Here is a 121,896-nt window from a genome sequence, read left to right as displayed (position 1 = left end):
AGGTCAGGAGTTACCTTGTGTGGCTGCTGCCTGAGGCTATCTGAGGCCTGTGCTTAAAGGGACCGCCCCGGACAGCCAGTTCTTAGGTTTCCCTGCTTGCTTGCCTACCTCACTGAGGACAGCAAAGCGTTTTGTCTCTGTGTGCTCTGATTGCCCACACTCAGGACACCACAGCACTCTGCAGCATGGAGCCAGAGCTGCCCCTGGGCACTCTGGTGCTTCTCCTGGGCGTATTGCTGAGAGCCTGGTAGCACGTTCTGCAGGCAGTAACAGTCTCCCTGGTCTGTCCCACTGGGGGCTTGTGCCTCATTCCTCCCTCACATCCGTCCACTTACCCCTCCTGAGCCCCCCTTCCTGCTGTACAATAAAAGATACGTGTCATTACAACAAAGTCTCTTTATTGAACAAAACTGGGGGGGGGGGGGATGAAACTGAGGTGGGACTGGGGAAAGAAGGTGGGAGAGGGGAGGGGAAACCTGGGAGGAGGCAAGGGGAGGAAGGGGGAGGAGAAGCTCAGGGCTCAGGGTTGGTGGTCTCGCCAGCACAACTGTCTCGCCAGCACTGCGGGTGTGGGGGGCCTCGGCGTCCCCGAGGGGGTGGGAAGGATGTGGAGGAAGAAGCAGGAGTGGGAGGAGGAGTGGTAACTGAGGAGGCAGCAGGGGCTGGAGTGGCTGGAGGCAGCAAACTCTGCACCAGGGTCTGTAGGTGCTCACAGATGGCACATCCCTGGGCAAGTTGCACCCGCCAGAGCTGCAGGTCTTCCTGCATCCAGTGGTTGAGGGTGTGGTGCAGGGCTTGCAGTGCCCTCAGGTATTCCTGCTGGTACCCGTCCACTGCACGGGTGGGCGTGCACAGTCCTTGGGTGCAGGAGGATGTCCTGGGTGGTGTGGTGCGCCCTGCACTTGCAGCTGGTGCGACTGTGGAGAAAGGAGATTTAAGATAAGTGGTCAGTTCTCCCTAGGGACATGGGGTGAGGCCCAGCCCCACTCGGCAAGGCGAGGATGACAGGTCTCCGCACCATCAGAGCCGATGTGCTTGCAGAGAGGCCACATTCGGGATGTCCTGCTATCTCCGGGAGTGGGAGCTGCTCTGGGACTGCACCCATGCCCCTGTGCTGTAGATAGCGTGTGTGTGTGGGTGGGGGGGGGGGGAGATGCCCCCTGCCTCTGTGTAGGGGGGCTTGTGGAGGGAGGGTGTCCTGCTGTGTCCCACCCCCGGGTCAGGAGCATGTCATGTCTCTTCACACACGCGTCTGGCTAACAGACCAAGGCTCCTGTGTGGCAGCTAGCTGGCGCCACGTGCCCAGAGGTGGCACAGCACATGCTTGCATGTGCACAGGTTACTGATCCGTGGTCAGCAAGGCCCACGCGTGTGGTCCCTGGTCTCCCTCCCCCCACATAAGGGACAGTGATGGCACTCACATGTTGTTGCCTCCCCGGATGACGTCGGCGACAGGTCCGCTGGAATGACTCGGAAGTCCTGGATGTGCAGCATGCTCCCTCAGGGCTCCTGCGGCTCCTGGCTCTCCTCCTCCTCCGTGCCCTGGTCAGGGCCCTCTGTCCTAGGGTTGATGGTCTCCACACTAGATGAAAAATGAACCCTTTTTCGAAAGATCCTGTAAACCTAATTGTCGACAGAGAGGTGTAGTCTAGATACAACCACCCCGAGTTACTAATACATTAACATGATATCAGGAGGCCCTTGCCCTTTGGGAAAATATAAATATATCTAGATCCTAGAAGACCCACTCGGGGTGTAACCAAATTCAATATGTTTGATTACAATCAGGTTACATACATATGTCCTGCAGTTTCAGCTGGGAATGGCATTTTTCACTGCCTCTCCTAAACTATGGTTTGAGTTTTCCTTAGGCTTAGGATATTTTTCTAATATCTAACTCATGGGCAGTGGGCAAAGCTAATAATATAATGTATGGAGATATACCAGCTCATAGAGCTGGAAAGGACCTTGAGAGATCATTGAGTCCAGTCCCGTCCTTACTGCAGGACCAAGTACCAGCCCTGACAAAATTGCCCCAGATTCCTAAATGGCCCCCTCTCAAGGATTGAACTCATTTAACAGGGCAATGCTTAAACCACCAAGCTCTCCCTCTCCCCGAAATACATACCTATAAAAAAGCTACTGCTTGAGGAGAGGCATTCCCCAGCTTATGACCATGCTCATACTCCATTCTTGCTCTGCTCTACTCTGCCCTGGCCCCACAACCTCCCCACTGCCTTGTTTCTCTATTCCCTCTTCTTTTCTGCTCATCCCTTCCAGCCAAATCCCTGAACCCAAATGTAGCAAACGACATTTGAAAGCAAATCTATTGTCCTAGTTTCTTTCTAAAGAAAATGGAGCGTGGTTTCCACTGCATGCCAGATTGTGAAGACTGGACATGCAGAAGGTACCTAATGAAAAGCACTACATTTGGAAATAAAAACATGTCAGTCATAAGTTTTTTAATATACCCTGAAGTTTGTCAGAGATTTATTAGCAAAACCTTTATAGTAAGGGCAAGTCAGCACTCTTGCTGAATACAACATTAAATATTACGGAATACATGATGTAGCTCTTCTCTCTTCTCTCTTTTCTGAATCAGCATTTCTAAGATGATTTTATATTCTAAGACTTATAAAGTAATAATTCCAGATTACTACATATTTAACTCACTGGAACAAAGACATTATTTTAAATCAATCAAAGGATTTTCAGTGTGTTCAAAACAATGTTTATTGCTCTTAGAAAAAGGGAACAATAATTTATTTTGCATAATTTCCATAAGAATAGACACATTTATGAAATTTGACCATATGTTTAAGTTATAATATGCTTTTCATGTCTAAAATCTTTGGAAACATATTCTTCATCTTACTAAGGTACTGATTTTGAGTGGAGGTCTCTTAAAACGAGTTAATCAAATAGAAGTAAAGAAAGGGAAACTCATTTGTCCAGCTATCTGTGAGAAAATGAATGTTGTCCCTTTAAGAGCTCTCTTCAACAAGGGGATGCAGGGAGAAATTACAGCAGGGCTGGACAGAAAGGACAGGAAGACTTTGCAAGCGTTTTATGCTGTAGTAATGAAAATTAAAATGTGGTAGTTGGAGTCTTTGTTAAGTCCCCTGCACTTGAAAGGGAATCCTCTGAACTAGCATTCATGCTAAAATTCGACACTCTCCGCAGGGGACTTAACAAAGACTCCAACTATCTTACCCATTACCAAGATAGCTTCCCCAATTATCACCTCTAATACTATTAACTCACAGACATCTACCCTTCCCCATCTCTAATATCATTAACTCACTGGCATTCACCTTCCTTTCCCCCCCGCATCCCCTTTCTATTCTGAAATGTGATTTGTCCTTTTCATATGTGTTCTTTTTTTTTAAATTGTATCCTTTGGTATATATGGTTGTGACTATTTTCTTCCACTATTTGATCTGAGGAAGTGGGTCTGGCCCACGAAAGCTCATCATCTAATAAACCATCTTGTTAGTCTTTAAAGTACTACATGATCCTGTATTTTGTTTCACCATAAAAGGGTTCCTTTAAAATGATTTATAGTCAGAGTTGTGAAGTTACATCACTAATTTTGATGTTTTACTCTCTCTCTCTGTGACATTCTCTGAAGAACTAGCATTATCTTGCAATTCGTAGACTTGAAGACCGAGTGGGGAAAACTTGGATAGAGCCCCGAAATGGTCAAGGCTATATGAAAAACAACCCACTGAATTTAAATTGGTAACATAAGCCATGGCCTGCTACTATCGCTGTTAGAAATTAAGACTTCTAGCTTATTCTACTTGTACAATTGATCTTACACATTAGGAATTCATCATCTTTATATCATGTGAAAAGATAGAGCAAAAGAGCAGCCCAGAACCAAAGCTGATGAGTATGTAACGATTCATCAAATGAACAAATCTAGAGAATTCAGAAACTGTTTAAATGTGGTTGATATATTCCAAACAGTAAACTGACTCCTCACGCATCATACTCAACACTTGCACTACCATGTAGCTTTGGCACTGAGGACATCTGGTGGTGGATGAGATGTACAAATAAACAACCTGTGTATCTAATTTTAATAAGAATTTTTAAATTATGTATTGACTCACACAGTAAAACTGGGCCAAACAGATGTTTACTGACAAGGGCTTATGGATAAGTGGTACGACTGCAGTTTCAGAGGAAGAAAAAAATAAAATCTCCCAAAATCCTAAGAACAGCTATAAATGTCATGACTATAGTTACATTATGTACCAAGTATCAGAGGGGTCGCCGTGTTAGTCTGAATCTGCAAAAGCGACGAGGAGTCCTGTGGCACCTTATAGACTAACTGAAGTGTAGGAGCATAAGCTTTCGTGGGCAAAGACCCACTTCGTCAGATGCATGTAGTGGAAATATCCAGAGGCAGGTATAAATATGCAGGCCAGGATCAGGCTGGAGATGATGAGGTGGATCCAATCAATGTACCAAGAAATACATTACCATGGGGGTGGGCGGGTGGGGAGAGGAAAGCAGTCTCTTTCGCCTCTAGGGGTATGTCTACACTGCAAGCTTCTTTCAGAATAAGATTTTCTGGAAGATATCTTCCGGAAAAGCATATTTCAAAATAGAGCATCTACATGCAAACATTTCAGAGGGGTAGCCGAGTTAGTCTGTAACGGGAAAAACTTAAAAAACGACAAATAGTTTAGTAGCACTTTAAAGACTAACAAAACATGTAGATGGTATCATGAGCTTTCGTGGGCACAACCCACTTCTTCAGATGATTGGAGTGTTGGAAATCTAGAACCAAGAATAAATAAGGAAAGAAGGGCACCGGGAAGGAGAGGGGGATAAGGAAAATATTTGGAGGGGGGGGAAGACAGTGGGTAGATAAGTTTCAAAGGGATAGCCAAGGCAGTCTGTAACAGGAAAAATTTAAAAAAACAACCAATAATCTATTAGCACCTTAAAGACTAAATAATAAAAAAGAGGCTGATAAGAACCAGTAATATACACTAGGAAAGGAAGGGTATTAATACCAGATTCTACACAGACATCAAGAACCATTGGCACCTTCATCGTTCGGTTGGTTTATCTACCCACCTCATACTCCCTCTTGAGGTTCCCCTGGAGCCTCCGGTGCGTGCGGCTTTCCCGGGGTCAGGCGGCTGGCTCAGGTGCTATCGATCACCCCACAGTCACGGCTGGTCGAGCTGGGGACAATAAAGAAGGATGGTCAGTCATCCCTGGAGACACTGTCCCTGCAGCCTGGCCTTCATCTTGTGAGCTGAGAGCAACAGTTCTCGAGTCACAGGACGGTGATGTCCTGGGAGCAAGGCTATGTGTGGCCTGGACAGTGGGCCCTGCCTTACAGAGGTGCAGGGGTCCCCAGGGGACCATGCTTCCCACCTCACCCCATGTCCCACAGACAAGCAGGCAAGGGAAATGGCTGGCCAAACTGGATCCAATGGCCAGGAGAGAGGCCTCAAGCTGCCTGGGCTTCCACCTGTGCTGCACACACACTGGCACCTGGCAGCACTGTCCCAGGGAGCAGGTGTTGCCTTGAGCATGCATGCCCGTGTGGGGCACTCCAGAGTGTGTGTGAGGGCCTGCGTGTGCCCTTGTCCCCAGCCTCTTTCCGGCAGTGGCTGGTGGTGGGAGGGCACCGCCACCCCAGGGGGTCAGACGTGTGGGCGGCCTCCCCAGAGCCTGCGAGCAGGAGTCCAGGGATGCTCCAGTGTTGCCTCCTGGGGCTGCGTGGCGCAGACTGGTGCTGCATGTGCATCCACATGCACGGACTGCAGCGCGAGGGCCAGGCCAAGAGAGGATTGCACTCCCGCCCTGTGAGAGAGAAAACTGAGACCACTCACCTGATGATCCTTCCCCTGCCTTGGAGGATGCCTGGGACACATCCAGGCTATGGAGTACTGGCTCCAAAGGAAGTGTGGTCACAGTGCTCACCGTGGCCACCTCCCTGTCCTCCTCCTCGTGGGCTGGGACTCCCGGGCAGGCTAGGAAGGGTGTTTCTAGTCCCGAGTCCACCACTAAGGGGTAGCAAAGGAGCTGACCCCCCCCCTCCCCCAGGATGCATCATAATAGGGGCAGGAGTGGGGTCCTGTACCAGAACATGAGCTGTGCTCCCTTACCCTGGCATAGGCCTCGCAGAGCTCCTTCACTTTACTACGAACCTGCTCCAGGTTTCTAATGTGGCCCGGCTCTTGGCCATCTGGCCGTATATATCGGTGTTGTCCCATCTGGAGCAGTGATCTTGGAAGGTCTCCTCCTTTCCCCACACTTCCAGGCGGGCCAGGATCTCCACCCCAGACCAGGATGGTGTACATCTTTTGCAGCCCCTGCCAGGCTCCTGGGAGCCCTCTGCATGATCACTGTGATGGGCAGGAGATTTTTGGGGAGCTTTTGGCTTGGACATGGTGCCCAGATATGTGGTACCGTGAGCTGCGCTATGGCTGGAGGCTTTGAGGGCCGGCTTCCTGCCATAAGTCCTGTCCCCTGTGTCTGCAGCTCCAAGGGAATACATACTATAGCATTCTGATGAATGTGGATGGAGAGGCCAGGAGGGCACCTGTGGGATTTCCTGAAGGCCTCTTTCTTTGACAAAACTCCCTATTCCGCATCCACATACATCCTCTTCCAGACGTTTTTTCGGAAGAGGCCTTATTCCTTGTGGAAGGAGGTTTACCGGCGTCCGAAGGAGCTGTCCATTATTTCAACATTCTTTCAAAATCACGCAACTGCAGTGTGGATGCTAGTATTGTTTTTCCAGAATAACAGCTGTTATTCCAGAAAAATGGTGCCATGTAGATGCACCCTAGGACACCAGCTTAGATCTACCTCAGGTGTTTTATCAGCTCTCTGTTCTTTGGTAGTCTACCCAAAATGAATTTGTGGCCTCAGATTTGCTATTTGTGGAGAAAAGACCACTTTGTAAAAAGAGTCTGTCAAAATCTCTAGCCTTCTTTTGAGACACATATGGAAACAGACACCAAACTACCCATGGTTCAGAGGCCAGAGCAGTAATTCTTTCTGGAGAGCCAGAGATGCGCCTGATGCTTTGCAGGTGGATATAAACATTACATCCCTGCCCTATCAGAGTTATCTCAAATAAAGACAAAAAGACACCAGTCACGGAAGTCAGAGAGAGGGAGGACAATTTAGACTACAGAAGAGAAGAGCGGGGTGGGATTTGATAGCAGCCTTTAATTACCAAGTGTCCAAAAGGATGGAGAAAGGCTCTTCTCAGTGCCGACAGACAACAGAACAAAGAGCAATGGACTCAAGTTACAGTGGGGGAGGTCTAGGTTGGATATTAGGAAAAACTATTTCACTAGGAGGGTGGCGAAGTACTGGAATGGGTTACCTAGAGAGGTGGTGGAATCTCCATCCCTAGAGATTTTTAACTCCCTGTTTGACAAAGTCCTGGCTGGAATGATTTAGTGAAGGATGGTCCTGCTTTGGACAGGGGGTTGGACTTGATGACCTCCTGAGGTCTCTTCCAAACCTCTGATTCAATGAAAGGTGAGGAAAAGGACATTCCCCCTTCTCCAATACATTGGTTCCTCCAGATCAAAATTGAGGCAAGTTGACAGAAGGAATTTACAGTGAAATTGACAGTTCCATAGCTAGAGAGAGCGACTTTGTTCAGTATTGCCAGGGTGATACCCGTCAGGAGCTGCAAATTAATTTGTCAGGGTATTTATTATTCAACTTAGGGGTTAGATCACAACCAATCTGATGCCCACTTCTTTCTTTTTTCATTTGATTTCTCTCCAGAGAGAGAGAGAGACTTCCCTCTTCATGACATTACCACCCAGCCAGATCACTAGTTTTCCCCTTCAAAGTTATCTGCAGATATCAGTGGCACATTTTTGCAAATATGGATGTGGATATGGATACAAATTTTGTATCCGCACAGGGCTCTACCCATGTATTCTCACGTCCATAGAGGTAGTATTGGATGTGGCTGACATGACATATTGTGGGCCACAGATATGGCCCATGAGAGTAAATAGGTTGAGAACCACTGATCTATACTCACTTTTTTCTGCCATATAGCATGGATTTTAACAGCAAAGTAGATAAACCTGTTCTGACCAAGATTCAAAACTTGGAGAAAATGTCTTTAACGAATACTACCACTGTTGTATTGTACTGTAGCAAAATACACTACTTGAGTGGATTTAGTTTTAAGGGAAGCATAAAACTTATAAGCAAAGTATCTATGATGCAGTCTTGTACTTTCTAAAACCAGTATACTGAGATTCTTCATGTGGTTGAGATGTAGGTTCATATGTGTAAGAAATAAGCTATTTTTATGTACAGTTTGCTATTGATTAGCCACACATATGCTAGATCAGCAATCCAAGACAATCTCATTTCTGCATGCGTCCCTGACTTGCTAGACACTGATGTCTTCAAAAGAATTACATGCTTCCAAAGCAAAGATTGCTTAAGAATTCTTTAACCAGCTCTGTGATCAATGGTATTTTAACAGTCCCAAAAGAGCTGCTTTAAACATTTTTTAATAAAATCTGTGCTTATGAAATCATAGATAATAATGGCTATGAGAAGGCATTAAGGTCATCTGATATCATTCACCTAGTTACTGGACACAAATATGAACTTTTTTTGGTCAGCAAGTCATTCAAGAGAGCAGATAAAGACAATGCAGTTTGTGGTTAACTCTCTCCAACTGCTTGTTCAATTGGGGCCATTTTTCTGAAAAAAATTCACTTATGTCCACACTGCAATTGTGTTCTTTCGGAAAAAAAATATCAAAAGAACAGAGATTTTTTCCGACATTGGTAAACCTCTTTCTATGAGGAAGAAGCCTTTTTCCAAAAGAGCTCTTTCAGAAAAAGGCATGTGTGAACAGGGAAGAGGGAGTTCTTTTGAAAGAAGAGGAAAGAGCGAAAAGCATAGGCGCCCTTGGGGGCCACTCCGTCCATAGTAATCACAGCTTAAATGAGAGAGAACGTCCATTCAGTGTGGACGCTATCTTTTGAAAAAGCAGATCACTTTTTCAATGTGCTTAGGAAGTGTAAAACAAACAAGAAAAAAGTTGTGTAGCACTTTAAAGACTAACAAGATGGTTTGCCCCACAAAAGCCCCTAATAAACCATCTTGTTAGTCTTTAAAGTGCTACACGACTATTTTTGTTTTGTTTTATTTTACCAAGCTCAGACTAACATGACTATTTCTGTTACTTTTGGGGGTGTGGACGCTCTCTTTTGGAAGAAGTTTTTTCAGCAGATCTCTTCTGGAAAAGCTTCTTCTGAAAGAAACCTGCAGTCTAGACATAGTCTTAGAAAATCAAGCCACTCCACTGCAAGGGTAGAACAGTACACTTCCAGTACATGCTAGATATTATTCAGAATCTCAGATTTTTTCCTGTTGAGATAGTAAGTGCTGTTATCTGTCAACTTTATTCAATAGTTGATACAATAGGAATTCTCCAGTATAAAATGTGAAGGCTGACAACCAAAGGATTTTGTTTTCATTTAGCCTCCCAGAATGTTAAAAAAAGCTTGTTGATAAATCCTAACTAAGTGCTATTGCCAAGAAACCATTTTATAACCCTAGATTGCCTGAGGTAGATGTATGTTACATTGTTTGTGATTCTCTCCAAGCCCTATGCCTCACAGTAAGAATGTTTGAGACACAAGGAGATGGAGGTAATATCTTTTATTGAACCAATTTCTATTGATGAGAGACAAGTTTTTGAGCTTACACAAAGCTATAGATATGAAGAGCTCTGCATACATTTGATGGCTTATCTCTCTCATCAACAGAAGTTGGTCTGATATAAAATACTACCTTGCCCACGTTGTCTTTCTAATATCTGGCTAAAACAACACTACAACACCACTGCATACAATAATCATACTTGGCATTTAACACCTTCAAAATGCTGCATTCCTTAACTAATCCTCACCACACTTCTTGTTAGGGATGTCAAGCTGTAGTTGACTACATGATTAACCGATAAGCCCGGGGTTGTTTCAGAGGCAGCAAGGGAGGGGGGGAGCCGCTGCCTATGGGGAGCCTCTGTATAGCCAGATCCCATGGAGCCCACAAGCAGTATTCTACCCACAAGCAGTATTCTATTAATACTAAGGATGTTAAATATTGATTAACTGAATAGTCAAGTAAACTCATTAATTCTTATTGATGACTAGACTATTCTATATTCCTGGGGGTGGAGCTGGAAGCCAGTGAAATCCAGCCCCACTCCTAAGGAGCTCCCTACCTCTGTAGCAAAGACTGCTGCCTCTGTAGCAGAGGCAGCAGCAAGGGATGCCAGGCAGGAGCTGGTCTGCAAGGGAAGCCAGTTGAAAAAACAGCTCCCCTCATGGATCAATTGTCTGTCACTCTCTGCTGCTGCCTCTGATACAGGGGTGGTTCTGAGCTCCTGGACCCGGCATGAGCTGGAATTGAGTCAGGCTGCCTGCCTGCCTACCTCCTAATACACTTCAAATGCAGAGCTGCAGTGAGGGTAGGTCCCAGTCCCATCACAAACTAGGACTGAGACAGGCTGCTGCTCAGCCTACTAAAAAATTTACTGGCCTGGAGTGGAGGGGGTGAAGGTGGGGGAGGTGGGGAAATGAGTGTAGTCTATAGCATTAACCTACAAGCTTTTGCTTAACGGTTAATCGACTACACTATTGCATCCCTAATTATTACCAAGATATCTTCTGTCAATGTAACAGATCTATACACCCGGAACTCTGGCTTGTAACCCAAATACTATGCAAATGTCTCTGAATTATTACATATTAAATTTGTATTGCATAGCTTCAGAGACTCATGGAAAAAGCTTTATTATTATGCTTTCAGAGCAATATACTGTATATGGCAAATTCAAAAAAACTATTTTGGAAATTAAAAAATAGAAATTAAATCCTTAAAAGAGATCGATGTGGGGAGACCAAAAAAGCTGCACACTTTTGGTATGCCAGAAGATTTATAAAGGTCCTTAAAAGTCATTGTACAAGAAATTCATTCTAATAGCTTTGGATGCTCAATCCTTGTAATAGTCCAGTCTGGCTTCACTCCTTGTGTAAATTCCCTTCGGAACCTAGGAAAAGCAGCACAAATAAGAGTTATTAAAACTCACATAATCTTTTAAAGAGCTGCTAATGCTACCGAAAAAACTTGAAAAACATTTTCCTATATCATTTTCTCAATCTTTTCCCACATCCTTTGATCTTAGGAAAGCCAGATCTTTTATAAGAACTCATTAGAGATTACTGCTTATTCCTCAAATTGAGGATTGTGACACCAAAACTATTTCTACAAGAGACTGACCCAAAGCTTACTAATGTCAACTGGAATTTTTCTTCTGACTTTAGTGGGCTTTGGCTTAGGCCACAAGTGAGTGACAAAACAATTAAGAGCAGAAATCTTAAGTATCCTGTTTGCACGCTAATACCCTTATAATCAGAGAAAGCAATCCATATGAAAATTCATTTCTAAATGAAGGGTCCCATTTTTCCATTAGGCATCAGAAAATCAATATAGTAAGAGAGATACTTGTTTTAAGCATTAAAAAAAAAAATCACTGAATAATATGCAGTAGCTTTTTTAGATATTAGACCAGATCATAGAATCATAGAATCATAGAATAATAGGACTGGAAGGGACCTCAAGAGGTCATCGAGTCCAGCCCCCCGCCCTCAAGGCAGGATCAAGCTCCGTCTACACCATTCCTGACAGATGTCTATCTAACCTGTTCTTAAATATCTCCAGAGAGGGAGATTCCACCACCTCCCTTGGCAATTTATTCCAATATTTGACCACCCTGACAGTTAGGAATTTTTTCCTAATGTCCAATCTAAACCTCCCCTGCTGCACTTTAAGCCCATTACTCCTTGTCCTGATATATGATATATGAACAAATCCTGTACCACAGAGTCTAGCTACACATTTGAGTTCTACAGTTGTTTGAAAGAATATTAACAGCTACCCCACATTTTAAAACCTTCTCCTTTTAGAGCTGGAACCTGCTTTTCTAAGTCTGTAATGGTTTATGAATTTTAAATACAATCTTTAGTTTCTAGTGTGTTAACACAGCATTTGTGTGCCCAAGTCACCAACAGAACAGCAAGGACAGCCACAGTGTAATCCACATTGTTTTGTAAGAGTGTTCCAAATCTGGCTCAGGCAGAACTATCCTTAGACATCTAGCTACCATAGCGATGAGTGTTTTTTAAAATGATCTGAAGTCCTTTATGCCAGACAAGAGTGCCAGTTCAGATGATTTATTACCATGGTGTCCAACCACTTCTGAAGCATTAGCCACTATAGTGCTTATGAGTTCTCAGTTCACTATAGAGGCTACTGCTTAGGGAACTAGCAACACTCAACCAGCCAAATAGACACATGCGGCTAGTGGCTAGCATGATGGATGCCACAGGTTTATTAGGACATCTGGCCACTAGGAACTGAGACAACTCACAAGCTTCCTGCAAGGAATTAGCACCCTCAAAGAAAGCAGACAATACTCTAAGATATGTGATAAATATGGCCAAAGGTGAGCACAGGAGGAGAGTGAACCAGGGTGCTCTTTGAGTGGCTTTTATTTGTAGTCTCTCTGAATCTGGACCCGTGTAGTTTCTCTTCTTTGAAAAAAGTTTAGAAGAGGGGCACCCTATCATAACTTAGGCAAAAATATGCCATTTCCCTCCACTTTTTACAAGCCTGGAGATTATTTTAAATCATTTTGCCAAGAGTACAAATATTTTTCATCTCTGGCACTGGCACATTTTGTAATCAGTGTTCTACATGGACATTCCTCTGAAAATACTGCCACTGGACCAGCAATCACTCAGAGGATTTAGATCAGATCCCTGGGAACTATTCAAACACCAGACTACATTTGAGTTGTTTTAGCTTCCTTCAGAAAGTGTTCAGTTAAATCTTTCATCTCTTACAAGCTATCTTCTCAAACCAAATGCAATACTTACTCCTTTCCAAGCCCAATCAGGCTAAGTGGCTTGGCAGCACTGTTTGATTTGGTTCACAAAATGGACTGAGGACTGACTTGGGGTTTCTTTCCAAAAAGAGGGAGGGATAAGGAGGGAATCAGAAAGTACAGGTTGGACCTCTCTGGTCTGGCACCTTTAGGACATGACCAGTCCCAAATGAGGGAATTTGCTGGACCAGGGGACTGGCCCCCCAGCACAGTCCCCACCCCCTTACCATGACCCACCTCTCTTGCCAGGCTGCTGCAGCTGCCGCATCCCCAGCTCCACTACTGGGGCTACCACAGCTGCCGCATCCCTAGCCCTGGTCCCAGCTCCAGCACTGCTGCCACTAGTCCCGCTGGGCTCCCAGCTAACAGCCCTCCTGACACTGGGCTCCCAGCCACGACTCCCTGGTGCAAGAATATCTGGATGTTGCCGGACCATGGAGTCCCAATTTTGGGAGGTCCAACCTGTAGATTCATGGGGTATAGTAGCATAAGCACTAAGAAACAAATGCAACAACTTTAATGTGATTCTATTATACAAACAAACAAACAAACCTATACCTCAAGTGTTGTTCCCCAGAATAAAAGTTGGGTTGGATAAGGAAACTCTTACAAAGAAGGCCAAGATAAATACAATCAGAAGGAAAATGATAGGGAGCTTACTCATAGTTTGCTGTTAGAAGACGTTTAGTTTCTTTCACAGTTTCATCTCCAAATACAATCTGGAAAACTTTGGTTCCATCTGGAGTCTCATCAGGGAGGTCAGCGTTAGTTAAATACCAGAAGCGCATCAGGATACTAACAAATTTTCTTCCTGTTAGAAAGAAAACTAACCCATAAGCCAACATTCCAGAATTCTGCATATATTTCAGCAGACTAATACTTTTACTTGTAAACCACAAAGCATTTTACTAAGACTCCAAAGAAGCAACAGATTACAGCCTAAGACGAAACCCAAAAGAATAAGGAAAAGGGGATATTTAAAACTTAAAATAATTCAACCTAAAGCCATCTTCACAGGGTTTAGCAGAATTAAAAAAAACAAATCAGACTTTCTATAGAGAGGTGCATAAATCAGCAAAGTTATTCTTGACACTATATATGGTAGACTGTACAGAAGGCAGACATATTCCAGATTACAGAATAAATATTGTTGTGACAGAAAAGGTACTTAAGAGTGACAGGGAATGAGACTTGGAGAAGGTGGTATTAAAGAGAAAAGGAGAAGCTCAATGTATTTGATAGCTTGAAATAAAGAAGTATGGATGGATGAGAACAAGGTTAGGTTCAGAAAAAAGCCATCTTAGCTGTGTTTTGTAATGAGCCAAACATTCACTTTTGGCATTTAATAAAATAAAACAGATTATTGTCAGTTTAAAATATCTGTCTATCAGGATGTCCTGGAGTAGTATGGAGAAACCATCAGTGTGGTATAAGATTATTCCCAGTCCACTTATCTAGCCAGCACAGGGGGAAATTATGCCTGTGCTGTTACTCCAGAATAGAGCACTGATCAGTGGTACAACATAAAAACTGTTGGGAGTGATTCCGATCATATCCATTTCAAGCTGCAGCTCCTGCATCCCTTCATGGAGAACACTGTGCGCTGGATCAACACCACAGAAGCAAACTTTCTAGAAGCACTAGACAGGAATGGGATAGACACAGGACAAGAGACAGACAGCAAAGAGGAATGAATTACAAAGTCAGATGGAGCATGAAGACAGAAAAATTCAGATTTTTGCAGTTAAACTTTAAAATTTGGTCTTAAACTTCCTCCTTCGCTTCCCAGGCAAGTTTGGAGCAGTGTTTCTCAACCTTTTTTTTTTTTTTTTTTTTTTAAATAAAGTACCCTCTTTTCAAAAAAGAATATATATAAGTACACCCAAAACACACAAAACATTTTTTGTAGCATTGCAACACATTTGTTTAAACAGCTTAATCGTAGCTGGGCAGGCGATTAAATTTTTGGGTGTAAAAAGTACAAAAATAATAATAAAGCACTGTTAAACTTAGAACAAAAATTCAGTTTTCTCCAAATTTCATTGTGTTGACATACCTCGCAGACTTCTCTCGAGTACCCCTAAGGGTACTCGTACCACTGGTTGAGAAACATTGGTTTGGAGCATTACACAGGCAGAGTGCTCAGCCCACATGAGAAAAGTTAGCCCTTATGTCACCTACAGCATGGCTCAAGCTGACAGAAGCAACAAGCTCCAAAGAAAGTCACATCCAGCCATTCTCCAATAGAAGAATCTTGCCTTATGGCAGATACTTTTTGGTAGGAGCATAGGGTATAGACAGGAGAGGAATAAAAGAAAGAAGAGAGGCGCGCGCGCGCGCACACACACACACACACGGAATCTATAAGACAGGAGGCAGTGAGTAGCATTCCCTATATCTTTTCTAGTGTGCAAAATACATTTTGTTACACACACCCAAGCATGTGTGGATGTGTACCACCATTAGGAACACATGCTGCCTGCTGTGGGCAGAGTTAATTAACTGGATGGCATCTGAATCTCTTCGGGGTGGCTGCCCAAGCTCAGCTTACAAGAAACACTTAGAATTGTGATTTTTTTTATACCACTTTAAGACTTCTGCATACAGTAACCTGTGCAGGGTCTTTTTTTGAGAAGTGAGTAAGGAGAAATGAATAGTAAGTGTATAAAATACTAGTGAAGGTGAAAGGAAAAAAATGATCAGACATCATACTAGTAATAATTTATAGCGAGACCAAATAAGTACATAGAGAGCGCTTTAAACATTACTTCAGGGAATGAGAAACAGGACGCATCAGTACCTTTGTAATTAGAAAAGCTATAAGCAAGCAAATCTATGACAAAAGTTTATCTGTCTATTTAAGGTGAGTGTTTCAGAATTCCATACATACCACTGTCATCATAATAAATGCCAACATCTCCTGCTGTTGTATACATTATTTCATCTATGTCAGCAGCCAGGGCATTCCTGTGATTTTCAGACAGTGAAGAAAGCTTCTCTTGCAACACTTGAAGTACCTGAATTTAAAGAAATTGCAATTTTTGTTAAGGTTACAGTTCACTAGATAACTGAAATAACTGATCTTGAAAGCTTGTAACTAGGGATGTTAAATTACATGTAATCAGCTAATTGAGTAGTAGATGGAATTTCCATAGACTACTCAATTAGTTTATTGGGGGAAACTGCAGTCTCAGCAGGGTTAGCTCCTGGCTTTGGGAGCTAACCCCACTGTGGCTCTGCCTTCTAAACATATTAAGAGCCTGGAGGCTCTTAATATACTTAAAAAGCAGAGGCATAGTGGGGGGGGGGGGGGAAACCGGGCACGAGCCGCGAATCAGCTGATTCATCAGCTTGCTGGCTCTTGCCCCAACACACACTGTGCATGCACCACTGCCTATGCCCCCATCAGGGCCACACACAGCCAGCTGGTGTCTGTATTAAGGATGTTAAATTGCACTTAGAAATTATATTAACTATACTATTAGTTGGTGGGATCACTCTGCAGAGCGGCAGCAAGGGTAGCCACCTGTGCTGTGGTTCTGCATTTTAAATGTAGCCTGGCTCTTACTACATTTAAAAGGCAGAGGCACAGCACCCTGGACCAGCTTGAGTCCCTGATCACTCCATGGTTCCTGCTGGCTTCTGTCTTTAAAATGTAGCATGAGCACCTCGAGGCTCTTGCTAAATTTCAAAGGCTGAAGTGCTGGGGTGGAACTGGTGTGAATGGGGACTGTTTCAGACCCCACATGCAGTTTCCCTGCTTTGCCTCTGCCTTCCCTGCCCCCCCACCCCCGCAGAGAGACGGTGCTTTCTCCTTCTCAGTTGGGGGCCACGTCAGTGAGGGGTCTTTTTTTTTTTTTTTTTTTTGCTTCTCACTTATGTGCAGCCCCCAACTGATTTTTCTGAGAGTCAGCGGTCCCTGGCCTAAAAAAGGTTTCCTATCCCTGATCTAAAGTTTTGGTGCCACTGAAACTGGTGGTCATACAGTAAGGACTTCCACTCACTCACCCCATCTGAATAGAAGTTTACAGGTCTGCTCCCGTTGTCTACTCACTCCTGCAATGATTATATTTTAATCCCTTTTTAATGACTCATTGGATCTTCTGGCAGTTGCTCCATTAATGGTAAGAACACTAAACAATTCTCATTATATAGTAACTGTTCTCCTTTAGTCTAAACAAAGACTAACATTCTCTTGATCTTTATTAATGAGTCCTTATCTAGTTAGACCAAACTGATACTATTTGTGTTATTTAACAAGTTAAACTTCATTTTAGATGACTGGCAACCTATTGGCAGATTAAAGGGTGAGAAATATTTTTCATTCTGTATTGGAGATTTTAGAAAAGAAGTAATATACTCTTTACCTCTTTTGATACAAATTCCTCCAACAGATCAAGTTTACATTCAGACAGCAGCTTTGAAACAAGAGCAAAGGCCTACAAAACAGAAAAATACATGAGCACACATACCATTAACTCAAGGTTAGCTGTTTTTCCAGAAATCAGAGAATCAGATTGGATATAGAAAAAGACTCATTTGCTCATCCTGTTCCATCACATTGCTACTAGGGAAGGACTGTTGTCTCTAGTATATTTTCTAGTGTCTTGTTACCTAGTTTGAGGCAATCCATCTAATGGGACCATGGCCACTTTGCTTACAAAATTACTCCAGACCAATTTTTTTTCCTGATGAGTTTCCTCCTCCCCCCTCATTCTTAGTCGTTATGTCCTTGCACCATCCTCTCTTTGTTGTATGCAGTCCCATTCCAGAGATACATAAAGGGTATGAATGCCTTCTCATTATTCACACTACTCATAAGTATTAACCTTTTACACATCACCAACACATAGTATAATTGCCCTACCTTCAAGTTAGACTACTTTATACTATCCTCTCCTAGAAGCAGATGAAAATGACATTTCTCACACTGTCTGTCTGTTTTGGCTGCAGAAAAGCAAAGCTAAACTAGCACATTTTACTCTTTGCTCTGAAAACAGCACAGTCTTACTACAGGTGACCCTCGCACTTACAACCTAATTGGTTCCTGGAGAACCGTTGTAAGTGAAGCCGTCGTAAGTGGAACCCTTATTTCCCATAGGCGCAATGATACAAATGGGGGTTCTGTTCCTGGTCTGCTTTGCCTCCTGGGAGTTGTAGTCCCCAGCTGTACCAGGTGGAAGTGGCATGGCGTGAGCTGATTGCATAGCTGGCTGTGGCTGTGCTAGGAGGAAGGAAAGGATCCTGTGCTGGAGAGCTGGCTGAGCAGCCGGTAGGTGTGCTGAGTGAGAAGGGGAGGAAAGAAAGGACCCGTGCTGGAGAGCTGGCTGAGCAGTCAGCGAGTGTGCTGGGTGGGAAGGGGAGGTAGGAAAGGACCTGTGTTGGAGTGCTGGTGGAGCAGCTGTAGCCAGCTGGAAGAGGCACCACACAAGCCGCTCCCATAGCCGGCTGGAGGCTGTGCCAGGTGGAAGTGGTGCCACATGAGTAGCTCCCATAGCTAGCCTAGGGCAGAGCAGAGCGGTCATAAATGCGGGGGGTTGTAAGACGGGAGTCGCTTTTTTTCTCACTTCCTCCAGAAAAATAGCAAAGTCTTCGGCCATCTACCAAGAAAACCATCTTCCTACACATACATAACAGTTTGACTTTTCCAATACAACAGAACTGTCAATGTTTCGTGCTAATATCTGGGGGCTGAGTTGAACCTGGGACCTTTTAGAACATGAGTCTACCACACAGGCTAAAAACCAGATGACTAGTCTTTCTGTAAGTGGTCTCAGTGCCGATAGATGGGATAGTGAATCACACCCGGAAAGTCTGTAGGTTACATACTTCCCCTAGCTAAGGAAGGGCATCCCAAACTTCAGAGACTTCCCAGTTGAAAACCCAGATGAACCCCCTACTGGACTTTTAACTCATGTGGTAGAGCAGTGGTCCCCAACCTTTAGAGGCTCCCGGGCGCCTGGGGGCGGGGCCACTCACGCGCCGGGCGCCCGGGGGCAGGGCCGCGCGTCCTGTGGCACGCCAGGGGCGGGGATGCCCTTGCACCCGGCATCGGCACGTGCCCCAGGGCCGGGGCCGACCGAGCACCTTGTGCCGTGGGCCTGGGGCCGGCGCTGCTGCCCGAGCCGCACGCCTGGGGCCGGCACCGGCGCTGCGCGCCCACATGTGCCCCGGGGCTGGGGCTGCCCGAGCGCTGCACACCAGGCGCCGGTGCATGTCGCGCGCCTGGGGCCGGCGCCTCCAGTGCGCTGTGCCCTGGGGGCGGGGCCGGCCCAGGTTGTCGGCGGGCGCAGACAAATGCCCTGGCGGGCGCCATGGTGCCCACAGGCACCGCGTTGGGGACCACTGTGGTAGAGGCTCATGGCTTTAGCCCCTAAGATCCCAGGTTCAATACCACCTGCCAAAGACACCAATCCATCATCATTACAAGTGAGGGCTCATCTGGGATGAATTTCTGAGAGATCTGTGAAGTTCAGGAAATACTTCCTCAGCCAAGGGAAGTATGTAACCCAGAGGCACTGAGAAGAGAGAAGGAAGCGTGCTCTACGCCTTATCAGAGTTAAATGGCAGAGCCGTAGCGGAGGGTAGGTCCGGGACCCGGAGCAAGGTTTGGGACCTAGCCCTGCTGTGGCTCTGCAGTTTAAATATAGTAGGATCCAGGCTGCATGCACACCCGGCTCCTACCACATTTAAACTGCAGAGCTGCTGAAGGGCCCCTTACCGACAATCATGTAATCGATACAATTTGTATCATTACCTGCATCTTAATTTCCTTAGAGTCTACAATGGTTTACTCCATTCATGCCTAAAACTGCATTATTCTCATAGATGTTTTAATGCCTTATCCAGAAAAGGCTGTCAAATTTTGAATCACAATTTAAAGGGCTAAATGACAACTCCTATAATTAGGGCCCTCCCAAATTCACAGCCATGAAAAATGTGTCATGGACCATGAAATCTGGTTTTCTCCTGTGAAATCTAGTTAGTGTTTTTTACTATACTATACAGATTCTCAAATTAGGGCTCCTGACCCAAAAGTGGGTTACAGGGCAGGAGGGAAATGGGGAGGTCGCAAGGTTAGTTTAAGGAGGTGTATGCAGCAGTGTTCCCTCTAAGATTTTCCATCCAGGAGCAGAGAGAGTTTTGTCTTGTGCACCAATGCTGAGGTCATGTATATGCGCTTGTTTGGATGTGTGCCACCCAAGTCATAAACAAAAATATATTTCTAAAATGTTATGGAAGAAAGAATACCAAAACAAGGGATAATTAACAGCAGCCACACCACAGTCCAAGGTCCAGCTCCAGCAGCCGCCCTGCGGTCTACTTCAAGAGCAGCCCCACACAGCCCTAACCCCAGCTCCAGCCATTCCCCTGGAACCAGAGCCACGTGGTGACTTCCCGGCTGCTCCCAAGTGGCCGCTCCAGCCACAGGAGCAGCAGCCACCGCCCTCTGCCCGCCATGTGGCTCTGGACACGGCCCTCAGAGCAGCCACAGTCTGCCATGTGGCCCCGGCCCCAAGCAATCACAACACGGGCCTGGCTGCAGCTCCAGTCCTGGGGAATTGGGGACAGCAAAGAACCGCCAGGCTGAGCCTCCCCACTTGCCCACCACCACCCTAGCAGCAGCAGCTCACCTTCCACTGACACATTACTGCACAGCTCTTCTTTGGAGATGGGCGTGATTAAAATTTCCTCTTAGTGCCTGTGCAAGTGCGCACCTTAGAAGGGACTTTGTTATGCAGTATTGCCACTCCTACTTGTGCACTGCCTTCACGGTGCCCCCCTCTCACTATATTTACGGGGGGGGGGGAGAGTGGCAGGACTCACAGCTCAGGGCAATGTGGGGAGCAGGTCTCTGCCTTACATTGCTAAGTGTTCCCCTCTCTTATTTGAGTTTTTGTATCCCAAACTCATAACTTCCGTCATCTGAAGAAGTGGGCTGTACCCACACAAGCTGATGATACCCTCTACATGTTTTGTTAGTCTGTAAAATGCTACCAGACCATTTGTTGTTTTTTTTCTGTAACAGACTAACTCGGCTACCCCCTGAAGCTTCAGGAATCCCAGGTGACGATAAAGGAAAGATAATGAGTCACACCCATACACCTAGGCTGTGTCTACACTGGCATGAATTTCCGGAAATGCTTAAAACAGAATAGTTTTCGTTGTAAGTATTTCCGGAAAAAGAGCGTTTACATTGGCAGAAGACATTCAAATCTGCACTTGAAAGGGAATCCTCTGAACTGGCATTCATGCTAAAATTCGACACTCTCCGCACGGGACTTAACAAAGACCCCAGCTATCTTACCCATTACAAAGATAGCTTCCCCAATTATCACCTCTAATACTATTAACTCACAGACATTTCCCCTTCCCCACCTCTAATATCATTAACTCACTGGCATTCACCTTCCTTCCCCCCCCCCCCCACATCCCCCTTCTGTTCTGTAATGTGATTTGTCCTTTTCATGTGTGTTCATTTTTTTTAATTGTATCCTTTGGTGTATATGGTTGTGACTATTTTCTTCCACTATTTGATCTGAGGAAGTGGGTCTGGCCCACGAAAGCTCATCACCTAATAAACCATCTTGTTAGTCTTTAAAGTGCTACATAGTCCTGTATTTCGTTTCAGCTACATTGGCAGGCTGCTTTTCCGGAAAAGCCCTTTTCCGGAAAAGCATCCGTGGCCAATGTAGACGCGCTTTTCCGGAAAAGAGCCCCGATTGTCATTTCCGCGATCGGGGCTTTTTTCCGGAAAAGACGACTGGGCTGTCTACACTGGCCCTTTTCCGGAACAGAGTTCCGGAATAAGGACTTATGCCCGAGCGGGAGCAGCGTAGCTTTTCCGGAATAGCGGCTGATTTTGTACAGTCGAGCGTCGTTGCTTTTCCGGACATTCAAGGGCCAGTGTAGGCAGCGCGCAGCTTATTCCGGAAACGCGGCTGATTTTCCGGAATAAGTGGCCCAGCGTAGACACAGCCCTAGGGGTGAGAGAGACGGCTCAGGAAAGGGTAAGGGGGGTTAAAAGGTATCCTGCCTGGGGAAGGGGGTTCTCCCTGATAGGGAGGAAGGACACTGGCCCCTCCTCTCCCGCTCAGCTGGGGACACTGCGGTTTGGGGCCAGGATAAGAGGTGGGGGGGGGGGGCAGGAGCTCACCTGCTTGGCCCCCTGGGTGAACTCCTGGACGCTGAAGTCCTGGTCGAAGTAGGCCCGGATGAGGAAGCAGTAGAGCCGGGTGCGGAGCCACATGAAGGGGTTGGGGATCCCCACCACCACCACGCTGCGGCCGCCGCCCGCCCGGCCCCGCCCGTCGCTGCCGCAGAAGCGCGCGGGGGGCCAGGCAGCGGCCGGGCGCCGCGGGACAGGCGGCTCCAGCCCGGCCCACGCGGGTCTGGCGGTGGCCGCCAGGAGGTGGGCGGAGAAGGCGCGGAGCGGGCCCGGGCAGCGCCGGAGGCCCCTGGGCAGCGCCATCTTAGCGCCCCGCCCGGCGCGCGCCGAAACGGCTGGGCTGGGCCGTTGCTGGGCCGCCCCGCGCGCGCGGAGAATCCGGCCTCCGTCAGACCCAGGCGGTGGGCGGGGCGAGTGAGGCGGCGGCCATGGCGCAGCCGGCGAGCCCCGTGGCGCGGCACAGCGGGGTCAGCAGGGAGCGCTTTCGGCAGGACATTTACCCGCTGGTGAGGAGGCGCGTGTGCCGGGCTGGGCCTGCCTCGCCCGCCCCCTTGTGCCCCCGGCCGGAGCCTCCGCTCCGTGCTGGAGAGTCCCGGGCGAGCAGCTGGTTCAGTCAGATGCCGAGGGGGGGCTGCTGGCCCGGAATCCCCTGGGCTGTGTCTACACTGGGCCACGTATTCCGGAAAATCAGCCGCGTTTCCGGAATAAGCTGCGCGCTGCCTCCACTGGCCCTTGAATGTCCGGAAAAGCAACGACGCTCGACTGTACGAAATCAGCCGCTGTTCCGGAAAAACGATTCTGCTCCCGCTCGGGCATAAGTCCTTATTCCGGAACACTGTTCCGGAAAAGGGCCAGCGTAGACAGCCCAGTCGTCTTTTTCCGGAAAAAAGCCCCGATTGCAAAAATGGCGATCGGGGCTCTTTTCCGGAAAAGCGCGTCTACATTGGCCACAGACGCTTTTCCGGAAAAAGGGCTTTTCCGGAAAAGCAGCCTGTCGATGTAGACGCTCCTTTTCCAGAAAAACTGAAAACGGAATAGTATTCCGTTTTAAGCATTTCCAGAAATTCATGCCAGTGTAGACACAGCCCTGCTGTTTATCCCCTTGAAACTCCCTCAGCCCATCCTCTGCTGCCCCCTGACGCCCTCCCAAGAGCGAGCCGACCCAACTCAGCTCTCTTAAACTGAATCCGAAACGAGCGTGCGAGATTTAGCTGGCCCATGGCAATCCCAGTGTAGCAAGAGGTTACTTCAGAGTCTCCTCGTCCCCCTTTACAGAAGCCGTTTGGCTTCTTACACAATACAAGATTTTTGGAACTTGAAGAATATTAAAGTCCAAACTGTGTGTGATACCCATTGATTTTGGGTTTCCCGTTACAACAGGGACCCCAGAGAGAGAGAGAGAAAACAACAAATAAGACAAAAATATAAAACTAACCAATGTTTCACTATCGTCGCCTTTTTAATTGATTCTTCAAAAAGAATATAAACCAGAATGTCACTTTTATGTAATTCCTATTTTTGTGATTAAAATAGTGAAGATGCTTCATATGCTGTGAAGATGCATCAGACAATGTGAAGTGTATTTCTTTGTGTAGTATGTCCATTTCTAAAGAGCGTTCTGATATTTTACAAATTCACTTAGTGATATCAGTCTGACAAAAATGGCATGTGTTTCTAAACAGTGGTGTTATGATGAGAATAAATGGGGAAAGAAGGATGATTAGAAAATTACACTGATAAGATATGAAAGTTTGAGGTAAATTGTGGTTAGCTGAGCCTCCTGTTGGATAATTTTAGGTGTTTCTTAAAAGAGAAGTGAAGAACATCTCCCAAAAAATCAAAATTGCATTTAATCAGGATAGTTTTGCATCTCTTATATTTGAGATCGATGAGTGAAAAGCATTATATACCTGCTAACTATTCTTGTTGGCATTATGTAACAGAGATGTGTGTGGTGGTCATATGAATTTTTTTCCTTGTAGTGGGATAAGTGAAAAACACTGGTGAGGAATAGATCTCATTATATGTTGACATATAGATCTTGAGGAACTGAAACAACAGCATGTCCCCTCATGTGGCACAAGAAGACGGGAGTATCCCTCATTAGGCTAAAGAAGGCTAAAGCACTAATCCTGGAAGGAGCTCTAGGCAAAAAGACCCTGCACAAAGCACTGTTGTCTTCTTTGGGTCTTAAGTGGGGGCCCAGGGCTTTGTGCATATAGTTTCAGGACGCAAGCTGGAGTATAGCATGGAGTGTCGTCTTTTAACAATCCCAGTTGGGTTACATGATGGTTGCATGGCTGTCATCCTGAAAGTATACTGCTCATTTTTCTGCTAGCTGGAGATATGATGCAGTGATGATCTCAGTCCTGGATGCCTGTGAGTCAAACTCTGACTGAAACTAGTGGGATTCTTATTAGTTAAAATTGGGTAGAAGTTGTTTGTTGTAACACCTGATGCAAGCCTATCTGCTATTACCTTGGGCTGTGTCTACATTGGCGCGATCTTGCACTAAAGCGGCCGCTTTTGCGCAAAAACATGCTGCCTGTCTACACTGGCGGGGAGTTCTTGTGCAAGAACACTGACGTTCTAATGTATGAAATCAGTGCTTCTTGTGCAAGAACTATGATGCTCCCGCTCAGGAATAAGCCCTCTTGTGCAACTGTTCTTGCACAAGAGGCCAGTGTAGACAGGCAACATGCATTTCTTGTGCAAGAAAGCCAGATAGCTAAAATGGCCATTGGAGCTTTCTTGCGCAAGAGAGCGTCTACCATGGCACGGATGCTCTTGCGCAAAAGCACATCTCTTGCGCAAAGGCACATGCCAGTGTAGATGCTCTCTTGCGTAAATACTTCAATGCAAGAACTCTTGTGTTAAATAGTATTTGCGCAAGATCATGCCAGTGTAGACATTGCCTTGGAGTTTGGTTTGAAAACAAAAAGGGAATAATTAATCTCATGTGTTCCTCCATCAACCATGTTACATTAAAACCAGAAACACATGAGGGTTAAGAGCCAGCACCCCCTCTGTTATCACAGAACTGAGAGGTAAAGAATGAATATATAAAGTAAATGAACTCAAAACTCACTACTTATAAACAGTAATAGAGATGTAGTCTGGTCTTGCTGAAACAAAAGACAGGACTATGCAGCACTTTAAAGACTAACAAGATGGTTTATTAGGTGATGAGCTTTCATGGGCCAGACCCACTTCCTCAGATCAAATTGAGGAAGAAAATTGGCATGACCATATATACCAAAGGGATACAATTTAAAAAAAAAAGTGAACATGTATAAAATTGACAAATCAGATTTTAGAGTATTCTGGCTAATGTGCACCAGGTGTACATATTCATTTGATTTGTTCTTGTACTTAACTTGACAAATTAGTTCTGAAATTGTTTGTTGGATTCTATTACTGGTTCAGTGACGACATGCTATAAAACTGCTTTTGTTTACATTTCAGAGAAAGCCAGCAGTGCTGAAAGGAATACACCTAGGCACTTGCACAACCAAATGGACAGTGGATTACCTTAGCCAGACAGCAGGAACTAGAGAAGTAAAGATTCATGTTTCCACGGTGCCACAGATGGACTTCCTCAGTAAGAACTTTTTATATAGGTACTTTATTGCAAGACTTCTTTTATTTTAAAGGGATGCACTGGCCACTTTTATAAACATTCTACATTGCTTTGACGTTTTATACAAAGTGTGCTCTTCTATGATGCCTGGATCTGTTGGTGTTACTATTCAGCAATCTGGTGCTCTCTTGCTGTAGGTAAATTTCTTAATGGTAATTATCACATATATTGTTATTTACTGTAGTAAGTAGATATGATAGAGCTTCTCTTTTTAAGAAAATGCCTTTGAATTTAGACACCATTAGAAAGGTGTTTTTTGTTCTTAATTTAAAATGTATTTCATCACAGCTTTCTAATTCAGCTATGACATTGGAATTCCTTAGTGTGTCATAGTCTCTCTCTAACCCCCCCGCCCCCAGTCCCAGCAAGCAGTTTTTTAATATTTCTTTGGTGCTCATGCAAGATGTGAGACTGGGTAGGAAACTTGAGCCTCATCTCATTCACAGATGAGGCATGATAAAGGCTGTGGTAAATCAAATTTCACTACATTGTCCTGTCAATACACCCCACTGGTAAAACTCCTTTCTGATATTAAAAAAATATTTTGGAGGAGGATAATAGTGGTTCTGCAGATACTTGTGGAAAGCGCCCTCCCATGCATAAGGTGCAGCATGGGAAGGACTGCAAAGATGCTTGTTCAGAAAAATTTAAAAATGTGTGGTCATTTGCAGAATGAATGTGGTAGTCAATGTCTCCATACTGTATGAGAGTTTGATAAGTAGCACAGGGATAGACGGTGAAGGGCCTAAAATGAAAATAAGTGGTCTGATTTTGATGTAGTGAAAATAGAGGCAAAGAGAAGGGTTTGAGAGAAACACTCAGTTTGTGACTTGCAGTCTGCTGCAACAACACGTTTGAAACTAGGCAACACACTACATGCCGTTCTGATTCTCTGATGCTTTTTCAGTATTTGATTAGAATTGTTAGAAGTTAGTGCTGCTCAGTACGGATACGTCTACACTGCATGCTTATTTTGAAATAAGCTATTCTGGAATAGTTATTTTGATATAGCTTATTTTGAAATAGCACGTCTACACTGCAGGGAAGCCTCAAAATTAGTCCGAGGCAGGCTTCCCTAATGTAGATGTCAATTTAGAGCCCCTGGAAGCACTGAGGAGGAATAACTTAGACTGGCCCTGGTAAGGGGCTATTTCGAAATAACAATAGTGGAGCATCTACACATACCTTATTTCAAAATAGCTATTTTGGAATAGGCGTTATTCCTTGTAGAATGTGGTTTACAGATTTTTTGAATAAGCCGTCCTTTATTTCAAAATTATTTTGAAATAACAGAATGGCTGTGTAGATGCTTGCATTGTTATTTCGAAATAACACTATTTATTTTGAAATAATGGTGCAATGTAGATGTACCCTACCTGAACTTCTTTTAATGCTGTTATATTACAGATGTGCTAGTTCAACAGACTTACACTGGAAGGATGTCTGCATTTAAAAAACAAACAACTTCAAAGCTTAGGGCATGAGCACTTTCCAGTGTCCTCAAACTAAAGAATATTGCACATTTCACTAGTTGCTTACTCTGGAGATTGGTACCACAAAATGTGTAATGTCCTAAGAAGCTCTTCATTACATTTTTCCATGTCCTGTGGTTTCCCGAAACATTTTTCAGAATCCAGTGCACCTCAGCCATTTTCTTGTTGATCTACAAATCATAAAGTTTTCATTTCAGTTGTTGTTTGCTTTCTGCAAGTATGAAAGATATGTTCAATCATTTCTTATTTTAATAAAGTTTAAGAAAGCAGAAAAAGTGCTGGAATCAATTGTTCTAGAGCCTACAATGAGTAAAGCCTGGTGTCATATTCATTACATTTTTTTTATTCACAGCTGGTTGAACTGTTGACCATTTTGAAATAGTGTTTTGGACTACAAATAAAATTCTGTCCTACATCTGTCTCATTTATATTAGTGTTTATCTCACTGTTTGGGAGAAAAATGAAACACAAAACAGTCAAATAAAGGAGAGTTGCAATTTTGTTTCTTTGTTTTCCTTATAAGGCTCTGATACTATGCACTTTACTAATATTATGTGTATAATGCACTTTACTGACATTATGTATATAAGGATTTCTGTTTAATTCAGTGGTGATATTTCACATGCATAAATTGCTCAGGCGTGTTAGAGTTTACAGACGGGGGCTAAATTTGCATTTTTATATATGTCAGTATGGAAATGCTCATGGGGAGTGCATCTCGATAGCGGCGCTATTTCTGGTATCCTAAAATAGCTATTCCACGACTTTTAAACAAGCCCATTATTTCAAAATAACGGGCTTGCTGTTCTGACATCCCTGTACACCTCGTTCCATGAGGATTAAGGGGCATTTCAGAATAGCGGTTTGTTTCGAAATCTTCAAAATAAGCTACATTCAAATTACGTAGCTGATTTTGAGATACAGATGTAGTGTAGATGCACCTTAAATGTCTGATGTTGAGAGTTGCTCAGTATTTATGAATGTTGCCACTTCTAGAGTACTTGGGGATCTCAGAAGTTCTCTGGACTGGGCTATATACATATTGGAGGAGAAAATAAATAAAATTACTACAAGAATAAAAACTCTATAGTACACAGACTTAAACATTATTATGGCCAGCTAAGACTTGATCCAGACATGTGCTGCTGAGCACAAACAACTCATGTTGCTTTCAGAGGGATAAGGCATAGTTCAGGTTGTGGGTCTGAATCTACTTCCATTGGTGTCTGTGGGATTCTCTCTATTGACTCCAGAAGCTGCTGAATCAAGCTTTACATGAACATAGACATTGTATATTATCAGTGAAATGGACCATCTATCAATGGCTACAGCTAGGTGATTTGAATGATCTTTCATTCAAAGTGTAGGTCACTTTGGACCCTGTCACTACCCTCCAGTGTATCTACCTCGTCCCCCTTGTTTAGTGTCATCTGCAAATTTGCTGAGGGTGCAATCCATCGCCTTATCCAAATAATAAAAACGTTGAACAAAATTTGCCCCAGAACCAACCCTTGGGGCACTTCGCTTGATACCGACTGTCAACCACACATGGAGTCATTGATTGCTACCCATTGCTACTTCATTTCGGGGAAGAGGCAGTCGCACTGCAGAGCTGGTGCTGGGGGGAACTGGCTTTTAAACTGACTCCCCCCAGCACTTGCTCCTGCCCGTTCCCCCTCACTGCCTCTGTAGAACACAGCAAGAGGAGGGCAGGCAGGTCCACGGAGCCAGCATGCGTGGAGAGCCACAAGATGGCTCCCCACGGATATCAGCTGTAGCCTGGCGTTTTCACCCTCTGCACTGCTGCCTGTCTATGAGAGAGGCAGCAGCGAGGGGTTGCGGGAGGCAGGTGGATCCAATGCTTAGGAGTCTGCTTAAAGCTGGTCCTCAGGAGCTGGTGGGGGGGCTGATAGAGAGGCAGCAATGGGGGGGGGGAGAGGGAGTGCAATAGTTGATAAGCCTTGGTTTATCAGTTAATCGTGTAGTGGACTGCACGTTGACATCCCTAGATGGTACTTGGTCTTGCTTTGCAGGCAGGGGACTGGACTTGATGACCTCTCGAGGTCCCTTCTAGTTCTAGTATTCAATGATTGAAAGAAGTCAGCAGCACAAACTGTGACCCAGATTTCCAGAAATGCTTGTCACCTATAACTGGGGTTATATTTACAGTAGAGCTTAGTTTCTATTTAGGCATCTAAATTAAATGACCATGTTTTCAAAAGAGCTGTCGTCACCCATCTACTCCCATTGAGCACAAGAGTTTGAGCACAGAATTTTTGGATAGTGAACACTCTTGAAAATCTGATCCCAAATAATTATCTTTCTACAAGCTGACTTACAGCCAAATATTTTTGGCTGTAGTGTATGAACAATCTGCACAATAATGAAAGATTTTTACATATGATTTTTATCTTGTCAGTTATTTGACATTCTATTGCAAACAATTGTTAGTCTGCATGCTGATTATTTAAAACAGATTAAATCATTTGTCCTACTACATTGTTATAGGCCAGAGACATGAATTTGATCTGGTACTAAGTATTCTATGCCCATTAGTTAAATAATTGTTACATTGATTATCATTATGCATATTTATATTTCAGAACATTGCCTTTTGATGTGTTTGTACGGAGAGCAGCTGAAGTCAAACATACTGAGTACTTTATATCTGAGGTAATTTCCTTAAAACATCATATTTTCTTTCTTTAGTTATTAGGTCACTATATTGAGATTTGCTTTAAGCTTTTTTTTTTAGCAAAGCACTTAACTTTAAAGTAAAACATGCTTTGCTGGATCAGAGCTCAAGAGTTAATCATTTCTCATGTGTATTGTATAACTGATTACATTGGGCTTGCGTGTGTGGCAAAGGACTGCTTACAAGGGATGTAAAATCCCATTTAACTGGTTAACTGGCTAAACATAATGTTTAACCAGTTAGCCAGTTAAAGGGGCTGCGGGAATGAGAGCATCCCTGCCTGAGGCATGACCTGGCTTTTCACAGGCTAGGGCTGCTTCTGCCATCTGGAGTGCCCCTGCCTGCAGGATACCTGGCCCTGGGCCTCTGTGGTCAGGGGTTGCTCCAAGTAGACTGGATCACCCCCTGACTGCGACAGGTGGGAAGCTGCTCCAGCCTGCACTGGTAACTGGAACCAGTAAGCCTCACCCATTAAGAGTGAGGCTTATAAGTTAACCATTCACATCCTTACTACTTACATGACTAAAGTTTTCAAGACAGAGTAAGAAATGAAATCATGCTTAAAATAGCAACTATGTATGTTAGATATTTTAAAGGATGTAAATGCTCAAGTGTTTAGTTAAGCTATAGCAATTTATAAGATGTACAAATATAAAAGGCAGAAATGTTACAACACACTCATTTATTAAGTAATTAAATGACATCATAACATAACTACGTCCAAAAAACTTTGAATGGTGTGTGTGTTCATAGGAATTCACTTTCCCCAAATACATTTAGTTATAGAAAGTTTAAATTGGAATTAGTGATGTGAATGGTTAACTGGTTACCCAATATGCATTACTCTTAATGGGTGATGCTTACTGGGTACCAGTTAACCAAATACCCAGGAGAGCAGCCCCCTGCCCACAGCTCACGGGGCAGCAGAAGTCCACCGCCCGCATCTCACAGGGCTACTGACTCCTGCTGGGCACCTCCCCATGTGGGATCCTGCTTAATCGGTTAACCAGTTAAACCTAAGGTATAACCAGTTAACTGATTAACTGGGATTTTACATCCCTAAGGGAGTAGAAGCTGGGCAACTCCAAATGATTTTTCAAATATTCCTTCCATCATTTATTTGTAACATGCAGTATGTTCTGAAATACATTGTTGTGATTTCCTGTGTCAGTGTTCTGAAGGGTTTCATTTCTACATATGCTCTATTACTGGATAGACTCAAAGCACTGTTGAAAAGGCTGACAATTTGTGATCTAAGTCTCCATATGGAGCAACATGTGTTTTATACCCTTAGATCTTTCCCTGCCCCCTTGAATTTGCCTGTTTCATTTAATTAGCATATTTTCACTTCCTTTCATTTCTTCAGGTAACCAGCAGAGAGCAGTGGAAGAAAGGGCAGGATAGCCGAATAGCTGAATTTGTAAATGGCATTGAGTTGTACCAGATTTTAATGAGGCTCTTCATTAAACTAATGAGATGGTCAGTTCTAATTCTTTGTTTTTGTGTACTAATGATCATTCTCGTTTGTGTTTGTGTTAAGGATGAGAAATACTACTTGCGATCACTAGGTGAAGACCCACGGAAGGTGAGTAATGTGGAACTGCAGGGAATGTATTTCAGAGCAGCAGTTTAAAATCTTTAAGGACCTTGTTTTGATCATTTGCCTTTATTCAAGCATACAACCCGATGGTGGTCCTTTTTGTCTTGTAAACTTATTTAGGCCAAACATTTTAAAGAGGAGTGCTAAATCCAAGCTTAGCTGGTCTCCAAAGGACTAGGCCTCCTTAAGAGACTTTCTGGATATCCTATAGCTGCTATTAGGATTCCTGTGTCTCACCTCCCAACAGCAGTGAACGTATCTTATAATTTCTTATAGGCACTGTCCTACTGCAACCCGCATCTCTGCTAACTCTTTAAATAGCTCCCTGCCAGTTTTTGCTGCAGGTCAGCCAGCTCTTGCCAGAGCTGCACACTAGGGTGCACCTGTTTACTGTCACCTCTGCTTCCATCCCTCAAATGCTGGTATAAAGAGGTTAATCGGGAGAGCAGTAGCATAGCTGGGGTGTCTTGATGATTCCTGGCTGTGGTATTGTCCCCTCAGAACTGTTGTCAGCATAAATCAGAGCAGCCTTCAAGCCTAAGTTCCTGTTAAGTTGCACAGTGGCTTCCCACTAAGTTCTGCATAGTGGCTTATGGCTGCAGTGGGGAGAGATGCCTCTCCCCAAGCTCAGCGAGGGGCACCCCTCTCTGCTGGCTTTAGCAAGAAGCTGCCATGAGTGGGGCAGCCCTGTGTTGGGACCAGTGGGGAGGGGCTCCTTGTCACCAATCAGGGCAATGCTATGCTGGGGTTAGTTGGGAAGCAGCCAGTGAGGCAGGTCTAGCTTTTTAGCAAGGGGAGCATGGGGCTCTGTGCACTGAGGTGCCTCATGCTCACCCACCCCAGGAGCTGGACCTGCTGGCTGCTGCTGGGGTGCTGTGTGGTGCCCCAGGATAGGCAGGTACTAGGCAGCCTACCTTAGCACCACTGACTAGGTGCTGTCCAGGTAAGCCCAAGCCCCAACTCTGGGTCTCACTCAGAGCCATCTCCTATACCCCAAACTCCTCATCCCTTGCACCATCCCAAAGTCCACACCCTCAATCCAGAGCCTGTACCCACTAATGGACCTCACCCGCAGCCCAGAGTCCGTACCCCCTTCCATTGCTGGCCCCAGGCTAGAGCACCCTCCTGCACTCCAAACCTCTCATTCCCAGAGCCCTTGCTCCCCAACCCTTTGTCCCAGCTCTGAGCCCCTCATCCTTGACCCCACCCCAGGACCCTCATCCCCAGCCTCTGCCCCATACCTGAGCCCTTTCCCAACTCAGGAGCCTTTGTTTCCACTCTTGCCATAGCCATTTGATGCACATAACACAATTCATTCAATTCGGGGTGGGAAAAATTAGAAGGAACGCTGCTTTTGGCTGTCCTAACTTATACTGGAGACAGGACTGTCACCCTGATAACTGAAGATTGTTTATAAGGCTCCCCCATGTCCAGCCCCCAAGTAATACCAAGTGCTCCTTGGCCACAACTGGGGATCTAGTCTTGATGATTTAACACAGTAGCTTTCACTTCAAATATATGATTTTAACTAGAACATTGCAATATGTTCATTTTAATTTAGGATATTGCAGATATCAGAAAGCAGTTTCCTTCATTGGCAGAAGATATTCAAATCCCAGAATATTTTGAAAAGGAACAGTTCTTCTCCAGTGTCTTCCGCATCAGCTCAGCAGGACTACAACTGTGGACACACTATGATGTAGGCAAACTTGTGTTGGTGGCTTTGTTGACAAAATGTGGTTTGAATCTCATTTCAGGACTATAGCACCAAGATTACAAACCTTACAGGGGACATGGGTTTGTTGCCAGTTGGAAGCACCTTGCATGCTTTTGGGTACTAAGCAAATACTAACTGACTTTAGACATTGAATATTTTAAATATTTTGGGTCTCAGTTTATTTCCCCATCCTGAAATCCTTGCCTCATGTGAGGAAAAAATTGAAAGATTGGGTTTTACTTGTTGTTTTAAATAGCAGTAAAATATTTAAAGAATCTCTCTCTCTATATAAAAGTTTTTCCTGCCGTGTGACAGAATGATGTCATCAGGCTCTCTGGCTGTGAAAGCAGGCAGAGAGAGGAGGATTGGCAAGCATAGCGAGCAGGGGGCAGTCCCCTAGTAAAAATAAACACCACCACACATCGCAGCGGAGGGTGAAACTACATAGTACTTTGTAGAATTAGCTTATTTTCAACTCTGTGAGATCCTTTCCTAGCTAATCTGTGTGGTGGTTTTTCATGCTCTTTTGCTGTAATTGGTAACACATATATTTGTCTAGTAAGAGCCCAGACAGGTTTAGATATGGGAATATTATATTGTGTAGATGAGATAAGCACACATGGGTTTTGCACTTTCAGTGACAGGTTAGTAAAATGAGGTCAGAAGGTGGTTGGAAGGATGGTAAAAGCAGTTCTAAATATATTTTGCCTTATGTTTTGCTTTGCTCATAATCAAGGCAGATAATCGCTTTGAATTTTTGACAGTAAAGCTTGCAAGTCCTAGTTTAAAGAGAGACAAAAAAGACAAGTAAAAGAGTTGTTAAAAAGAAAGATGGAGAGGCATTTTTTCCATTTATAATTAACATATCAAAAATGTAAGATTAACAGCACAAATAGATGTCATATGATTCAGATTTTCAGCGTAACATTTTATGGAGTAGTAATTTTGTTTTTGTTTTTTTAATTTTTAATACACACACACACACACAGAGCTTTATTTTCAGAGGAAATGTTACATAACAGAATGCTGATATGGAATGTATATTTGCCCATTCTTGTGTATAAAATCTGTCTGCTATTTATACTTATAGTGTATTGTTATATTTTCAGATAATGGATAACTTCTTAATACAGATAGTAGGAAAAAAACGAGTTGTACTGTACAGTCCTCGAGATGCACCATATTTGTATTTAGCAGGTATGTTTTTGTCATACACATTTGAATTTAGTCTTCCTCAAGTAGGGATGCTAACTATCGGTTAATTGAGTAGTCGATGGAATGTCCATCTACTCGATTAGTCGATGGGGATGGGGCACTCCCACTGCAGCTCTGCACTTTAAATGTAGTAAGAGCCCAGTGAGATCTTACTACATTTAAAGTGCAAAGCCACAGCGGGGTTAGCTCCCAAGGACCGCTGCAGCTTTGCCTATCCTGCCCCCCTCTCCGAACCGCAGAAATGGTGCTGGGGGGAGCCAGCCTTTCAGCCGCCTCCCCCCAGCACCAGTTCTTGCTTCCCCCTCCTTGCTGACTCTGATACATCCCTATTGTAACTGTAACTTAGTGAAACTTGGCTTCAGTGGCTATTATGGACAGTGAACACCCTATAGGTAGGATTGTACAGGTTGAACCTCTCAAATCCGGGACTTTTTGGCCTGGCAACATCTGTAGTCCAGCAAAGCCACGGATATTGCTAGACCAAAGAGCCTCAGGAGAGGGGGGTCTGCAGAGTCCTGGCTGGGCCAGCAGTGGCTAGGCAGGTGAGTTCCGGTGTCAGCCAGGTCACACAGTGTCTGGGAACCTCTGCCCTGGCCAGAGAACCCCAGAGGTCAGTGTGGTCAGATGGCCGGAGCAGCCCCAGCCAGGGAACCCCCCCAGCAGTGGGGCCGGGAAGCAACCGGGTGTCCTGGCCCCATCATGGCAATCCCCAGTGGCAGTGGGGCTGGCCTATCAGCCCCAGCCAGGAAACCCTGAGAACCCCGTGGTGACAGCGGGTTCGGCGGTGGCCCTGACCGGGGACTCCCCTCCCCTGGGAGCAATGGAACCAGGCCACAGCTATGGGACAGGCAATGGCCATGTGTCCTTGGGGCCAGGAAACTGCTAGGAATCCCCAGAGGTAGTGGCTGAAAGGGGCTGACGGTGGCTGGGCAGCCCTGGCTGAGGAACCCCCAGTGGCAGCAGGTGGGAAGTCTCAGCCAGGCCAGAATTAGTGGGGCAGCGTCAGGGCAGGGAACGCCAGCCTTGAGAGCCCCAGGGAGAGGAGCCAGCAGCTGGGCAGCCAACAGTGGAGCATTGACCTCTCCTGGTACAGCAAACTCCCTGGTCCAGGACGGCTCAGACCCCGAGGGTGCCGGACCAGGTCCAACCCGTAGTAATACTTGAAATGTGCACAGAGTGCCACATTCAACCCTGATGGAACTCAGCTGAAGTCAATGAAGTTCTGTCATGGTTGAATTTGGCCCAATAATTGTTATATCTTAAGAACGTTGTGTTGACTTACATTGGCCAGTATTAAAGAATTTGTGAATGGGTTTTTTTTTTAAACTTCATTAGGCACCAAATCAGAGGTGTTAAACGTGGATAACCCGGATATGGAGAAATATCCCCTTTTTATGAAAGCCAGGCGCCATGAATGTTCTCTTGAAGCAGGCGATGTGTTGTTCATTCCAGGTAAGTGACAAATCGCTCCAACCCACATTATTTTTAATCATATTATTTTGTGACACCTCATTTCCAGGTTTGAATTACATATTTGCAACTCTGTGTAATTCTAGATGTGTGACATTTTGAATCTGACCAAAATTATTATACTAAATTTCATTCAGTGTGCATCTGTCTTAATAGCCCTACTATTAAAATCAATTTGTCTCTTCCCTGACTAGGCTTCCTTCTATTCAGAAGGGATAACAGAGTTTATGACTGGGAATGGGCACTTTGTTCATCTATGTCTCTAACATTCTCTCGCTGAAGCAAGAGGCAAATGACAAAATGTGCATTAAGGATAGAGCAGTTAAGTTCTTACTTTGTTTTATTACAAATTGTCAGCTTTGAAAAAAAAAGTCAGAATAATTTACGTTTTAAGATGCTCCTAACTTTCTGCAACAGTAGTAAATGGAAAACAGCTTGCTGTGCAAGATGGCACAGCACTGGAGATAAGGATTAGCCAGCTGAATTATTCCTGCTGGTCTATCCATCTTTTAACAACCTACTAACTGGTATTAACTTTTATTAACTATGAACCTGAGCACATGTAAGTATCTGGATGCTTTTCACTGGTTTGCAATCTTGGTAGCGTTATGATATAACTATAGTGAGGGAATTAAGCGGGATATGACAGCAATCTCTAAAAATGTGAATGGTGAGGAGAAGGTGAACAGGGAAGTGTTATTTACCTGTGCAGCCAGGGCCACGCAGTGAAAGTAAGTGACAACATATTTACAACAAACAAAAGGATTACTTATTCCTACAACACAGTCAAACTGTGGAATTTGTTGCAAGGGGATGTTATAAAGGCCAAAGTATAACTGGCCTCACAAAAGAATTAGATAAATTAATGGCATAGAAGTCCATTAGTGGCTGTTAGCCAAGATGGCCAGAGACACTATTCTATGCTCTGGATGCCTCTAAACCTCTGACAGCCAGAAACGAGGAGTGGATGACAAGGGATGAATCTCAGGAAAATTGCCCTATTTCTTCTGAAGCACTGGGTGTTGGGAGACAGGTGCACCATTGATTTGACTTAGTGCGGCCATTCTTTTGTTGTTGTTACGGAAAATGAAGATCTTTCATTGATCTAAGAAGACTTAATTTAATATTCCAGGGACAAATTTGTTATTGAGCTTTCAGCTGGCCACTTGTGTGTTCAGTGCTATGCAGGGTTTTTTTTAGAAAACCCAAACTTTATATTACATAGATTAGTGAAAAGTATTTCACTTGTAGGAAGTGTTTCCTATTCCTCCTTTCTTTTAATATTTGTGTTGATTGTGATGTAGATTTTATGAAAAGTCTGGTGCTTTTGTTTAGTATTTACTTTGATTCTTACTATTCAGCATCACTCAGTGACCAAAGAATGAATTTCAGAAAATATATGTAAATTTTGAACAGAACTAAAGGGAGATAGCACATATATTGCAGGGAGAGAGAGACTGACTTCATACAGGTAGCTGTAATGTTCTAGATACTACAAACGTTTGCATACATTTTCACTTTGTTCTAGCCAGTGTAGATGTTCCTATCTGATTTTGTTAGCAAGTGTTTTCAATTTCAATTCAGTTATGCTAAAGTGTTATTGATCTTGAAAACTGAGCCACTGATATAGTCTAAGATCCAATAACTTAAGTGTAGTATGCAGCACACACGTGCTATGTGTATATGTAGTCACACATTTTATGTGACTGTAAAAGGGTCCATAGCTGTCCATTCTTGTCAGTCTTGGAGACCATGCCCCCTCACTACATTGTGGCTATAAGTGCCATGCTCAACAGGAGAATTGGCAATCATAGGGTTGTGGGCAGAGAAAAGCAATGAGCAGTCAAAGGGCTCTGTGGGTAGGAACCACAGCGTTCCATCCCTGGGTCAGCAGAGTTCCCACTGAAACACACTGACCTAGACTCTGGCAACACAACTAGACCAATGTCTGGTGTCCTTGGGATACTTCCTACTACTGACTATACCTTTGTCTCCTGGGATTTCTACATTTACCAAGGGTACACAGCCAGCGGCAGTCCTGTTAGCTCCTTTGGGTGCTGGTCACTTGGATGTCTTTGGCACTGCAGTGCCTGGAGGCAGGCAAAAAAATCTACTCCCTTCCCCAGCTCTTGCACAATTGAACTGTAGGTCCTACCTTTTAAACTTCGTGTCCGTGCACCAGAGGAGTAGTGTAGTCCCTGTACTTAGTCTCTGAGAGAGGCCATTCCCTCTCCCAACAGTCCTGAATTTTAGAAAATAGGATTGTTTCGTTTGATTATGATCTCACATCAGTATTACTGTGCTGTCTTAAATGGAATTACTGTTTTACATTTTTAGAAATAAGCTTAAAATAAAACTTGGTTTTAAAATGCTAGGTTTCAAATATAACTGTGTCCCAAAAATCCTATTGCAGAATCAGGCATTCTTTACAGACAAAAGCAGAAGCTTGAGTCCAGGAGGTGAAAGATACAGAACAAACAAAAAAAATCTGAAATGTTCAATTCACTAACTATAAAACGAGTAATAAAAACAATATTCCAAAACTGAAATGGTAGAACTACTGCAATTCAGTGAAAACAGGCACGATACATATGCTACTTAAAATTACAAATACATAGCAGCCTTGCTTACTTGGTTTTTGTCATAATTATTCAAATGAAAAACCTTGCTATTGCTTGACCATCATAAAAGTTGCTGGCTGATACTAATATTGATCATCTAAACTGGCATGTTGAAAATCTATGCAAGTGAAGGTTCTAATTTTGCAAACACGTATGCAATGAGTGAAGTTACTTGTGTTTCCAAGAGTGGAGCCAAGATTTTGGGCTTAATCCTGCATTCTTTACTCATGCAAGTATTCCCATTCAAGGTAATGGGCTAAATGACATGAAAAAGGGACAAGGAATTTGGTCCATTGGCCCTGATCTGGCAAACACTTACCCACCTTTATATTAGCTTCAGAGGAAATACTTATGCATAAAGTCTAAGCATGCTTATAAATATCTTCAGGAACAAGAACTCATTGTTTGATATAATGTAGCATATGATGCAGTGAATCAGAGGTACCTATAACATAATGTTGTTTTTGAGGATACAAACTAAGATGATATCCTTCTAATTTCTTGTCAGTTACATTCAGTTTGAGATGGTTCAAACATCTTTGTTGTAAATGAAATCAAGTTTTAAGTGGCAGTTTAACTATTTAGACTTTTTTCTACCTACAGCTTTATGGTTCCATAATGTAATTTCTGAAGAATTTGGAGTGGGAGTGAATGTCTTTTGGAAGCATCTTCCTTCTGAGTGCTATGATAAAACAGACACTTACGGAAACAAAGATCCTATGGCAGCCTCCAGAGCTGTACAGATTTTGGATAGGGCTTTGAAAACACTGGAGGAACTGCCTGAGGAATATAGGGATTTTTATGCCCGGAGAATGGTTTTACGCATTCAAGAGAAAGCTTATAGCACTAACTATGAATAAACAGCATGAAAAAACAATCAACCCAACTCTCCTGAAAATATGGAGAAGTACAGATATTGATACTGTACCTGAGATACTTGGAGAAGATTTTAATAAAAAATGTTCACTGTTGATGACTACTTGTTTCATAGCCAATGGATGTTGTTTAAGAGATTCCATTTCTACTAATCCGCATGCACTATAATCTGCTTGATGAAGCTGTGGGTCTCATATGTAAAACTCAAACATGTACATTTAAAAAAATGTGTATACTAGAAGATTTACCCAGCATTGCTCAAGTTCTTAACTCAAGTAATTTTTGGTTTTCTTCATTTAAATCATGGTTCTAGAGTTGGGCTGAGCTTGAAGGATTCAGTATGTGGGTTGCCCCTGGGAGAGAGGACAACCTCTTGTCACCGCAGCAGCTTGGGTTGGGTGAGAAGCACCTGTCCATGGCAGCTGCACCTACATTGAGACAGTCAAGGGAGGGATGCATGTCTCCCAGCTAGGGATGGACAGATAGACAAATTCTGTTTCCTTTCTCCACCCCCTGCCCCCAAGTTGCCCAATGGAATTAGAGCTGTCCCTATCCCCATCTCTGGTCCCTTGCTTATCCGCCTGTGGTTATTATACAATATAACTGTCCCGCCTACCAGACTTCTTCTTTTCCATTTTATGAGAAACAATCGAATTCCAGGCACATCCCATTTCCTGGAACAACCAAACCCTGACCTTGCTTTAAGTTGATAGCAGTTTTCAAGTACCTAAAAGGGTGTTAAAAGGAGGAGCTCAGCTGAGATCTCTATTAGAACTGAATGTTGAAAGTTCACAAGTGCTGTCTCTGTCAAACCTCTACCATTCAGGTCCCCTAAAAATTCACGGTTGGAGGTCTGTTCAATTTCTATTATGTGGGGTATGGCACATGAGAGAGAGGGGAGTGGTCAGGTGGCTATAATCAGCAATTCCTTTTGCATGTGGAAGAACTACTGATGTCATAATCAATGTACAAAATGCTTGCAGACTCCGGCCTCGTGATTTTTGGATACTTTAAGAGTAGCACTGGTGCCTACTCACTGAGTTATGAACCAGTAGCTTCCCAGTGAACAGAGCTATAAAATGTTGCTCTAGGGAATCTTCTTTTGTACGATGAATGATAAGGGGACATCTGACAAATATGACATGCTGCCACTGTCCGTTTAAATATCTCTATTTTATTACAGCATAAGATAAATGTAGTGGAGGTTTTGTCATTTATCTGCCATTTATATCCATCTGATGCTTCAAACAATGTGAAGGATTGTGACTTGTCAAAAGCTCTTAGCAGGACTAAAGGGATATGTGCTACTAATAAGGCACAGAACCAGGGCTTCCTGCAGAAGCTGGGCCTTACAACACTGCAGATTATTCATCTAAATCCATTTTTGTTGGCAGCTATAACTTAGAGAAAATAACTTCCCACCATGTGGATGGGCAAAATGCCACCCTAATGAATAGGCATGAATGTAACCAGCCAGGCGATCTTGATGTGCATAAGTTATGCACACTGAGGATGGAATTGCAACCTGAAAACATTGAAACACTTTCTATTCCTCAAACTGTCTACTTCTATAGTTAAAAGGACTTCACAGATACAGGGGGAGAGGAGGGAAAGGAATTACGGTAGGATCTGTGAAAGGGTTCAAGGACTCAGATTGGATCAAAGGATCCTTGGAAAGAGTATATAGCATCCTAGAAGCCTCTTTGGGGACTAGGGAAAAAAATAAAGCAGTGTCAGGCTTAGAGATCAAGCCCCTCATTCGCCTGTTTTCCATCTGCTAATTCTGGCTTCATATGCTCTCAGCCAGCTGGCAACAGCTTTCTGGAATGCCAGCCCACAAAGGTGCAGGGGATTGCACTGTTCCTTCTGCCTGCCTGCCCAGTTCAGTAGAGCATTCTAAGCCATGTCTACACACCCGATTTTATAAAGCTGAAGATGCACGTCTCCATTGAGGCTAAGAGTTTGGTGTAGTGAGTGCCCAGAAGGCTACTGTCAACTTTGGCAGTGATGTTCTGGTGGTAGCTATCCCACAGTTCCCACCATTTCTTTGCAATCTGGTAGGATCCTACTCTCTGATGGGACAAAAACAGTACAGCAGTACATGTCATCGGCTTCCCACTGTTGCACATATCGCCTCCTCCCACCCTGCTTGAAAGCAATTGGCAAATACTCTTTTTGTACCGTTTTTAACCTGGTTATTTGTTCAGACTCGATAACAGGGCAAGCCTGGATCCCATTCAGCTGCAAAGTGCTACAGCAATCGTAGCAAACATCTCACACCTGCTGCTGCAGTATGGCCAGAGCCTAGCCAGAAGCCACAGGAGTGAGGAAGGCACAAACACAGACATTTGTGAAACATTTGAGCAAAGCAATTGACAGGCACTAGCAGCATTTGATCCTCATGACAGTAGAAAGCCAATTGTGCGTCTCATGGCACGACAGATTGGTGGGACTGCATATTGCCCTCCCCACCATCAGAGTCCAACAGCAATACATCCTAGAACAGTATTGGCTCTAAAGTTTAAAAAAATCCTGGCTTTTGGTGAGATCAGATGCTCTGCTCACTACTGACCATTCTCTTATTTGTCATCCACAATGTCCTCCCCTCTATTGTCTGAGGCAGCCTGAAGAGTCTCATGGGAGCAATCCACAGATAGCTTTGGGTCACTGCTTCCATCCCCTCCCCCATCTCTAGAATCCCATACAGCTCCTCAGAAAGTGGCATGGTTATGGTGCTGACCCAGACCATCCATTTGCCTCATTTGTCTTCTGGTATGTCTGCTTGAGCTGCTTTATTTTCACATGGAACTTCTAGGTGTCCCTGGCCTATGCAATTTTGGCACAGATATCAGTGTTTCTTCTGCTACTTTGTAGTTCTGCTGGAACAGATTCCTCTCCTTCCACAGTAATCAGGTCTAGGATCTCCTGCATGCTCCATGCTGGAGCTTGTATGTGACGCTAGGCGGTTATGATCAGGTGTGCGGCTGAGGGGAGCTGCCTGTTGTGGTCACCACATTGGCCTAACCAGAAATGAAATTCAAATTTTCCCAAGGCTTTTCCTGTGCAGTTGTTGGTGAGGACACATTATTTAGAAAGTTGACCTAATGTGGCTAAGTTCAAACTAAACTAGTAGCATAGACCAGGCCATACCCAAAAGAGGAGGATCTAGCTTGACCAAATAGCTGGTGTCCTCCTTCAGTCATGTAAGCCACAAAGCCATGACTGGGACCTCTTGCTGCCTCAGTAATAAAAATAATTCCTAAGCAGGGAAGATTGAATCATGTAGCAGTCAACATGTGTGGGTCACAGCTTGTAGGTACATCAATAGTCTTAGGGCCTGAACAATAGAAGAGAAGGGCCCTTTGGATTTTAACCACTCTCGCTCCAGAGGCTGGCCCCACTGGTGTAGGTGTTAAGGCAAAGGGATGGGGCTCCACTCCAGGCTGCCATCCTGCTCTACCCAGCAGCAACTTCACACCCCCAGCTGAAGAGGTTCCAGCCACAGCTGTTGCTAGACCAGTGAGGTTCAACCTGTATAACATGAATTTTGGGCCAAGACACAGAATATTGCAATATGTGAAAAATACTATAAATACAGCTATTTGTATTACACAACTTCAAAAATATTAAGCTTGCTATCTACACAACCCTTCAAATGGCACCTTTACGTCTTTTATATTGAAAAATAGGCACTGGTGTCCTCTTGCTTCTGGTAACACAACTTCTGCTCCCTCTCTCCCACCAGCCTTTTGGTGGAGCAATCTAGGGCTGTCATTCCCACTCTGTGGCCTCTGTCATGTACATGCTCTCTAGAAATGCTACCAAGAATAAGGGTGCCAATTGTGTTGTGGATTTTTGTCTAGTAGAAAGTGGTCTCATTACTCCCAATTCCAGGCAGGACATTGGACAAGCTTACTACTGGTATCCTAAATCCTCTTTACAAAGCAATGGTTATTCCTTTTTTGAAGCCTGTCATCTGAGAGCACGCATTGCCATTGTTTTTTTCCTTTGTGATGATCCTGAAGCTATTATGTAAACAAATTGGGTGTTTCTTCTCATGTTGGTGTAAAAATGGAGTGGCACAGTTTTAATTAGGTCCAACATGTTCAAGGAATAACTTCAAGCTAGAATGATTAGTGAAAATCTCAACCTAAAAAAAACCACAGTTACTAAAATAATATATAATGTATAGGCTTGGAAATAGACATGCTAGTGTGTGGGATTTTGGCCTGTTGTGACCCACAGCAAAATGGAATCATGCTACAATAACCCAGAAAGTTCTGTGATGGGGTATTTGTCATTTTAATTTTTTTTATCCTAACTGTACAAAGAATATTAAAAATAAATACTTAAAGTAGCATATGACATGGCAATAAGGATAGATGATACTGTCATGATAGAAGGTGAAGCCGAGATTTAAATATCAGGAACACCCCCAAAACACTAGTCAAAACTTGGCTACCTCATTATGTTTTGTTACATTAAGATGTCAGTCACCAGTGTTGTTGCAGTGTAACTGATTTTATTACAAACCAACATCTGGAAGGAATTTAAAAAATATTTACACTTGGTGGTGGAGATTACCAAGGGCAACAGTTGATTTTAGAAGATATACATTATATGTTTTTCTTAGCACAGGTGCCATGGAAAGAAAAATGCAAAGACAGACATGCATGTCAAAATACTCGTCTCAGACTTAACATGGGCTATTTCAACTATCCATCATAAAGCAATTAGTTGGAGCAATGACATGCCACTTTAAAAATGAAATAAAAACTTCATGCAATGGAATGCTCAACAGACATTTATATATTAATCCCCTCCCCCATCTTTTTCTGGTATAAATTGTTTTTAATGGATGTTGACAGGACTTGAGTTTGACTCTTGGTGTTACCCAAACAAATCAGAAAACCACTTAATATCAGAAGTAGACAAATAGAGTGAGCCCTTCTAAATGCTTAGGATGAAACTCTACTTGTTTCATTCATACAAGTAGTCCTGTTGAGGGGCTACTAGCTTAAGACACACACTGAATTTGACCTACAGTGGCCCTTATATTTAACTCTGTTAACAGCGATCTCCATTATTTAACCGCTTCAAAACTGATTACTAATTGGCTGGGTTATTGTTTACTCTATAGTATGTTGTCACCTCCCCCCTGCCCATCCCTGAGTGTGAACATGTGTTTCCAGTGTAGGTGCTTGAACATCTAGTAAATTCACTGTATAGGCTAAATACATTACAGATGCACAGCACTCACTGGCAGTGTATTTATTTCAAGTTAGCTTATGTACAAGGACTTGACGTATAGGCCAGCCTCGCTAAGTGCAAATTCTGCTAATCATAACAGGAAGAATAAATGAAATTCTACAATTTCCAAACATTAAATTTGTAGCACAAATACATGTAAACTGTAGCCAACTTTTTTTGAGGCAGCTAATGATTTGGAGGGTACATTCTGGTCTCTGTCTGCAAGGTTTGACACTTTGCTACTGCCTCACAGACAGAGGCACAAGGACTAAAAGCAGACTCTCTTTTTCTGCTGTTTATGGTGTTAACATATTCCTATTGAACATTTTAGAGCAGATTGAGAATATTAAGACAAAGCACACTGCTGATCTGTATGGTACTATCATTTAACAAAAATTAGAAAGCATTACTTGCAAATGATAATGCATAAAGTAACTGACCATTTTTGCTGTGAAAGGATTTTTCTGTTTTAGAGACCACACAAAGATTGTTACAGAAACATCATATTTCCAGCAATAATGGCTGGGGAAAGGAAGCTCTGCTGTTGGACTGGAACGGAGTTAATAGCCTCATCTGGTTGCCACCCCTTTGAAAATCCCAGAACAATAGTTTTTGGTCTCTGATCCACAGATGGTGAGGGGTGAAGAGGAAGGAAGAGGGTGCAAACTAGGTCTAAGATGTTCAAAAAGGTCTGAACCTCCATTTGAAAATTTGTATGACTCTGCAAATGAAAAAAAAAGAAAATCCACTGCCGTACAGGCAAGTCATCAGGGGATTTAAAGGACCCTGACTGACTTACGTCTTCCAGGTTTTGGGATCCTACTACAAATTTTGGCAAAGTCTGCAGTAACACTTGCAAAATTGACAGCAATTTAGAGAAATCCAGCACTCCTGAAAGTAATAAGACAACAGCAGAGGACCTCTCCACAATCTGTTTGAAGCAAACTAAACCCTTATTTTAAACTCTTGAAGAGCTAATCATTTGCTTACATTTGGAATGAATACCTTGAAAGTAGAATAGAACTACATCCTCATTGAGGTTGCAGTTTCTAAGTCTATATAGTTAGATTAGAAGACTTACCCAGCATTGCCAAGGTCCAGCTTTGCCCATGAAAACTTATGCCCAAATAAATCTCAGTCTTTGAAGGTGCCACACTCTGGTATTACTAGCAGATGATGTTGGTGCACCAAAATGCTTGTTACCATATAGTATATATTCCACAATAATAAAAATGTAGTATCACAAAGGAAAAAACAGCATGTGGCTGTCTAAGTGCTCATTACCCACAATTTTAGTGCAGAGCTGCAAGAGAGTTGTGCTCACATTTAGGCACTTACAAATCTGGCCATTTCAGTTAGAAGTGCTCATCTCACACCCACATCCACTGTTCTCAATTCAGGCAAGCATGCTACATACTTTTTCTGTTTGTAAATACTGTAATATCAAAGTGCCTGTACTACTGTGGCTAAATATCTGAAAAGCTATCCACATGGTAGCTTTTTCTCTTTAAACTAGTATAAATTTGTTTAACCTGCACTGCCACAATTCCACCCTAATTTAAATTTGATTTTAATATAAACCTAGAGGTTACATTTGCATTTGTACAAAGCATTACTAGAATCCTGGATTATATTATGGTTAATTTAGTCACTTTTAAACATGTACTTTACATGGTAATAGATCAGTAAAACAAAGTTGCAGCTATTTTTTTATCGCCCTAAGTTTCCAGAGATTTGAAAGTATATACACTTCTACATTAAATAGGTAAGGAGGAACCTTGACAGTTTCACAGAACCAAATCTTGTTCTTTATTATATAATAGTTAGAGAACTATTTACTGTCCCTCAGGACAAACAGCAGACCTTCTTACAATTTTCCTAAGTAAGCCACTTTGACAGCACAATAGCAGGAGTACATAAATACAGATTTCCACCAATCCACAATAACATATACTTCACACCAGTTAACTGCAGATTTCTTGTTTAATACAGTTAGTTTTACATCCACACTGAGGTGGTTTTCCCTGTAAAACATTTACATTACTTTCCACATTGTCTGCACATTTTATTTTTAGCATGCGCTGAAGTGAATGACAGAGGTGCAGTCCAATAAAATACCGCTACTGGTTAGAGAAAGTGAACATACAATAAAAAAGGGACAAATAGTAAATCTTAGAACAAAAACTCTTAAAATGGAAATATATTTTATATGAAAGTGTTTATCTTCAAAGTAGCACAGAAACTACAATTTGATCAAATGCACTGGGTATTTTATAAGCCACTTCTGTTGTTCTGATGATTCACGTTTCCTTAGGACAATCATCCAGAAACCTTGAGGACACTGCCAAACAGTATAAAGTAGCTGTTTTCACAGGTTTGTAATATCCTTTAAATTATCACTTTGGCTAACACTGCATATTGTTTTGAAGGTGTTCCTATTACAGAATAGAGAATTTTCTTTTCTTTGTGTACCAAAATTAATATCTGCACAACTTTGGAAAGGTTTCTTCACTACACCAGTAAGGAGCATAAGATGCATTGTAGATGATTCACGTAAGACTTTCAAATGATTTGTATTAAACATAGGCTACAAAATGTGTTTTGTCGTCTTTAAAGCATATCATTTCAAATAGAAAAACCCTGACACCCACTTCTTTTGTAGTTAAGAGTGCTACCCGGGCTAATCATCTATTTTGGAATGTGTATATAAAGGTGGTTTGTTAAAAATGTACTAAAAAGATAATCAATAGGTAGCGCTGCCTAAAGCTTCCTGTGAAGCTTGAATAAGAGCAGAAGGTAGATATCACATCATTGAGCAACATTTAATCATTTGGAATTGATTTTATATATTATATGCTATAATTTTCTCCATTGTTTAGAGTATTTTAATGTACAATTACTGAATAGGCTAATTTTTTGTTCACTCATGAGCAAACATTTAAGCCTACTTAAATAGATTTAACCGTAACATGTAGTTTTATTTTGGAAAGTAACTCTGTAAAACATGGTATTTAATGCGCAATATCTTCTCCACTTGCTTCCAAATCAACTGTGCTAAGCTGACAAGTAAAAAAGATTCCCTAGACTAACTTTTTATTGTTGCACATCACCACCAGTAAGATATGCTCATACCAAATTATGTTTGTGACATTCATAAAATTTCATATTCTCCAGTGGTCTTGTACAGGGGTAGCTGAATGAAAATTAAATAAGTGTGTGATGATGCAGAGAAAAATCCTGCTCCCCTTTCAGCATTGTAGAGCTAAAAGGAGAAAAAACATAGTAAAAACTGCCACTAAACAAGCAGATATAACCCCAAATAAGGAACAAGTTGAGTATGGCGTAATTTGTATACTATCACTTTTCAAAGTAGACCCACACTAACTTTGGGTTATTTCCATCTTCACAACCAACAGCAGTTGTAACTCAATTGCTTTTACACACTTTTAGACAAAGATGTGGTTTTTTTTTCCCAAACAACCATTGGTTTATCAGCTATTTTTAAGGATAGGATTTTCCAAACCCAGATTCATTTATCACCTGCTTAAATATGAAAAAGACTTTAAGGCAACAAATTCTATCCTCACCCACCTTGTAGTAGTTTTTAAAATAGTTTAAATAGAAGATCTGAATGTATCTGTCAGCATCCTTTTACTAATCTAGTTTTGTACTTTAGTTAAAAAAAAGTGTAGAAAATTATGCTCCTGAAAATAAAGCTGTGTAGCTTTTTTAGGGTACTAACAATCAGTTCTACAAACTCTTTCCAAATTCTTGAGCAGACACATTCTAGAAGTTACTATGTAACTTGCAATATATGCCATCATAGATTATATTTCATGGCTTGATTTAAATGAAAACTGCCACAAATTCCTGTTCAAGAAGGACCCAACAACTTCAAATTCAAATGGATAGAGAGACTTCACAGTACTAATAGGGAATGTTGAACTAATAGTACACTAAACACTAAAGCAAAATGCAGGACAATGTAGCACTTTAGAGACTAACAAGAATAGTACACTAAACACTAAAGAGCATTCTTGGTCATTTTAAAAATTATAGCTACATGTTTAATATTCTCAAGTTCCCAAATGAAAGGCTACTCCCTAGCATATGGTTAGCAATTAGTTAATGGAACTTCAAAAGCAACATGCCCTTTCTGTGACTATAAAAAAAGAACAGACTGGCACCCTTATTTCAAAAGTAAATGTCATTTGTGCTTTTGCTTCATTGAGGGAAAGTTACAGAACTCACAGGTTTAAAGCTATCCAATAGTACTATTTGCATTGAAATATATAACCAAGACTGCTTCAACTATCACATTTTTTCCTGTGTGTCAAAAAGCTAAAAGATTTCTGTTTTCTACTAGCAGAGGCCAAAATTCTCAATGGTAGAAGGTCAAAATTAGGTTCCCCAATAAAAGTGGCCTGACATTCAGGAAGTACTGAGTGCTTATAACTCCTATTGACAGCAGCTTAAGAGACTAACTTCAGGCACCAGGGTTGAAAATTTTGGCTACAAATCAGTTTCAGAATAAATGCAAACATTTTGCACAAAAATGTCTGTTATGTTAAAAATACATCTATACATGGACAGCTGTTACCTTTCCTAAGGGTCAGACAATCTCTCTTGCTATATAAATATCAGCACAAGCATATAGACTCTCATGCCAAGGCCCTTCTTAAAGCACATGAATATATATACAGATTTAACACATTATAATGTATTCAGTACTCTACTTTAGGGACAGTCAGCACAAAAATTGTAAGTCAACATTTCAAGACAATGTCAAAAGTGCTTTTGCAAAGAATACAGTACACAGTTGTATATTCAAAGTCTCAAAATACTTCATGAACTCTGAAGTGGTTATCTAAGGAAGGGACTTCATCTGCAAAATGAAGCAGTTTATTTACTTGTACACCAAATTCTTCAAGAATCTGCACAAATTTCCTGTGCTCCTTCCCAATCCATGACCTCATTGTATCAAACACTTGGTAAGGTGTAACATGAGCATGAACTGCAATCCCTGTCTGTGCAAATTCTTTCAACACTTCAGGGTCAGTAACCCAAGTATTGCTTCCTCCAGAGTGACCACCATCTAACCAGTAAAACGCTTTTATATTTTTTAGAAAGGCATCTGTGCTTCTGTCCTTTTTAGTTTCTTTTAACTCATAAAGCAACTGGTTCAAAACCACACAACCTTTACTGAAACCAATCAAAGTAAATGATGCTGCACCTATAACAGATGGTGCACCGAAATTTATAGCAGAATTACTAGAATGTTCACAATTTCTCTCTCTCTTTGCTGCTGGACAGCCATTTGTTGTAGGAACAGATTTTGATTCACAAACAGCTATTGTTGCATCCTTGTTGAAACTATACATACTCTTCTGGGACAGCAAAATGTTCTGAGTGATGCTGAATGCATTAACTAGCAAAGCATGAAGGTGTGTGAAAGCTCCAAAGTCAATACTGTGGTCTGGTGCTCCAAACATATTACTTGCCACAAAGTTATCATAGCAGCTGAATTTGTGCAGATGCATACGGGAACATTTTACAACCCAAACATAACTATTAGGGAATCGGCGAGCAAGTATGATAGCTACGTTTTCTAAACTCCAGCATGCCCACTGAAAGTTTTCTGGGTGGCAGGCCATAACATCGTGATAGTTCTGAAAGAAACAAGACAGACAATGAATTACTAGATTGTAAGAGCACAGTGTTTCAGGCGAGCAAAGTTTTAATTTTCATTTTTCTTTTAGGTTTGCTAACACAAGTATTTATGGAAAGGGCTATGGCAGACTGCTAGAGAAGGATACATGATTGTCTTTGGAAAGGTTTGCATTTGAGACACTCAAGACCACAGTATGAGGTTCATCTCCAAAATGGAAACCATGTGTTTTCTGATAAAGAAACTATGTAAACTTAAGCAAGTTTTAAAGAAAATATGTTGTTCACTACATATATATTATAGCAAAATATTACCTAAATACAGCATTTAGTCTCAGAGTATTGAATTTTATTGTGTTTAGTTGAATTTACACTTTAAAAGGCTAAGATTCTGTAGACCAGAGCTATTCAACTTTGGAAGCCCTGGGGCCACAATGATACTCACAGTACCGTATTTTCCGGCGTATAGGGCGACTGGGTGTATAAGACGACCCCCTATCTTTTTAATTAAAAGATAGGGTTTCATCTTATACCCCAGCGCCCCTCCGCCTCCTTTGCTCCCGGTGTCCCTGGTCTGCTGGAGATGGTCCCCAGCAGACCAGAGGCACCGGGAGCAAAGCCGCCAGGAGCGCCTGGGCTGCCCCCCCCCTCCCCCGCCGGAGCCCCTCCGCGGCTTTGAAAGCCTCGGGGGAAGCCGGCGGGGGGGCATCCCAGGCGCGCATGGGCTGCGCCCCCGCCGGAGCCCCTCCGCGGCTTTGAAAGCCACGGGGGAAGCCGGCGGCGGGGCATCCCAGGCGCGCATGGGCTGCCCCCCCGCCGGAGCCCCTCCGCGCGGCTTTCAAAGCCGCGGAGGGGCTCCGGCGGGGGGGCAGCCCATGTGCGCCTGGGATGCCCCGCCGCCGGCTTCCCCCGAGGCTTTCAAAGCCGCGGAGGGGCTCCGGCGGGGGGGCAGCCCATGCGCGCCTGGGATGCCCCCCCGCCGGCTTCCCCCGAGGCTTTCAAAGCCGCGGAGGGGCTCCGGCGGCGGGGCATCCGGCGTACAAGACGACCCCCGATTTTGGGGGGATGTTTTTTAACATCAGAGGTCGTCTTGTACGCCGGAATATACGGTACATGCCGAGGGCTGCAACTTAAGTGTGGTTGGATATACATGCAAATATATATGTAAATAGCTTCTTTCACACTGCCGAGTATGGATACAAAAATTAAGGCAAGACTATACAATGTGCAGGCCCCATTTAATTTAATTCTGCTGAAATTAATAAAATGCAATATTTACCCAATTCCCCCCATACGATAGCACTTTTAATGATCAATTACAGTCCAGAAATTTAACTACTAAAACACATATCAACCCAAACTGCACCACAGGCCGCAAAACGCATGCGGCCCATGGGCCGTGTGTTGAGTACTCCTGCTGTAGACTATAGATTACATTAACTTTTAAATTATATTCAACCTTACAAAAATACTAAATTCACCATTATTGTTTTTCTTAAAACTTAAAATAATTAAAAAATGTTTACATCTTAACTATTTTCAAGATTAAAAGTGCACAGGAAACTAATTAAAGATATCTTTATCATTTCATTTTGAGGTATGTTAATGCATCCCTCCACCTTGCTTAAAGTGTAAACTAACTCTGAATAATATGGATAGTCTTCCACTACCCTATTTCTATTAATGGAATAGAACTGAATCCTGATTAGCTTTTCATGAAGGAGAAGGCAGGAGAAATGACACACCACTCTTGACAAGCCAAACCAGTTTACAGAGGACCAAGTCCAGTCGAACCTTAAGAAGCTAAAAAGCAAGATAAAATTGTGTCTGTTCAGTTTTTTCCTTCTGCTTGGTTATAAAGGAAGGAAAGGTTTTTCCCTAATCAAAGTTGCTCTTCTAATTTTCACCACCATAGAAATACTGAAGTCAAGACGACAAAGCTAAACCTGTGTAAGCCTTTGCAGGATCAGAGCCTCAATCTCTGAGCAGGGATGGGCAATATATCACTAGGATTAGCCCCAGGTGGATCACCAGATGATTTACCTGCACATCCACAGGTATGGCCACTCTCAGCTCCAATTGGTGGGGAACAGCAAGCCATGGTCAATAGGCTTGTGGCTGTATCCATGAATGCCCACCAGGTACTAAGACAAAGTCTCTACTTACCAGAGGATCGATGCTCTAGCAATTGATCTTCCAGGGTTCAATTTAGTGGGTCTGGTAAAGACTAGGGATGTTAACTAGCGATTCATTTATTAGTCAAGTAGTTGATGGAATTTCCGTCAAGTAGTTGATAAGCACTTCTGCGTTCCACCTTTCAAAGTTGGTACGCCAGGCAGAGCCCAGGGCCGGCGGGAAGTCCCACTGACTCCTGGCTCCACACAGGCACTTCTGCTTTGAAATGCAGCTGACCTCGGGCAGCGGGGGGGGGGGGGGGGGGAGAGGGAGAGGAGGCAGAGAGAGAGGGACAAAGGAGGCTTCCGCAAAACAGCTTCTGTCCACGGCAGGCCTGGGCTCACTGTGAACAGAGGCCACTCCAGGGATGCTGGAGGAGCCTCTGTCCACAGGGAGCTCAGACTCCTCACGGACAGGGACGGCAGGCAGAGCTGGTCTGTGTGGAGAGCTAATTTTTAAAACCAGCTCCCCTCACAGACTGGCTCCTGCCTGCCACCCAGTGCTGCTGCTTCTAATACTGAGTCAGTAGTGCAGGATCGCAGGGGGCTTCCCAGCAGCAGGGCTGGGAGTGCACTGGCTGCCAGCCCTACCCCCAGGGACTAGCAAATAGTCCTGTAACCACTAAAGTTTGATGTGGTTACATGACTATTCAATTACATGTTAACACATCCCTATTATTTACATAGCTGAAGTTGCGTACCTTAAGCTGACTCCCTTCCCCTCCCCCCCAGTGTAGACCTGGCCTAACCCTGGATAATCACGTCATGGGCCTCTTATTGCCCACCCCTCCCTGTCTTTGAGTCTCAGTTCCCGCACTGTGTAATAAAACTTCACCACCTCAGAGATATGTTGTGAGTATGAGTGTGTTAGCAACTGTAAGAACACTCAGATAGTCTCAACTGCCACAATAAATAACTATAGACTGTTATAAGAAGTTACTGGAACTTAATATTTCAATTACTGATGCCAGCGTTAAGAACTTTCAGACCACAAGCCATCTAAAACCGGTAACTAATAAGAGCTTCTGTGAAAGAATAAGCCTAATAAACTGCTTGAACCAAGGCTATAAACTTCCACTTATGTAGCTTGCTAGCTTCCAAATCTGAATAGCTAGACTTAACATTCTATGATGCATTAAAGCATGGTGAGTAACTGTCAAAAGAAAAGACAATTAATTTCTTAGCATATGTGCAATGTACCTTGAGTGGCACATAACCAGTGCATCATCATTGAATTTGCTCTTCTAGATGGGCTGGTTGCCCTGGGGCAGATACTGACAGAGTCCAGAATGAATGCCGACCAATGCCCTCTCCCCCACCATACCCCACCCCACTACCCTGGTTAACTAAACTGTTAGAGCTGAGAATCCAAGCACTCAAGAGCTAGAAGACTTCAAGAACTAATGCTGCTCCACAGTTTGACATATGCCTCTTGTTTCTCGTTAGAACGATATTATTAACCATAACATACAGGTAAATTGCGAACATTTCATAACAACCTTTACGTCTGACCACTTTATTTCACACCAGTATTAACATTTTTCATACAAACGCACACATTTTAGTGAAATCTATTTTCACCCTAATAAAACAATCCAATTGTACAAGAAGTAGCAGTTCACTCTAACCAGAACAACAATGTGCACGCTACAGTGACATTAAACAAGTCAGGCCACTTTCACCGTAGTCAACTATCAAAACTCTCACTGGATCCAACTGTAAGTGGGTCCCAGCAAATCCAAGCCTACAACATATCGAATACGGAGTGGCAATGCATACTGTGTAAGATACAGGCATGGCTATCATTCCACTCTAACATAGGGGGCTGTAGTTATTTATAGCTGTGTTTTTATGCTAGGCAATAGCAGCATAATCAAGGTGAGCAGCTCGCAACACACATTTAGGTTCCTACATCTCTGATGTATGAACATCTGATGCAAGTGCTGTATCAAGGACAGAACGACAGTAGCTCTATGGGGGCTCCAGGCTAGGGCATAAGGGAAGCGTCACATCATGCGAAACACGCCGGAAAATGCTCCGACTTCACAAAACTCTCCGTGCACCAGCAGGTTTCGCTTCATTTCTGAGCCCAGGGAAGACGCAACGGGACGGCGGCTCCCCGCCTCCCTGCTCCACAGTGTGTGTGGCGGGAGAACACAAGTGGGGCGGGGGGCGGCCGCGCCCCCATGAGTATGGGGGGGCACACACCGGGGTACCCCCCCCAGGCTCCCCGCCCCCCCGCCGGGCAGTACCTGCACGTCCCCCGGGAAATACACCACGTGATGCCGAGGCGGCGGCGGCTCCTCCGGCGGCGGCAGCAGCAGCAACAGGTCGTTGGTTCGGCCGGGGTCGGCGCCCGGCACCGCCGGCAGCCGCAGCCACGGGGGGCTCAGGCGGGCGGAGGAGGAGCCGCCGCCCGAGGGCCCCGCCCCGCAGGCGGCTGGGGCCCGGCACAGGCTCATGGCCCGGGCCAGGCAGAGCAAAGCGGAGCCGGCCGAACCCCTCAGCACCGAGGCGGCGGCGGGCGCGCAACGCCGGCTCATAGGAGCCGCCAGCCCCCTCAGCGGGCCCCGCGGCACCAGGCCACACCTGCCGCCCACCCAGGACGAGGCATCGCCTGCCTACTGCGCCTGCGCGAGCCGAGGGACGGCGCCTATTCGCGGAGGCAGCTTTGGGGGCGGGGCGGGGCCTGAGGGAGCTTCCCCCCTATTGGCGGCTTCGCTTCCCGCCTCTTCTGGGAAATGGAACAGGGGAAAGACCAACCGACTGCGGAGGGTGGCGGTGGCACGCATGCGCACTGCTTCTATGCGCGTCCGAGGCCTTTTGCCCGGGGCACGGCAGCTCTCGTGTCACGTGACAGGGCTGCACTATGACGCGGGGCGGCAGTGCTCTGTGAGATGAGCATGACGTCAAGCCGTGACGTCAGTCATTATGTCAGAATTGTTGCACTCTCAGTGTGATGGCCTGGCCTGTCACACACAATGATAATACTGAGTTAAAATATTAAAGAGTGGACCTGCTGTGTTGAGGTTAAGCCCCTGGGTAAATCTTGGCCTTTGCAACATCTCCTAGCGAGGAGTTCCGCAGGTTGACTGTGCATTGTGCGAAGAAATGCTTCCCTTTGTTTGCTTTAAATCCCTTTGTTTAAATTTTATTTGGTGAGCCTTAGTTCTTGTGTTATGAAGAGCAAATCAAACTTATTAACTTTCTCCACATTGCCTCTATATAAATCCACAGTACAGCTACATCTTGAAAAAGATTATATTGGAATTGAAAAAGCTTCAAAAAGTGCAAAAGGATATTAATAACATAGACTTTTCAGCTTGCAAAAGAGACAATTAAGGGGGATAGAATAGAGATCAATGCAATCATTATTTGTGTGCAGAAAGTAAATAAGGAGAAAATCATGGTGTGGGAGTAATTTGGTGGTTTGTTGGAGGTTAGCTTCTTGTCTGGCCAGCTGATAGTGAAAGGGGGCTGAAACTTGATGCTGACAATGCACGGCCAGTAGAAGTCCCATTCTAGCCTAAGATATTTTGAGATTTGTTAAATCAATGTGAGACAATGTGATAGGATTTCCAAACCCTACACTGTCCCAAAAGGGCTAAAGGACAATACTGGGCTCAGGGGTCGTCTAGACTACATCCCTCTTTTGAAAGAAGGATGTAAATGAGACCGTTCGAAAGTGCAAATAAAGCACGGATTTAAATATCCCGCACTTCATTTGCATATTCGTGTCAAATCGCTGTTTTGAAAAAGGGTATTTAAAAAGTGAAACTGCAGTCTAGACGCAGTTCTTTCAGAAAAACCCTTTTCCAAAAGTACCAGTACTCCTCATTTTTTTCAGGAGTATAGATACTTTTGAACAGGGTTTTTTTTTTCAAAAGAACCTCGTCTAGACTACAATTTCACTTTCGAAATACCCTTTTTCCAAACAGCGATCTGATGTGAATATGCAAATGAAGAGCGGGATATTTAAATCCACGCTTCATTTGCACTTTCCTTGGGCTCATTTACATACATAGCCTAACCATACAAACCTGCAGAGCATGCGCCAGAGATGAAGTTTAGACGGGAGCAACTCAGCTGGAATTAAAGAGGAAGATAGTCCCATTTATCATGAAGGCTCCTGAAGAAGCCTCCCTGTAAGGAAGAAGACTGCCTGCTGAGGTCAACTGAAGCTAAAGGATCACTTGTTTTGCTTTTTGATATCTCAAGTTGAACTTGAAGATATCACAGGAGATGGTTGGAAATGATCCAGGGAGGCAGCTCAAGGGGTATGCCAGAGTGCCTGCCACTGTTTCTCATAAGACCCTGGGTCAGAGCCTAGTGAAGTAGGTGGGCATGGGTTCCCCTGCTAACTATCCTGCTGCAGCTTGGACACAAGCCTCATTTCCACACGAGTCTAATAAGCAGTGAGTAAGGATGTTAAAAACCTCATGGTAAAGATAACTCAGGAGCTGAACTTCAGAAGAACTTTCCGGCTGGAAACTGAGGCTATGTCTACACTACAGAGTTTTTTCAGAAAAATGGCCAAAAAAACTTGAATTATGTCCACACTGCAATCGAAAGAACAGAGGGGTTTTTCCGACAGCGGTAATCCTCTTTTTACGAGGAAGAAGTCTTTTTCTGAAAGAGCTCATTCGGAAAAAGGCATGTGTGGATGGGGAGGAGGGTTTTCTTTCAAAAGAAGAGGCCTCCAGGAAATAACACAGGTGCCCTTGTGTCCACTTCATCCTAAGTCAGCACAACTCTATAGTGCCTGTTCCCTTGCACCTCTTAAAGCTGCAGGACAAGCCTGGACAAGCCTTGTGGCAGGAAGCCGGCCTTGGAGCAGCACCTGACTGCGCAGCTCTCCCTGCTACCCCAGGCTGTCAGCAATGGCTGAGTCAAAAGCTCCCTCCCCCCTCGCCCCTGAGATCCTCCTGGCCCTCAAAGGGAGCACAAGCAGGGCTCCCAGGCCCCACCATGGAGGACCAAGAAGCGGGCACCCATCTGGTCTGGAGCAGAGATCCTGTCCCTTCTTGAGCTATGGGGCGAGGAGGAGATACTACAGGATCCCCGCTCCAAGCACCAGTGTGCACACATTTTTGGGCACATGGCTGAGTCCCTGGCGGAGCGTGGACACCCACCCTGGACCTTGGAATAGGTCCGGAATAAGGTGAAAGAGCTCCACCAGGGATACGCGAGGGCCAGAGAGCGCAGCTTGTGCTCCAGGCAGGACCCCACACCTGCCCCTACTACCAGCATCCTGGGGGGTGGGGAAGCCATTTTCCCACCTGTCCTGGTGGACTCTGGCCTTGACATGCTTGTCGTCGCCCAGCCGAAGGTCATGGTGGAGAAGGAGGAGAACCAGGGACAGCAGCAGGAGGAGGAGAAGGCAGACGACATGGTCACCATCATGCTCTCCTTGAAGCCAGTTCCCGTGAGCCTGAATGTCTCCCAGGCCTGACATCGGGGAGGGATCTTCAGGTAGCGTTCACGCAGCTGAACGTTTATAATCACCAACGAAGCAGAAGACCTGTCTGGACGCCACATTGAATCCTGAATTTACTACATCATTGTCCTGACCTATTACATGAAGCACCAAGAGTGTTGAAAAATTGTTTAAAACCAGCTATCATTAGAACATTTTTCAGTCACATATTGTCCTTTTCATCTTGATGGGATCAGAGAATCCAAGTATGGAGTAATATCTTAATTGATCCTGGCTATTACACTTAAGCTTTTGAAGAGGATCCTTGCTGTTTTCACTTTTAATATATAATATTGTAATATTAAACACTAAAATAGTAAGGATTTGTTATATATAAAATTATGATGGTCTGCATCTCCTAGAAGAAGACAGTTATACTTATTGGCTACGTCTAGACTGGCATGATTTTCCGGAAATGCTTTTAATGGAAAAGTTTTCCGTTAAAAGCATTTTCGTAACAGAGCGTCTAGATTGGCACGGACGCTTTTCCGCAAAAGCACTGTTTGCGGAAAAGCATCCGTGCCAATCTAGACGCACTTTTCCGCAAAAAAGCCCCGATCGCCATTTTCGCGACCGGGGCTTTTTTGCTGAAAACAAATCTGGGCTTTCTACACTGGCCCTTTTGCGCAAAAGTTTTGCGCAAAAGGACTTTTGCCCGAACGGGAGTAGCATAGTATTTCTGCAAAAACACTGACAATCTTACATGAGATCATCAGTGCTTTTGTGGAAATTCAAGCAGCCAGTGTAGACAGCTGGCCAGTTTTTCCGGAAAAGCAGCTGATTTTCCGGAAAAACTGGCCAGTCTAGACACAGCCATTGTGGAAAGAAAAAGAAGTACATGAGGAGAGAAAGACAGCAACAATACTCAAGATGACTCCAGTCTCTTCTGAAAATTTGCAGGGTGCAGACATAGTATATTAAAAATATTGCTGAAGTAGAAAAACTAGACAGCTTAATCCCATTGGACCATACTGTGAATCTCTGTTCATTTCAATGGGGAGCTCTGCTTAAAAACTGATGGCACAATTTGGTCCATCATTTGGATCTGAGTGATAATTATTCCCCATTAAAAAGTGTGAACTGATTTTTAGGCATAAGTGATTCCACCTTTGCTGTAGCTGCATGCAATCCCTCAATATATGACAGAAAATGAAAGATAACTTATATGGTAACTGACGGTGTTACTACACTGGGAGGAATATTTTAAAAACACTTAAACTAAATACAAAGTAGTTGCATTCTAGAAAAGAAAATGTACCATAGTGAGACAATAACCTTTACTGTAAAAAGAGAAAGTTAAGCACTAATCAAGGAATGACACTTCCTCAAACATAGATAAATTAGGTAAGGCAACGTTTAGGGTTTCAAGCCAGAGTTTGCTAGAGCATAGACGTGCTATAGACTTGCCTCCTCCCTTCAAAGGAGGCAATCCTTTAGCATCTCTGTTCACAAAACATTTCTTTGCTGATAAAATAATAATTCTTTGGGAGCCCATCAGATACTAATGCAAGTTTCTCACTGTAGATAGTTCTATCTCTATTTGCATGTTTCCTGCCCCCCCTTTTAAGAGCTGCTTCTCACTTATTCTATAGATCAGTGGTTGCCAACCAGTAGATTGGGATCTACCGGTAGATCTTGGAGCTTCTGACAGGTGATCCTGACTGGTTTGGCCAAGAAGCTATCAAGCACTGGCACTTCAGCTGCTCCTCTACCCACTGTCATGCTGCTCCTGCCCTCTGCCTTGGGACTGCCCTTTGGGAGCCTCCTGCTTGCTGTGCAGGGCATGGGACGGGCACTGATGCCAGGGTGTCCCTCCTCCTTCCACTCCTGTACCCTGTCTCCACACAGAGAGAAGGGGATGGAGGGAGCTCAGCAATGCAAATCTCTGTCACTCTCAGGGTATGTCTACATTCGCCTCCTATTTCGGATGAGGGAGGCAAATGAAGCATACCGAAGTTGCAAATCAAGCGTGGGATTTAAATATCCTGCCCTTGATTAGCATAATCGCATCCGGTCGCCATTTTAAAATGCCGGTTGCCTGATGTAACTCGCCGCATAGACGCGGTAGTCCGATTTAAAACTCTTCTGTCGAATTAACTGGTACTCCTCATTGCATGACCGGCATTTTAAAATGGCGACCGGCCGCGATTATGCTAATCAAGCGCAGGATATTTAAATCCCGCGCTTGATTTGCAACTTTAGTATGCTTCATTTGCCTCCCTAGTCCGAACTAGGGGGCAAGTGTAGACATACCCTCCCTCGCTGTGTGTGTGTCCCTGTCATTCTCACAAACACACACTGTCCTTCCCTCTCATCTCCTGACCCAACACATACATAGGTCAGAGGGACCCTTCTCCTGATTTCCTAATGCAAGAGCCAGCTCCATCCTGGGGCAGTCTGTGTTGGCTGTCTGGGCCTGTCCCAGGGTGGGCAGGACTTAAGCCCACCACCCTGTGCTCCCTAGGCAAATGCTGTATCACCTAGTCCACTGCAGAACCCACCCCACCTCCCTATCTTCAGAGGGTCCCTTATCCTGCCTTCCTGATACAGGAACCAGATCCTTTCCCGGGGCAGCCTCTGTTAGCTATCCGACTGCTCTTCCACAGTGGGTTGGGCTCAAACCCACCACCCTGCACTCCCCAGACAAATCCCCTAGTCCACTCAAGAACCCACCCTACCACTCTACTTTCAGGGTGCCCCTTGTCCTGCCTTCCTGATATGGGAGGCAGCTCAATCCTTGGGACAGCCTGTGTTGGCTGTCCAGCTGCTGACAAGGACTCAAGCCCACCACCCTGCGCTTAGGGGATAGGCGAATGGCCTATCCCCTAAGCCACTCTAGAACCCAGCCCACTGCCTCACCTTCAGGGCATCCCTTATTTTGTCTTCCTAATGCGGGTGCCAGCTCCATCCATGGGGCAACTGGTGTTGGCTGCCAAGCTGCTGCCTGAAGGGGTGGAGTGGGGGCCAGCGGGGACTTGGGTCCACCACCCTGTGCTCCAGACACTGATGCCTTATCCCCTAGACAACACCAGAACCTACCCCACCTCCTACCTTCAGGGTGTCCCTTCCCACACTCCGAACCCCTTAGCCCAAGACCCCCTACCCCAGCCTGGTGAAAGGGAATGAGGTTTGAAGAGGAAGGGGGATGGAGTGAGCAGGGTGAGACCTCAGAGAAGGGGTGGAGCAGGGGATGGGGCCTCAGAGAATGTGGGGGAAGGAAGCCGGGCTAAGGTATTTGGGTTTGAGGTAGATCTTACAATTGAAAAAATGATCTTGTGGTTAAAAAGATTGGAGACCTCTAGTATAGATCGAATTATTTTAATTGTGAGTACAGGAGCAATATAATACCTTTAAGAACTTTCAGTCTTTCTGGGTCAGAAATATGATTTAGAAAGAAAAAAACAAAACAAAACTGATAATGGCTGTGTTAAATGAAATGAGAAGTAAACAAACTGTAAATAATAGAAAATATTTGTATTTATATATAGATATAAAAATCAATTTTGGTCTAAGTTGCTATAAAAACAGCTTTATAAAAACACTTTTAACCCAATCCTGTTCCTTTTCTGTTTTGAGATTTACAGTGTATATATTGTGGATATCTCTTCATTTTAAAATTTTCCTCAGAACCATCACAATTTCTTAATGTGAAAATTCTTTGATGTACCAAATTAAAATGGAAACCTCAAACTTAGAAGAAAAAGATGAACTATTACCACAAGATGGTGCTGTGCAGTGCTGTTTGACTATTCTTTGTGTTTGAATCATATGTTTATCATACCAAATATCTGATTATTATAGCTTTATAAAGTAAGATCTTAGCCTTCTAAGACTGGTGAAACAGACCAACTAGTTCTTTTCTTCTAAGTTTAACACAGTAATTTAGAGAACACCACTAAGAGCTTTGTAATAGGACTGATTTTCAGGAGCTGGTACTGTGCTTCCCCACACAGCCAAATTGGGAAGGGAGGCAGAAAGGCTCCAGCATTTCTGGGCTCCAGCATTCCTTGGCTGATAAAATAACTCTTCAGGGGGTCATCAGCTGCTGATGCAAGTTAAAGTACTTCTTAGGCAAGTTATACTCATGACCAGTGTACGTTCCAGGGACCCAGGGAGTAGAAAGGTGACACACTGCCACCTTTGACCTGTGACTCCCACACCAAATACAACTTGAGCAGACGGGAAGATCAGATCCATTGTTTCTTACTTCATTGATTCCTTATATGCCCAAGTGCACAATACTTCCCCACCACAGAGCTTTATCACTTTCTCTTTGACCTTGTTCACACCAAGCTTTCCCTAAAATCATGTCCCGCGGACCGGACTTTGGACATGCCTGCTCTGGGGTGAGGGTGAGAAGTTCAGGATGCAGGCCACCCTGGGAAAAGAGGACAACCCTAGCCCGCTCTCACTGCAGCAGCTTACAGCTTGGGGCCAGGTGAGAAGCCCCTGTCTAAGGCCGCTGCAGCAAATGCAGCCAGGAGAGGGGTGCATGTTCCCTGGCTGGGGGATAGACAGATACCCAAACAATCTCTCTCAAATATATTGTTGATAGCTATTTGTTTCACAACCGCTCTCCCCTGCTGCCCCAGTGGGGTTATAGCTGTCCCAGTCTCCATCTCTGTCCCTTTGCTGCTTCATGGTGTAACTGTCCCTCCTAGCAGACCCCTCTGTTTTGTGTTAGAATTGCATTCCAGGCACATCCCATTGTCCTGGAACAACCAAACACGTACCTTGTTTTAAGTTATGATAAGAGGAAACTGCATACCAAATTTGGTGGTCTTAGCTCTTAGGCTACATCTACACTGTCCAGTCTTGCGCAAGAACATATGCAAATGAGGTGTGGCGATATTCATTGCCGCTCCTCATTTGCATATGTTCTTGCACAAGACTGGGCAGTGTAGACGTAGCCTTAGTGTTTAGGAAAAGTTCTTGAACAAACAGTCACAGATGGACAGACGCACAAACTCTCTCAAATCTAATCTAATCTAATCTATCTATCTATCTATCACTGCACCTGCCACTGAAATGAAGCCTCCTCTGCTATAGAAAGTGGTAGCTGTCTAACTACATGCAGTGCTTCACAACTAAATGTGAAGGTCATTCTACTCAGTAGAATAAAATCCTTAGACCTCTGTTCATTCTAACAGATATTTAAATACTAATCCATCTATAGTAGACACTGACAGGTTTGATATGTATTCATTTATGATAAAGCAATGGATTGTTAACTTCTGTAACTCACTAGGCTTTCTCCAACATTTTGTACCCAGACTGGTTAGTAGAGTGTAAGAGCTAATGCCAATAAAGTGAGAATGAGCTTGTAAAATATCCTTGAGATAACCTGGCACACTCCTCATTCCCACCGGCACTTAAAAGCATAGTCCAGTTTTTAATAGCTTGAATGATTGTTCTGAGTTTGATGCTAAACAGATGATGTCTGTGTGTTAGGGATGTTCCAGTTAGATGAATTGGCTGAGTAGTTGATGCAATTTGCATCGACTATTCGATTAGTTGATAAGGGCGCCTCTGCCTTTGAAGTGTAGCAATAGCCTTAGGGTGAAAGCGCTGTGGGAAGCATGGGGCCAGCAGGAGATTCAAGTGGTCCCCCGCTGTCTCCATGCTCCCCATGGAATTTCAAAGTGGCAGCGCCATGTGGAGCCCAGGGTCAGCTGGGGATTCTGCTGACCCCAGGCTCCTTGTGGCACTGCTGCTGTGAAACGCCGTGGGGAGCTCGGCGTTAGGCTCCAAATGGTGTTTCAACGCAGCAGCGCCGCATGGAGCCTGGGATCAGCAGCAGAGTCCCCAGCTGACTCTGGGCTCCACATGGTGCAGCCACTTTGAAACGACACATGCAGCCCAGGCCAGCTGCACACAACGTTTCAAAGCAGCAGACCCCGAGCTCTACATGGCGCTGCCACTTTGAAGCACCCCCTCATCTCCCTCCCTGCTGCCTCTTTCTGATAGAGGCAGCAAGGGGGGGAAGCAACTAGTCGACTAGTCGGTCACATCCCTCCTGTGTGTTATTGCAACATGTGATGGCTTCTCCAATAAAGCTCAAGATTTCATTCTTCTTTGTGATAAGAAGATGGTGAGGTGAAAATTTATGCAGCATTGGTTGCTTAGTTACCAAATAATTGTCTTTTTTTAAGTATATGGGTTAAAAAAGAAAACCAGAAATGAAAACACAAATGAGTGAAAGCATAAGGTTGAGAGATAAAAAAATATTGTATTATGCTTCTGTTTCAGAGAATGAAAATGGCTTCCACCAAAGTGAGCTTTCGTTTGGCTGCCTGTTTACTAAACATTTCAGAGGCCAGAAAAAAAGATATTGTTGAGAAAATAGCTAAAAGTGCTATTTATGATGAGAACGGTACGAGCGGCAGAGTCCTAAATATATCTTCAGGGCTTTGCTTCATCACCATCCTTTCTCCCCAAGACTGGTGTTTGGAGTCCACTTAGTAGTACCCTTGGGGGGAAGGGATGCACAATCTCACCTTTGTCCATTCTCTGCCATGCATTCTCTACTCCCCTTTTTTATCTTGTTCCTCCTTTCTGTGTTATTTTGTATATTATTTTTTTGTTTGCTTTGCACTTTATTTTATTCTTTGTTCCTCCCTGCGTCCCTCTTTCCTTCAGGTCTCTCTTCTCACCCCCTAACTTTTCTGGTGAGCCTGGCAAAGACGTTCCACTCACAGCCCGCTACTACAAGCAGCGCTGTTCTGGCAGGTAGCAGAGAGAAAATAGGATGCAGTACGCTGTGGCACCACTGGGGGCAGGGAAAGGAGGTGCCCAGAGGCATCTGGACCTTGCAGAAGTCTGCCTATGTATCTTAGGGGGCATCTGACACTATGATTTTGGGCAGGAATACTTGGTTGACTAGCACTAATATAGATATGCATATTTGGTAAATTCATCCCTCTGCAGAGGCAGCCCAAGGCCTGTGCACCAGGTAAGTCCCATGTAAAGCCTCAAATTAGGGTTTGTGTAGTTCATAGTTGTTGTGCTGGCTGAATGCAGAGAGGTGAATTTCTCCCTTAAAAGGAGATGCATCCATAGTTTGTTTGAACAATGTGTGCCATTGAGACAGTAAGCTTTAGTGCAGCCAGAGAACTTTCTCTGGAATCTGCTACGTTTCAAAGCTTCTTTGCTAATCAGTTGCTTTTGTTGGGAATATGAGCAAACAATTCAGAATTTGAGAAATGTGGTTTAATTTTCTTGGTCTGAGAAAATGCATATGTTGTTATATGTATTTGTTATCATCAAACCATTTCAAGTAAAGCAGTTTGGTTGTTACCTAACTATTGTTTGGATGTCCTATGATAACATTCCTCCTACAGGTAAGTAACCAATGTATATTAATTCTTAATTATTACATGTTTAGATGGTAGCCAGAACACAGCATGGCACTTTTCAAAGACTTTTAAAAAGATAGCACTTTGTCCCAAATAATTTACATATAAGCATATGCATATTTAATCACGCCACTCCATTGCGTTTATTTTTAACCATTTTTTTGGTATTCTCTTTCAAACTGTTTTCTGATCTCTGTGCATTTAAATACTAGTTTGTATTTTGGCTGAAGATTGGAGTATCTGTGAAAACACCTGTTAAATGCTGAAGAAAACTCCTTTCATGTTGATATGCAGCTTTAGTATTTTTGCTGATAATGCAGAGAAAATTCCAGTTCTGGCTTATTATTTTCAGAAACAGCAACACTTAAAGTTACCTGTCTCTGTGATTAAGCGGGTGTACAAAGAAATATGTGGCAGCCAAACCCTTGATGGATAGCTAAGTCTTGACACATAGTTTTATTGAGCTTATTAGTGACAACATTTCAAATGGAATTGCAGCTATTATACTCCATTACTCTGTATATCAAACAGTTTACTTCTGCTGAAATTCATGCTGACAGCTCTGCTTGCCAGTCATCTTTTTTTTCCTATATATATGGACATTCAAGAACGAATGTTTTATTCTTTCAGGAATTTACTTAGTTGACTAGGATGAAAATGAGACTAAAAGCTTTTCAGATTGAAAAATAAATTCATGTTTTTTTCCTAAGAGGAGGTATTTTCAAAACTACTAAAATAGTAGGGTATGCGCTCTCATTTCTGATTTTCTTTCATCATAGGAAAAAAAGCACCTGAGAGGATAAGAAATTTACTGTATTTAAGTGTTAAGAAAAGAGATTTTTTGTGTGCGTTTTTGTAATTTTTTAAGTTAAACAACAAAAAGTGTGTGAAATAGCTTCAGGGTGACTGATATAAACCAACATAACTCAATAGGAAATTAAGTTAAAGCTATTCTGAAGGATTCCCATTGTTCTCATTGGGTTTTTAATCAGGCTCTTTAGGCTAAAATTCTAGGCTGATGCTTAATTCATAGTACACTTTGGTACTCTGTGGTTTGTCTGGCAGTGGTAATGTGGATATGACTCATAAAATAGTTGTACTTCAGTTTATCTCACTATCCCTCTGACTTTGGCCTTTTTTCTGAAGGTTATAATTTATTTACCATAGGGCCAAATGCTGCCTTCCCATGCACATATGCAGCCCCCAATAGCTTTGATGAGAATTGCAACCACAAAAACGAGGTCGACATTTGGCCTCCTTCCCTATCTTTGCATCATGTTTTTCAGTAATTATTACCAGGATCCTGTCTGCTGTAGCCTTTAATTCTCAAAAGTGTGTTGGGATATAGTTTGTTTTGAGTTACTGCACAAAATAAGGTCCTAATCCTGTAAACAGTTATCTGGCACAGAGTGAGCTCAGTGGGACTCTGGGCAGACGCAGAGATCTGTGGTAGTGCAGGTTTCTGGGCGGGGGTTAAGGCAATAGTGTATTCAGCTGCAGTATAGCCATAGAACATGGGCCCAGAGGTGCAGCATGCACTTGATGTCAGTGAGGAAGTGTTCAGTGAAAGCATGGAGGGAATTGCAGAAACAGGCCTGGGAAACTCATTCCTCCTAATTCATACAAGCAGTCCTGTTGAAGTCAATGGACTATGTACACAACCTCTTTATTTGTAGATTGGAATTCCTGAAGGCTTCAATACACATCATGAATACTCTAAATAAAGAGACACAATATTTTAGGCCCCTATTAATCAAAGTATCAAAGTGATTATTCCCCTTTATTCGGCACTGGTGAGGCCACATCTAGACTATTACGTCTAATTCTGGGCCCCCCAGTATAGAAAAAATGAGGACGCATTGGAGAGGGGCCAGCGGAGGGCAACCAAAATGATTATGGGGCTGGAGAACATAGCCTATGAGGAGAGGGTGAGGGATTTGGGATTATTTAGTCTGCAGCAGAGAAGAGTGAGGGGGGATTTGATAGCAGCCTTCAACTTCCTGAAGGGAGGTTCCAAGGAGGATGGAGAAAGGCTGTTCACAGTAGTGACAGACGGCAGAACAAGGAGCAATGGTCTCAAGTTACAGTGGGGGAGGTCTAGGTTGGATATTAGGAAAAACTATTTCCCTAGGAGGGTGGTGAAGCACTGGAATGGGTTACCTAGGGAGGTGGTGGAATCTCCAGCCCTAGAGGTTTTTAAGTCCCGGCTTGACAAAGCCCTGGCTGGGATGATTTAGTTAAGGTTGGTCCTGTTTTGGGCAGGAGGTTGGACTCAATTACCTCCTGAGGTCTCTTCCAGCCCTACGATTCTTTGAGTTTATGTATATAAGGACATGTTTATGTCTGTGATTGTTAAGCAAAACACTTAGGCAAAGGCAGTGGGGTTTCTAAATACCTTTGAGGATCTGGGTTCCAAAAACTCAACCTGAAACATGTACCTAAGCCCCATAAAGTTCAGCACATGCTCAAGTGACTGGCAAATCAATATCTTAAACATCTGCCTTTTGATGTGCATGAAAAGTCTAAAATCTCTTGTTTTTTTCTCCCACAGGACAGAAACATTCTCAGGCCACAGTACTTAATATATTTTCTGATTATGATTACAACAGATCAGTCATAACCATTGCAGCTCCCATTGATATGTTAGGTAAGATGATGTGTTATGTTGTTTAAATATTTTTATACTTCAAAAATCCTCTTGCCTTCTGTTAACTTCTGCTTAGACTGACTGCCTGGGGCAAGACAGGGCTCACCTCTGGTTTCCTTCACTTTTAACTACCTGGAGACTTCCTGGATAAGTTGGGAGTTGGAATTGTCTGAGCTGGACATTCTGTAAGTAGCAAGCCCCAAACATGCTATTTTGAAAAGGGGAAAACTGCCTGGTGATGGGATAAAGTTTCTTAGAAAATATAAGAATGTGAATTTTATCACGCTGTTGAGGAGATTGTCTCACACAGAGATGAACAGTATCCATCCAGTTCTTCATGCCTCTAAAAATCTTCCCCTAAATAAATAAGGTTAAATGCAGGTTATATCCAAGCATTCCAAAATGGGTATCCAGTTTGTTTATACACTTCCAAGGAAGTTGTTCAGAGCTTTTGGTGTGAGGTTAACATGGATCTTGTTTGGATAACTGAAATAGGAAAAAGTGGTATATATGTCTATACCAGTGGTCTACAGTCTTTTTAACCATAAGATCACTTTTTCAACTGAAGTGCAATGTAAGATCTACCTCAAACCCAAATATCCTTGCCTGGCTTCCTTCCCCTGCTTCTCTTAGGCCCTGACCTCTTTACTCCTTCTCTGAAGCCTCACCCTGCTCACTCCACCCCCAACTCCCATTCACTTTCATCAGGCTGGGGTGGGGGTTGGGGGTGCAGGCTCTGGTCCTGGGCCAAGGGGTTCTGAGTGTGGGAGGGGACAACCTGAAGGTAGTGAGGTGGGGTGTGTTCTGGAGTGGCCTAGGAGCTTGGGCATTTGTCTGAAGAACACAGGGTTGGGGGCTTGAGTCCTTTTCCCCCCCCCTCTGCCCACCGTGGGAGTGGCTGGATAATTGCCCCAGGGATAGAGCAACAGAATTAAGGCAGGGCTACTCCTGCCCTGGCCCTACACTGCTCCTGAAAGCAACTGGCATGTACAGCCATGGCTCCATGTGCTGCACTGGCTGTGGTTCTCTGTTATTGATCAATGGGAGCTACAGGAGTGGTGTCCACAGGCAAGGACAATATGTGGAGAACCCCTGCTCTGATTTTCTCGGGCTGCAGGGACATGCCAGCCACTTCCAGGAGCACAGTTACCACAGGGATAATTACTTCAGCCATGAGAGGTTCAGCATGTTAGAACTCACTAAAAGAATTTAAACTTAAGCATAAGAGAGAAATGAAAGTTATGAAATACACAGACCAGTCAGACACTAAATATAACCCACTTTGCGAGCCATAAAAGTAGTACCAACCCCCCACGTGTGTCAGGTCAGGAGTGGAGAGGGAAGGACAGTGTGTGTTTGTGAGAATGACAGACACACACAATGTGTGAGAGTGACAGATTTGTTTTCCAATGGAGTTTCCTGGTGTTTTCTTTGTTAGCATAATCAGACTCATATTTTGATAAACTTCACAGTGATATTTTACAGTTATCTTTACACCATTACCAGGTAGAATTTCCTTTTATTTTAAAAAAAATGGATGTGTGTTTGTGCTTGTTGCTTTAATTGTAATTACTCATCCATAACAACAACCTTAACTCTGACCCCAATGAACACTGTTTTTCTATTAGTAATCTCAAAATATAAATAGCACAATGCCCTTCTGAAAAGGAAACAGAATAATCTAATGAACACGGAACATTGAGAACATAATATCAGTTTACTCTAAATTATAGTATACACTTATCTAATGAAACTGCATATACAATATTATTCTGCAATAAAAAAAGCAATTTTAAGTTATTTCCCCAAAAAGTCTAATGCACAAATATATCCGCTGAACATTTTCCTTAAGAAAATATTCTGATCCTGGACTTTTATTTTATATAGGTAAGATTATTCTGAAGACAATACATTCCTTTGTTTGCCCAGGTTATATGCACATTTTAACCAATATTAGATTTATCCTCTTACCTATTAATTTTCTCCATTGAGTGCTATGTTTTTTATAAACGATGTGATAAGTAAGTACATTGTTGTCACTTAGCAACCTTAATTTATTTTTAATTTTATTTTTAAATATGATAGAGAAATAAAAATACGACTTACTTCCCCACCCATAAAAAGGTGCTATAAAGCTATTTGACATGTACATGAAAACAGTGAATTAAGCAGAAAGCAGAATAAACCGGCAGATATTACACATTTCAGCATTCAGGACTTCACTAAAATAAACTGTTATTGAGTTTGGACTGAAACCAAAAACAGCAGGATACAACATTAATTGCCTTGATGAGATTTTTATTTCATTGAGTGTGTGTGTGATGCACAGCTTTCTTGAGGTAAGCACATTTCTAAGAGTTACAGGACCTTGAAATTTCATTAACACATTTTTTTGAAGATCAGCTGGGGAAAATATAGTACTAGAATAAATTAGAAAGAAATTATCTGTACCACTTTAGTCCTGGAGCAAGAATCTGAGTGTGGTTTTAACTCTCTCAGACTTGGTTTTAATTGAGTTGTGTTTTCAGATAGAATCCCTTCATGTGATCTCCAGAACAGAAGTATTATTCTGACTAAGCTTTAGGACAGGGCTGCACTAGTGTTCCCTCTAAGGTGTATGCCTGCACGGCCGTGCAAAAAAATTTGAAACCCGTCCACCTCCTTTGCAGAGCTGTTGGATCTGGAAGGTGAGTGGGCGGGGCCAAGGCCACATTACGGGGTGGCTGCTCCGGCTGCTGCCAGGTCCGAGGCCACATTGGGGGGCTGCTGTTCTGGCTGCCGCCGGGGATTGGAACCACGTGGCTGGTGAGCTGGCAGCTGCTGCCAGGGATTAGGGCCTCCCTTCTTAAAAGAGCTTTTGCAAATTGAAATTTGATTCACTCATTCCTCTTTTATTTCAATGTTGATTAATAAAAGCAGTTTCTCTTTTATGTCACTGATGAATACTTCTCTGGACTTTGGGGTGGGGGCATTATGGGGTCATTTTTTTCTTCCTCTAGTCCTTACAAGATTGTAATAGACAATACAGAGGATTCCTCCTCTGGTGACTTCCCATCGCCTTCAGGTGATTTCCATCGCCCCCTCTCCACCCTGTTCTGATTAGTAGCAGGATAGCACTGCAGTGAAGTAGACCAAACTCTCAGGGTAGGTCTACACTAGCCCCCTAGTTCAAACTAGGGAGGCTAATGTAGGCATTCCAAGTTGCAAATCAAGCCCAGGATTTCAATATCCCATGCTTGATTTGCATCTTCCCAGCCGGTCGCCCTTTTTGAAATTTACAAGTCCAGACTAACTGCCCGCCTCTACACGCGGCAGGGACCCGGTATGTCGAATTAAAGCCCTAAATCGAACTACTTGTTATTCCTCCTGCAATGAGGTTTAACAGCTAGTTCAATTTAGGGCTTTAATTCAAATGCCCATTTCCCTGCCACGTGTTTATGCAGGCAGTTAGTTCAAGCTTGTAAGTTTCAAAACATGGCAACCAGCCAGGAAGACGCAAATAAAGCCCGGCATATTTAAATCCCTTGCTTCATTTGCAACTTCGAATGCCTACATTAGCCTCCCTAGTTCAAACTAGGGGGCTAGTTTAGACATGCCCCGAGAGCCCTCATTTAAAAATGTCTCAAATGTCAAGTTTTCAATGGCTTGTGTGTTTATTTTATTGTGAATCAATTTTGAAGTCACTAATATTTTACAGCCCATTTTTTTGTTCCTGCATAAAGGATATATGGTGCCCTTTTTACACCCCTGTGCCATTTTCCTGTTTTGCATGTACCAGTGTCAGGTGGGGGAAGGTAGCTTCTGCTTTCCTTCCCATGGATGGGCAGAGTACGGGCAAATCATTAAATCTACTGTCATCCCCAGGCACAAGCCAGTTCAGCCATGCCAGTGAGTGCTGAGGGAGAGACACTGTACTGGGCATGGGGCTGGCATGCCCACAGCTGGAGAAAACTGGGAGACACATTTTGACTGACTCAGATTCTTCTTCCAGTGCTGTTCTGAGGGTACAGAACAGTGCACTGTCCAATGCAAGAGGCTTGTGGCAAAGTGTAAGGGGTGGACGCCCCCAATGTGCCTCAGTGCCCCTTGACTGTCCTCATATAGCCCCTCTCAGGGCAAGTTACAGTCTGTATGGGTTGCTCATCATAGGCACACAGCAGTATATAACTGGCCCTTTAAGCAAGGCCAAGTCCACAAAGCAGTTTCTAACTGTTGTAACAGGGCACACCCCAGGTAGGGGGACCCGGGCCCACCCTACTCCACCGGGTCCCAGCCCAGGGCCCTGAGAGCAACCAGGTAACGGGTCACTCCCTCGGCGGGGCCATCCAGCCGAAACGCGCTGAGGTTCTCGGGCCAGGAGGGGCAGCTCCCGCTCCTGCCCTGGGCCAGTTCCTACCTGGATCCCCAGGCTTCCTTCCCCTGGACTTGTCCAGCTGGCTGCGATCTCCAGGCCAGCGTCCCCTCGGCCGGCAGTCTCTAGGTGACACCAACTCGCCTCCGCCTTTCCCCCAGCCCCTCCTGGAGCCCCTGGCAACCGCTGGGTAAGAGCACCCTGCTCCGGTCCTCCTCCTTCAGCTGTCTCCCTCCAAGGAGAGCCTGCTCCCTCTGCAGTCAGCCCTCCACTAGCCTCCCCTAAACAACCTGTGCTTCTCTATATATACCTGCCAGCTGGGCTCTCACTCCCCTAATGGGTTCAGCTGGCTTCCCCAAGCCAATTGTACTGCCCTAGATAGTTGCTTGCCAGCTGGGCTCTGCCTAGCCCCAAATAGCTCCAGCTGGCCTCTTTCTTTCTAGCCCCGTCTCAGGGCCTGAGTCCTGGTCTTAAAGGGCCAGTGCAGGGCAGGCGCCCTGTCACACAAAGCCATAGCTGAAAGAAAAAGTGAGATTTTTATGCCAGTCCTGTCAGCAATATAGAGACATCAGTGATCAAGTTTATCTACCTGCCTCTGTTTTGATGTTAAGTGAGATGTAACTTTCTCATTATTTCATTGTGTTTCCCATGGGAAACACAGGTTTGACTGACTCCTAATTGTCTCTTTTGCATTTGTTAGGAAACAGTGTCATTGCTGCTTGTACTGAGGCTTTCCAGTCAATTGATATGGCTATCCAGGAAGGAATCCATCCTTGCCTTGGAGCAGTGGACTTAGTTCCTATCTGTCCTCTTTTGGATGTGAGCATGGAAGAGTGTGGAAAAGTGGCTCAAAGTAAGTGGAAGTTTTAGTGCAGGGATGGGTAAACTCAGCTCCGGAGGCCGTATCTGACCCACCAAGCATTTCTCTCCGGCCCAGCTGATTAGCAGCGGTGCATGCTTACAGTCAGCAGCTGGCAATGAGTTGTCAGCGGACAGTGTGTTCAGCTGCCCCTCCCCCCACCTTGCTTTGCTGTGCAAGCTGCTTCCAGGATCCTCCTACTATTTGTGCACAGGGTTGCCCTGTTCCAGTACCCCATCTCCGCAGAGCAGAGGTCATAGACAGAGACACACAGTCAGCAGAGCTGCCCCATAGGAGTGCAGAAGGGAAGGGGGAGAAGGGAGGAGCAACAGAGCAAGACAAATTTCCCTTAAAGAGAAAGGGTATGTCTACACTACCCCCCTAGTTCGAACTAGGAGGGGGGTAATGTAGTCATACGGAGTTGCAAATGAAGCCCGGGATTTGAATTTCCCGGGCTTCATTTGCATGAAGCCGGCCGGCGCCATTTTTAAATGCTGGCTAGTTCGGACTGCGTGCCGCGAAGCTACACACGGCACGAACTAGCTAGTTCGGATTAGGCTTCCTATTTCATTTTGGTTTAGGCTTGACACGAACAGTCAGTGAATGCATAGTCTAAATAGCCCAAGTTAAAACAGAACCACCATAAAAAGCAATAGTTTGAAGTGAATACAAATAATCCTGAGTAGATGTCTTCAGACCACTTAGGGAAAAATTAAATAGTGTGCACGGCCCTTTCAGGGCACCATGAAGTGGGGACCTTTAATCCCAGGGTAGGAAATGCTACCATTGCTGCTTATGGCCTTATAGACTATGGAAATATGGTACTGGGTTAGAGTGTTGCTGGAATTATGAGTGATCATAAAGGCATTCAGTACTGATAGGATGTGGGTTCTGACTCTTCATTGATATGCTGTTTTTATTTACTGCATTGGCCTCGTTCAGTTAAATCAAATGGAATAGTTTTGCTGTAAAGTCAAGCATTGGTATTGCGCTTTTTAAACCTTTTTTTTACAGACATAGCTGAGATTTTGACCCTTCGTGTCCCGGGAAGCAGTATGTTTCTTTTTGGGCAAGCTGATCAGCCTAAGAAACGAAGTCTGGTTCAGAGAAGAAAAGAACTGGGCTGGTTCAAAGGGAGAGATTTCAATTCAATGGAGGTCAAACCTGATATGGGAGCTGCACCTTCCCAACGATATGGTCTAACAGGTAGGATCCTGCACTGCTTAAGTGTCTGGCTAAAATACAGAATTTGACATGGCCAACCATGCTCACGGAAGCCCACAGAACTCAGTGGAATGACTTGCATTTACTTCAGTGGGCTGAAGCCCTTTAGTCAGTCCATACTCAGGAGAAACTTCCATTGACCTTTGTGCCTGAATAAGGACCTCCTTTAAGAAGTCACATCAGGGATAGTCACCTATGTTGTTACCTAGGTGCAAATGAAACAGGCAGTATTACAGAAGGAATTATTTAGAAATCAAACACGCAGCTGTATTTTTCATATTAACACGTGCTCTTGCTTCTTTTTATACAATGTAAGGTGCGAAGGGACCATCAGATCATCTAGTCCAACCTCTGTATCACAAGCTGCCAACACCATCCAGCACCCACACATTAAAACCAACAACTGAAATGAGACCAAAGTTTTACAGCCTACAGGAGATCAGATTATTATGTGCCACAGGCAGAGACCAGGAGGAAGTGAGGTGTACCAGTGTTCAGGGCCTCTGCAGTGTCAGTGTAATAAATGAGAAAGAAGCCAAATCATTTTGGCAAGTGACCCATGCCCTGTGGCTGCAAAGGAAGGTAGAAAACCTTCAAGATGACTGCCAATCTGACGTGGGGGAAAATTCCTTCCCAGCCCCACATAGAGTGATCAGTTAGACTCCTACTGGGCATGTGAACAAGAAACACCCAGCCAAGCCATCTGAAAGAGCAAATGTTTAGTGATGGCACTTTAGATCATGGTTCACCCCATCCAATGTCTCATTTCCAGATGTGGCCTTCAGAGGAAGGCATTAAAAAAAACCCAACCAAATCCAGACTAATCTTCCCTTCCTGACCTCTATAAGTGGCTGGTTGAAACCCTGAAGCATGCAGATGAATAGTCCCATTGAGACTGTATATGTGAGTAAAGTTAAATTATCATTAGCTCTTATACAGAGCTTTTAATGAAAAGCTCTCAAAATGCTCTACAAAGGAAAGTCAGCATCATTATCCCCATTTTGTAGATGGGAAAGCAGATGTATAGGTCAGTGAAGTTACTAGCCCAAGGTTTAGTGATGATCTGTCAATAATGACTTTCAGATCTACGAATAAGCACCATATTAAAAACAACAACCAAGCCCTTTACATATTTAGGCAGACATTTAAACACTGGAGCCTGGTCTGTTGACGGTACATTGTGTCTGTTTGCTTTTTAAGTAGAGTTGCTCCACCCTCTGTGAAATCTAAACACTGATTATATCGGGCATCAGGGCGGGCTGTATCTGAACAACCTGCCCCTGACTTTAGGAAACTCAGGAAGTGGTCCCATCTCTATTGGTGTGTCTAGACTACACGGTTTTGTCAACAAAAGTGGACTTTTGTCGACAAAACTATACCTGCGTCTATGCTACTGCCGAGTTCTGTCGACATAACGTCGACAGAACTCGGCAGTTTTGTCGACGGCAGTAAACCTCATTCTATGAGGAATAACGCCGTTTGTCGACAGAGTCCTGTCAACAGAAGGTGTTATTTAATCTACACTGTCCTTTGCGTCTACACTCTTATGTGGACAAAGCGGCTTGCTTTGTTGAGAGAACTGGATGTAGTCTAGACGCTCTTTGGCGACAGAAGCTTTGTCGACAGTTTCTGTCAACAAAGCCTCTGTTGACAAAAGCCTGTAGTCTAGACCTACCCTATGAGTTATGCACGGGGTGAAAGTAGCTTACATCTCTTATCGGTGCTATCCTATAGCAAACCCCACTTGGTGATAAGGAGCTCAGGGAAGGGGGTGATATGGCAGTGCCAGTAAGAAATTTAAGTGTGGGGTGGAACGTGGGGTCTCAGGGCATGGAGTTGGAGTGTGTGTGGGGAGGTGCAGCAGTCAAGATTGGGGTCCGGGGGGCTCAGGACGGAGCTTTGGAGTGTGGAAGGGGGTGCAGGTGTCAGGGGTGTGGACATGGCTCAGGGCAGAGGATTGGGATGTGTGCTTGTAAGGGGGAGGGGCTGGGGCAGTCCCAGTCGGTGTTGGGTTATCTTACCAGGGTGGTGGATGGAGCCATGCCCTGCTGCTCCTGTTCACTGTGCTGCCACAAGAGAGCTGCAGGCCAGCTGTGTGTGGGCACTGCTGCAGGGAAAAGGATGGCAGTGCAAAAGACCCCCTGACCTTCCATTCCTTTCCTCTGGCTTCTTCCCAGGGGCTGCCAGCAGTAGTGCATGCCACAGACTGCATGGCGTCCAGGCAGAGATGGGCAGGGTAGCAGGAGAGGCGCTGATGCCTCACCAGAATCCTGGTTAGGAGCGCACACACCTCCCCTCCAGTGCTCCCCCAGCTGGTTCCTTTCACATCTGCTTGCCTCACCTGGCTGTGCATGCAGGGTTGGCAGGCTGCAGCAGGAGCCCATGAGCTTGGCTGGGAGAGTACACTGCAAGCCATGCTGCATGCGCCTCCATCAGAGCGCCCCAGCCGGCTTTTGCTGAGTAACGCACCGGGGTGTATCACCTGGTTCCGCATTTCCCTACTAGTCCAGAACTCTGAGAGTAAATTCCCAGTTGTGGAGTTAGTGCAAAAGACGCCTTTAATTGCTGCGGCTTTTAAATGAATCGCAATAAAGAATTCAAGTGACAAGTTGGGAGAACACTCTAACCCCAACTCTAACCCAGCGGTTCTCAGACTTTTTGGTCCATGGCTCACCTGGCTCCATGCAAACTTTTCCGTGGACCACCAGTTGCTAAGGGGAACGCACCGTTAATTACATCATTACACCCAAGCCATTTTGCTAGTGCTGCAGCCACGGAGAATGGTTTAATTTAACCTGTAAGAAAGAAAATATTAATTTAAATTTTTAAACCGATTAAGTGCTCTGACTTTCTCGTGTTAGGTTAGCAAACTTAATTTTAAATGAAGTAAAATATTAATTTAGGTCCAACACAAAAATGTTCCCATGTTTTCTTTATTTATAGCAGGGGTGAGGAAGCTTTTTGGGGTCAGTCAAATTCAAAAGTAAAAATCAGCTGGGGACCACACAAGTGAGAAGAAAAAAAATAAAAAAATCCTCCCCAAATCCCCCAATTGAGACACTTAACTCCTCTGACACTCCAGCCCCACTGAGGAAGGGGGAGGGACAGGGAGGACCAAGGTTCAGGGCTTCCCACAGGCCAGATTAACTCTTCTGGGGTTCCAGGGTTAGGAATTCCAGGAATTTATGGTGCCCCCCCAGGCTCTGGGGTGGGGCTAAAAAGAGGGGTTCAGTGTGCAGGAGAGGGCTGCCAGTGAAAGGGATGGGGATGCAGAATCTGGGCAGGAGGTGGAGAGCATGAGGGGGTGAGAGTGCGAGGTCTGGACAGGAGAGGAGGTGCAGGAACAGGCTGGGAGTAGAGTGTTTAGCCAGTGGGAGTGGGCAAGAGCAAGGGAAGATTTAGCCTGTGGTCAGGAGGGAGAGTGCAGGAGCAATGGTGGGAGTAGGAGCTGGCTGGGATAGGGTGTCTGGCCAGGGGGAGGGGACAGGAGTGGGCTGAGGGTGCAGGGTCTCAGCAGGGTGTGTGTGAGGGATCTGGGGATACATAGGTATGGATATGGGGGGGCACTTACTTGCCTTTGTTCCTCACATCAGTCCCAGGCACCACCTCCCGCTGCTGGTCAATGGGAGCAGCGGGGAAAGCCTCCAAGCAGTGCGCCCACATGCTGCCGTTGGAAGGGGAGAGCTTCTTCCCCGCAAGCTGGATCACTCAGTGGGACTTGGGACTTTCTCTTCCTTCTCCCCGCACAGCTGGTGCTCCAACTGCATGGGGGATGGAGGGTGAGGTTGGACACAAGCATAGGCTGTTGAGCTGCGGACCGTCTGGGAGGTGGGGGTCCCCAGACCGCAGTTTGAGAACCACGGCCCTAACCTCTTGGAAGGCATAGCACTTAGAGCTTGATCCTTCTACTGAGATCAGTGAAAACAGAGACGTATAAACATGGCTGCATTTTTTTGCCCTTTTGCTAGAGCTCAAACCTAGCACTGCAATGAAATAAGACACAACGGTACCACAAGCATCGCTGTGATCTCCCATTGCTGCTGAAATTCCATCCCTCCAGTTTTCACAATGTATCGTTCCCGTGATGCAGGATATGGATTCATCGAAGTTGCACTCATGTGACAACGTAGAAACTCTACCTATGAAAACCTTTCACGATTCTTGCGTACAGAATATAGGAGAGCTCTGAACATATGCAAGTCTGTATGCAGGTCAAAGCTGGAGAAGAGGGAGGAATGCATCAGTTTGATTTGCTAGCTACCCTGAAAAATTAAAAACAAAACAGTTTCTGGTCAAACTAAAATGTATTTCAAAAATTGGCAAATTGAAGAATTTGGAGGGAGGTTGGGAATGGGGGACAAATCAAACATGTTTTGAGAATTTTTTATATTTCAAATATTTAAATACAAATTTGAAGGACATTTCAAAAGGTTCTGAAACAATTCATGGAAACCACACCGCATGAGCAAATATGCCATTCCCCAGCCCCAGTTCTCGTCAGAACAGAACAGAGCTCTGAACTAGCAGATTTGGTTTTACTTTTGCCTCCCAGAAGGCCCACTGAATGGGGGGAGGGGCGGCAAAGGGGACAGTTGTCGCAGGCCTGGCAGCTCTGAGGGCCGCACTGCAGATGGCCCCGAGGGCTAGCTGGGGAGGACGACAGCAGAACGCTCACGGAGAGTGATACTGGTGCACTATTTGCAGCAGGGAGGGCTGGCTGGCTCTGCCCCTTTTTCCCCATCCCTTCCAGGAGGATAGAATTGGTTCCTTCCCCTTGCCTAAGGGCTCACAGAGGCGGTTGGCACTGTTGCTTCCCAAGTTGTACTTCTGAATTTGGCAGCTGAATAAATTCCAAAATCTCTAAGTGGAAGATCAGTGCTGCAGCGATGGATCTGGAGTTCAATGTAGCAAGTCTAGTTAAGACTCACTAAATCGAACTCAGAGAGTGCTCCTACTTCTGCAAGGATCAAGAGAAGCCAGTGGGAGCGTCGGCCTCCTGCTATGGGGACGTCGGGGAAACTCAAAACAAGATACTGACATAGCTGGAGTTGTATATCTTGATTCAATGTTCCCTTTTAGTGTAGACTTGGTCTAAGTTTCATTTGAGCTCCGCCTGCACACTGGGAAAATGCAGTCTATGGGGTTGTGAGTTCTAAAGAACTCTGATATGCTACATTCTAAATGTTCCCTACTGCACTTGAACATTGTATCTAATGCTGTATGAAACACAAATGACTACACTGAAATGCAATAGGGAGCATTTAGCACACACCGACAGGGTCTGTATGGACTAGTTAATGTGCAATGCATTAGTGTGCTTTTGTACTCATACCCCTATGCAATATGCATTACCCCAGGGTATAGACAAGTGGTGGGATTTGAGTCAAGCAACAATAAGTGAGGTTCAGGCGCATACAACAGACCAATTTCATCTGAAGGCCAACCTAGGTGTGCTTAAAAACCAGAATCATGCCTGTGTCATCTGCTTTGGGGCATCATACCAAAGTTTCGCGTTGCTGTGCTCCAAATCTTTGTTTCTGCTCGTTGGTAGGCCAATACCTAATGTGTGTCCAGCTTATTTTTGTTCTTTCAAAGCGCTGCAGGGTTGATTACGAAACAAACTGACTAGTTTGCTTTGAAACCAGGGGGAGAGAGGAAAGAGCTCCGTGCTGCTTTGTGGGGTTTTATTTTTGTTCAGGCTGCCAGTGAAGCAGTAAGATTGAGCTCCATTATACTGTCCCAGTTCTGGCAGGAAGCTGCACCTAAGTGACTGCCAAAACCCCACAAGCAGCAGGAAGACGATAGGGAATCCGGTCCCTGACATTCTTTAATGTTCTAGTTCAGCTGTCTTCTGTCTAGTGGATGTCTCTCAAAAGCCACTGGCGCAGGTACAGAGTGGGTATATGTGTGTACGCCTGCATGCACATGCACGTTGCAAGCAAGTATATATTTGGTAGACCTGGCTGTGTGAGCAAACACTCCCAAATGTCCCCAGCGTGTTGTCAACACACTTCATTCAGGTGCAGCAATGTTACAATTTCAGTGAGGACTTCTCCATAGTGTGTCCCAGTTGCATGGTGGTCTGTTGGCGATTCACTCCGTTATTTATGGTCTAATCCAGATTTCTTGAACCAAAATCCCTTGATGAATAAGGCCTGTGCATGAAACCAGCTGGGTGTCCCTGCCAATTACTACCAATTTATTTAATCTGAAAAACATCCTGAGATAATAAGCAGAACCATGACTAAGTTATCTACTCTCCTTCAGACGAAATAAAGCTTTTTGTATGCTAATGGGGGAAAAGAGCACTCGCAGTGCATTTAACTTTATTGAGAATGACAGTGTTTGGATCCTGTTTAAGAAAAGTTATAATATGTGAATCATTTTTTTGAGAAAGTAATACATGTTTTCTTCTGTGACCACTGCTTTTTATTTTTCTAATGGACTTTTTACCATTGTTTTGTCTGAATACATTTTTAGTTTTGTTGCTTCAGACATGAGCCTGCCACAAGCATCTTTAAACCAGACATTAATACCATAGTTCACAGTCATTTCTGCCAGTACCCAAACACAATTTGCATTTATGTGTGGGGGAAAGTACACATCAGATCTTAATTATGTGCATTTGTTTTCTCTGTGCTTAAACAATCTGGCATAAAGAGTTTACATCACTATTGGTTAATTGCTGAGTTCTTGGTGGCATTGGGATCACCAGCTGTACAGTACATGAGTCAGAATTTTTTTTAAATAGCAAAATTAGAATCTTTAGGCTTTGTACACTTCCCTGATACATAGTAGAGCAGGGAGAATGAATAATTTATCTGAATTTGGTCTTGCTTCTTGTTGTTTGCAGACTGGTTATAACCAAGCTGATTGTTTTGGGTTGCATTTAAATCCAGGAGAGAGCACTGGACTAGACTTTGGGAGACCTGGCTTCTGATTGTCCAACTGCGTAACCTTTGGGAGGACAATTCATTTCTCTTTGACGCTTTCTTCCATCACTAGACAGCACTTTGGAATAGGATTGCCTCGTTTGTGTGTACTGCCCCTAACACAATGAGGCCCTCATCTTGTTGGGATCTGTAAACACTACTCTGAACTGATTTACTTCCTGCAAGAATGTAGGATAAATGTTTGGCCCATTGCATTTAGAAAGAAGGAGAGACATTTAATATTGATGAAATCAGCTCTAATCTAATTAATTCATGCCAAATTCCCAAGAGTTAGACCCAGGGGACTGTCATTAGAAGCTGAAATATTATATACATAAGCCTTTACAATGTGGGGGTGGTGGGAAAGAAATGTGCTTAGTCTTGTTTCAATAAGTCTGTTTCCCTGTATAGCAAAGGGATTGCTACTTTAGCAGGCATCAGGGTAAGAAAGCAAAACAAAATGTTCTTGAGATGGAGAATAAAAGGAAAAACATAAGTATTTACATGTTGGGATACTTGTATTCATGAAAAATTGGTTTGAAATCAAGGAGCATAGAATTACAACTATAAAATGTGTTTAAAATAATTACTAAGAGGACCAGGTTTAGTTTCATATGTGTAAATCAATTGGAATCATTAGGGCACATTCAAGAATCTGGCTTCAATAAATTATAAATATGAAAATAGATGCAAAGGCAAAGTCACAGGAATTCATAAGAAGGATTGTTCTGATTGACTCATCTGTTTTTCTGCTGGTTATAGGTGTCGGAGCCAGCCCCTATGTGATGAATTGCAATGTGACTATAGACACCCAAGACATGGCTACAGGAAAAGATATAGCATGTGCTGTCCGAGGCATCAATCCAAGTGGCTTAAAGGGTGTCCAGACTATGGTTTTTCCCCATAATGGGAAAATTGAAATAGCTTGTAATGTGGAGAGCTTTGAAGACCAAGACAATACACTGACCCTACATGAAGACTCTGGGTACATTTCATACTGTGTTCTTGGGAAGACTTTTTCTTATGTATCCCCTCAATCTATAGAGGCACTCATTAAAAAATTAGCCCACAACTATGGGATAAATACTGTCGGGGCAGCATTAGTTGGATTTACCCCAGAGGAATGTAAGTACTGTGCCACATATGCATTAAAGAAAGGCATTGGAGAATTCTGGAGGGTGAGGGAAGGCAAGTTTATGTGATGTGCATTTTATCTCAACAGTTATAACTCATGAAATGTTAAAAATTATCATCCTTACTAATTAAAAATCCACATTATTTTCTTTATGTGGGGAGACCCAAATGTATAGTTGCAAAGCCGGGATTATTTCATGCTTACAAGTGTGATTTGACTGCCCCGAGTGGATGGTTTTATATGCTACCACAGAAAACCGAAGATGGTTTATCAGGCCTATTTCTGGGGGGACAGGTACGGTTGGTTTTAACTAGCAGTCTAGTGATCAAGTGTCCCACTTCCTTGGGATCCAGATATTTGCTGGGAACACTGGGAGCTCATCTATCAATAATTTGGTAATCTATGTCAATGTTCAAGGCTTCATCGCGCTAACAGGGGAAAACCTGCTTGTCTGGGGTTCAGGGAGGTGGGGCCTTGAATCTGAGGGGACAGTGGAAAAGGTTCTCTCTTTCTTTGGGATGATAGCAGTGATTAAGTGTTGATCCCACTTATCTTAGTTTATGCAGCTAATTCTTCGTATATTGCGAGAATAAATACAAATGTAGCTAATAGGTACCCGTCTGTTCTGTAATTCCTGTCACCCGAGGATCTCAAAACACTTTTCAAAGGCGATTAAATATAAATATTCTCATTTTGCAAGCAGGAAAACTTGAGGCACTGTGAAATTAAATGACTTGTCCCAGGCTACACAGCAAGTCAATAACAACATTTTGGGATAGAACCCAAATTGCCTGATGCCCAGTTTTCCTTCTTTCCCAAAACTTTTTTTTTTTTTTTTTGGTCAGGATTCACACTTGCTCCATCATTTATCATTGCTTTGATAGCACCCAGAACTGAAATGTAATAGATATGGTTTTACCAACAAACTTTCTTTTTGTATATACCATAAATTCTGTATGTCCTCCCACGCATCGGTTTCTTTTAGATCGAAGACAGAAAACACAGCTGCTACTGGATAATGCTTTTTTATGATGACACATGTTTAGGATGCAAACGAGGGAAAGACTTTAATATAAATTAGTTTAAACAAAATGAAAATGTGAAAAGATTATTGTTCTTTCCATGAATGGAAAGCCTTGACCAACAGTAATTGGTTTCCACTCTCTTGGAAGTGGAAAGTCAGTGGTCAAAAAAGGACCAGTATAATGGAGGTCTATATGAAATGTATCATTCTGTCTGGCTGAGCAAAACCAGACCTTATATGTTGTTCTGTTTGATATAAATATTACTTATTTGACTGTTTACTTTGTGAGGGTACAAGGTTTTCATAGTGTGTGCACTAAATCCTTTCTTTTGCGAGGCATTCTGGACCTCAATTTCCTGTTTACATAACCCTGGAGATGGTTAAACTTATATGGCAACTTCCAATCACATTCTGATAATCAGGGCCCTGGGGGTATGTCTACACTACAAAGTTAATTCGAACTAACAGACGTTAGTTCGAATTAACTTTGATAGGTGCTACACACGCGATCCGCTAGTTCGAACTTAATTCGAACTAGGTAAACCTCATTCTACGAGGACTAACGCCTAGTTCAAATTAACTAGTTCGAATTAAGGACTGTGTAGCCACTTAATTCGAACTAGTGGGAGGCTAGCCCTCCCCAGCTTTCCCTGGTGGCCACTCTGGGCACCACCAGGGAAACTCTTCTGCCCCCCTCCCGGCCCCGGAGCCCTTAAAGGGGCACGGGCTGGCTATGGTGCCCGTGCCAGGTGCAAGCCTGCCAGCACCCAGCCAGCAGACCCTGCACCTGGCACGGCTCGAGCCAGCCACCCGCTGCCACCCAGCCCTCCCCCTCTTCCCGGGACCAGGCTGGCGGCTCCCAGGAGCCTGCCTGGGTCCGCAAGATGCGGGCACCCGCCTGGGCTAGTGCGGACATCGTGGACCTCATCCACGACCTCCTCACTAGGCACAGGAAAGTGGCCATCTAGGGCAGGATAGTTGCCAGCCTGGCCACCCAGTAGCAGGTTTGTATGAAAATCAAGGTGGTCCACTGAGACCCCTGACCCTGAGCCCTCAGCTTACAATGGCCGTACTGGGTCAGACCAAAGGTCCATCTAGCCCAGTAGCCTGTCTGCCGACAGCGGCCAACCCTAGGGACTCTGGAGAGGATGGACCGAAGACAATGACCAAGCCATTTGTCTCGTGCCATCCCTCTCCAGCCTTCCACAAACAGAGGCCAGGGACACCATTTCTACCCCCTGGCTAATAGCACTCCATGGACCCAACCTCCATGACTTTATCTCACTTCTCTTTAAACTCTGTTCTAGTTCTAGCCTTCACAGCCTCCTGCAGCAAGGAGTTCCACAGGTTTACTATTTGTTTTGTGAAGAAGAACTTTCTTTTATTAGTTTGAAGCCTGCTACCCATTCATTTCATTTTGTGTCCTCTAGTCCTTCTATTATGGGAACTAATGAAGAACTTTTCTTTATGCACCCTCTCCACACCACTCATGATTTTATAGGCCTCTATCATATCCCCCCTCCGTCTCCTCTTTTCTAAGCTGAAAAGTCCCAGTCTCTTTAGTCTCTCTTCATATGGGATCAGAATCAAACCCCTGATCATTTTAGTTGCCCTTTTCTGAACCCTTTCCAAGGCCAAAATATCTTTATTGTGGTGAGGAGACCACATCTGTACACAGTACTGAAGATATGGCGTACCATAGTTTTATACTTCCCCTCCTCCTTCTTCCGCTGGCTTCCGCCTTCCAGCTCCCTCCTCCCAGGTTTCCCCCTCCCCTCTCCTACCCTCTCTCTTTCCCTCTCCTGCCTCCTTTTCCCAGTCTCCCTGGAGGTTAATCCTCCCCCCCCCAAGTTTTGTTAAATAAAGAGAGTTTCTGTTTTTGAACACAGGTGTCCTTTATTTTTTACATCAGGAAGGGGGCTAGGGAGGGGTAAGTGGAAGGAAGTGAGGAAGGAATGGGGCACGAGCCCCGATGGGGAGGACTGGGGTGGCTCTGCGGGCTCCTCAGGGTGGAAGCTCTTCTGCAGGGTCTCCTGGATCCTGACAGCCCCCCGATTGACCCCCCCCCCGATGGCAGCCTGCGGCAAGTGCAGCCGGGCTGATGGCCGAGTGCTGTGATGTGCCGAGTGCAGGCACTCAGGGCACTCCAAGACAGGACTGCTTTGCTGTCCCTCATTGAGGTAGACAAGCAAGCGGGGAACCCTGAGAACCGTCTGTCCGGGTGGGGGTCGGGTTCCTTTAAGCACAGCCCTCGGCTAGCCTGAGACAGCAGCTCCACGCTCTAAGTCCTAACCTGATGCCCTGCCAGCACTGGTTCTGGCCAGCCTTAACTTCGGTTCAGGGTCCACTCAATGTGGAGATGCTATTTCGAATTAGCAAAACGCTAATTTGAATTAGTTTTTAGGTCTAGATGCACTAATTCGAATTAAGTTAGTTTGAATTAGTGCTGTAGTGTAGACATACCCTATGATGGTTTTGTGAATTGCATTTCCAAGTTTCCTTCACTTTTAAATAAATTTAAAAAAAGCAGTTAAATGCCCCAGCGTGAAATGCTTGTGATGTATCAGGCCAAGTGAAATCCTTAGTTTGAGCCCATACAAAAACAGGTAACACATTTTGATTTTTGTTTGACTGAGACCATTGAAAAATTTTCATTGTGTGTTGATCTGAAATTATTTTTTTTGTTTGGTTAGTGAACTGAAACATCAATGATTTACAGGGTTCTGTTCTTAAATTCTGCTGCATGAAAACAAAAAAATATATGCAAGATACACAGATGGCAAAGATAATTTGGAGCAAGCAAGTTTTGCTTTTCCTTCTGTTCCCACATGGTGAGCAGTCTACAACTTTTTCTTGTATTAATTGTTCAGAATTATTCACCAAGGGAACCTCTACACAGCAGCGTTGTTGTGAAATAACAAAGTCAGGGTCTACACAGCAAGCCCGTTATTTCAAAATAACGGATTTTGTAACCCTCATTCTACAAGGAATAACGCCTATTTCAAAATAGGGTGCGTGTGGACGGGGCAAATGGAGTTATTTCAAAATAACTGGCCTCCAGGGTTTCCTACGGGTGCCCCGGCATTCACTCTTCTCACATTCATCAGAATTCTAGTTCCCCTTCCTCTGCAGCCCTTAAAGCTGCAGCCACAGGGGAAGGGTTTGTGGCACAACACAGGCCCAGCCAGCCCGGTGCCACGCCGCAGCAGCCCTCACTGCCTTCCCTGCTTCTCTGGCAGATCCCAGCATGCCTCCTGTGCCCCCCATGTCTGCCAGCAGTGCTGCAAGCAGCTCCCAAGCCCCTTCCAGGGGCAGGAAGTGGTGGGCACCATCCGGGTCTTGTGCAGAGATCCTGGATCTAATTGAGATCTGGGGACAGGAGGCAAACCTCCAGGATCTCCACACCAGATGTAGGAATGCCAAGATCTACAGCCGGATGGCTGACAGCCTGGGCCAGAGAGGCCACATGTGCACCCAGGAGCAGGTGTGCATGAAGGTCAAGGAGCTCAGGCAGGCTTACACAAAGGCCAGGGAGTGCAGCTCCCACTCGGGGTAGTACCTCAGACCTGCCCCTATCACATCCTTGGGGGGGAGGGTCAGTCCCTTCTCCCGTTCCCCCCTTATTGTGGACTCTGGGCTGGAGATACTCACACACCTCTTTCCCCCCCCAGCCTCTCCCCCCTCTGCCTACCAGTGGGCAGGGATAGAAGTCCTCTCCCAGCTGTGTAGGTCACAGATAGCCTTGCTCCAAGCACATCACCATCACGTGATTTGAGACCTTTGGGGGTTGGCTAAGAGATGAGGGATAGACTTCAGGCACAGTGTCTCTTGGGATGACTGCCATTCTCTTTGTTCTTCACAGCTGGACCAGCTGCAAGTGAGGCACCCGCAGTACCTCCCGCACCAGCGTCCCGACCCTGTGGGAGCTGCCACTGCAGAATCAGAATCACAGAATCATAGAATCCTAGAGCTGGAAGAGCCCTCAGGAGTCATCGAGTCCAGCCCCCTGCCCAAAGCAGGACCAACCCCCACTAAATTAGATGAGTCCGGGAAGACCTTGCACGAGAACATGTGGCCTGCCTACATGGCCTCCAGTGATCTCTGGACAGGCAGGGTGGAGGGAGACATTCTGTCTGACCCCCTGACTAGCTGGAGAGCAAACTGCCCCAGAGACAAAGGAGGGAAAACCCCAAACTTCCTTTGTCCCAGTTTGAAATTCCTACCTACATTCCTATTGGCCAACTCTACCTGGCTTAGGTATAGTTAACCCCTTAGTCCCAGGCTGCTGGCCATCTCTCATGATTGTGACAGAGGTGTTTGGGCATCCTTCTCTCAGGTAGCACCTACCCCATGGCCCTTTTAGCTGAGGGACCAAAGCCCAGAAAGGGCAAGCGGGGCCCGTTCACACTGTACCTAAATTGCGAGACTGTCAACTGAACAGGAGCCTGAGTCACAAATGCATTGTTCATGTGCAGCTCATGGGCAGTCGTTTCATTCTCTAGATTTGCAGGGATGCATAGTTTCAAGCTTAAGCTTTTATCAAACCCAAAATACCCTTCATATTTTGAGCAGACTTAGAGTAAGCTTCCCTTTGCTTCTTCACCCCATGACTATTTGCTGCGTGTCATTAGATGTGCAGAACTTGCAGTGATATCAGTGAACGACGTCTAGAATACGCATGAGAAATCTGCAGTATGGACTGGAGAGCGGGGTTTTGCTTTCACCGTGTCCTGTATAGTTCTACGGCAATATTAATAGGAGAAACTATGATGGGCCTTTATTTAAAAATAAAGTCCCGTTTCCTCTTCATGCGCGTCAGAGATTTCCTGATGCTTCAAGAAAGCCAGGGTTTTTCTTGCAGCTTGGCCAAAATTTCACTATTGTGCAGCATGCTGTGTGTTGTTGGGTTCCTGTCCCTCCAGAGGCGGCTACATTGTTCTTCCTGTATATCGGGCTCAGTCCTGAGAAGTGCTGAGTGCCCTCAAATCCCATTGACTTCAGTTGGAGTTAAGAGTACTTAACATGTTAATCAAGCACTCTAGGCAGCTGCAAGATGAAAGGCACCATGTAAATACTGTTACTTCTATGGATGATTGAAAACCATCAGTTTTTACCAGGCTACAGTCTGTGAAATCTGAAAGGTTTACAAGAAAAGCATTGCTCTAATGTATTGGGTTAAAAGAAAAGCAGCTTGACTTATATGCAGTACCCTATCTGCTGGGTCAACTGCATGAATAATAATTTTCTAAATGAGTACAAGGATCAAAACACACATTTGTGAGTTTCTGGAGGAGGCACTGGAGTGTCCTGGCTGAAAAGAGGCTAAATATGTCTTTAACCAGAGAAACAGCAAACGTTCTTAAAATGCCTTAATTCATGTTTACTCAAGCTTAAATGTATAGTTGCATCACAAAATGAAACGCCTTGCACTTAATTTTTTCTGTGCAAGGAAACCGAGGCAGATGAAATGCAGCCTGTATTTAACCGGCATAAGGGAGGGGATTTGTAGCTCAAAGAGAAAACAGAAAATACACAATTTAGGCTGATGATTTTTGTGTATGAAGGGATCATCATGGTGACCCTCTCTTTGGCCTCTGAGATCTAGGCACAGCTGCCGCTTCTGGAGTCTGTCCCCACTGCCAGGGTGGATGTGTGAGAATAAGACACTGCATAAGACTTTCTCTTTCCCAGCCTGACTCCCACAGGCTCAGTATCCAGGTGTCTCCACCTTTGTGCTCTCCCCCTCCCCTGTGTCCCTCTTGGCCTCTTATGGTGGTGTGAGATGTTAGCCACACATGGTTTTAACCAGGACTTTGAATTTCCAGACTTACCTGTCTATATTTCTAACATGAACTGAAAGAACTTTTGAAGGTAGGTGTAATGGGGTGTGCTTCCCATACTAGCCCTGCAAGAACTGACTTGGACTAGCTGGGCCTAATTCACTAATTAGGCAGCAAAGGGTATAGGCTGAAGGCTGCTAATTAGAGAAAAATTCACCTGTGAGAGACAGGCAGGGCTTCTCTAAAACAAGAAAATGGCAACACAAAGGGTGGTAGGGAGAAGGCTGCAGCCCTTCCCTCGGGATAGGTGGAATGTTTGAGATGGTTGCTTAAGGTTCCTCCCTGGGAGGAGGGACAGAAAAGACTGGCAAACCCACAGGAGTGGAAAGGGCAGGAGGCATGGGAGTGGCTCAGGGAAAGGTGGCGAGAATGGATGTCGGCTGCCATGTAGAGGGTCCCTGAGCAGAAACACAGCATGGCAGTGTGGGACAGTGCAGGGGAGCCTGGACTACCCTGCCTTGTCCAAAGTGTGGCTTTCGGACCTGTTTCAAGTCTGGTGCGCCAAAGTACGCAGGCAGGGCTGAGAGTCAGGAATTGTTTTGCATAACAATGCAGATGAGGCAGGGTACGCGAGACCAGGTCAAGAAACAGGGCAGTAGAACGTCAGTGCTTTTGCGCAAAATCAAGCGGCCAGTGTAGACACCTGGCAAGTTTTTGCACAAAAGCAGCTGCTTTTGCTTAGCCGCAGCCGTGGAGTATAAGTGAATTAGGCTTTATTATTGTATATAGTCGATCTTTTAGTAATTGCTTTGGCATTGCTTTGCGCTGTATTAATTGCTTTAGAATTTATAGTATCAGAGGGGTAGCCGTGTTAGTCTGAATCTGCAAAAGCGACGAGGAGTCCTGTGGCACCTTATAGATTAACAGATTTGTTGGAGCATAAGCTTTCGTGGGCAAAGACCCACTTCGTCAGATGTGTATTTAAGGTTTAAATTGTGTAGTAATTGTTCTTAAGGCTTGTAAAATTTAAACAACTGTATTAACTGCTTAAAGCTTGCAATAAATAAGAAAGTGGTTAAGTAGCTCTGGCGTGTCCTGGTTTCCCTTGGATCTAAAATAAAGTGAACCACATGACAGACAGTGAAGCAGAAGACTGTTTGGCTGTGTCTGTTTGGCTGCTTTTCCGGAATAAGCTGCGAGCTGTCTACACTGGCCCTTGAATTTCTGGAAAAGCAACGATGCTCTACTGTACAAAATCAGCCGCTATTCCGGAAAAACTATTCTGCTCCCGCTTGGGCATAAGTCCTTATTCCGGAACACTGTTCCGGAAAAGGGCCAGTGTAGACAGCCCAGTAGTCTTTTCCGGAAAAAAGCCCCGATCGCGAAAATGATGCTCGGGGCTCTTTTCCGGAAAAGCGCGTCTACATTGGCCATGGACGCTTTTCCGGAAAAAGGGCTTTTCCGGAAAAGCAGCCTGCCAATGTAGACGCTTTTTTTCCGGAAATACTTATAACGAAAACTATTCTGTTTTAAGCATTTCCGGAAATTCATGCCAGTGTAGACACAACCTTTGAGACTGTGGGAGAGCAGGAACTTTAATACACACCTCCCTGCCCCTGGAAACCAGGTAGTTGCCTGGCTGGAGAACTGTGAATGGCTGCAGGGGACAAACTGATGGGTGTAACTTGTGGAAGGGGTGTTGGCCTGACCAAGCTAATCCCTGGAACTGCCAGGAGGCAGTGCTGTCCCGCAGTAAGTAAAGTATCCTGTCACAGTAGGGCCTAGTCCTGCATTGGCTACCCCCTTTATCTTAGTTTCCTTAGCAGAAGTCATTTGTGCATCAATAATAATAGAATTCTGTGAATGTGCATTCCCTCGGTTTTGTAGCCATGCCCATTGTATTGACCAATGATGGATGTAGAATGAAGGAGACAAAGACCTAATAAGCACAAGACACAACCCCAGTCTTGGTGAAATCAGTTCAGTATTTGGTCTTGACTATGTCAGGAGCTGGACCAGATCACCTTGGGTATGTCTACACTACCACCCTAGTTCAAACTAGGGTGGTAGTGTAGACATACCAAGATGCAGAAAGGTGAAGGCAAATAGGACAAGAGAATCTGAAATAAACACATGCCCCTTTCTATCCCAGTCACTTTACTAATCACATGGTTGAAAAATGCCATACAGCAAAGCGTGTGTGGTTTGATGCAGCATAAAGAATGCCAATTACATTCATTTTCTCCATCTTGGTTCCTTTAATCTGCACCCTGTGGGGAGTCAGGGCTGGCTTGAATCACAGAAACAAAAACATTTTTCCAAACAGAAGATACTGCAAATAGCAAAAACATGTCAGGACAAATATAAACTTCAATATATAAATATTAAATATCAAACAAATATAAATATTTCACTACTGGATAAAGGCAAGAAAAGTTATTTGTCTTTGTACTTAGTGACTCGGTTATGGTAAGACGTTCATGTCTATGGCTGTATCACTGCCATCTGTCTGACACTGGGCTTGGATCCCATGCACAAGTTGTGAACTGCATATGTCTGCAGGGACTCAGAGTGTGGGGGGTGGGCAGGAACATGGCTGTGCAGCCGCTATAATGTCAAGTCTGCTGTAGCCCCAGTACTGCTGTGCCTAGGATATGTGGAGTGTAGCTACCAGAGCTCCTTATGCATTGACCTCGGTGCCAAGGGTCAGCCCCAAATCTGTTCACACCCTAAGTCCTACATGAGCCCCCTGAGGACTTAAACAGGGCAAAGACCTCATGTCCTGTGCAGAGGGCTGAGTTTTAATACCAAATGCACAGCAAGTGGAAAGAGTTTATGCTCACTGTAGGCCCGATTTTTATCTTACCTTAGTGCAACTCCACAAACTTCAGAAATTACACCCAGTTCATAGAGGTGTAAATGAGAGCAGAATGCGGACTCCTATTGTCCTCGAAGGGCACATCTACACTACGACACAAGGGCAAATCTAATACGGTTGATTTCCTAGCACCCAATGTTGTGAAGTCGAAGGTCTGTGTCCTCATCGTGGGGAAGAAGCAAATGTAATCTGAAGCAATGTGCCCCCTTTAGGGAGCCTTCTGTCAACTCAGAGAGCAGGGCCCTGTGGGCAACTTTGGAGTCTCATAGACTTTAAGGTCAGAAGGGACCATTATGATCATCTAGTCTGACCCCCTGCACAGTGCAGGCCACAGAATCTCACCCACCCCTCCTAGAATAATCCTCTCACCTATATCTCAGATATTGAAGCCTTCAAATACTTTGAAGACCCCAAGATGCAGAGAATCCTCCAGCTGTGATCTGTACCCCATGCTACAGAGGAAGGCGAAAAACCTCCAGGGCCTCTGCCAATCTACCCTGGAGGAAAATTCCTTCCCGACCCCAAATATGGCGATCAGCTAAACCCTGAGCATGTGGGCAAGACTCACCAGCCAGACCCCCAGAAAGTTCTCTATAGTACTTCTATGGGTCCTCTGGGTCCAAAACTCTGCAGCGAGTGATTAGGGACACATGTTGCCAGTGTCCCATAAGACACTCATCTAGTCCCTCCCCCCAGCATGAGATAAAAGGGACACAGTGCGCTTGCATTTTTTGGTGCCCTGGTTGCCCGCACAGATGCCATAGCATCGCCAGCATGGAGCCCGGTTGACAGGAAAGCGTCGTCATGAGTACACATCTGGAATACTGCATGCAGATGTGGTCTCCTCATCTCAGAAAAAATGTACTGGCCTTAGAAAAGGTTCAGAGAAGGGCAACTAAAATGATTAGGGCAGTGGTTCCCAACATGGAGCCCACGGGCCCTTTCTGTGCGCCCGCCGAGTGATTAGGGCCGGCCCCCCTCCGGGCGCGTGGTGCATGGGTGATGCCGGCCCCTGGGCGCGCAGCTTATGGGCGGTCCCACCCCCGGGTGCAAGGGCTTTGCCGGCCCCGGGTGCTTGGCGTATGGGTGTCCCTGCCCCTGGGCACACGGCACAGGAGCGGCGCCAGCCCCAGGCGTGTGGAGCATGGGTGCTGCCAGCTCCTGGGTGCACGGCGTATGGGCAGCCCCACCCCTGGGCGTGCGGCACAAGAGTGGCGCCGGCCCCAGGAGTGTGGCGCATGGGTGGCACCGGCACCAGGCACGCGGTGCATGCACAGCCCCACCCCCGGGCGCATGAGTGGCCCCGCCCCCAGGGGCCCAGCAGCCCCAAAAGGTTGGGGACCACTGGATTAGGGGTTTGGAACGGATCCCATATGAGGAGAGATTGAAGAAACTAGGACTTTTCAGCTTGGAAAAGAGGGGAGACTAAGGAGGGGCGGGATATATTAGAGGTTTATAAAATCATGAGTGGTGTGGAAAAAGTGAATAAGGAAAAGTTACTTACTTGTTCCCATAACATAAGAACTCGGGGCCACCAAATGAAATTAATGGGCAGCAGGTTTAAAACAAATAAAAGGAAGTTCTTCTTCACATAGTGCACAGTCAACCTGTGGAACTCCTTGCCTGAGGAGGTTGTGAAGGCTAGCACTATAACAGAGTTTAAAAGAGAATTAGCTAAATTCATGGAGGTTAAGTCCATAAATGGCTATTAGCTAGTATGGGTAAGGAACGGTGTCCCTGGCCTCTGTTTGTCAGAGGGTGGAGATGGATGGCAGGAGAGAGGTCGCTTGATCATTACCTGTTTGATTCACTCCCTCTGGGGCACTTGGCATTGGCCACTGTCGGCAGACAGGGTACTGGGCTGGATGGACCTTTGGTCTGACCCAGTCTGGCCATTCTTGTGTTCTTATGCTCATGGTGTCATGGTGCGCCTAATGGTGCTGTGCTCTGATGGGGTACACGTGTCCCTCCACCGGGAAGAGGATGAGGACAAAGCTCAGGGTGGCATGGAGGTGCTGCTCAGGCAAGGCCTGGCACTCCTGATAGTGCACCCGCCAGTCAATCCCCTGGACACAGTGCAGTGCCAGTTCTGGGGCTATGAGACAAGCTCAGGCGAGTGGGACCTCATTGTGGTGAGAGATGGGATGATCAGGGGGCTGCAGAACTTCTGTGTGTGGAAGATCATGTTCTTGGAATTCTGCAGGAAATCAGAAGAGAATCAGGCCCCCAGGTATTAAACTTGCTTGAGTAAATTAAAATAATGGGTTTATCTATGGTCACAGCTCTTGTTTTCTTTTGTAGTGCTTACTAGTACTCAGACTCTGATTAACACACAGTGACCTGTTAACTCTGCCCCAGCCAAAAACCCCGCACTGTACCTCTAACTCTGCCATCACTGTCTGGGGTAGGGTTGGGAGTTAGACGTGTCTTGAATCACCTTAACTTTCTCATCCCCCTGCACAACCAATGTGCATTTCAGGAGAGGCCTTACGTGGAGCTATTCAGTGTTCTCAGCACTTACTTGATATTATTACAGCTTTCACAGCCGCGGAGATGGTTCACTGCAGTGTCATGTACGTTAGAGGGCAGCAGCTGGCTGCTAATGTGTCTCCCCTTCACACATTCTCATTACCCCGCATTTGCTCTTGCCTTGCCACCCGCTCACTCAATGAGGAAGGCTGCAGAATGTGAAGAAGAGCTGAGATTTCTTCTTCAAAGCTGTAACAGTCAGCCTCTGTTCGCTTTACGGGGAACACATCAGGCCAGATCCTGCTCTCAGGCCTCAGCCCTTTTTTCTCTTCTCTTTCCTGTCAAATCTCGGTTCATTATGCTTCCAGGTGACATGAGAGACCATTCCAGTAAATAAAACTTACATTTTCAAAGAGGCCACAGGGAATTAGGTACTGAACTCTCACTGAATGTCTTAGCTGGCTTTGATCCCTTTGTGGAGCCAGGCTAAAATAACCTGCTTGGTTCTCTGTGTCTTTGGAAGTTTGGGCCATAGCCTGCTTCCACAGAAGTAACATTAACTTCAGGGGCATGTGATTTGTGTCTTCGTGCAGGCTATGTATAATATCAGTACCCACACGTGCATGTTTAAAAGTCTTAGAGGAGTAGCCGTGTTAGTCTGTAACTGAAAAAAACCCCCTTAAAAACAACAAATAGTCCTGCAGCACTTTAGAAACTAACAACAAATGTAGATAGTATCATGAGCTTTTGTGGGCACAACCCTCTTTAGATGAATGAAGCAAGGGGTCCAGAAGTACAAATAGCCATTTATAAATAAATAAAGGCTATTTATTTGTACCTCTGGACCTCTTGCTCATCTGAAGAGGTTGTGCCCACGGAAGCTCATGATACTATCTATATTTTTTTGTTAGTCTCTAAGGTGCTGCAGGACCATTTGTTGTTTTTCATGTATTTAATACACAAACTTGTTTATGTAGGGACTTTGATGTCAGTGAATTAAAGTGATCAATTTTTTGAAGGTACCATTTATCCAGTTACTAAACAGTGGCATCTAAACAGTTTCCCTATACTTAAAACAGGCAACAGCTCGGACACTACTCTGGTGAGTTTGTAAAATTCCTTTTTTAATGGCAAATAACTGTAAGATTGAAAATCTCACATCGCTGCCTCTAAATTACACTGAAAAATGCAGCCCTCAGAGCTTTAGGAAACACAAGTGAATCAGTATCCTCAAAGTTAATGAATAAAAGAGCATTCCTGTCATCAAGTTTTTATTAACTGAGCCTAGAACTACTTCTCTAGGGGCTCTTCTGACTTTTTTTTTTCAAAATTTAAGTTGAACATTAGGTTAATGGTTACAATATTTCACTCTTTCCCTTGATTCTGGGTTTTTCATTCCATATGGCCCCATCTTTAAGTAATTTTTCAACTGTTATATTAAACAGTAAAATAAAATTCAGAACAGATTTCCTTGGGTTTGAAATAGTTTTTTCTGTATGTCTTTTTTGGGGTGGGTAAATACAAATCATAACCCTTCTGTGTTAGGTATCATTACTAAGGCAGCTCTTATGTTAATGATTACTTACAGTACATGCTTATCATGGAATGGAATGCACATGATGACACTTATCTTTTTATTTTATTAAGTGACATGTATTAATCTTTGGAATAATAATCTCAGCTATCCATGATACAGTGACACATACTGCAAATGACACTGGGAAAAGCCTATTTATAAACATTCAATACAGTATTCTTCGTTAGAAATGATTACTTCATTTTATAGTCAAGAAAGCTGCCTCTGGTTAATGCTGTTTTGTTGTTACTGCTGTTGTGATGCTTAATTTTTAATGAAATTAAAATGTCATTTCTTTCTTTATTCCTGGAATATTTCACATTCAATTCTGTATGGAACTGCACAGGGGCAGCATTAGGTTTCCATTAGTGCTATTGTTTGCATCTCCTACTTTTTTCACAACCACTAAGGATTTAAAACATGTGGTCCCATGACAGTTTAAATAAGGTGGGCTAGGTTTTACAAAGCTGAAAAGATATTAAATATTTACTGTCTTTTTCTGTATCAAAAGTATAGGATAGTATACAATGAACAGTTTAACAGAAGACATATATAATGAGAATGAACTGCTATTGATGAGTAAGGAAAACTGGGCTCACCATTTATCTAGCCTTGGCAGTGGGATTTGTGCCAGTTAATCAGTGTAAGTATGTGATTCAAACTCTCCAATCATGCATTAAAACCTTGAGGTTGGCATGAGATAATTGTTCTGTGCTAGAACCAATGGTACTTACCATCAATATATTTTATTTTGTAAATCATACTTAAGTGAATACTACTGAATTAGTATCCAAATTGCGAGCAAAGATCTGGCAGCCTGAAAACATATGCTACTTTTGCACATAGGTGTATTGTATTTACATGAAAGTTATGTGCAGTCAAAGGAGAGTGGAAGTTAAATTATATACACATGGGAAACAGCTATTGGAGCAGAAAAGAGTGAGTTGCAGTAGAACCTCAGAGTTTCGAAAACATTGGGAATGGAGGTTATCTGTAACTGAACAAAACATTAATTATGTCTTACAAATGTTTACACTGACAAAAGAACACTGAATTAATACAGCTTGACTCTTTACTATATAGAAAAAATGCTACTTTTAAGCACCTTAATTTAAATGAAACAAGCACAGAAACAGATTCCTTACCTTGTCAAATCTTTTTAAAAACGTTCCCTTTATTTGTTTAGAAGTTTATATTTAACACTGTACTCTGTTTGCCCTTTCTGTTTTTATCTCTGTCTGCGGCTGCCTGATTTTTGTATTTCTGGTTCCAAATGAGGTGTGTGGTTGATCGGCCAGTTTGTAATGCTGGTGTTCATAACCCTGAAATTTTACTGTATGTGAATCTGGGGAACTGTAGGATTTAGGCTGATACAGCTTGCAGGGTCCTTTTTTTGATTAAAAACAACACATGCTGCTGTTGTATCTGTGATTTGGAAAACAGAGAAACGAGCCACCTGGATTATCTTATTCTTGTTGATAAACTGTACACTAATGAAGCATTTAAGCAAAACCATTAACTGACACCAGTAGGCAATCAAACCTTTCTTCAGGTCACACTCCGTCAGAAAGAAACAGGTATTAGGTTTACCAACAGTGACCATGTGTGGGATGATCACTTGGGGGAATTCTCCCAAAAGTGTGCAGTTATCCTGTGAAACTTTGTGTACCCAAGACTGCAGAGCTTGAACAAAACTCCTACAGCTCTTCATTTAACTCTCCCACAGCATCTTCTGTTTGCAGATTCTGGATGGAAGATTGACAGGGAATGAGGGCAAAATTAAGGGCTGACATCCTGGCACATATAGGTTAGGGGCAAAGCTCCCATTAACATATATGGGACCAGGAGAACACACAACTGCATTTCCAGTCTCATTTTTTTAGCTGTAATATTAACTTTGGATGTTTATTATAATTTTTTAAAAACTGTTAACCCATTACTTCCATTCTTGAAGTAATTAAAACATATTTACTCATGTCTGAGAGAAAGAAAAAGCCTGAGCTGGTTAATACCATCTGAGGAAGGGATGAGCAGAGATACTTTTCAGAGTGCCTGGTGAGTTAATCTAATCACTTAGAAGGGAATGTCATCACCTAGCACTTGTTATATATCGCACAGCAAAACAGTACAAAGCCATGCAGAGTAGAATGACAGACAAGTCATTCCAATAATATTATGTAATGAGTACAAAACCATTTGTCAATTCATACTTGAAAGTAGAAACATTTTAATTCTTGTGCATAGCATAAATTGATGCCTTCAGAAGGTGTAACTTGGACTGTACCACATTCACCTTCTGACTACTTTGGACAGTCAAAATCCAGTTTTCCTTGACCTTTCCATTTTACAGCAGTAACAATCTGTATTTGGAGAGAGATGGGGGCAGATCCGCAATGGATGTAAATTGTCATAGCTCCAGCCTGTGTTCCATCCCCTGATGGATGGCCAGAGTGAGAAAGGGAAACACAAAATATTAACTTTGGCTGACAAATGAGTATATGCAGGTACTTACATTATAATATTTCCGCTTACAGCATTGGGCTATACTGAGAGACACTGATTTTAAAATATTTTTAAAAGCAGAACTCATTGTTTTCAATGGGGAGTTCTGCTTAAAAGTGTTATATATACCCCACTGAGACTGAAGGGCCTTGCAAGTCTTGGAAAAAAATATAGGGTGTATTACAATGCTATTTTCAGTTCATGGCAAAGGGAGTCTGCAAGAGAAACCATTAAAGATACAATCATGGCTGAATTTTCCAAGAGGTGGGAACTGACCTATTAAATGGACTATTTAGCATGAGACACAGCTGGCCACTGTGGAAGATATTTAAATGAAGATCTGTTAAAGGAATAGGCCCACGAAGAAAATACCACTTTGGTTTTCCCTGTGACTAGTTAAAGATAGTTTTGCTTTGTGGAAGTTAGTGGCAGCTGTTTTTTCCATTATTGGCAGGTGGTCGTTCAGTAACTCCGCTCCTTCGTAATCTGTGAAAGAAAGGGTTACTTGTCTTCTGACATGAAAGCAACCCAATTTAGTTTACACCCAAAATTAAAACTCATCCCTGAGCTCAGTGAAAACTACAGCTCAATATGAAGCTGTAGTCCATATTAGGAAGCACAGAGATTAGTAGGGAAAATATGATTATGCTGATATAAATCAAGGTCTGCACTCACTTGGAATATTGTGTTCAGTTCTGATCACTATGTCAAAAAGGATACAACAGAAGCAGAATCTTCAGGATGTCCTGACAACGTGAGTGGAAGGCATGGAATGTCTTCCACAAAAGGAGAAGTTGAAAAGACTGGAACTTTTTGTTTTTAGAGAGGAGGTGAATAAGAACGACCTGGTGATCCCTTCTGGATTTAAACTCTGTCTCTTAGGGTATGTCTACACTACCCTGCTAGTTCGAACTCGTGGAATGAGGATTAACGGTAGTTCGTTCCTCGTGTAGCCGCGCGGCACGGGGTTCGAACCAGCGGGGATTTAAAAATGGCGGCGCCCCGCTTATGCAAATGAAGCCCGGGAAATTCAAATCCCGGGCTTCATTTGCAATTGCGGTATGCCTACATTACCCTCCTATTTCAAAATAGGAGGGTAGTGTAGACATACCCTAAGAAGGTAGATGTTAGGTCAGGGGTGCACAATAATTTTTGGTGGGGGGACACGCCAAGGTTTTGATAAGTGGTCAAGGGCCGCACTTTTCTGTGGAGGGGGTGCACGGTGTAGGATGGAGGTTGGGTGCAGAAGGGTGCACGGGGAAAGGGACAGGGGTGCAGGAGATGGTGTGGGGTCTGAGAGAGTGTTTGGGTGGAGGAGGGGGTTGTGACCTCGGTTAGAGGATTGGGATGTAGGGTCAGGGAGGAGTGTCTCCTGGCCATCAGGCTGCAGCATCCCCAAGGCAGGCTGGGTTCCCTGCATGCTGCAGCCCCAGCCCACTTGAAAATACAGGCTGCTCCCTCCATGTGGCTCTCCGAGTGGGGGATGCTGCCCCACGCTCTTAGGCCAATCTCTCAGCTCTGATTGGCTGGCTGCTTCCAGGCAATAGGAGCTGAGAGATTGGCTGAGGGCAGTTCTTATTGGTTGGTTGTTTCTGGCCAATAGTAGCTGAGGATTGGGCTGGGGCGGAGGGATCGCACAAAGCCACCCCCTGTCTGCAGAGCAGAGAGCCACAGGGACTGTGTTTTAAACTGTGGCAGCGTTGTGTGCCTAAAGGTCCCAGCAGGGTGATCCATGGGCCGGCTCTGGTAGCTTGGCGGGCCGGATGCGGTCCCAAAGCTGTATTTTGCCCAGCCCTGTGCTAGATATACACAAAACCATGAATGGCATGAAAGCCGTGGATCAGGAGCTCATCTTCCCCTTTCTTGTCATGCAAGAGGAGGTAGCCAATTAAACAGCCAGTCAGCACATTTACATTTCATAAAAACAAATGCATAATTAATTAGTGGAACTCCCTCGTACAAGTTAGAGCCTACCCAGAGCCAGACTTTTCTGTGGCTAATGAGAACAGCCACAGAAACAGTAGGATATAAAAATATGAAAAAAGAAACCCACAAGCTTCAGGACATAAGCCAGCCAATAACAAGCAGGCATTAGGAAGTATGTTTCACTATATGCAAGTTAGAATTCCGATAATAGAAAATTATGGACTAGCATCTTTTTTTTAAATCAGTTGGTACTGGCTAAACTATACCAAATCAGACCAGTGATACATGTAGTTTGGTATCCTATGTTATCTCTCTCTCCCTCTTTTATATAATATCCTTGAAGACTATAATTTGACTCTTGTCACCACAGTTGTTAGGCAACCAAAACACAACAGTATATTTGAAACTACACTTATGTCAATTAACTCTACACTGATTTCTTAATTGTATTTTTTTTTACATGTTTATAATTTGGTATGACACTATCACATTACATTAAAGATAGATGGGTAGTCTTGAGTATTATAATATGTAGATTGAACATAAAGTTCCTATTATGTATGGTAATATTAAATGTGTTAATTCAATACATTAAATGATCAATTTTCTTTACATTTTAGTATCCAGAATATATTTTAATAATACATGTGGGAAGTGTGAGAACAGCTCTGTGAAACTACTCAGTAAGTTACAACAGCAATAACATTGTGGGGTTCTACAATGTTACATTTCACCATTTGGGTTTTAATTCTATTGTCTTTTGACCTGAAGAAGAAACCCTCAGTATCTGACATTTTTCAATATTAAATTTCACTTGCTCTGTGGTGGCTTGCTGGAAAGCAGGCCCAAACGCTGAATTTTAGTGTGTGTTCCATATATTACGTTTTTAACATGCCAATGATTTGGTTTCTCTGCCTAGGACACTTAGGACATATGAACCCGCATCCAGAAATATAATCTATGCTATCATGTGCCAAAAGTGTCCGTCTGCTATGTACATTGGACAAACATCTCAGACACTTCGCCAAAGGATTAATGCCCACAAAACAGATATCAGACAAGATCACAAAGAGAAAACAGTTTCTTGCCACTTTAACCAGAAAGGACACTCTCTAAATGACTTAGCCACCTGCATTCTGCTACAAAGACCTTTTACATCTGCACTTGAAAGGGAATCCTCTGAACTGTCATTCATGTTAAAATTCGACACTTGCCAACAAGGACTTAACAAGAATTTGAACTATCTCACCCATTACCAAGACAGTTTCCCCAATTATCACCTGTAATACCATTAACTCACAAACATCCCACTCTCCCTACCTTTAATATCATCAATTCTCAGACACTTACCTTCCTTCCTCCTCCTCCCCCCCCCCCGCATCCCCCTTCTGTTCTGCAATGTGATTTGTCCTTTTCATATTTGTTCATTTTTTTAATTGTATCCTTTGGTATATATGGTTGTGACTACTTTCTTCCACTATTTGATCTGAGGAAGTGGGTCTGGCCCACGAAAGCTCATCATCTAATAAACCATCTTGTTAGTCTTTAAAGTGCTACATTGTCCTGCATTTTGCTAGGACACTTAGGGTGTGTCTAGACTACTGAGTTTTGTTGACAAAAGTGGACTTTTGTCGACAAAACTATACCAGCGTCTACACTACCGCTGAGTTCTGTCGACATAACGTCGACAGAACTCAGCAGTTTTGTCGACGCTGGTAAACCTCATTTTACGAGGCATAACGCCTTCTGTCGACAGAGTTCTGTCGACAGAAGGTGTTATTGCCTGTAGGGTTGCATCTAGACTACAGGGTTCTGTCGACAAAGCAGCTTGCTTTGTCGACAGAACTCAATGTGTCTGGACGCTCTTTGTCGACAGAAGTTTTGTCGACAGATACTGTCGACAAAACTTCTGTCGACAAAACCCGGTAGTCTAGACGTACCCTTAAAATGTGTCTACATTGCACCCGTAGCTCAAAATAAGCTATGCAATTTGAGCTACACAAATTGTGTAGGTTATTTCAAGTCAATTTCAAAATAGCTTATTTCGAAATTTGGTGCTGTCTACACAGCACTTATTTCAAAATAAACCACTATTCCGAAACATCCCTTACTCCTCATGGAATGAGATTTACAGGGTGTTGGAATAGTGAGCCCAATATATTTTGAAATAATGGGAGTGCTCAAAAGACGCGGAATCCTGAAACAGAGCTGCAGAGTAGATGTAGCCTTACTCATGTTATATAGTGGGACAGATTCTCAGCTGTTGGAAATTCAGAGTTCTATTGACTTGAATGGAGTTATGACATAAGAACAGTCAAAGGTTCATCTAACCCAATAGCCTGTCTTCCAACAATGGCCAGTGCCAGGCTCCCCAAAGGAAATGAACAGAAGAGGCAATCATTAAGGCTACGTCTACACAGCAGGGCTAAAGTTGAATTAAGCTGTGCAACTTCAGGTATGTCAATTGAGTAGTTTAAGTCAAAGTAGCTTAACTTGGCTTTTGGCACTGTCTACACAGTAGGAAGTCGAAGGAAGAACACTCTTCCTTCGACTTACCTCCTCATGAAATGAGGGTTACTATGAGTCAGAGTAAGAAGTTCTCCAGTTCGACATTATTTCAAAATAAAGGTTTGTAGTGTAGACGCGCACTATGTTATTTCGGAATCATGTCAGTTATTCCGAAATAATGCTGCTATGTAGATGTACCCTAAGTGATCCACTCCCAGCTTCTGTCAAACAGAGGCTACAGACACAATCCCTGGCCCATCCTGTCGAATATCCATTGATGGACCTATCCTCCAGCAACTTATCTAGTTCATTTTTTTAATTCTGTTAACGTTTTGTCCTCTGGCAGAGTTCCACAGCTAACAGCCTGTGTCTTGTGAACACTGACCCATGGCATTTGACTTTGGTTTGATATGTTTTCTCAGTTCAATATAAGAATACATCATAAAAGAACTTTCTTTTAAAAAAAATCAGACAGCCACTTTTTCTCCCACCCATTTTGCCATCAGATCCTGCAACAGTTAATTTGAGCCAAATATCTAGCATGTTGAACCTCAGCAAAGCTTCCTTTTTATGTTTTTTTTTAGCGTTTAGTATATGCATTAAGGTAGTAGTGGTCAGAGACTGCAACTCAAGTCAGAGCCCCATTATGCTAGGTGCTTTATGAATACACAACAAAAGTTAGTGTATCCCCCCTCAAGAACTTGTAGAATAAACAGACAAAGGGACGGCAAAAGGAAGAGTCATTACTTTCATTAGACAGGTGTGACAATGACAGAGAGAATGGGACCTGCTGAAGGTCATCCAAGTTTGTGGCACGGGAGCCAGGAATTTAGCTGAAGTCTTTTGTGTCACATCTAGTGCTTTAATGACAAGAGTAATCCAAAAATTAGAGATGTGTGGAGAGTTCTTACTTTTTTATGTGCTGACTGTTTCAACAGTGACTTCTATCTCACGGTTTGTTGACATTATAAACAGGCTCCTAACGCTATAGTTGATAGGAAAGCAGTAGGGCAGGTCTATCCGCCATTTAAGTCAATCTAATTTAAGTCATTTAGGTCAGTGCAGTGCTTACAGGGCTCATATGGTATCAGATAGCCCATAATTCAGGAGAGATTCTGCACCGCCTATGCCAGGATTCTGCTCACTCACCCAAATCCTCCTTCCCTCTCCTTTCTACCCTAAAGACGATTTAAAAGGACCTCAGTCAGCAACGACTTCAGGTCTCCTTTTTTCCCATATGCCTCAGATCTTCCAGCAAAAATCCATTATTTCTGGGCACTGGCCCTTGTGGCCTTTCCTACACACTGGACATCAGCTATGAGTTGCAATGAATTAAACATGGACATACATTTCTAAATGTTATTCCTCTATAGTCCAGCTATCTCCATGGTGCCCGGAAGAGGGCAAGATAATCTACTAGACCTCTGTCAATTTGGCCCCAGTGGGAAAAATTCCTTCCTAATCCCCAGCACCTTTGAGCCCCTGTCGAGCTCAAAACTCCACAGACCCGTTTAAATTAATGACGGTGGGGAAAAGGGACCCAATCAACTTACAGCTCTCAGCAGGCCAGTGTGTGGCATTTTTAACAGACGTGAGTGTTTGGGCCTGGTCACATTCCAGAATTGTATGAAATATTTTCCCCCTAGGAGTCTGAGCCCTGGGGCTTGTCTAGCAACCATTCACAGGCGTTTGTCTGGTACACCGGAGCCCCATAGCCCTGTCAACCGGTGGAAAGAGCAGGAGTTCAGGTTCATTTCCCACCGTATGAGAGTGGGAAAACTCTGGCCATGGTTTGCCTGCTCCCTTTAAGGCAGTGGTCTCAACTTTTTTAAGCACAAGGTCACTTTTTGAAGTTAAGTGCAATCCAGCATCTTCTTCAGACTCAATAGCCTTTCCCTGCTTCCTTCCCCAGACCCTCTCAGAGGCCCTACCTTGCGTTCCCACCCTGCACAGCAAACGGGAGGCTCCTAGGGGGCACTCCAAGGCAGATGGTAAGAGAAGCGTGTCAGTGGGGCCAGGGGCTGCTGAGGTGCCAGCACTTGACAGCCTCCTGGCTAAGTCAGTCAGGATCACCTGTCAGAGACCCCAAGATCTACCGGGAGATCCTGATCTAATTGTTGGTGACCACTGCTTTAAGGTGTTCTTGGGAACGTGAGGGAGTGAGAGGAGGGCCTGGCGGTGCAAGAGCTAAGCAAAGGCTTTTTTCCCAGACAGCCCTGCCTCACTTTCCCTACAGCCAATGCCAGACCTGTAGGGAGGTTAAAAGGAAGGGGCCTGGCTCAGTTAGGGGTTGACCAGTACGGAGACAGGAGCTGGTTCTGTTGTCTGCAGGACCTGAACCAGAACCTGCCTACTGGGCCAGCTGCCGGGGCACATAAGCCTCCAACCCTACCCCCCTGGGGCAAAGGAAGGGGAACCTAAGAGGAACCCTCGTGAAGGAGGGGGAAATTAGGACTCTTGGGGCCACACTCCAAACTTAAGAACTATACCCAGATAAAAGGCCGGCGTTCCCAGGCCTGGGGCAACAGCGGCAGCACCCTTATGCCCCCCCTGCTAACTCGGGGGCCTATCCACTAGGCCACCCTGCTGCCAGGGGAACCTGGCGACAGGGAGGAATAAAACTATTAACCACATATGCAAAAGGATGCTCCAAGCAACTGTTCCCAGCTGAGGAAACATCAGGCAGGGCAGAGGTGGGAATTATTTGGGGAGGAACAGTTGGCATGGCCTTCTGGAGGAACAGGGATTACATACGGGAAGGGAGGAGTAATGGGCTGCGTGTGTGGACTGATGAGTCTTCCTTGGCTTTGGATAGTTCTGATGAGCATCCAAACAGGACTCGGAAACTTCTGCTTTTCCCCCATTTCTAGGGCAAAATGTCAATTTGTGTTGGGGTTAACGCCGAACGTCTCCTTTTACACTGAAGATCAGGCTGCCCTCTTGTGGCTTTGCCATGGGTCTGATCCTGCACAGTACAGAGGCCAGGTGTTGGAAGCAGGTGAGCCGACAGCCTCGCCGGCCCCTGGGCAAGGTGTGTGGGGGGCCCAGCTCCATACTTCTGGAAGTGGCAGACCTCTTTGAATTGCCAGGCCCTGGGGCCGCTGCACCCTTTGCTCCTCCTCACCGCTGTCGGCAGCCCTGGTTGCAAGTAGCAGTGCAAAGCTGAAGGAGAGGAGCAGGCTAGGAACAACGGGGATCCAGCTCATGATTTCAAGCAGCAGATGTGAGGAATAAAGGGCAGGTCCTATTTCACTGGGAGTTTTGTCCAGCCTAGCACCAATCCCTCATTTATCCGCAGTGGAATAGCTTCAATGGGGAAGACTGAGCAAGACCCCACATCAGAGTATCCCCTAGCTCAGTGGATCCTCCTGCAAAGTAGGGTTTGAACCAGGGTGGGTGCATAATTGGCTGGATAACCGTAGTCAGAGAGTTGTTAACGGTGCTAAATCCTGCTGGAAAGGGATAACAAGTGGAGTTCCGCAAGGGTCTGTTTTGGGACCCATACTGTTCAATATCTTCATCAATGATGTAGATATTGGGATAGAGAGTACGCTTATTAAGTTTGCAGATGATACCAAACTGGGTGGGGTTGCAACTTCTTCGGAGGATAGGGACATAATTCAAAATGACCTTAGCAAGTTAGAGAAATGGTCGGAGGTAAACAGGATGAGGTTTAATAAAGAGAAATGCAAAGTGCTCCACTTAGGAAGGAACAATCGGTTCCATACATACAAGATGGGAAGCGACTGTCTAGGAAGGAGCATGGCGGAAAGGGATCTAGGGGTCATAGTGGACCACAAGTTGAATATGAGCCAACAGTGTGATGCTGTTGCAAAAAAAGCAAATATGATTCTAGGTTGTATCAACAGGTGTGTTGTAAGCAAAACTCGTGAAGTCATTCTGCCGCTCTACTCTGCACTAGTTAGGCCTCAGCTGGAGTACTGTGTCCAGTTCTGGGCGCCACATTTCAAGAAAGATGTGGAGAAATTGGAAAGGGTACAGAGAAGAGCGACAAGAATGATTAAAGGTCTAGAGAACATGACCTATGAAGCCAGGCTTCATGAACTGGGCTTGTTTAATTTGGAAAAAAGAAGATTAAGGGGGGACATGATAGCGGTTTTCAAATATCTAAAAGGGTGTCACAAGGAGGAAGGAGAAAATTTGTTCCTCTTGGTTTCTGAGGACAGGACAAGGAGTAATGGGCTTAAAGTGCAGCAGGGGAGGTTTAGATTGGACATTAGGAAAAAATTCCTAACTGTCAGGGTGGTCAAATATTGGAATAAATTGCCAAGGGAGGTGGTGGAATCTCCCCCTCTGGAGATATTTAAGAACAGGTTAGATAGACATCTGTCAGGGATGGTGTAGACGGAGCTTGGTCCTGCCTTGAGGGCGGGGGGCTGGACTCGATGACCTCTCGAGGTCCCTTCCAGTCCTATTATTCTATGATTCTATGATTCTTCCCCTCTGGCAGAGAGGAGGGAATCGAACCTCCCACATCTAGGCTAAAAGTTACAGGATGGACATTTCTCCTTTGGCTGGATTTGGAATGAGACCCAATCCCAGGTGCATGTAGAGAGGCTCTCTACAGGATATTGGGCCCTGCTCACTTAAGGGGCCAAATGCCTGTCTTCCCCCCTTTGTGATTTGCCCCAAGGCTCAGGTGGGAGATTGGCATCTAGGTGCATGCAGGAGTCCACATGCACCAGGGTCCAAAACTTAAGCACTTAGGAAACTAAGTCAATAGAAACTTAGGAGAGTGAGCTTAGGTTAGACAACGGCCAAGCAGTGGTTTTGTGGGTCACAGTGGTGCTGCATGGGGCCAAATTCTGGAATTTAGGCATTTAAGGTGCTTCATGGATTGCATCTAAAGTGACCATCTTGCCCAAATGCTCACTTGCTGGCTGCAATTTTAGAAAAGCTACTCCCACATAGGCCTGCCAGGAAGAGAATCTCCCCTCTTCACCCTCTGCCCAGAACGCAGAATTGGGGCCACGCACATTTCCTGAGACTCTGCCCAGCATGTGACCTCTCCAGCCGTGCTCAGAACTCCCCTGCCCGAGCAGGCTCCGTGAAAAACGCCGCAAGGGTCTGTACTTAGATTCTACTCAATTCCTGGACCCCCTCCGAGTCAGTCTTCAGGCCAAGGTATAGAACAGAGCCATTGATCTGGGATTGTTCATCTTGCTCCTGGAGGAGGCTTGGATGTTCCTGAGCCTTGTTGCCTGGAGGAAAGAGGGAGATTCTCAGATCCCCTGGTGATGGACTTCCCAAGAACCTAGACAGCTTGTTAGCACTGCACCCTTGCAGCCGTATCCACGCTACACATTTTCTGTGTTAACACAGCCAATCTGTTTTCCCAGACTTTTCCTGGTAGGGGGTGGGTGTTGAGTTAGATTCTGAAGCTGATGACTGGGAGGAGCCATCTGCTGGCCCACAGCCAGTTTGTAAATGTTTTTGTGTGATTGTTGTGCAAAATCTGAAACATGTGCTAAGAAATGGGTGATTAATACATTTTAAATAAATACATCAACTGATGGAAAATGTGGCCACCGTGATTTGATTAATGCTCAGGAAAAAAGACAATACAACAGTAGCTGGCTAACCGGTACTCTTTGGGTTAAACAATACAATTTAGAGACAATGGAACAGATCCTCAACTTGTGTAAATCATCATGGCTTCATTGAAGCAGCTGAGAATCTGGTCTCACAATCTTGTAACTGCTCATTGTTCAGGGCAAACATTTGGGTTGTCTAATGCAGTGTTTCTCAACCAGTGGTACGAGGACCCTTAGGGGTACTTGAGAGATGTCTGGGGGGTATGTCAACACAACTGAAATTTGCAGAAAACTGAATTTTTGCTTTAAGTCTTATAGCGCTTTATTATTTTTGTACTTTCTATACCCAAAAATTTCATCGCCCACACGGCTACAATTAAGTTGTTTAAACAAATGTGTTGCTGTGGTAGAAAAAAATGTTGTGTGACTGAAAATGACAGGTATTCGGGTACTTATATATATTTTAAAGGGGTACTTTATTAAAAAAAAAGGTTGAGAAACACTGGTCTAATGCTTGCAAAATTGTTTCTGTGCATAGATTGTGGCTCTAGGAGATGTATCTCATATTTAATACTCTCCAACCCTGGTGGATTACACTAAAGCAGGAGTTACTAGGAATCATCCAAAACTATTTAAGAAAAAATACACACTTTTATTTGGTGTCCAAATTCTCCTGGGCTCTCATATAGTCATTTATCACTAACAAACAGCCAACTCCCCCTTTTCAGCATTGCATAAAGAACATTAAGTGTTCACTGTCTTGGAGATGAAAATAAAATATATGTAGGCACTGGAGGCCTGCTTCAAATCCGTTAAAGTCAGAGGAAAGTTTCCCAGAGAACTAGTTCGGTGTTGGCCAAAAACCCTTTCTCTGGGAGATGGAGAAAATAATGTAAGTTGTTCCTCAAAGAAGGTACCTAGGTTGAATCAGAGATTTGGACTCTTTTGGTCCTGATCACATTAATCTGCATTATGCTCATGTAATATTGAAAGAGCAAGACTTGGCCATGAGAAAGATACTGCTTGGGTTGATCCTGTAAGACTTTCATCCAAAGGGATCAAAGGAGTAAGACCTCCATTGACTTTAATGGGCTTTGGATCAGGCCCTTAGGTATTGAGAGTTAAAAATCCAGTTATATGAATTCCTGAATTGGGAAATCTTTTTCCCCACTTCCAAACCAATTTAGTTTAAGGAACTGTTAAAACCTCTCTCTTGACCTACCATAACTAATTTATGATGGGCTTTTTGATATTCATCTCCTATTTATAGCATGATCCTTCCATCTGGAAACTTAGCACTAAGCCACAATATCGCTTTCTTCTTCTCCCACACACAAGAACCACAAATATTAAACACTTTTAAGGCTTTTTCTTATGTTGCTCACCACACATTTCAGTAAATCATTATCAGTTTAGACTCCAAAGGAAAGACAGAAATCATCACTGGAAGCTAAAATTCTTCTGAGATGTTTATTCACTATCAGAACAATGACATGGCATACACTATTGAGCAGCCAAAGGGATTTTTTTTCAGTCTAATCACATAGTACTATATCATTTAAGTATCAGAGTTTAATACTGAGTATTTGCTGGGAAAGAAGCTTTCTGTCTGATTCATTTTCCCCCTTAAGAAAATGTCTGTTATAATGCTGTAGATAGCCAAACATAGGATCTATTTCTGCCAGCACTTAAGCATATGCTTAACTGTAGCCACATCCGTTTAGGGCTGGTCTACACTAGGAATTTGCAGTCTCTCGAGAGTGTGAAAAACCATAGATACACTGTCCAAACTCCCCTGAAGTCTTCTGTCAACCTAGCTATTTCCAGTCTGAGAGATGGATTACTTCTCCACATCATCATAGGTAGTGTCTTATGCTACACTAGCATAGAGGAGTCATTGATTTCAATTGGACTACTCACATAATTAAAATAAATGCCTATGTTGCAGGGTGGAAGCCATACTGTATGGGTCCTTGATGCACTAGTTAATGAGTGCACTTTCCATGTGATGTGTTAATAGATTCAAACAGTTTCCAGGCAGTTCAATTAGAGGTGTGCCTTTAGCTTATCTTCGTATGGACACTTGTTTTCAAATTTACACCTGTAAGCCTACCAGTGGAGAGCAGACTGGTAACCTGGTGGTGGGGCGGAGTGGAGCTGAGTAGGCTGCTGGGCCGCTCCAGTTCCCACCACCCTTGTGAATGCAGGAGTGATCCTGCTGTCGTCCCGTGCCAGGTCCATCCGTAGGAGAGTTGAGGCAGCTGCCCACAGGGCCACCCAAAGTGCAGGGTCTGGGGTGGCCACCCTGAGCTATCCTATGGATGGGACGACTCTGGTGGTGAGACCACATCATGCACACTGTGTGTGAGTCTGCTCTCCAATGCTTAAGCAAGATGAATTCAAACTGGAACAGAGAAGGGCTACTAGGATGCTCTAAGTAATGGAAAGCCTCCCTTATGAGCTTGGCTTGTTTAGACCAGTGGTTCTCAAACATGAGTATGCTGAGGTCTTCCAGGGGCTTACATTTAGATATTTGCCTAGTTTTACAATGGGTTGCATAAAAGGCACTATCAAAGTTTGCACAAATTAATATTTCATACAGACATTGGCTTGTTTACCCTGCTCTATATACCCAGTGGTGTAGCCATGTTTGTCTGTAACTTTAAAAAAACAATGAGTAGTCCTGTTGCACCTAAGAGACTAACAAATATATATATAGTATCATGAGCTTTCCTGGGCAAAACCCCCTTTCCCAGGTGAGATGATCCTGAGTGGAGGAAAAAAGGGGGACCCTCCAACTAAGAAGGTAGAGGGAGAAAAAATATTACCTGTCAATTGCTATCCTGGTGCGAATGAGGCTAATTGAGTGGGCTGGAAGTGTCCCGTACTTAGCTTTTGATGTCAATAGAGTGTTGAATGTAAGGAAAGCTAGTATTATAACATGTTAACCAGTTCAAGTCTTTGTTCAGGCCAAGGGAGACGGTGTTAAATTTGCATGTGAAGGATAATTCTGCACTCTCTCTCTCTTTGTAGTTGGCTTGTGAAATTCCTTTGCAGAAGAATGGCTACTTTTAAACCCATTAAGAAGTGCTTAGGCAGGTTCAAATGTTTCCCTACAGGTCTCTGTGTGTTACCATTTTTAATATCTGTTTTATGTCCTTCTTTTGTCTTAGAGACGGTCCTGGCTCGAGCTGGGTCCATGAACTACCCCCATTGCCTGTACACCTAGTGCCTACTACCTTTAAAATGCAGAGCCGCAGCAGGGGTAGCTCCTGGACCAGTGCAAATCGGGACAGAGCACCTTCCCTTAACGACTAATCGTGTAGTTGATACAAATTGCATCGACTACACGATTAGTCAGTTACCCGCCTCTTAAGATTTGTAGAATGGTCCAGGCTAAGGTTGATGTTGAGGTGAAAGTTGTTGAAATCCCTGTGGAATTCTTCAAGGGTCTCCTTCCCATGGGTCATATGATGAAGACGTCATCAAGGAAATGTAAGTAGAGTATGGGCGCTAGGAGATGAGAGCTGAGGAAACATTGTGCGAGATCGGATATAAAGATGTTGGCATATTGGGGGACCATGCGGGACTGCTGACTGGAAGATATAAATTGTCCACAAGTTGGAAATAGTTGTAGGTGAGGACAAAGTTACATAGCCCAGCCACCAGGGGTGCAGTGGCGTCATTGGGGGTAGTGTTACTGGCAGCTAGTAATCTATCATCGTGTGGAATGCTGATGTAAAGAGCTTCTACAGCCATAGTGAGAAAGGTGGAGGGTGGGGGTGGTGGGGTTAACCTTTTCTCCAGAATGGGGTATGGCTTATTTGCAGGTTTAATCTTATGAAAATGGTGAATTGTCTGTCACTTGGTCTCTAAATCATGATTAGAGCACTGTAGTAACTTCAGCTGGAGGTTAGGGATCTATTACAGGAGTGGGAGGGAGAGGATTTGTGTCCTGCAATATGCAGGACCTCAAACTAGATGACCATAATAATCCCTTCTGACATTAAAGTCTGAGTCTGATAATCAAGAGATACTTGTAATTTGTGACTAAAGGCCATTCATTGAGGCACCTTGATTAAGTGTATCCAATTGTATTTGTATGTGATGGGCATTCTAATTACTTAATATAGATTAGCTAATCTATGTAGAAGGTAACTACCAGAGTTTGACCTTAATTCTGCTCCCAATCATCAATAATATAGATTTAAAATCCCATCCATATATTACTTTTGTGACTGTCAGATTAATTTCTTCAAGAAAAGTATTGACAAAATATTTTGCCCATATCAGGCCCAGACACTTGTCTCTAGTATGGGATCTATGTTGCCATGCACTGAGTGGACAAAGAGAAGCTACAGTCCTCAAAATTGAAGTATCCCATGGTTTGTCTGATCCACCTCAAACTTGAAAATAAGTTTGTGTGAAGAGCGCACACATGGAAAATGTCAAGCAGAAAGGAAGACTTTGTTGAAAACAAACTCTCTGACAAGGGACGCTTGATCTCTATGGGGTTCCACGTTTGTTGTCTCGCCATGATTTCCATCTCAAGAGTGTTTTGGTTCAAACGGGAAAAGCTGATTTATTTTTTCCCTGCACAGCCAGCCTGGCAAACTCAGGATGGGGTTTGAAAGTCAGACTGGATTCCTTTAATTCTTGCACATCATTGTAAGTTATAAAGGTTCTGCAAATCAGCTTGTTACAACAGTATCACTTAAATGAATGCCCTTTGGCACAGCGCCGGTGGTCTTGAAGGGGCTTGCACAAATGTAAGTGATTGGAGCTTATTAAACATGTCAAGTGATGAGCCACAAGGACTAGAAATTGCAACCCCCTCTCTTAACCTTGCAAGTGCTAAGTGGAATAAAGAGCCCTAAAGCTCTCTCTCTCTGTGTGTGTGTGTGTGTGTGTGTGTGTGACTGGAGCTTATTAAACATGTCAAGTGATGAGCCACAAGGACTAGAAATTGCAACCCCCTCAGTTGTGTGTGTGTGTGTGTTCATTCAAAAATCCAAGTGTTATCATAGTGCAACTGCAGAGATGGAGTGTGGCAAAAATCTGTGGGGCAGATCCACAGCTGATGTAAATCAGCACAGCTTCATTGACTTCAGTGACCTATGCCTATTTGCAGCCCCTGAGGGTCTGGACCTATGGGAGAAAATTATTCCTTGTATACCTGGTGCTAGTGGGGTCACACTGGTATGTCCTTATGCATGTAAACAGATCCAAGAACAGAGGCATTGCATCAGACCAGTAGATTTTAAAAAGTCATTTACATATGGATTTGACTAGAGCGAGCGCACAAACTCGCATACTAGCACTTGAGTTTAACTGGCTGCAGAACTGTCAGAAACAAGAATTTGTAAGCGCCTAAATAAATGTTCTTCTTAGCCACTTTGATATAGGATTATTCACTCTTGACACATTATAAACATTAAAGAAAATTTAATGTCCATCTGGACAGGAGTCTTTTGCCAACTGCTACTGCTACCAGCTGCAACATACACTGACTACAAGCCATCCAGCTGCCACACAGTCCGTGCCAAGAAGGCGCAGGCTGCCAATGCTCCTTCAAGTGTCAGGGCTGGCATTCAGTCAGCATGATCTAGGAGAGGTGCTATGAGACTGATCACTAAGGAATCTGATTTTCAAGCAGTAGGTTTGTGTTAGTGTGCTTGCCTTTATTTAAATCCCTCCTGAAGTAAGAGAGGACAGCTGAGAGATTATCAGCTTTCCTGGAACTGCAGGAGCCATCATGAACTGTCTTTCACTCACTTGGCAGGTCAACGCTTCTGCTTACAGTAAAGCATTTTCCACTGCAGCGTCGAACAGCCATGCAAATCCACAGCACTTAAAAATTTGGTTCCCCTCTTTGGATGTGCTTTTGCTTCCTGTTTCCTCTCATGCAAGCTGCTTGTTCCAAGAACGCAGTGAGAGTCCTTCCCTAGCTTTTGTATTTTCAAATAACAACATATTTTGGTTGCTGCAGTTCTGGATCTACTCGACACTTTTCTGAACACTGGGAATTTGCTACTTTTCTTTAGGAAACCAAACGGCTTTATTTAGCTCTGTGGACTCTGTAAAGGCCTCTCCAACTGCTCAGTATCTGGGAAAGTATATTTCACTGGCTCTAGAGGAGCTAACAGAGAGCCCAAGGGTAATTATTTCTAAACTGAAATTAGACATCTCGTAGCAAAGACAGCTGAATCTTTCATGGTGGGGAAAATACATCATCTAAACTGGCAATGGCTCCCAGACTATTGCATGTGTTTTCATCAAGAATGTGTATTCCTGCAGGGAGAAAGGCGATGCTCTCTAACTACCAATATTTAATTAATTTAATTTATTTAAATTAATAAAGATCTCCATAGGCATCCATTCTCTGCTTTGGGCCCCGGCTCCATAAGTTAAAACACAATATAAAGGAATGGTAACACATTATCACTGAAGTGGGTAGAATGCAATATTACAAACACTGCTGGCTTAAACTGCAGATGCCTCTCATTTTCTTCTATATTCTTGGTCTTCTAGTGGCTTTAGGACTTGACTGGAAACGTTGCCATGTTCACAGGCACAGCGTAAAGCTGAGAAAATTTGGGACAGATTCTCGGTGGATGTTATTCGGTGTAGTTCCACTGAAGTCAAAGGGCGCCCTCTGTGTGTAATGAATAGGATTCTGTGTCTGTCCCAGAGGTTGCAAAAGTCATGTATCCCAGGACTTTCTGTGACATCTGCAGTGGCCAGTATAGGCTGACCACAGGGCTGCCCAGTCAGCTGGCTCTGAGGCCAGCAGCTATGGCTGCTGAGACAGCCGCAGGGCCAGCTGCATCAGGCAGCACCTCAGCAGCAGCTGGCCCTGGGGACAGATTGATCAGCGTGCTCAGGGATGGCCAGAGCAGCCGATGCTTGGCATCTCCTAGCAGCTGGTGCTGCTGGCTGCAGCCCCCCAAGATTTAGAAGCATTTTTAGTAAAAGTCATGGGCAATGAACAAAAATTCACAACCCATGACTGGTCCATGACTTTTAATAAAAATACCCTTTACTGAATTGTAGCCTTAATTCTAAATACTCTGGTTCCCCTTTACTTAGGAACCCATCGGTTACTCCCCATCAGTAGGTTTGGATTCAGATTTCCAGGCCAGCAGAGACATCACTATTTAGCCTGACCTCTGGCATAACACAAGCCATAGGATTCTTGCACCGGAGAAAATTATTCTTCCGTGAACATAAACGAACATAATTGATATGCACCTTCCTCGGGTAGCGTGCATAACTATCTGCATTTAAAACCTGTGAACTGCTGGACTATCTACTGGATTAATAAACTCTTTAAATCTTGAATCCAGCAGCTTGGCATGTTCATTGGTGAGAGCGAGTCTAATTTTGCCTTAAGACACTTACATTATACTTCATAAAAAGGCTTTCACTTTCTAGGCGATCAAAGTAAATTATCTCCTTTGTTTTGCCTGGAATATTTTGGGAGACTAGTTGTATGACCAAACTAAGGTCATGAGTTCTTAGTGGATTGGCCACTATATTTGTATGGGTCCCAAAGAAGAAAGACTTGGCCTAAAATGCCAGCTCAGAATATTTCAAACCATGAGGAAATTCATGTCCTGACTTGGGTCCAATTACTGTGTCTTTCTTCTACCTTTAAAACGGGCCCAAATGCAACCCTGAATCCAAACATTCCCAGGCTTTGAGCAAGTTTGGATTTGAGCTTGAACTTTGCATTGCAAACCCAATCTTTAGTCTGTGCTCCATTTGGCTCATGTATAATGGTGTTAAAATCAATTCCTGTTTTGTGTTCATGGCTTCTCTTCGCTTTGGGTCAGAGCCAGCATAAGCAGACTAAGCCATTGCTTAAGGCCTGAGCAGCTCAAGAGGACCCCTATTCACTTTTTATTAGGTGGGGGGATGGAGGAATAGTTCTGTTCAGGGCCCCCACTGGGCTAACTCACTCTGTGATTTGGGCACTTCTTAGTTAATTATTTAGGTTCTCAAATCCATCCAAAACTTTAATTTGGTTTAGTTTAGGCCAACATTTTCCAAATTCTTTATAGTTTTTTACATATGACAGCTGATTTTATTATTTCTGTAGTCCTTCCTGGAGGGATTGAATGCCAGGTTTTTTCCCCACATACTTAATTTGAACATATGTATTTTCTAATTATCTATACAATTTAATTCTGAGAATGTCTTTCACATTAAAGTACTATAGAGAACTTTCTGGGTGTCTGGCTGATGAGTCTTGCCCACATGCTCAGGGTTTAGCTGATCGCCATATTTGGGGTCAGGAAGGAATTTTCCTCCAGGCTAGATTGGCAGAGGTCCTGGAGGTTTTTCGCCTTCCTCTGTAGCATGGGGTACAGATCACAGCTGGAGGATTCTCTGCATCTTGGGGTCTTCAAAGCATTTGAAGGCTTCAATATCTGAGTTATAGGTGAGAGGATTATTCTAGGAGGGGTGGGTGAGATTTTGTGGCCTGCACTGTGCAGGGGGTCAAACTAGATGATCATAATGGTCCCTTCTGACCTTAAAGTCTATGAGTCTATGAGACATGAAGATTTCCTGGCAGACTAGTATTGCCACGACACATGAGAAAGTGAGGCACAGAAAAGTTAAATGACTTGCTCAATTTCACATTGGAAATCCGTGGGAAAGCTGGGTGAAAATCTCAGGTCTCCTGACTTCTAGGCCCTGGCTCAAGAAGGTACTTAACCTGATGCCTATGGTTAGTGTGTGAACAGCGTGTGACACTGAAGTCAATGGGACTATTCCTCTTTTTCTAAAAACGTGCTTATGTAATTTACTGAAGCAAGGCACCAATTCAGTGTTCTACCCAGGAGCTTAGTACGTCAGGAGGACTATAAACAGCAGGTATTAAAGTTAGAATTTTTTAAATTAACAGATCCAGATAACTTGCACCAAAGAGTTTTAAAAGAGCTGACCAAGATGCATGCTGAACTATTAATGTTGATATTGAATAAGTCTTGGAATGCTGGCAAAGTTCCAGTACACTGGAAGAAATCAAATGTTGGGCCAATATTTAAAAAGAGTAAACATGATGATATAGATAATTATAGGCCAATCACCCTTATGTCAATCCTGGGCAAGATAACAAAGATGTTATTAACAAAGAATTAAAGAAGAGTAATCTAATTAATACCAGTGAACATGGAAAATAAATCCTGTTAAATTAGCTAAATTTGGCTGATAAATGTAATAGTGTTGGTGAAACAGACTTTTGCAGGCATTTGTCTTGCTACCATATGATATTCGATTAAAAATTTGGCGCAATATAAAATTAACATTAAATGAATTAAAACAAGCCTCATAGAGCTCAGAATGTTATTGTAGGGGAATCCTCATCAAACAGGTGTATTTCTTGTGGGGTCCCACACAGTCCTTGGACCTATGCTCATTAACATTTTTATTAAAGATCTGGAAGAAAACATAGATTCATCACTGATAAAGTTTGCAGATGACCCAAAAATTGGGGCAGTGGTAAATAAGGAAGAGGACAGACCATTCCTACAGAGTGATCTGGACTACCTGCTAAAATGGGGATATGCACACAATGTGCATTTTAATATGGCTAAATGTATGTATCTAGGAACAAAGCATGCAGGCCCCACTGACAGGTCTCTGTCCCGGGAAGCCATGACTCCAAAAAAGATTTGGGGGTCATGGTGGGCAATCAGCTGAAAATGATCTCTCAGTGCAATGCTGTGACCAAAGGGCTAGTGGCGAGGGCTATAGATTTTAGGATCCATAAATAGAAGTGATGTCATTATAGAATGCCATGGGAAATGGGACCCAGCTTGCCTGGAACTTTCGGCTGCCATTATAAGACAACTTCATCCCACGGTCCAGTGTATTCCTCTAAAATGCTTACTGAAAAGAGTGGGAAGCTTGGTCCAGGCTGAGAGTGGAGATCCAAGATTGGAATCATGGAGACAACTAGATTTGTTGGTCACAGGCAGGAACTTTTCCTCAAGGATTTGAGTTATGGGAAGTATTCTTTTTTCTTTTGTACTTCCATTCATGTTAAAAACACATCCCACAATGATTGCAAATGTTGGCCCCCCAACACTGACTTCTCCTAGCAATGAAAGGATGAAAAGAAGGAGGATGTAGGCCCAGGGGCATTATTTGGAGGGTTGCCAGTTCAGCACTCCTCTTCCATCCTTCCTCTGCCTGAATTATCACCACCGTGGATGCTTCATGGCTCTCCGGATTGGTCCCTCTGAAGAGGGAGGCCTAGGGGAGGAAGAAAAATTGTGCTGCAGATGGAGCTAAAATTAGTGCAGAGCCTTAGCACAGCTTGGGGCTGCTGCAGGTTTGAGGGAGTCATAGACTTTAAGATCAAAGGGGACATCATGATCATCTAGTCTGACTCCCTGCACATTGCAGGCCACATAACCATGCCACCTCCTCCTGCTTCTGCTCTGCTCCCTTCCCTGAGGAGTGTATGTGTCAGATGTTCCTATCTTAGGGTAGCCTAGGTAAAATTGTTACGTACGTCTGTCTGATTCACGGTGAAAGTGGAGCGATGGCAAAATCCAGGTACTTCTGCCTGCGAGGTAGAGCAATGTTGTCAATGAAGTGCTAAGAATACCTGGCTTTTTAGAAGCTATCAGCAGCTACTTGTGTGCCCAGAGTAAGAGGTTCTTACCAGGAGTTTCCTGCTATTTTTTAAAGTGCAGCCCAACTGTGACTTCAGAGCTGGACTGTAATCTTTTTGTGAGTGAGGCCTGAACTAATTGGAAAATATTTGCAGTTATTTAGTGCAATTCAATTGTTAAAAACTACAGGAGTAATGGTTTCAGTGGATATTTTACACACATCCCCGCAGGCAAGAGAATTTCACTGTTTGATGAATCAGCATGGTGGTCACATGAATCAAAGCTGTTTATCAGCCCTTGAAGGTGTAAAACTAATGAGTTGGTGACTCCAGGCCTGATGATGGGCTGGGTGTTATAATCTATCTAATAATGGATCTTAGTGATTGGAGTGCTGCTAACTGGCAAGATGTGTCATGATGGAACCTAATACACACCCTGGAGTGATTTATTGCAGGAAACTCACTCATAAGCATTTAAAATTAGTCTAAGGTTACATTTCAGGAAAAACTGCAGTATTAAGTAGTGAACAGTTCTAAGCGTTAACTCTTAGAGAAACCCAAAGGATTAATGCCCACAAAACAGATATCAGACAAGATCACAAAGAGAAAACAGTTTCTTGCCGTTTTAACCTGAAAGGACACTCTCTCAATGACTTAACCACCTGCATTCTGCTACAAAGACCTTTTACATCTGCACTTGAAAGGGAATCCTCTGAACTGTCATTCATGTTAAAATTCGACACTCTCCGGGAAGGAATGAACAAACACTCAAACTATCTTACCCATTACCAAGATAGCTTCCCCAATTATCACCTCTAATACCATTAACTCACAAACATCCCACTCTCCCCACCTCTAATATCATCAATTCACAGACACTTACCTTCCTTCCCCCCCCCCCCTGCATCCTCCTCCTGTTCTGAAATGTCATTTGTCCTTTTCATATGTGTTCATTTTTTTTAATTGTATCCTTTGGTATATATGGTTGTGACTATTTTCTTCCACTATTTGATCTGAGGAAGTGGGTCTGGCCCACGAAAGCTCCTCACCTAATAAACCATCTTGTTAGTCTTTAAAGTGCTACATTGTCCTGCATTTTGCTTTTAACAAGAGTCACTTTTTAAAAATGTAGGAGTGAGTGTAGGAGGCTGCACTGGTCTCTGACACCCCCCACTACTAGCACTGCTTCCATAGCAGGCAAGGAAGGAGATCAGTGAAATGTTTAGAAGAGTGAGAGGCAACGCTGGTTAGCGAGTGGGCTGCGTGAGCGGCCTCCTTCATCTCCGGGAGCCGCAAGACTGTTGTAACCAAGACAGTCTCCTGGGATAAGGTAGTTTTGCTAACTGTGCTTGTGTACTTAGAATTTGTGGCGTGTGATTGAACTGTAGCAGCACTTTGATTGGAGACAGAGGGAGCACACGGCTCGCCCAACGCTGGGCACAGTCAACACGCACCTCACTTCACAAGCCCTTGCTTTAGTGCCGTAGGGAAAAAAAGTAGCCAGACGAAAACCAGCAGAATCTGTCAAACTACATGTAGACAACGGTAAACAATGTCTCATAGGCCACACACAGACCCCCGATGGGCCACGAGAGGCCATCAGATTGCAGGCTGCCCACCACTATTTTAGGACCTAGTTCTCCTGCCATGAAAGGAAGTGGCAACCTTCCCATTGATTCCCAGTGCCAGTCAGCTGTCTTACAAGAAGGCAGAAAAGAACTGGCAGATACTGTCAGAGGCGATGGTTTCCTGAAGGCTTCCTATTTAGCTACTGTGTAAAGCTAGATAAAAAAAAAAGGGAGGACTAAAAGAAGTAATTTGTTTGGACTGTAAATTTTCCCATGTAGCAGCACATGACACAGGAAGGATGGATAGTCATGAGTTTAATACACAGGGTTGGTGACTGGGCAACCTGTAATGAAATCCTGTCTCTTCTGAGGTTGATGGCAAGATTGCCTTTGATTGCAAGGGGGGCAGGTTTTCATCCCCTAGGTTTCTTTTGTGGCTCTTCTTCTAACTCATTAGTGTGCTCTTGGCCAAAGTAATCCCTAGGGCTACGTCTAGACTGGCCCCTTCTCCAGAAGAGGCATGCAAAGCAGGCAAGTCAGAATAGGGAAATCCGCGGGGGATTTAAATATCCCCTGCGGATTTAAATAAACATGGCCGCCGCTTTTTTTCCGGCTTGGGGAAAAGCCGGAAAAAAGCGTCTAGACTGGCGCGATCCTCCAGAATAAAGCCCTTTTCCGGAGGATCTCTTATTCCTACTTGAAAGTAAAGCATCCTGACAAACTAGACGTGCTTTTCCGAAAATGCTTTTAACGGAAAACTTTTCCGTTAAAAGCATTTTTGGAAAATCATGCCAGTGTAGACGTGGCCCTCTAGGGATGGATATTCCACCACCTCCCTACGTAACCCATCCCAGTGCTTCACCACTCTCCTAGTGAAATAGGTTTTCCTAATATCCAACCTGGACCTCTCCCACCACAACTTGAGACCATTGCTC

General features: G+C 44.2%; 4 protein-coding genes and 1 long non-coding RNA gene across 8 annotated transcripts in view; 2 read left to right on the top strand and 3 right to left on the bottom strand.

Annotated features, from left to right (window-relative positions):
- Nucleotides 1-9,415: 9,415 nt before the first annotated feature.
- MAIP1 (matrix AAA peptidase interacting protein 1) lies at nucleotides 9,416-22,454 on the bottom strand. Of its 2 annotated transcripts, none has more exons than XM_075934275.1 (5): nucleotides 22,140-22,454; nucleotides 17,347-17,421; nucleotides 15,873-15,999; nucleotides 13,643-13,793; nucleotides 9,416-11,086 (listed from the first exon to the last, which is right to left on the bottom strand). In XM_075934275.1, the coding sequence occupies exons 1-5, from the start codon at nucleotides 22,452-22,454 to the stop codon at nucleotides 11,008-11,010; spliced, it is 747 nt and encodes a 248-aa protein (XP_075790390.1). In that variant the 3' UTR covers nucleotides 9,416-11,007. The 2 variants fall into 2 exon arrangements, with proteins under 2 accessions (XP_075790390.1, XP_075790391.1); XM_075934276.1 differs by having other exon boundaries at nucleotides 17,350-17,421.
- A 70-nt stretch (nucleotides 22,455-22,524) lies between these two features.
- TYW5 (tRNA-yW synthesizing protein 5) lies at nucleotides 22,525-39,573 on the top strand. Its single transcript, XM_006117958.3, has 8 exons — nucleotides 22,525-22,657; nucleotides 25,617-25,771; nucleotides 29,888-29,957; nucleotides 31,520-31,564; nucleotides 33,141-33,278; nucleotides 34,406-34,493; nucleotides 35,847-35,963; nucleotides 39,206-39,573. The coding sequence occupies exons 1-8, from the start codon at nucleotides 22,580-22,582 to the stop codon at nucleotides 39,460-39,462; spliced, it is 948 nt and encodes a 315-aa protein (XP_006118020.2). The 5' UTR covers nucleotides 22,525-22,579; the 3' UTR covers nucleotides 39,463-39,573.
- On the bottom strand, nucleotides 33,277-55,326 carry C7H2orf69 (chromosome 7 C2orf69 homolog). Of its 2 annotated transcripts, XM_075934274.1 has the most exons (3): nucleotides 54,822-55,326; nucleotides 50,332-50,397; nucleotides 33,277-34,075 (listed from the first exon to the last, which is right to left on the bottom strand). In XM_075934274.1, exons 1-3 carry the CDS (start codon nucleotides 55,110-55,112, stop codon nucleotides 34,028-34,030), a joined length of 405 nt encoding a protein of 134 aa, XP_075790389.1. In that variant the 5' UTR covers nucleotides 55,113-55,326; the 3' UTR covers nucleotides 33,277-34,027. The 2 variants fall into 2 exon arrangements, with proteins under 2 accessions (XP_075790389.1, XP_075790388.1); XM_075934273.1 differs by lacking the exon at nucleotides 33,277-34,075 and having other exon boundaries at nucleotides 46,693-50,397.
- Nucleotides 55,327-64,297: 8,971 nt separating this feature from the next.
- Nucleotides 64,298-83,603, top strand: FTCDNL1 (formiminotransferase cyclodeaminase N-terminal like). Its single transcript, XM_075934424.1, has 5 exons — nucleotides 64,298-64,418; nucleotides 67,952-68,047; nucleotides 73,099-73,251; nucleotides 74,272-74,463; nucleotides 82,176-83,603. The coding sequence occupies exons 1-5, from the start codon at nucleotides 64,298-64,300 to the stop codon at nucleotides 82,613-82,615; spliced, it is 1,002 nt and encodes a 333-aa protein (XP_075790539.1). The 3' UTR covers nucleotides 82,616-83,603.
- Nucleotides 83,604-117,777: 34,174 nt separating this feature from the next.
- The window catches only part of LOC142830326 (uncharacterized), a 16,951-nt gene continuing 12,832 nt past the window's right edge, over nucleotides 117,778-121,896 (bottom strand). The window contains exons 3-4 of one of the 2 annotated variants that reach the window (XR_012905498.1): nucleotides 119,292-119,345; nucleotides 117,778-119,029 (exon numbers count right to left, since the gene is read on the bottom strand). This is a non-coding gene — a long non-coding RNA (uncharacterized LOC142830326). The remainder of the gene's footprint in view (nucleotides 119,030-119,291; nucleotides 119,346-121,896) is intronic. The other variant, XR_012905497.1, reaches the window with a different exon arrangement.

Source organism: Pelodiscus sinensis, chromosome 7, assembly GCF_049634645.1.
Source record: "Pelodiscus sinensis isolate JC-2024 chromosome 7, ASM4963464v1, whole genome shotgun sequence".
In the NCBI taxonomy this organism is placed as follows: domain Eukaryota; kingdom Metazoa; phylum Chordata; order Testudines; family Trionychidae; genus Pelodiscus; species Pelodiscus sinensis.
Note: the sequence above shows the minus strand (reverse complement) of the source record. Positions and strands in the feature narration are given on the sequence as shown.

What these genes read in the sequence shown, in the direction of transcription:
- MAIP1 (XM_075934275.1), bottom strand. Translation starts at nt 22,454, where the DNA reads ATGGCGCTGCCCAGGGGCCTCCGGCGCTGCCCGGGCCCGCTCCGCGCC. An exon ending in TCACCCAGGGGGCCAAGCAG is followed by an intron (nt 17,422 to 22,139) that starts GTGAGCTCCTGC and finishes TCTGTTTTGTAG; the next exon opens with GCCTTTGCTCTTGTTTCAAA. An exon ending in AATTTGTATCAAAAGAGGTA is followed by an intron (nt 16,000 to 17,346) that starts AAGAGTATATTA and finishes CTTTAAATTCAG; the next exon opens with GTACTTCAAGTGTTGCAAGA.
- C7H2orf69 (XM_075934273.1), bottom strand. Translation starts at nt 55,112, where the DNA reads ATGAGCCGGCGTTGCGCGCCCGCCGCCGCCTCGGTGCTGAGGGGTTCG. An exon ending in ATTTCCCGGGGGACGTGCAG is followed by an intron (nt 50,398 to 54,821) that starts GTACTGCCCGGC and finishes TGTTTCTTTCAG; the next exon opens with AACTATCACGATGTTATGGC.
- TYW5 (XM_006117958.3), top strand. Translation starts at nt 22,580, where the DNA reads ATGGCGCAGCCGGCGAGCCCCGTGGCGCGGCACAGCGGGGTCAGCAGG. An exon ending in CTGAGTACTTTATATCTGAG is followed by an intron (nt 29,958 to 31,519) that starts GTAATTTCCTTA and finishes GTTTGTGTTAAG; the next exon opens with GATGAGAAATACTACTTGCG. An exon ending in CGATGTGTTGTTCATTCCAG is followed by an intron (nt 35,964 to 39,205) that starts GTAAGTGACAAA and finishes TTCTACCTACAG; the next exon opens with CTTTATGGTTCCATAATGTA.
- FTCDNL1 (XM_075934424.1), top strand. Translation starts at nt 64,298, where the DNA reads ATGAAAATGGCTTCCACCAAAGTGAGCTTTCGTTTGGCTGCCTGTTTA. An exon ending in AGCTCCCATTGATATGTTAG is followed by an intron (nt 68,048 to 73,098) that starts GTAAGATGATGT and finishes TGCATTTGTTAG; the next exon opens with GAAACAGTGTCATTGCTGCT. An exon ending in GTGTGGAAAAGTGGCTCAAA is followed by an intron (nt 73,252 to 74,271) that starts GTAAGTGGAAGT and finishes TTTTTTTTACAG; the next exon opens with ACATAGCTGAGATTTTGACC.